General features: G+C 42.6%; 4 protein-coding genes across 6 annotated transcripts; 3 read left to right on the forward strand and 1 right to left on the reverse strand.

The window, feature by feature from the left end:
- The first annotated feature begins 16018 nt into the window (after window positions 1–16018).
- LOC116332899 lies at window positions 16019–20406 on the forward strand. Its single transcript, XM_031755984.2, has 3 exons — window positions 16019–16230; window positions 17667–17942; window positions 18100–20406. The coding sequence occupies exons 1-3, from the start codon at window positions 16101–16103 to the stop codon at window positions 18771–18773; spliced, it is 1080 nt and encodes a 359-aa protein (XP_031611844.1). The 5' UTR covers window positions 16019–16100; the 3' UTR covers window positions 18774–20406.
- Window positions 20407–21196: 790 nt separating this feature from the next.
- Window positions 21197–64881, forward strand: pex7 (peroxisomal biogenesis factor 7). The gene is made up of 11 exons (XM_031755985.2): window positions 21197–21322; window positions 21830–21963; window positions 22359–22416; window positions 23185–23335; window positions 23407–23484; window positions 23561–23669; window positions 35705–35811; window positions 36162–36275; window positions 40527–40582; window positions 51641–51740; window positions 63504–64881. Exons 2-11 carry the CDS (start codon window positions 21852–21854, stop codon window positions 63585–63587), a joined length of 969 nt encoding a protein of 322 aa, XP_031611845.1. The 5' UTR covers window positions 21197–21322; window positions 21830–21851; the 3' UTR covers window positions 63588–64881.
- Window positions 64882–68478: 3597 nt separating this feature from the next.
- On the forward strand, window positions 68479–81654 carry LOC116332906 (solute carrier family 35 member D3). The gene is made up of 4 exons (XM_031756001.2): window positions 68479–69059; window positions 70811–71021; window positions 75115–75272; window positions 75353–81654. Exons 1-4 carry the CDS (start codon window positions 68835–68837, stop codon window positions 76082–76084), a joined length of 1326 nt encoding a protein of 441 aa, XP_031611861.2. The 5' UTR covers window positions 68479–68834; the 3' UTR covers window positions 76085–81654.
- Window positions 81655–110201: 28547 nt separating this feature from the next.
- Window positions 110202–120045, reverse strand: txlnba (taxilin beta a). Of its 3 annotated transcripts, none has more exons than XM_031752913.2 (12): window positions 119964–120044; window positions 117379–117401; window positions 117066–117294; window positions 116864–116945; window positions 116054–116139; window positions 115776–115946; window positions 115291–115485; window positions 114896–115015; window positions 114027–114101; window positions 113339–113431; window positions 113096–113191; window positions 110202–111836 (listed from the first exon to the last, which is right to left on the reverse strand). In XM_031752913.2, the coding sequence occupies exons 3-12, from the start codon at window positions 117276–117278 to the stop codon at window positions 110583–110585; spliced, it is 2385 nt and encodes a 794-aa protein (XP_031608773.1). In that variant the 5' UTR covers window positions 117279–117294; window positions 117379–117401; window positions 119964–120044; the 3' UTR covers window positions 110202–110582. The 3 variants fall into 3 exon arrangements, with proteins under 3 accessions (XP_031608773.1, XP_031608775.1, XP_039454487.1); XM_031752915.2 differs by lacking the exon at window positions 114027–114101 and adding an exon at window positions 114151–114225; XM_039598553.1 differs by lacking the exons at window positions 114027–114101; window positions 117379–117401 and adding an exon at window positions 114151–114225 and having other exon boundaries at window positions 119964–120045.
- Between the last annotated feature and the right edge of the window lie 1851 nt (window positions 120046–121896).

Genomic DNA, 121896 nt, shown 5'->3' on the forward strand with positions numbered 1-121896 from the left:
ATTTTAACACTCACTTGACTTCTGACCTTTCCTCCACCTCCCCTCTAAGTAAAGCTAAGTTAAGCAGAAGCTGTCTCATCAAGAACAGAAACAGAGGGAGAGAAGCAGAATGATTCAATTCAATTTTATTTATATAGCGCCAAATCACAACAGCAGTCACCTCAAGACGCTTTAAAAAAACAAAACAATCATGAGCACTATGCACTATGAGCACTTTGGCGACAGTGGGAGGGAAAAACTCCCTTTTAACAGGAAGAAACCAGGCTCAGGGAGGGGCGGCCATCTGCTGCGACTGGTTGGGGCGAGAGAAGGAAGACAGGATAAAAGACATCCTGTGGAAGAGAGCCAGAGATTAATAACAAGTATGATTCACTGCAGAGAGGTCTATTAACACATAGTGAGTGAAGAAGGTGACTCAAGAAGATCCAAATTAAATGCAGGACCAGAAAACGTTTTTTCTGGAGTGTAGCAGAACTGGACTTCCTCTCAGAAACACGAGTGCAGTAACAGTCCTGTTTCAAACTCCTTGTGTTGTTTGAGTGCTGTTGTTAGTGGATTTTTTTTTGTAGTTCATTTTGGACTTTTCATACTTTGTCACATATGCGCATGCACTTGGAATAAGTCAGTAAATATAACCTCCCAGCTCAGCGAAGAACCCTTCAAGACCCTTCATTTTATCAGCAGAGGAGGAGAACTGAGAGGAGAAGATGAGGAGTTCCCAGCAGAGATGAAGGTGGAAGAGTGTTAAAGTAGTTTAAGCCTCTAATCTCCAAACACCTCATCACACACTCAGGAACTCTCCGGAAAATCTGCAGTAAATGTGTGAGAGGTGAGGTTGTTACAGTCCAGACTGGAGAAAATACCTGTCAGCAGCTCCATCACATCTACAGCACACACACACACACACACACACACACACACACACACACACACACACACACACACACACACACACACACACACACACACCTTCCTATATTACCAACAGGCACATGGACTTTCATGTCTCATCATTTTAAAAAGTGAGAATGATAGAAAACAGTAATTAATCCAAGTGCATCAAATTTAATGTTTTTTTAAATTCATCATCATCACTGTGTGTTTTCCCTTGAATAAACTGCATGTTTGCATGTTTGCATACATTTTTAAGCAATAAATTGCACAAAAACAGATTTAAATTCAAATGTATTTTATAAATGTAAACCGACATTTAAATGTATTTTTTTTTAATTTGTCAGATGATTCAACAAACACTGAAGTTTGAAAAAATTATAGTTTTCTGGCAGTTATTTGATGGCTCAGGCTTCGCAGGGTTAAAATCTTTTTACCAGGATTTAAGTGCTGAAACAAAGAAAAGGTGTATACAACAATAAAGACATACTCATCACTCTTATTCTGATAAAACTTCTAAAACTGGATAATTATGATTTTGTTTTATTCAAATGTCTGTTTCAGTAAATGGGGCAATCGTGGCTCAAGAGTTGGCAGTTCGTCTTGTAATTGGAAGGTTGCTGGTTCGAGCCCTGGCTCTGACAGTCTCGGTCGTTGTGTCCTTGAGCAAGACACTTCAGGGCAGCTGTGGCTACAATGTAGCTTGCCATCATCTGTGTGTGAATGGGTGGATGACTGAATGTAGTGTAAAGCGCTTTGGGGTCCTTAGGGACTAAGTAAAGCGCTATACAAATACAGGCCATTTACCATTTTAAATCGCAGTCGGCTTTTTTTGTATGAGAAAAAATAAATGTTTCTTTTCTTCTACAGTTACTCTGCAATATTTCCATATTTCAGTGTTTTCAGAATTTGAACACATATTTTCTAACTCTCAGACTGCCTAGCTGTCACTGTTGATATGCAATACTTAATATTATAAAATATTTTTATAGGTATATCATTTGAGACTTTTAGTTTTTTGAGCTAAATTTTGCTTTTCATTGTGTTACTCTGCTATATGCAACAAAAAGACACACTTATCAAGAACTATAAACCATATCTATTGATATGAATACTATATGTTTATATTATTGCATGTTAATATAAATATATTTACATTTCTGCACAATTTTAAAATCAGAATCAGAATACTTTAATAATCCCTGAGGAAACTATATAGTTTGTGTAATTTAGTTATCTAACTGTGTTTAAAACATTTGAAATAATAACCAATCTAAATAAAAAAGGACTCGAGTCAGTTTTTCTGCTTTGAACAGTGCTGCTGTATGAATAAAGCTGAACTGGTTTAAACTGAACATAGTCGATTAATGTACGGTCTTTACAATATAACCAGGTGATTTATACTGTACACACCTGGAGGTGAGTGTTGCTGTGTGGATAAACGTGTCTGCACCGGGCTGTGTGAGCAGAGCCGTCAGAGGACGTATTCTTTCTCTAATGACGGTAATTCTGTGTGAAGTTTAATTAAACCATCATCACATGTTGGGAAAAGAAAGAGAGAGTTGGTGTAGATTTCTCCCATTCTTTCCTTATCTCGCTCGCCCACAGTCGTCCCTTCTGCGCTGATACGACTTGTCTGGTTTTGAACTTATCAGAGGCAACACCCAGTCTGGAAATTCACACACACTGAAGTGCTTTTATGAGCTCTTTATTAGTCCAGCGCAGGCCTGCTGAGGCTTTCTGGAACAGTGTGCTTCACACCATCATCATCCTCCATCCTTGCGAGAATATTTGAACTTCTGTGGCTGGCATTTGGGTCATTTCCTCTTCGATCTTTTGGAACAGAGTTGCAACCAAATCCAGGCATTTTTTTCTTATTTTAAGTACAAAAGAAATAAAATATATACATGAAGATGGGGCATAAGTATGTTTTCACTTACACGAAGTACAATTTAATCGTTTTACTGATTTATTTATTAATTTAAATGTATTTACATAAGAAAGAAACGTGACAAGCTTGTTGAAAGCTCAAAGTTTCTCTACCTTTTCTTCTTATGCTAACTATTTTATTTTCCCCCAGTCATCATTTAAAGAGTAAAATGCTGTCCATCATCCTCGCCCCCCGTCACTGAAACCAAACCCTCCTGTCTTCATGTCGGGAGGTGTGAGAGCTGATGTTTGTGGCGAGAGCTGCTCTGTTCTCTCCGACGTCCTGTTCAGCATTAGTCTCACCTCGGGAGGCTCGGGCACTTCCATCAGACTGACATGACACACACTACACACATGCATGCTTATAAGAACACTTTCGCACACAGTGTTCACAACTGGAATGTGTGGGAAATGGAGTTCAGCAGCACTTTTGTCCGATAAATCAGACAGGCCGTGAAGCTCCAGGTGACCATGATTCTCCTCTTCTGTTGTGTGCATGTGTGCGTTGTGTGTGTCGTGTGCATATATTTTGTGTGCTTATGTGCGATGGGCAGTGACAGGCGTAGGCTCTGTTACAATAAGAGCCTGTGTAGCAGTAGCAGGGGGCAGGAAGCACCAAAAGGGGCAGAAAGAGGGCAGAGAGGGGCACGAAGTCAGGTCAAACACCCTGGGAGAGCAGGCCTGGGAAAACCATGGGAACAGGGAAGGGAAGGGGCAACAGAGGAGAGAGAGGGGGATTTAATAGAACTTGAAGAAGGCTGGGGAGTCACGTCTCAAAGTATGATTCAGTGCTGATATTTCCAAATATCAGCGCCGACTTGCTCGTTTATTTTTTGAGAAAAACCTTGAAGTCACCACAGGCTGACCGTCCCTGCTGCACGGCCAATGTAACAGCATCACGTTTGATGGTTTCAGTAACATTAGATTATGTGCTGCGCATTGTTTATGTTCACCATCCGTTCCAATCGCATCCTTCAAGGCATGATTTAGATTCTGAGGTGAACTTGTTGAAAGCAGTGAGTCACAGTCGTGTAGAGTAAACACATCCATCACCGACTCGTCAGCCAAGCTGTAATAAAATGTTTCATCAAACTACCACAAACTACAACTAAGGACATTTCCTCTGTTTATTTTATTTCAGTTTTTCAAGTTCACAGAATCGTTTCAATTGGTTGAAATTTTTGATTTTAGTAAGTTAAAATGTTTTTTATGTTGTTTTTTTTTTTATGTTCCCTGAGGTGTCGGACAACAATTCAATTCAATTCAATTTTATTTATACAGGACCAAATCACAACAACAATCACCTCAAGGTGCTTTATATTGTAAGGTAGACCCTGCAATAAGTATCATTACTGCTAAAGGAGGCTGAGGAGTAACTAAACATCTGACACAATGAGCAGGAAAGTGCAGGGGGGACAGGTGAAGGGGCCATGCTGCTAGTGAGTCGGCTAAGAGCTAAGCTAAGCTAGCAAATAAAGACAATAATGACATGGTGTGTGACTACTTTGGCTATAAATTAGCGAGTGAGTACATGGAAAGTATGCTTCGGATGAAGTACGTGAGGATTACACTATGAAATAAGAATTTCTCTAAAAGTTTTTAATTAAATTGCTAGAAAAACAGCACTGTGTGTTGGTACAGGAACAGGAAGTGATACTGTGTGTTGGTACACACACAGAGCCACATTTGTCGTCCTGACCTGAACGATTACTTTAATTAACTGTATGGTACTTCCTAAATGAAAACATAGCCAGAAATGCACAGGAGGAATCAATGAAACAGGCATAAATCCCGTGTTAGAAGCCCCAGCCTCATGGGATTACATACCTGACTCCACAGTAACCACCGGTCTATGCAGGAAAATGTATTTCTGTCGGCTGGCACCGCGTATGAAACACTGGGATACGACCACACGGTAAATATCACATAATGCACCAGCTCGAGCATTAATGCCAGCATCGTATCAGCTACTTATGTATGTTACATACACACGTATGCAACGTGTTTTAAATCAAGTCAATAACACAAGCAACCACACAACACGAGGTGCTGTAAGCGGAGATTAAGCCAACCACTCCTTTTTTTCAGCCACTTTGTAAACACTGTAATGACCGTGGACCAAACTGGACTTGGAAGCAGGGATCAAAACAACAAACTGAAGTCCAGCATTTTTAGTTCAATAAGCAAACAGTGAGTCGACACGCACGCAGGCAGCCGGGGAAGCAAAGGACAGAATCCAAAAATACACAATGCATTACAAGTCAAGCTGCAGACAACATCAGGGGTCAAGAATGAGCAGTAGCCATACACAAAATAACCCCTGGAAGCACGAGCGAAGGCTGGAACATTTGGAGCAATCTGGTGTCTGAACTTGAGTCACGTCTGGATTGTTTGGTTTAAAATCCTGCGGTGGTGTACGGAGGCAGAATTACAAAAATGGTTTGGTTATACAAATACGTTTGGAGCTGACTGCAAGTTTCCTTCATGTTCTGTTTAGTCTCAATCAGATTTCTGAGACCAAGTGTACAAATAAAACATCAACAAACCTTGAGGCAGATTTTAGGAAAAAGCTTTTTAATTCTGCAGATTCCTTTTACTGGACCAGGCCAAACAACAAAAAACACAAACCTGGAATTTTATATAATGGTTCGGATGTTTTGGGCTATTACAGACGATAAATGAACAGATAAGGACACAGCGACTAGATGGGCTTGATCTCTCTGCAGTTTCCTGTCGAATCCGGGAGATAATCTTGGATAAGCCTCCTCCGGCAGCTCGTGGATGTCAGGTCGGAGGGAGACTATCGGGATGTGTGATCTCTGATGACCGGTCCCACTTGTAAACTCCACTAAACAATGACCGCCTCTTAGCAGCACCAAAGAATAACAGTCTTTCACTGCAGGGACACACAATTATCCTTTTCTCTCTTCATCCACCGCACTCGCTCCCTCAAACTCTCTCAGTCTTTCTTTCGTCGGTCAAGATGTTAATTCACTTAAAGAACAACTTTTCGCACAAAGAAACCTCCTCTGTCCTCTCTGTGAGTGTTAGTCATCATCAAAGCTGTTCTCATGTTCAGTATTTATAGAAATGGATGGGAAAAAGGAAGAAATGGGCCGTTTTCTAATGCAAAAGTTCTTTTTTGTTGTTCTTTCTTTCTCAGAAGAGCTTTTTCTCTCGCCGAGTTCCAAACTAGAAGCTAAACGCATGTTGCAAAACCCAAGGCTGCCAATTTTACATATTTATAATGTAATTAATAATTCAAACTGACAAAATAGAATTTAATGAAATATTACAATACTTCCTACAGAGGTTTCTGAAGTTCTACTGTTTCTTTATTTGTTAACCACCAAAATAGTACTGTAAGCAGAAAGGAGCCAGAGCTGCATTGTATCATATATTCAGGATATCATCACTTAATCTAACGTTGTTAATTGTTTCTGACATATTGCTGATGACATCATCAATAATAACCCATCATCACAACGCAAGCAAGTTGAACCTTGGTTAGCTGTTAGCATTAGCCTGTTAGTAACCTTGCTAATATACAGCAGCTTGTCCTTATGCTCGCTCATCCAGGTCGCAGGTAAAGTACACCTCACTTTCAAATATCCTCCATGGCTGATGGAGGTTTCAGTCTGAGTAAACTAGCCCGTCATTCATTCTTATTTAGCAGGTGTTATTCAGCTCGCTGTAAAACGTACTTGTGGCTACTGATCAGTGATCTTGACACTTTGAATTCAGTCTTTTAAGTCTGACGTCATTAGCTGTTTCTGGGCCCAAACTCCGCTTCAGGTCCCACAGTCAAAAGAACACTGCGGCATCACTGAGAGTTACGGACTGTCTAAATTCTTTCATCTTTAATAAATAATCAGTGTGGCTGCTCTACCAGGTGTAATAATTAAGTTTAACATCCAGGCATCCATGAAAAGAGAATTTATGAAGTTTAACGGAATTCGAAGTTAGCAGAGAGTTAGCTCGCTAGTTTCCATCTAACGATGATATACCATGTTCTGACTGAGGGATTTCAGAAAAATTTAAACGTACAGCTCTGCTATCACTTCTGACATAAATGAAGACAAAACTAAACAGTAATGACATTTGTAGGGTTACTGAAGTTGGGCTAGGTGGTCTATAATGATGTGCTATGTGGAGGCTAGCTACACAGCTATAGTTAGCATAATATAAACACAGTGAAACTGGAGGATGAACGCTAACTTTTTTCCACTCGATAAAAGTTAATGTGAGGGTTCCCGATGGTCAGGGACAAATGCAATCGCATGGCAGGATGCTAAATGGACCAAACTTCAGTCAGGACAACAACTGAGATAATCCAGCCATAATACGAGGTTAGTCATTAATATACTGCTGCATGGGCTGGGCTGTAGTTACATCGTAAGGTTTTAAAAACTGAACCTGAATGAAATGAATGAAAATGAATAGTGGTAATAAAAACCGAGAGAGGCCAACAGTGATAACTGACTTTTTTTAGGGGCTTGTTCAGATTAAATGGAACAAGATACAAAGAATTAAAACATGTTTAAAAAACAACAACTTTGATAAACGCAGAGTAGGAAGCAGGGTTCATACATCATCAGTTAACAACCGGATACTGATGATTGTGGAAAAGCTCTGATAAAAGCCTGATTCCAAAGCCTGATGATTTTTCACTCAAATGATCCATTTCTATGTACTGCAGAGTGATTTGATTGGATGAAGCTGATGATGTTGAATTCTTCTCAACTTTCAAACCAAAGCAGCAGATTTATAGTTCAGAATGAGTGATTCTTCCTGGGGTCACAAATCTTTACATGTCGACCCTGCAGTAAAACAACACATGTACACATAAAATAATAATAAAATAATAATAAACAGCTCCAGACACCACAAATTAGCTCCATACCGCGATAAGCATTAATAACATAATTACTACAGCTCACGCACAGTGACCCAAGTTCATATTAATAATTTATACCTGTGAACGGAAGTTATGAAAATGTAAAATAATGGAATAAAATGGAAGTTATAAAACACAGGAAATAAAATCACCAGAAAGACTTTCAGAATAAAATACTTCTACAGTTAGAATTTTTACCGAATTAGAAAGAATTTCAAACATGAATGCAGATGATGTTTCTGAGAATCTGCTCACATTAAAATATTATTGTAGACGAGGGGACTTTCCCAGCAGCTCTGCTCCGAGGCAACACACACACACACACACACACACACACACACACACACACACACACACACACACACACACACAGATAAAGTGCTGGGAGAGTTGGGGGAGTCAGGGATCAGCTGACCATGTGTGAGAGTGTGTGCGTCCTGGACAGTCTGAGATGGGCGAGCAGGTCTTTCCCAGACCCACTTTCTCTCTTTAGAATGTGCCACAAATGTCAAAACATGCACACACACACACACACACACACACACACACACACACACACACACACACACACACACACACAGAGCGCGCCCAATTTCAGTGGAACGTGTGGGGTCGGGAGGTCACGCTGAGTTGGGTCACGTTCCTGAAGAGGAGAATGTCTGCCAGCAGCTGAACCAGAACACCAACAAACTGATCTGAGGTCTGCAGCTGAAAACACAACAAATTGAAATATTAACGAATATTCATATGCATATGAACATGCAAACATGCTACATGCAACAAACATGCAATAAAATAAAGAGTACTCGAAATGAACCCAGGCAGCAGCTGTGTTGTAGAATTTTGAGACACTGAGAAAATTCAGCCTCTTTAGTGCAAACTCCATATTTCAGCTGTGACAAACACTGGGGGAGAGCAGTGGTGCTGGGATAGAGAAAGCGAAGCTTCAGTCGGCCAGCTCTGAAAGGCTCCACGGGTAAAGTGAATGCAGGAGGGCCGTCACACCTCACCCTGCACATCACTGCAGACACAAAAGTTTCTAATACTGTTATCAATTTGATCACAGTCAAGCAAACGGAGCTGAACTGGCATAAAAGCTTTGGTCATTTTTAAAAACAGGCTTTGTTACTATACTAGTCTGCGCACGTGGCGTGTACACTGCATGACCATGTGACCACACCCGTTTACCAGCGTATGCTCGCAGGTTGCACGCTGCATTCTTCTTCTGTTCTCCTCAAGTTTGCTGCATTTCAAGTATAAAGGACACACACAGCACTGCAGCTACAATGGCCTTTGCTCTGAACCACTTCCCACTGTTGTTGTAGGCGATGGCCACAACGATAGGCCTGCCACACACACACACACACATACAGCAGCGATATGCTTTAACCCCTCCACCCTTGTTAAACACTATCAAGATAAGAAAGCACTGCCGTGTTTCCCACCATCACACACACACTCACACACATCCTCAACAGTCTGCAGACACTGCTACACCCTGCCGCACACACACACACACACGCTCACGCATATTTAAGATGCATTTACAAACACACACACACACACACACACACACACACACACACACACACACACACACCCTTCCTCTCAGGCCTCTGTGGTGACTGAAGGGAAAAACCAGCAGAACAGAGTCACACACTGCTAAAGTGAACACACACTCGTCCTCACCTGGATCACTGCACACACGGTGTGATGAGGTGTTGTGTTAAACTTCACTCTGACTTCATGAATGTAAAGATGGGCATGAGAGGAAAGCCCACAAGACTGCCATGACTAATGGTTTACAGCCTTTGTGCAATACTTTAGATACTCTGATATTAAAATGTTTGTCCCGTTATTCGAGAATGATTTTGACTTTTATTGATTATCCTCCGTCACCATGCTTGGTTTAGTGAAAGCTAGTTTGAAAAGTCAAAGAAGAAGAAAAAACTAAAGTTGCCCCTGTTTTGTCACTCATACAAACATTTTGGTTGCAAATAAAATCACCAGCTTCAGATAGAAACCTCCAAAAGTTCCTCGGTTGTTTGCATAAGACTGAACAAATACCAGCAACTTTCCAGCAGCGACATTATCGTATAAAAGACCGACATTTCCATTTGCAGCCATTTTAATTTGGCACAATAGCGGTTTGCTCTGGCACCTCTCCGTTAGTCCATGTGCGCACATAGAAATCAGTGGTGGGTAAAACAGAAGGAAGACCCCCTGAGAGGCACCAGCAACCGAGTCAGAGCCTGCATGAAAAGGAGGAGCTAGAGTGGAGTGGGTTGCAAAGCAGCTTGCACACATGTAGTAGCTGTACGAAGCTAAAATTTTGCACTTGAAATTAGAGTTGCTGTTTGGAGCTGTACAGAAGGGGTTCAGCTGTAACATCACATGATTCGCTGTGACTGTGACTGAGCTTGACTTTGTAACCCACTGAAAGTAACAGCATCCATTTCATAACCGACACCCCAAACTAAAGCAGTGGGAAGAGGACAGTCACTAGAGTTCAATTTGGAATTCTTTAGCAGAGGTCACATGGACAAACAGATGATAAGGCGCTTTTCTCCAGGAAAACTGCTCGCTTAAAAACATTTATGGGCTCGCAGGTTTTCATTGTTTCTCGGAATAACTGCCCAGTTCCACCCAGGGGGACGGTTCCCATTATTTACCTTTACTGCACCTTTATTTATTTGTGCTGGTATTTTCCTGTGTTGTAGCTGACGACTAAACCCTGAGCCGTGTCAGGCAGCATGACTGCAAAGACAAGAAGGCCATCGGTGCCCTGGATTAATAAAATTTGGAGAAAAACAAGTTGAGCGCCAGAGAGTGAGCAATCCTCCAGTTTACTCCAGAACAATGAGAGCAGGAGGAGGAGGAGGAGGGTCATCTGAAATGCCACAGAAGAAGGAGGGAAGTCGGAGAAAAGGAGGAAGAGAGTGAAGGACTCGTAGAAAGAAAGACTGCCCGTCGTGTTGTGACTGTTGGTGATTTATTGGTAATTAATCAGAGAGCGAGAGGCCGAGAAGCCGGGATCGAGGGCACTGCGAGGATGCTGGAGGGGCAGAAAGCGAGGAAGTGGTGCACGGCGGCTGGAGTGTGTTTGTGTTCATGCGCTGCCGTTGGCGTGTTTGTTGACTCAGGCAGCGAGCGGCTCGATATTAATTGTTTTTTTCAGTCCCTGAAGTCAGATTCTCAGGCTCAGAGTCCCAAAGTGCTTTAAATACACGCAGAGAGGCTCGACTTCTGATTGGTTTACCGACTGAAACACAGACGAAAGAGTCACATGCTGCATCCATCTTTGATATACAGTCTGTAGATGTTTCAGGACGTTTCTGTTCAATGTTTATCACACACACACGCACACACACACACACACACACATAGGCTGACGTATCCACTGTAGACTGTCACCTGCCACATTCCCGGCGTTCCTCACGTTCCCTGCTGTTAATCTCTGTGGGACAGTCATGTGGACACCTGACTGTGTGCGTGAGTGTGTGTCCAGTCAGCACTGCGAGTGTGTGAGTGTGTCGACTTGTCTTTCATCGCCACTTTGATCTCTTTAATTAACCTTAAAGTATATTTTAACACTTTCCTTTCTCACCTCTTTGGTCTCCTCTGGAACTTCTGGGTGAGGAACCATATTTAGTAACTTAAATAGACCCCAGATTTGGCCTCCGCGTGACTCACTGTGAGGGTGAAGAACCAGCCAATCAGCAAAGATCAGCTTACATGACATTATTGCATCTGAAGACTCAATAATAGTCCACATCATTCTAAGAATTCCAGAATTTGTAGGAGGTTTTTAGATTTTTTGCCTTTACCCACTGTTACACCTGTGCTCATAACATCAACACTCAATTTAATCAGCAGTCATGAGCTGATGAAACTCATACATTATATACATCAGTGTTTAAGCTAACAACAGTATAAAGTATATTGGATGTATCACTACGGGCTATTAATAGTGAAATATGTGATTTTGTTTGTGTTATGTCATGATAGCGTTTATTAGACTTAAATTACATATTGTTTATTTTTACTGTTAGAATTAATTGAGTAATTTCATAAATATAATGTATTTAGTTTTTATTTACATATAAGGGTAATCACCAGTAGTTACAACGCAGTTTTTAATTGTTGCTTTCTGTAGTTGTACAGCACGTGTTCATGTCTCAGTGGGTCAAAGACTCGCTGTAATGTAAATAAACCTCAGTGGGAAATGTCCCGCCTGAAGGATCGACTTTCTTCTGCTGTTCTTTGAAGAAACGTCATTGATCAAGTTGTTAAAACTCAGAGAGTTCAGAGTCCATCAGATGTTTCAGGTGTCTCTGTGTCATCCTGTTTTTGTTCAACTGTCTTCACTTTCAATTCACTTCAGTTTCACCTTCAGCCTGTTATTATAATCATGTGATTTAATTAGTAACGTGCAAACAGTTAAGCCAATACTTATAAAATCTTAAAACCATGAGCCACCACACGGACGACTATGGGACACGAACCGGCTCCGGCATCCGCTTTGACTCTCTGCTCCAACCTGATGCAATGATTGGAACAAACAGGTCACCGGTCTCTTAACCTTTACCCCTGTAATGCTGCATCCACGTTCTCTGTAAATCACACAGCTGATTCACACAGCATGCATGTGAGTCACAGGGCATGTTACTGCAGAGTGTGGACTTTTCCTCAAGTGTTGTAAATATGCAGTATTTTGTCTTCTACAGGAAGTAACCCTTTAAAAGAATACTACACATACTGTGTGTGTGTGTGTGTGTGTCGGTGTGTGTGTCGGTGTAATCACATCTCTTCTGGCAAAAGGTGACCCATTTCTCAGCCTTGTCTGGGGCTGCGTTACATACAGGTGTGTGCGTCTGCTCCCACTTCCTCATCACCTTACTCCCGGGACACTGCCAACATCCTGGGTTGCTCACATCACACACACACGTCGCACACACACACACACACACACACACACACACACACACACACACACACACACACACATATATGTTCAGGCGGAAGCCTAATTGTTAGCAGTTAAAATATTTTTTTCCCTTTGTCGATAAAATAAAATTCACTGGCATTCACTGGCAGGTTTTTTTTTTTTTGGGGGGACTATAAAAGAGTTCAGCGTGAGTTTTTAAAGGTTCTGGTTCTATTTTTATTTCCACTTCTTCATTTAATTCTAAATAACTTCTCAGTGAGGAATCATATTTCTCCTTTTAACAGCTTAAAATGAATCTTGGCCTCTCACGCCTGCTCTGCTGCCTGCTCGCTGCACCTCTGCTCACCGATCTCAGCTCAGTCATCGCTGACTCTACATCCCTGTGTTTGTCCGTGTTTTCGGGATTTCCTGCTGCTACCCAGTTTGCCTCTGTGACCTCTGGAGGCTCTATTTTTAGTCCTTGGTGACCTTTGACCCCTGCTGCTTTATTTAACAGTCTGAGAAACTGATAGGGATTTCCCCAGCTCACTGTGTGCGCTACGCTGTCTGTAACCCGAGCATAACTTCAGTTGGTGATTTTATGCTTTTCTGTGGGTGCAGCGTGCGAGCTTCTCATAGGAAACAAAAGCACACATACAGAACACTGAAGCTATCGTCCACTGTGAGGGAATACGCTGCTGACCTTTAAATATAAAGGTTGATTTTGGCCTGATCATGTTCATACAGCTGCTCATACAGCTTAAAAGTCGATTACCAGCTGGGAAAATCACTGACTTCTGGGGTCACGGGTGGTCTACAGCCTGCTTTGTTCTGCTTCTGTGATTTATCATTATTAACACAGAATTTAACCATCTGTGAACTTACTGTTCATGAGATCACGATAGTCTCCAGATTGGAGAAAAATCTGGGTCTAACTGGGCTGCTTTTGGTACTCACAGCTCATTTATGGCCCCTGTAAAGTGTTCTGAGGGCCACATGTGTTTGGCCCAATTATCACCCACATCTGGCTGAGTTTGGCTGCACATGGCAGGTGTGTTGTTCTCTTCATGGAGGGCTGGAGGACATTCTAGCGGACACGGAGCTAATAGTATCGATGTAAGAGTGTAGCATCTTATCCAAGGTCCTCTCTAAATCAAGGCACACAGACCAAATCTGGCCCGTTGCAAAATCATAACACAGCTCACATAGAACTTTATCAGAATTTCATTTACTTATAAATATTAATTAATTAATCTACTCTTAGTAAATTTTGGCCTCCTGGCTTTGCTCTGTCCAAACTGAACAGAACAACATGAGAGAAAAAAAAAGTTCATGCTGAAGACGGACAGTTTAAAGGGACGTGGGTCCATTTTTCACGAGGACACACTCATAAAGTACTTTCCTCTTTGTAATGAAACCTTTGAGTTGTTGTGTTCATGTGGACAAGAATAAGAACAAAACACAATATTCTTTATTTTAAATGAAACTTTCTACAATGATCCGTCAGACCAAGAGCTGTGAGTCGCCTCTGTCGCAGTGTTAGAATAAGAAAACATTATTCTGCTGGACTGTTTAAGAGGCCAAACATGTTGTATGTTAACTTTGCGTCACATGGAACATGTGATGCTTCGGTAAACTCTGATGTTATGGAATCAGAATGATGTCTGGGTCTTGATGAGTACAGGGCTTCAATTTGGGAGGGATGCTGCCTCCTGGAGGCACATGTCGGTCTAACTGCAGTGATGATGACGCTTTCTGTTGTGGTCAAAGAAACAAAATCATCTAACAGGAAACAGACGGCAGATCTCCTGCTTGGGGTCGAGCTGCAGGAGGACTCAGAGCTCGCTTTTGCATCCTGCTGCTTCTCGCAGCTCTGCAGCCGACTGTGCGAGCGGGAGACTTGTTTAAACACACGCCATGACTCACGCAAACAACACACGAACAAAAGCTGTCAGGTTGTCAGTCAAAGCCTTACATGTAACTACAGAGATATATGCCTCCATACAGAGACACACCCTGCCTCTCTGTATCTGCTGCATCTTCAAAGGACTCTTTCATGTTTTATTCACTGACCAGCAGCACTCACAATGCAAGTGCAGTCACACAGCTTTATTGTACAAATGACTTTTACTTTCCAGCTCACATGATGCTTCAGGGTTATCTTTGAAAGTGATCGTATTTCTAGTAAAAACAATTCAAGTTTAATATGATTTCTCTTCAGCAGCTCACCAAAGAAACCAAAGGAGGACACGTCAAGCTAGAAAGACTCTGGAAGGCGAAACCGTGATGTTGACTCCGTGTCCTGTAGCTCGAGGACTGAAGGCTTTGTTTCTCATTATTAACACCAACTTGGTGTTGCAGTGGATCTGTTCCTGATCAGCAGCCAAACATGTGACTCTCCCTTCCTTTAAGTCCAGAAAAATCATGACTGTAAGTTAAAATTATGAAGATACATAGACAGAAGACAGAGACTGTCATGTGTATATGATTATGTGATCATGAGATGTATGTGCAGATGAAATATATGTTTTCTTTCTCACACAGAGAACTGCTAAAGATGGCACTTTTGTGTTTTGTGGCAACTGCCTGAAAATCACAATCATAATCTCAGGTTATATACCTGATTATCTGTTGCTGTCTACATACACAGATATTCACATTAACCGCTTTCATTCACAGTCCAGCCAGAAACTCATAGACCTGAAACTGAAATTCCCTCACAAACAACACTGATGCTCAGCAGCCTCCTTTGATACAGGACTCAAACTATAATGTGACCGTTGGGAACCAGTTGAGTGGAGTCCCCTACTTTAGAGAGATAAGTTGCAGATGAGCTGCACTTGTCTGAAGTGCTCCACTGTGTTGGAAATCTGTCTGCGTTTGTAAGTGGTAAGGATTATTTGCAAACCTTTGCCAATCAACCTGCAACTTTGTGGAGACAGGTTGCCTCCCATCCAGCAACGTAACGAGCTGGTTGCTGCAACTAATTCCAATCGGTCCCTAAATGAGAAAAAAACTCACCGTGCTGTCACCGAGCTACCAGTTTCTTTTAGGTCGTTGTCCCATTTGTGAGCCAAATGGCTCCTAACGAGGACGCTGTAGGTTTTCTTTTCTTTCAGTGATTTCACATCAGGCGCCATGCTGGCTGTAGACAGGTGTGTGACACACACTCAAGGGCAGGCTGGCCAAAGAAGTATGTCAGTAAACAAACAAACAAAAACTCATTGTTTCTAAAAAGTTTGAAGACAAGTTGGGACAACTATCAGTTTAAGAAGAAACTATTTATCCTGTTTAATGTGATTTTCTTTGATGGAGTGAACAAAGGACTGAAATCTGGTCACTTTTTATGCAAATGAGCTGTGACGCACCGGAAACGGAAGTAGTGTTTCCCCCCATTCGTTCTTTTATTTTCTTTCCAGCTCGGCTCCGCTCCGCCAGAGTTTTAAACACAGGAGAATGGAATACAAGCTCATCATGGCGGTCTCTGGCTTCCCGAGTCTCTACGACATGAACTCTCCGACCTACCGGGACCTGAACATGCGGAGCGACGCGTGGCGGCAGGTGGCAGAGATCGTCGGAGTCCCCGGTGAGTTTCAGCACAGCACCGAGACCCCGGCCCGAACTTCAGCTCTCACACGGGAGCACTTTCGATGTGGGCGAGACGGAAAACTTTCAAAACATGTCAAACATTCAGATTTTCATCAAAGAGAAAAGTTCAAAACAAATACGGTCCGACCCTTATTATGTTCCCACCCTCGTCGCCTCTCGACTCCAGCACAATGGTTCCTCTTCAGAACACTCAGCACAGATTTATGAAAGTTTTACAATACTGTAAGAAAATATACGACAACTTTAATCAGCGGTTTTTACTCATATATTGTAATTACTGGGAATTCACTGGTCTTAGTGGATTTTTTTAGTAATCAGAACTGGGGAAAAAAAGGTGATGACGACCAAATATGTAAGTGTGTGTGTAAAATAAGTATGTAAGGTTTTACTCATGTAGACAGTCTTTGTTAACTGAACCTAAAATTTTTCGAATACAGTAAATTATGGTTCCCTGAAGAAAAGAAAGGAAAATAAAATAAAATACAAGAATATAGAATAAAGGAACTGTTTATACACTTTTGTTATTTATAGGTTTATATGTTTTAACATATAAACTTAATAATAACATGATAGAAATGACTGATTTTTTAAATTATGATATTTAAAATTCCACCATCAGGCCAGGGTCTTTCTGTGTGGAGTTTGCATGTTCTCCCCGTGTTTGCATGGGTTCCCTCCGGGTACTCCGGCTTCCTCCCACCGTCCAAAGACATGCAGCTTGTGGGGATAGGTTAATTGGATAATCGAAATTGTCACTAGGTGTGAATGTGCGAGTGAATGTGAGTGTGAATGGTTGTCTGTCCCTGTGTGTTGGCCCTACGACAGACTGGCGACCTGTCCAGGGTGTACCCTGCCTCTCGCCCTATGACAGCTGGGATAGGCTCCAGCGCCCCCCGCGACCCTGAAAAGGATAAGCGGAAGCGAATGGATGGATGGATGGATATTTAAAAGCCTTTAAAATAAAATTCCATGGAATTTTTATTATTTGCATTTTTTTTTAAACAAACAGCCTAATATAATTAATCATAAATGTATGGAAGGTTTGGTTAATTTGGTTAAAAGTCACACAGGAGTTTGGAGCTGTGAGTATTTTCACATGTGAATAATACTGTTTGTTATTTTCAGTATTTTCAGTCAAGTCAGTTGCTTCAAATGTTGAATATTGTCCAAACACAAGTTAGCTGTGAAATATGACCAAGGAAACAAAAATAGTTTGGTTGTTTGAGAGTTTGTTTTAGTTTTTGCAGAATAAACTAAATTAGAGCAAAGATTAGTTTTAGTTTTTGTATGCAGGTGAAAATAAAGCGTTTAATGTGACTCTCTGTGTGTGTCTCTGGTTGTGGACACAGCAGGATGGTTTTACTGTTGGATTTTATGGTTTAATTAAAGCAAACTTGTGGTTTTCCACATTAGAGTCGGAGTGCAGAAGGAAGTGGAAGACGCTGAGAGACCAGCACAGGAGGGAGAGGCAGCGCGAGAAGGAGCGGCGCGAGAGCGGCATCGGGCTCTTTAACTACCGGCCATGGAGGTACTCGTCCATTCTGTCTTTTCTGAATCCATTCATCGACGCCCGGGCAGCCGGCACCAACGGCTGGGCCCTGGACCCACAGCCCTCTCAGGTCCAGGTGGCCGAAATGGTCGGCTGCAGTACGACCACGGAGACACGGAGCGACGACGACGAGAGCTACGGTTCGTACCGACGCTTCCTTCTGATTGGCCAGCCTGCAGTAGTTCCTCATCAGCTTTTCAATGTGCAGTCCGAGCACCCGGATCTCTGACGGCCTCTGATTAATATTTTCTCGTGATTCGACATTGATTTAGTTCTGATTGTTTTGTCTGTTTTCAGGGTTCGCCGTAGCTGACGCGACCACGACGACCTCCTCGTCCTCATCCTCAGAGTTCCCGCAGAGGAAGCGGCCGCCCTCTGTTGGCTTGGACCCTTCCAGGCCCAAAGAAGCAAAGGTTGAGGTGAACTCGGGTGCCGCAGCCACTGACGATGGCGTGCAGACGCAGCAGCACGCCAACATGAAGGAGCTGTTTGAGATGATGATGCACTCGGTGACATCTCTTGCTGCGACCTTAGCTTCATCACACTCTTCCTCGCAGACCCCTCTTTTGCAGCAGGATCCGCAGAGTCATCATCGCAGCCTTCCGCCATCCTGGACAGCGGCGCGGCTGAACCAGCTGAAGACAGAAGAGCCGGAAGGTGACGTGGACGAGCTGCTCGTCCAAACGGACGATGAGGAGGAGGTGGAGGAAGAGCGCCGCCCCGCCTCTCCCAGGCCGCTCCGGCCAAAGAGGAAGAGCGTCGACGGCCTGCTGGAGGAATTCCTGAGGAAAACAGAAGCCAGGGATGCGCAGAGGGAGCGTGACATGGAGCAGAGGGACGACGTGACGCTGTTCCTGTTGAGCCTGGCTCCGGCTATGAGGAGGCTGACAGCAGAGAAACAGTCGTGGGTCAGAACCAAGATGCAGCAGTTTCTGCACGAGGCCGAGTTTGGTACCACAAAGTTCCAGTGAGCCCACAAACGTTTTGATGGAATCTCATTCGAAGGGGAAGCACTGAATCTTCCCTGCAGACTCCACAGGTGCTGACTCTTCTTACAGCTGCTTCAGGTAGCTCCAGATTTGATGGTCTGTCCCTGACCGATGACTCCAGATCCCGGGTTTCTGTTTTCATCGATGACTAAATGGATGTCTGCACAAAGTAGGACTTCGGGCACATCAGGGTCACTGCAGGGTTAACGCCACGCTTCCGTGTTGATGTCTGATTACTTAATGCTTCTGCACAGAGGACTCTGTGCACCTGCACATCCGTGTTCAGCTAGCAGGAGACTTTCTAAAGTTTAGATTTCTCACCAGAAGCAGTTTTTCATGACCAACTTTATTCCTGCAAGATGGCCGTCTGCAGATTTAAAACAGCTTCATCGGCTTGTAACTCTCAAAGTGGTGATTTGATGCTAAAGTGTCTAAAATTTGAACCTTTGTAGATGAAGCCTACATCTGAATTAAGAATATTTATTCTGTCGTCTTTCTCAGACGGTCAAACAGCGCAACGGAGGACAGTAAGCAGACGCCTCTCTGACGGTCTGCGTTTGTCCACCTGTCAGTTGATCACAGAGCTAAGACGTGATTGTGATCGGGCACCATCGGCGTTCATACTCACTAAAGCATTCAGAGCACACACTTTAATACTTCACTACTGTACAGCACACTGTTACACACACACAGACATGAATGGGTGCAGCTTGTATCATGTGTTTAATAAGCTGCAGGCACAGCCTCCTTCATGTGTCCATGTAGCCTGAATCCTGATGCAAGCAGGTAAAGTGATAAAGATCTGCTCTTAAGATCTTTGTAGCACATTAATTAGTGTGTTGTTAAGTTTGTGGTCCTAAAGTGTCACACGCTACGTCAGGGCAGATGGTGCACTCCAGCAGTGCAGACCCACTTTTCCTCCTCTTCTCTGTCCCTGACCTAAAATACTTCTTTACCCGACGTGAACGAGGATCTTTTATGACTTTTGAATGAAGCGAAGCTCAAACAGAGACGTGTTGGTTCACGTTCCTCTGAGATCATCTCAGACTGTTAAAACCACTCAATGTATTTTATGTACTTTTATTTTGAAAGGCCAGTCACACTGAGACCAAAGTGTGATCTTTGCTTTACTAATGTTAACCTCTCCTCTGAATCAGGAGTTCAGTGATGATCAATGAAATTGTAAATAATATTTGTACCTGTTACCGGTAACCAGTTGCAGCTTTCTCCTGGTTTCCATGGTGACGCAGTATTTATGGAGCTGTGGTTGCAATCAAAGTTTCCTCCTGGCTGTGAGAGTGTGAGGCCACATCGTCTTTGGTTATGTTATCTGAGCTGAACGCTCCATGTGTGATGCAGAAAAGCACATTTTGTATTACAGAAAAGTTTCTGTCTGTAATTCTAAACAATCATAAGAGCGTGATTTTTCCCAGATAGCACTGAACGCTTCAGCGAAGGATTCCTGTCACTGTGGTTTGTGTGCACGACTCAGGCTGCTCTCCCATGTTATTCAGTCCTGAGTTGGAACATTTTTTATGTTTCAGAATCCTGCAGCTGATTTTATTTTTCTGTGTTTGTGCTGTTTTTGTTCTTTGTTTAAAAAAAATAAAAACTCTTCTTGCAGTCATTTGTGTTTTTATTTCAAAGTGAATCCTGACAGCTGAGTGATGCTTAGAGTGAACTTCATATGCAAACACCTGAGCAGACTGCTGCAAATATTATTCCACCACTCATAAAGTGAGCTTCAGGAGGAGCCGATTAAAACCTGATTACTGACTGAAAAGAGCTCTTAGTGTGCTGCTGTGAGTATTTCACCTTAATGTGAAGTTTTCATGCTCGTGCTGTGACCCAGATTCAGCAGGAAATTGCCGCTGTAAGGATGTTTTCTTACATATACAATCATTTTCTGGTCTCTGGAATAACATGTGGATTACTGAACGTGCACAGACTCTGAACAAAGTTGGAAGTCAGTTTCCATAAAATTGTTGTTTTAAAAATAAAAATAATCTTTGGTCATTTCTGAGGAAATGAAAACTAATATTTTAACTGCACGAAGCACAAAAGCACTGTGACCACTACTCCTTCCGTGAACGTGCAAATGCTCCATTTCGTTAGAAAATAATGCAAAAATGTAATTTAATAGGAAATTATAATTAATAAAATATGAAGATTTTCCTAGTTATTTATAAATCTTTCCTTAAATTTAAAAATGAAAATAGATTTTTACAAATGTAAATAACATTTCCTGTATAGCTTCATTTACCTGAATGTCGTGTTTTTAAGTAATTTATCTAGAATAATTTCTAATAAGCGCACTTGTTGGTTTTAAGGTAAAGAAATGTCGTCACCAGGTGGCGAACTGTACAACTACAAGTGTAGCACGTTCAGTCCGGAGTCAGCTGATCAAAACACGGAAGTGGAGGAGCAGTGAGTGGAGTGAGAGGAGCAGCAGGAGCAGCGGGAGCTTCTTCTGTGGGTTTCTGAAGCTTTGAAGCTTTTTTCTCTCGATTCCACGAGACGACCTGGTTTCTGTGAGTCACGTGACAGCCATGTTTAATTTAAATGTGATCGGGGTCCGTGAAGTCACTCTGTCACCTGCAGACCACACGAGAGCAGGTGCTGATCGGACACGGTCTGAGTCATAAAACGGGATTTTAGTCCTGCGGACTTCTTACGTGTGAACAGATTAACAAACTCAGCAGAGCTTCGCATCTCTGAACCCCACGGATTATTTGTAAAAACACAACAGGGCGGGTTCACAGCCTTTTACAAGTTTTGTGCACATTAATTGTCACATTTTCTAAAATATTTCGCCTGAGAGTCATAAAAAAGCTTCAAAATAACAGTACAAGCTGAACTCTTCTTGTAATGATGATGAAGATGAAGCTGTGGATAGATTTCAAGCTTCTTCTTAGTCATGTAATACTTCATGGTTTGAGTGGCAGTGTTTATTTTGTTATTGTTGTATGTTTTGAGTTGCTTATCAGTAAATAGTCAGTGTCATCTTTCCAGTCACTTTAAACCCTTCTGTCTAACAGGGTTTCCTTGTATGTGACGATAATGACGGTGAAGGTGTTTCGCAGTCCGGCCCGTCACGGCTATGCAGTGGAAGTGTCTCCGTATATCCCCAGCAGAGTGGCCTGTGCTGCTTCACAGTACTACGGGATAGCAGGTCAGTAGAGTTCAAGAGGTCACAGTGTGGAGAACACACCTGGATATGAGGTTTCCACATGATAAAGAATGAATTACACAGGGTGAAGGAAAACCCCCTGGTTTCGGCTCACTGCTGGAGCCTCCTGTGGACATTAGAGGAACTCCAGTTTCTGGCTCTTCATCACTTCTAGTTTCCTGACTTTTGATCCATATAAATAATATGAAATAAAATAGTACGTGCTGTTTGTTTCTGGACGTTGACCTTGTGTTGATGGAGGAACCTCAGCAAGCTGAACAGACCCTGATGAAGACAAGCATCACGTGGTTTTTAAAGAGTCAGACAGCTTTCTCATTTCCATCCACTCTGTGTGTGTGTGTGTGTGTGTGTGTGTGTGTGTGTGTGTGTGTGTACAGGCTGCGGCACACTGCTGGTCCTGGATCAAACCGAGACCGGGCTCACCTTAGTGAGAAGGTAACATCTGTTTCCTCATCTCTCTCTCTCTAACATCTGTTTTTGTCCTTTATGCTTACAAATGATGGTTATAAGAAGTTGCAGGAGGTTTAGGGCTCGTTTTCATCTAATTTCGGCACAGATCAGATTATTATTGGACTGCGAGGGAAACAGAAACCCCTGCTTTTATGTGACTTTACCTTAATTTTACTAGGAGTTCCATTGAGAGAGCGACATGGCCTAAAAACTCAGAAAATAATAAAAATGCAGATGATATGTACAAATCAGTAGGAGTCACATTCCTCCTCGACTGCATTCTGAGTGATGACATATGTGTGATTATTCTGTAGATATGAGATCTTTGTGTGAAGTGTGCCGTGTCTGAGGTTGTTAACTCCACATCTGGGAAAGATTGAAACACAGAGAGGGGGCAAAACCAAAACCAGCATCGCTGGTCGTCCTGTGAGGCGTCAGTGATGATGGACCCAAAAATCATGGATGTTTGTCTCCCTCTGTTCTATCAGTTAAAGTCGCCGTTTCAGAAGAAAAGGCTTCGGGCTGACGGGAAAAGGAGTGAGAATAGTCTAGCTGTTTTTCAGGAAGTTTATTTTTCTGCTCTTCCTGTTGGAAGCTGCGTAGCTACGAACTGCAGGCGACTGCTTCACACCACCGTTAAAAATCCCTGAAATAAACCTTTAAAGTTGAATAAAAGAAACAAGAAATCAGTCAAGGGTCAAAACTCCAAAGTTTTTTATGTAGTCTCCGTGTATGTGTGTGTGTGTGTCTCAGCTGGGAGTGGGGTGACGGCCTGTTCGACGTGGCATGGAGTGAAGGTAACGAGCACATATTGGTGGCAGGCGGCGGAGATGGCAGCCTCCAGCTGTGGGATACAGCCAATCACAGCGCTCCACTGAGGGTGGCTAAAGAACACACACAGGAGGTAACGCACACATGCGTGCACACACAGACATACACGCACACACAGGTGTTCTGACTGTGACGTGCGTGCAGGTGTACGCTGTGGACTGGAGTCAGACTCGAGGAGAAAGCCTGATAGTTTCTGGATCCTGGGATCAAACAGTGAAAGTGGTAAGATGAAAGTCTCTCATTTCTTTCCCTCTCCGTCTGCGTTCTGTTGTCTTCATGTTAGTTTTATCTCCGTCAGTGGGACCCTGCTCTCAGTCCATCGCTGACCACCCTCAGAGGTCATGAAGGGGTCATCTACAGCACCATTTGGTCGCCTCACATCCCAGGATGCTTTGCGTCTGCCTCAGGTGAGTCAGCCAGCCTGTTAGAGGGTTTAAAGTGGCTGCTTTCACCACTAGATGGCGTTGTTGTGATGGTTTTTGGAAGCAGGCCTGAAGATTTTTTGAACTTTGCTTCAGGCTGCTCAGATTCAGCTTCACTTTGGATTTAAAGCTATAAAGGAGGAAATGTTTGATGTCATGAAGCTTTTTCTCAGTGTCTGTCTGCGAGCACGAGTGCACCTGAGCTCTGGAGGTTTTCGTGGTAATCACTCATGTTGTTTGTTGGAGGTTTTCCTCATCGTGCGCAGTGTAGGAAGTGAGGTGAGTCTGCATGATGGCAGTAAATATACTACTGAAGGTTTTAGTCTTAGTAGAAATTCATAGTTACGAACGTAAATCTGTAATTTAAACACGACATGTGGAAAGCACTGTGCTTTAATAATGTAATATTTAATGTAATATTCTTGATATTTATAATTGAGCGATTTGTATATTATTGCTATTTCTTAAATTTGTAAATTCTGTAACATATTGTATTATTTAATTAGTTTAGTCTGTTACTGTTGCTGTCTTGGAGCAACTGTAACCCACATAATTTCCTTAGGGTTAGTATTCTGATTCTGATGATTCTGATTTAAACCTGTTTGGTGCTGATGCAGACACAGGGGTGTAGTTTGTAGGAGGAGGCGTGTCTCTGTCACTGTGATGTCATCGCTGGGTGCAAGAGTCGACTGTCAAAGACTGAGGTTGCAGGTGTTTTTAGATTTTCTGCACGATGCACTTCCTGTTTCCTGTAGCGCTTCTGTGGCTAATCAGGCAGTGAAGCATTTTTGGGGTTTTCTACCATAATGAAGGAGACTGTGGTAATAGGTTGACTGCTTTGGGGATCTCCTCCAAACCTCTGCCACAGTGATTTTTCTTTGTCGTTGTGCTTGATTGTTGAGTGGTGGGATCTTTAAAGCCGTCCTCCTGGCTCTGTCTGCTGTAGTGGTGCGCTCCACAGTGACGTCAGACTGCTGCACGTCTCATTGGGTCGTGCTGGAGACATCGCCATCCTCTGTCAGAGCAAGACTTGACAGATTCTCAGAGACTCTGCAATAGCTTGAAACTTAACTTCCTGCTCTCAGACCTACAGATGTTTGGGGTCAGTGACAGTAGAAGTAAATCTGCGGTGCCCCTGAAGTTTATAAAACTTGTCCCACACCAGCATAAATCAAAGGCATCATCTTTGAAGGATAGGTCGAAGGTGCTGCGGTGCAGGGCTTAAAGAGTTGGTTCCTGGTTGGGTGGAGACTGTGTGGGCCTTACATGTTTCCTCCAGCAGACGTGCACTTTATGTTAACTGGCTGTGAGTGTGGATGAAGAGTGGTCAGTAAGACCAGAGAAGCATGTAAAAATCTGAAGTCACTTTCTTGTGTGTCTGTCGAGGAAGTTTTCATCCACACAGTGATGTGAGTGAGTTTGTAACCGGAGGGAGCATTTGGATGATCTCCTGGGAGCGTGTTTAAACTTCATACAGGGGCAGCGATGCATCATCCGATCTGCAGCAGCTGCCTTCAGCTTGGGCTCGGTTTGGGAGGCGCTGTCTCTCATGCGTCTTGGCCGATGAGTTTGGGTTAATTGGTTTGTGAGCGAGTGGAGGTCTCTGATGAGATTCTCAAAGCAGGAAGATGTTAACCCCTCGCTGCTCACAGGGTAGTCCAGGTCCAGCCATTTGACCTTAAATGAGTCTTTATTTTTGATTGAGTGTATACAGAACACACAGCTGGGACAAAATAACTGTTGAATCCTGGGTTTGTGTGCTATAAAAGTTCTGTTCAGGTTGGGTTCAGTTATTAGGAGTGTACTGCAGTGGACTCATGCATGCACCAGCAGTCCTCAGATGAGATTTTTGAGGAAGTTCTGGATGTTTTTCATCTGATTTTTGAACAAATTTCTGAGAATTTATTCTTCACGATGGCTGTGCTGAATTAAAACAAGAAAAATATTGTGTTTGTGTTCAGATCTGAGTTCTGACTATGTGTCAGTGATCCCTGTGACAGATGTGTGATTAATGGCTCCTTGAGGTTGGTTTTAATGGACCATACGATGACCGGCGCCACAGATGAATTTGGAGGCTGTAATTCTGGGGTTTGTTGTTGTGGCTGATGCTTCATATTTGTTTTCAATTGATTTGATTTTTGATTTCTCTGCTTTTTTTATTGACCTGTTTCTCAACTCGGTGAACTCATTAAATTTTCTGGTCTGTAAAATATCAGGTTACGGCTTCAAACTGCCCAGGACAGTGTCCCGCAGTCCTTTAATAACAGCTCTGCAGCTAAATGCTTTACTGAGAGCACATCTCCATAAAGAAACCTTCAGAGTGTCTGTGTCCGCCCCTTACAGCGGTTCACCTCCATGTTGGTCTTGTACATCAGCTCAACCGAACACACTGCATTTGATATTCTGCCAGTGAACTCGCCGCATGCTCACACTTAGTAAAAACACACAGTGTTTATCTTAATGTGGTCCTAAAACACATAAAAGGCTCTGCTTTTACCTACAAGACGTCCATTAGACAACATGCGTGACAGACTTTCCGTTATTAGTGTCGATATGTGAGAGAGCAGCTTTATTCTGCTCTCACTTCTTATAGGTTCATGTTATTATGATCTCTGTGAGGTTCAGCAATGCAGCAGCTCTGCTCTATAAAGACCAACATCATATTTGTGAGTCTCTGCAAAGAACCAGCCATCACTGACTCCTACAGGGGGTCCTACAGGAGGTCATAACATGGCTCCCTAAAACGTTCCAGCTCCTGCTATAGGAAACAGTCTGTAATCCCTGCAGCAGCACTATGGCTTCAAGCTGCTGGAGCTGGAAGAGGAAACACACTTTTTACGGCACAGGGATGAGGATGTAAAGCGCTTGTCTTATCGGTCCTCCTCTGCGGTGCTGAGTGGTGTCCTCTCACCAAGAGTTAAGCTCAGAGATTTGAATGAGGACGCTCGGGCTCTTTGAAAAAGTGTCTTGATCCGAGCACGTCTGCGCCAGGACCTCTCAGTCGTGCGTCTGCTGCTGAAAAGACAAAGCCGACGATACCGGCTCAAACACAGAGCCGAACACGTGCAGCTGTACCCCCTATGGTAGAAACAGCCGTGAAGGCGCCGCTGTGCTTCCTTGGTGGGCGATGCCTTTTGTCTTTACCTTTGAGCCGGAGGTCACCTGCTGATCTCAGAACTCTGAGCAAGGTGCATGGACTCCATTCTTCACGTTCAGACTTGCCTGTGAAACCCACGCTGAAAATCTGCAGCATTACTGAGCTGTGCTATCAGCACACAGCAGGCTACAGTAAAGGAGCCAGTGCAGTATTTATTTTGGCCTCAGGGTCTCATGAAGCTCTAAATGCTAAACACCTTGTCTGTACTTTTGTGTGTGCAGCTCTGCCTCCCAGAACCGAAGCAAGTATTTTAATGAAACATGTTGAACTTCAGTGCTTTTTTTTTTTAGGCTTTTTAAAGCTAATTGTGTTGGATGTGTTGCACGCATGCACAAAACTGGCAGAGAAATGTGAAGCCAAACCTGAAAGTGGCCTGAAAGCGAGAGGAGAGCAGCTTGTGTTAAAGCTTTATTTAATGCGTCCAGTTGCCAGTTTGTTTACGGCAGCAGCCGGAGGTGAAGCTCTGCTGCGCTCCGCTTTCTGACCTGCAGCAGGAGCGATAAAACTCGGCATCAAATTAGCCTCTGCGTTTATCTCTGTGTGCTCCTGCACCTGCTTCCAGCCGGCGCACTCGCGCTCGATCCGGGTTTCTCGGCGTTCTGCTCGTCCTTTTTTCTTTTCTTTAACTTAAAGGCTTGGTCACAGCTCACTCCTGCGATCAGGATGTGAGGTGGGCGGTCAGTTGTGGGTTTAATGAGGAAATAATGAGCAGAACTTTGCTGCAGTTTTAAGCTTGGTTGTGTAGTTATGTAAAATACTAGTGATGAGACAACATTTTGAATGTTCGTTTAAATTAGAAATGTTAAAGTTTAGGCTGCTGTCAAAGGCTTTTGGAAGATGGTGATCCACAGGAGACAGGTGATGATTGATGCTGGATGGGTGCGGTCTATACAACCTTTATTTCCCCAAATAGTGTTGGCATCACCGTGAGCCTGGCGGGGTCCCTGTGGGGGCTCGTGAGCACTGGGCTGCTGCAGACTTTGCACAACTCATTGATCATGAAACAGGCAAGAAGGCTCTAATAGCTACAGTAAGTTATTGAAGAGACATGTGACATGCACAGGCATCAAAGACCAAAAACAACAAGGCTGTAAAGACTCATGGGCCCTTCTAGGTCACAGCAGCATGTTACCTGAACAGTCTGAGTCCTTAAAGTAAGACTGTGTATGATGTGATGCCTCAGAGGGGAGTTTTCGTCATGCGTCCATGTTGCCCACTTCCTGAAAATAATAGTCTAGCTGAGGGATCATCGTGTTTACACACTGGAGGAGATCCAGCATCCTTTGTAGAGGCACAAGTAAAACAGCCGAGCTAAAAGCTGTCCAGAGGTGCCCGAAAAGATGATCGTGAAGTTGAAATCATCATTTTTTTTGTGGACGTCTTCTCAGAAGGTTATGATCATGCCTGTACTCTCAGCACACTCTTAGCAGAGCTTGGAGCATGAAAAGGAGTCAGAATGGAAGCACTGATAAAACCTGCAAGCTCACCGCAGTTTAGGAATCAAATATCAAATCTGACATCACATTTTAAGTTCTGTCAGACGCCTTCAATGTTGGAATAAAGGTTATTAAAAACGGCCGGTGAGAGGTGAAGGAGGTGTTTAAACTCCAGGCCTCAAGGGCCGGTGTCCTGCAGGTTTTATTATAAATTACCTCCTCAACATGTCTTGAAGTTGTCCAGAGGCCTGGTAATGAACTAATCATTTGATTCAGGTGTGCTGACCCAGGGTGATATCGAAAACCTGCAGGACACCGGCCATTGAGGCCTGGAGTTCCCCATCCCCGCTTTAAAGCGTTAAAGCTGCTTCTGCTTCACATTAATCTTTACACACATGATTTTTATCCACATTTTCATTTCTGCCTCCCAATAACAGATTTATGAGAATTTATGGTCGATTTCAGTGAGATTCATGAGTAATCACTGATGTGCCGCTGAGCCTCGGTGTTCTCCATCACTCCTCACAGAGTCACCGCGGTGCTCTCGTGTTTTGTTCTCCGGCCAAATGATGTTTGGTGCAGGACGCTGAAACACACACACACACACACACACACACACACACACACACACACACACACACACACACACACACACATGCCCACACACGGTTTCATACTGCTCAGTGTGTGTGTGTTTGTGTGTGTTGGACTTTGTGAGCAGGTAGTGTCTGTTTAAATAACTGATAGCAGGTGTCCACCAGATACAGCAGGCTCTCTGCTGCACGCACACACACACACACACACACACACACACACACACACACACACACACACACGTGCGCGCTGAGCGGTGTTTGGTAGGTCCTGGCCTCAGGGAAACTTTGGCCACACTCGTTCTCTGTATCTGCAAACCTACATTAGGGGTTATGAGCTGTGATAACAGACACACACACAGACAGACAGAGAGAGACACACACACACGCACACACACACCGGCTGGTGTCGATGGAGGCGTCGCGTCTCGCTTCAGAGAGCGCTGCTGCAGGCCTGGTCACAACTGTAATGAGACGATGGCAGCGATCAATGGCGAGAGAGGAGCGCTTGTTGTGATAACAGCATCGTTTTTTTCTGAGTCAGTAAGCTGTGAAGAGTTCCTGTCGCACATGCTCAGTGTGTCCTCTCTCTATTTGGGTTTACTCAGATGAGAAAAGAGACGCGGCGTTACCGAGGTTGGAAACCCAGAGGTCTGCTCACGGTCATGTTTATGATGAGAGCAGAGGACAGATTACTCATTTTGTCATGTTTGTAACTGAACAGTGTTTGTCTGAGAGTTTCAGTCATCTCAGAAACATCTGAAGAGAAAAGGTGTGTTTGAATAAACTCTGGAGTTTGGAGCTCAACACAGTTCATTGATGGTGTGTGATGGTGTAATTGCCAGGCTGGTGGAGGAGGGCTGAAGTGGGTCCCAGTGGTGTTTCTCAGTGGGTGATCTGACCTTTTACTAGTGTACCTGTGTTCCTGTGACGTCAGCGGTCTCTGTGGAGCTGGCCTGTACACACACAGAGGCTGAGCGGCAGTTTGGAGCTTTTTGTTTTTTGCTGAAGTCATAAAAATACTGTAGTTTTTTCAGTATTTGAGACTTTACAGTGTTGAAGATCTGTGTTTGTAAAATATTTTAATGGTGCTGATGTTGAAGCAAGAGAAGACTCTGCTCGTTCTCCAAAGTGTTTAAACAGACTGGTGGATGTCAGCACCCTGCCTTCATGGTGAATCACTGGTGGAGTGCTGGATGCTCATAGATCAGTGACCTGTCAGTCAGAAGCTCTGCTGTTTTTTTTAAAAGGACTTTAAACTCAACATTGAGACCATCCAACCTGCTGTTTGCAGAGATAACTAATCGAAAGACAGCTGCCTTAAAGGGGGGAGGAGCTAATACCACTTATTTGAGACAGAGGATGAACTGAGGAAAGGCAGTATGAGATCAATATGGATTATTTTGACCTGTGAATCATGCAAAGCTACCCTACAGCAGGTCGCCTTGGATCATGCTCTCTGGGCATTGTTGTTGTTATTATTATTATTATTATTGTTGTTATTAGTATTAGTTTTTTTTTATTATTATATAGTTATCATTACTTGTTATTAGGGGTTTAAATCAAGATCCATGTTTTTGTATTTTCTGTTATGACTTATGAGTCGGATAATAACTGAGAGGGATGGGTGGATGGTTGGATGGATGAGTTTTCAAGCACAGCTACCTATGATTAGTGTATGGTGGAGATTTGCCTCCTTATCTCCATGTTACGGCTTCCCCTCTGGTGGCACTTAGCGTTAGCTTGAGAGGCTACAGCCACTCATGACTTTGAAGAGAAAGGAAGTGAGAAACCGGGAGAAGCAGAGATACGGGGAAGGCGTGGTGCAGATGGCGTCTCATTCCGATAAGCTTATCTGGGTTTCCATGCTCCTCACTGCTTCTCTCGCTTGCCTCCTCTTGCCTCCTCTTTTGTTCCTTGCCTCCTCCTCATCCCTCTCCTTTCTCTTTCCGCTTAGCTCGATTCAGTGGCAGACAAAGATCCCCACCTCCAGCCTGAGAACCAGATGAGGGTCTGTGTCTGTTTGTTAGGCTTCGATCTGCCCTCCAGGTCTCCTCTAGTGTCTGCAGTGCTGGTTAGTCGCTCTGAGCTCTCAGTGAATCAAAGCTTCAGTAATCAGCAGTTAAACTCTGACCTTTCAATGAACTGTGTTTAACTCAGGCTCCACCTACACGTGTCATTCCTGTTTCCTGTATTTAAAAAAAGGCCCAGAATGACTGAGGATTAATAAACAATGGTCACGTTCTGTCCATCATTTTGACAGAAAGCCTGTAAAATTACAGGTGCGATCAAAAAGTTCAGCCCTTAAAAATAGAAACTGGATTTAAACTTTGTCCGTTCGCTCCTGCTGGTGCACGCTGGATCTACTCCAGTGTATCGAACCAGTGATCCTAGAATATGAACAATTAAGTTTTTGGGAAATGAATGAAATTGCAAATCAGTGTGCAAATGGATAATTATCTCAGAGATAAAGTAACCAATGGTTGATAACAACTTACCAATCAAGGCAATTCTTCCTTCACTTTATTTCCTGGTTATTGCATTAAAGCTTTAGAGGTTCATATCAGCACTGAGTGCTCACGCTCACATCTCTGCCACTTTTAAACTGGATGTGCATCCAGGGAGCAGCTACCCGGACCCATCGTCACCAGAAAGGAGAGAAAATCCTGTTTTCAGTGCACGCTCTGGGTCATGTCCTTCAGATGCTTCAGGATGTTAAAGTAGACCTCTGTGCTAACAGTCTGACCTGGGGAAGGAAGCCATGGTGCACAACCCTGCGAGTGCTCCTGTTATGTTCCTCACCTGATGATCCACCTTCAGGCAGCTGGCTGGATGTTTGATCTCTGCAAGTGTGAAGTCTGTGCTGAAATCCCAAAATGAATGAGTAATGGACCAAATTCAAACCAGGTGTGGTAGATTTTATGGGCTCATTCCACAAACTTGTTGAACTCTGTGCGGCATCCTTCTTTTTAATGATCTGATTACATTTGATGGTTTTTACTGGAGACAAAGCTGCTGAGATACTTGGATTTGTGAGTCAGCGAAGCCCACATTTATTTGTGTATGTTGAAGGCTTTACATTCATCTACCAGCCACCTCTCTTTGTTTTCTCCTGCACACGAGCACAGCTGTGATGAAAAGTAATCTCAGAATATAAAGAAGCTGTTCGTCTGCGTGTAATTCCTCTGCTTGTTTGCTGCTCTGCCAGCTCGCTCTGATCAAAGACGCGATGAAACTGCGTGCGTGCTCGTTTGCACCAGTGTTCGTGGTGCTGCAGATAAGCTCTGGAGGTGGTTGATCTCTGTCTGCCACTGAAAACAATCATGTAAATCTTTGTGTTTGCAGCTCTTTGGCTTCTTGTTTGAACCCTCTTTGCTACAGTCTCCCACACGCCCGCTGTGATCACATTTAGCCTGGACTCTGGAAATTCAAGTGAAACGAGAAAAAAGGTTTTTAAATGCAAATAGTAAGGCGTGAAGAGAGAGCAGCGCCCCCCCGTCCAGAGGAGGTTTAGCCAGCAGAGATGCCATCAGCAGCTGGAGCCAGTTTGGAATCAGACGGCTCTTTTTGACCTTTTTTTAAGTGAGGTTTAGATGTGAGACTTTTTGGTCCCACATCTTGTTTTGGTGTCGTTTCTTGATGCATTTTAACCACCTATTTATATTATGTGTATAATCATGCTTATATTAGTGTTGACAGGGGTGCATTCAAAAAACAGTACATGATGACTTTGTGTGTGTGTGTGTGGATCACAGGGATGTAACCACACTGTGGTCCACACACACACACACACACACACACACACACACACACACACACACACACACACACACACACACACACACACACACACACACACACGTTCTACACACACAGTTCAACACATACAGAAAAAGAAACTCTGGTGTTGAAACAAAGACTTTCCTGATGCACTGTAAAGTCTTTAAGTGAGATGAGCAGAGGAAAAAACCCCGCTTTGCTGATAAGCAGGTGAGTGTGGATGGACCAAACTCTTCAAGCTTTTATCAGCTGTTGGAGGTCCTGGCTCCTTGTTTCTTTTCTGCAGCCACAGCAGCTTTCTCTCTCTCTCTCTCAGTTGAAAAGCTGAAATTTCATCCTTATAAACTATCTGTGTGCCGATAATGTGTAAATAAAACGTGGGAGTGAATGCTGATAGGTGGAGGTTTGCTGTGGTTGGAATCAAACACAGAAATCTGTTTCTCATTTATGTATTTGTGTAAATGATCCTCTGTGGTTATTCGTATGCTACGATCACTTTTGTTACATAATACGAGCTTAAAGCGCAGACTCTCTGCATTCGTGTCCAAACTGGAGGAAGGGTTTAGGAATTGTGACTCTTATATAATTATACATACCCCCCTTTTTACAAAGAGCAAACATAATTGGACAGTTGACTCAAAAAAAAAACAGAAAAAAAAGCTTATAGAAGGTGTTAGACGCTAAAACGTGGCTGCAGGTGTGTGTCTGTGTGTATTAGCTGAACCTGCTGATACAGCAGCGATTCCAGGTGTAATAAACCGAGACCCTTTTACAGAAGTCAGCACTGCAGAACACACACACACACACACACACACACACACACACACACACACACACACACACACACACACACACACACACACACAAACACACGGCTCAGAGTGTGAATGAGAAAAAGAACCAGAGAGGAAGAGGAGGATAAGGGTTAAAGGGTTAAAACGTTACTCAAAGAATCGATGAAGAGCCGTGTGGAGGGATGCTGGGGGAGGGTGTACACCCATCGCTGGGATTAAAGAGGAGGTGCAAGGAGTGAAGAAGATGTGCTGGTCAGCAAACAGGAGGTGAAGCCTGGGAGAAGCGGCTCCCCTCGGCCTGCTCTTTAATCTGTCCTGGAGCTGATTATTCAGCCTGTCGGCCTCTGACAGGCTTCAGGTGGCGTTGTTTCAGGAGAGCCACTCACACAATCCCGTTAACCACATTTATTCTGTTCCCAGATACGTGGCCCCAAATTTAACCCCCGTCCTTATTCTTTGGCTCTCTGACGTTATTACAAATTTAAATAAAGCTCTGCCAGAATAAATGTCGACCGAGTTTATTCCCAAGCTTCTAAAGCTTGAAACCATCACAGCTGAGAGCCAAACCCTAACCGAACTCTGACTTCACGCCTCAGTCCTTCCATCATTACAGTGACTCAGGACCATGCAGACAACACGTGTGACTTCCATCACTTGTGCTGTCTGCATGTTCCTGATAAAGCTGCAGTCCTTCATCTCATGCTGGTCTGGTTGCACCTCTCAGTTCATCCTCTGTCTGAAACAAGCGTTAGGATGCAGCGTTCTTCTGATTGGACGATCCTCACAAACGGGTGGATGGCCATCATGACCAGGTTAAGGATGCCCACCCTCCTTGACATCACTCAGAGCCAACAGTGGAACACGTGGTGTGCAAACTGACTGAAACAGTAGATCTACTGTACACGACAGAAATAAGGACTCAAGCTTTCAGACTTGACTCACGGACCATCAGCACAGGGAACCAGGATGAAGTCATAGAATTAAAACTGGTATTTCAGGGGTGAAGCTTTGTGAATGGGAGTCGGTTGGAGGTTTTAGCTCCGTCAGTTTTATTTGGAGGTTTTTCTGCTGTGGCTTCAGCCTTAGTCTGTGGCAGTGGCTGTTTCACTTACTGTCAACTTTTTTTAAGACAGAAGTTAAAAATCTGCTGCCAGGTCGGCATGAAGCACACTGAGGTCTTCACTGCAGTTTGAATAAACCTCTGAATGAAGAGGAGGAAGAGGAGGAAGAGTAGGAGGAGGAGGAGGGGTGTAAAAGTTCTGCTTGATGATTGTCGCAGTGTGTTGGCAAACCCTCAACCTCTGCCCAGAAACTCACACACACATTTCTGTATGTGTGTGAGTTGACCAGTAGGAACATTCTGGTCAGTCTGAGTTTATCAGCTTTTAATTTGGAATTCGCATTTTGTGGAATTTTGTCAGACTGACACACACACACACACACACACACACACACACACACACACACACACACACACACACACACACACACACACACACACACACACACACACACACACACACACAGAGTTGGGTGGATGCCATAATGAGTGGTCCCTGAAATGAGTCCCATAACTCATGAGAGACGATGAAATGAAGGAGCTCACGCACTAAAATAAAAGCTGACGTCAGCAGGAACTCGAAACACTGGCAGCAGTGTTCCCCTCAATTAACCTCCTTTTTCTTTCTGTCTCCACCTGACTTCTTTTACATTTCTCTTCACGTCCTTCTCTTAAATTCTTCATCTCAGAAGTTTATTTCACTTCACAACTGATGGCGAGTGAGTTGGGATCAGAACGTGATCAATAATGGGACAAATGTAAATCCAGCAGAAGGTCATATATAAGCCCTAAATTTCCATAGTTTGTCTTCATCATTGAGCGTTTTTCAGTAGTATGTGAAGTTTCTGCCTAAATCTCAGCTGTCTGGACGCCTTTTCTTTCGTTTTCTGCAGGAAATGTGTTTTCAGTCGTTTTCAGGCGTCCTGAATTGATTTTTTTCCCCGTGTCAGCAGATATGATAAGAGAAGCTCTCAGAAACTCCTGCAGGTTGAGCTGCTCTAACCAAACACTTTTATTGCTGACTCTCAAACAAATAAAGATACATTGAATTGACTGTGTGTGAAATAAAATAGAACAAATACTGAGCGAGGTAAGGCGATAAAACTCAGGAAACAGAAAAAAACAAGGCATATTTACACAAAAACACCTGAAAATATTATATAAACTCGAATACTCTTCTCTCTCTATTTGCATTCTCAGGTGATGGGACGCTCAGAATTTGGGATGTGAAGGGTGCGGTGTGCAGATTGGCCATCCCAGCGCACAAGGCAGAGATCCTCAGCTGTGATTGGTGCAAATATGACCAGGTACAGGCCCTCCAGTTGTTCAGTTGGTTAAAAGGTGCCATATTAACCCCCCCATAATAAACATTTGGCTTTATTTATTGCTATATTAATAATTTGTAAGTGTAAGTGTAAATTAAAAATGCTGTTAAAGTTAAAGTACAGATGTTTAACTGGGATTTAGTTTGGTTTAAAAGATACTTAAAAACAAACAAACAATACATTTAAAAACTTCTATGCCAGCCTTCATTTATACAGAGAAGTGTGTTTGTTTAAATGCATTTTAGTGTCTGCATCAAACACTAAAATTACATCTGATTTAGTGACCTTTGACCCGGTTACCTTTGTAAAGATTAGCGTGTGTCTGTCTGCAGAATGTTGTGGCCACAGGTTCAGTGGACTGTACTGTGTGTGTGTGGGACCTGAGGAATATCCGGCAGCCTGTCAATCAACTGCTGGGACACACCTACGCCATCCGCAGACTCAAGGTACACACACACACACACACACACACACACACACACACACACACACACACACACACACACACACACACACACACACACACACACACACACACACACGTGTTGGTTTTGCATATCTTGTGGAGACATCTAATTGACATAAAGCTTACTATATTTACCCCACCAACAGCCAACCATGAAAAATGTATCCCTAACCCTTGTCCTCAATTCATAGACTCAAAATGTAACCCTGTCGCTACAAACCACATTTTGAGGACTAGGGTTAAAATACATTTTTCAAACTTAGGGGGGGGGTAAGGGGATATAGTAAACTTCCAATTTTTAGGTCCCCACAAGATATGCAAAACCAACATGTGTGTGTGTGTGTGTGCGCACACACACATCTGTACTGTATTTTGTCGTCTCTCATTCTTATAATGGCCTTTTTTAAGTCTGTGAGAATGAAATTTTCCTATAGTGTCCTCACAAGTGCTGAAACTGTTTCAGTCCCCACAAAGACAGACATACAAGTACACCTGGCCAAACGTCTTTCACATGTTTAAGTAGAAAGCTACCTTCAGCTGCTCCCTTCCTCACTGCAGGTAGCGCCGCATGTTGATTTGATTTTTCATACTGGGTGGCCGACCTGACTGAAGCAGGAATCTTAAAGCACTGCACTGTGGAACCACTGGCCCTTTGTTGAAGAATCTGAAGATAAGGCCATGTCCACTAATACGTTTTCGTTTGACAACGCATCTTTTTCTCTCTGTTTTGGCCTTCCGTCCACACCGAGAGGGCGTTTTTGGTCAAGGAAAACTGAGCTTTTTGAAACCGCTCTCCAAAGTGGATACATTTGAAAACGCAGTTTTTGCATCACAGTGTAGACTGCATAAATGGAGACTTTCGGAAACAATGACGTATTCTAGTCATATGATGCAGTCACGTGACCAGTTAAACTAAGATAGCGGAGGGAATTATACCGCAGATGTTTTGTTTGCTCTCAATTTTGACAGCCGTATTAAAGATTAATATCAGTCTGTACATGCTCCAGATAGCTTTTCTTCAAATTCTTTAATTCTCACTCGCTTTTGAAACTTTGTACTTTTGTGTTACTCACAGCAACAACTCCTCCTCATTGTCAGTCCATTTAAAAAAACTTGGCGTTTTTCCTTGACATTTTGCCGCGACGTTTCAAAGAGCAGGAAAGTAAATAAACGGCAGACAGAAATAACGCAGGTCGAAACGTCTTAAGTTTCATGCATGCGCAATGCAGGAACGTGAGCGTTTCAGCCGTTTCAGTGTGGATGAACAGCTGTTCTGAAACGGTTGAAAAGGATAGTGTGGACGCGGAGCATTTTTATATGACAACGCCGTTTTCAAATTTATCCGGATTAGTGTAGACGTAGCCTAAGTGTGTGCCGCTGAAGCATATTCACTGTAATCAGTGCAGTGTACTCCAAGTGTGTGAGTGTGTGTGTGTGTGTGTGTGTGTGTGTGTGTGTGTGTGTGTGTGTGTGTGCTGGTCGAGATGTAGTGTGAAGTCTGACAGCGTCAAAACACCCACCCAAATGGTGCTAATAAGACCTCAGTCTCGTGCTAGACTGTGTGTGTGTGTGTGTGCAGTGACGTGTGCGCTGATTAATTTGAGTAACAGGGTTTACTTCTACAGCTATCTGCTCTCTCTTGCTCTCTCTCTCACTCACTCACTCACACACACACACACACACACACACACACACACACACACACTCACGCACACTCACTCTCTTGGAGGACATCACACTGATGCAGATTTTGTGCAAACTTATTGTGGCATCATAGCTACGGCGTAACCACGGACCTCTCTAAAACACTACACCGTACCCTGACGTGCGCTTCCCTGAAACATAACCACATGTCGTGTCAACAATTGCGACTGGCCTCTTCACTACCGTCGATTCTGCCACCTTTTCTCTGTGGGTTTTACCTTTATCAGTGAGAGAACAACAATCCCTGTTTCAGTAAAAGGAAAAATAATTATAGCATCAAAATGAGGACTTACCGATGTCATCAGATTGGGTGGAATGGGCATAAGGGAATGTACGAAGAAGTGCAAAAACTAGACGGAGAGCCATTCTCCATAATAAAGCATGCATAACACACACCGGGTCACCATATCTCAAACTGAACACTGACTAAAGAATGGGATAAAAAGCAACATGCTGAGATAAAGTCTGAGAATTTCATATCTAACTAAGCAAACAGAAGCACTGCAGGTTACAGGTTAGCATGTTCACAGTATAAGAACCATATACATTCTGCATTTAATCATGCGGAGTCTGCTTAGACTCATTCATTCCCAGTAACTGTGATCCTCATTAGGGATACACTAATATATTGGCCAAACATGGATATCGGCTGATATCATTCCTGTTGACTGTTGGCACATTCATGAAATTTAAATGTTCAAGAGTCAAGAAAAAAAACCCAATGACCTCATCGGATCAGCCAGGCTGTTATTTTAAACGTTGGTATAAAGGTTCAGCCTGTCGAGCTGGTGCTGTGGGCTCTTTTTCAGCACAGGTGTACCCCATCGATCGTGGAGACTTGCTCTGAAACTGCTTGTCATCGTTTGCAAATCTGTCGGCTTGTATTGATTCACTGCAGGGTGCACAAACAAGGTGATCGACAGCAGGAGCGTAGCGAGATAAAAATAAAGCAACGAACAGAGGCGGACTGCGGCGCTTCTGTTCGGCTGTCACATCAAAAATTCACGGTGAGCAAGCGAGGTTTTTACAGACGAGTGATCAGCACGTAATGAACTTCTGAGAAAAGAGGAATCCCTGTCTCTAAGTACACAAGTCAGAGCGTGCTCAGTCCGTTTTGCGTACTGCTCTGGCTTTACAGGTGGAAGGCTCCTCACCCAACTCCGGCCAAACCAAACCTGGGGTAAACTATCGATGGATATTTCACTGTGACCTCATTCACTGGTTTGTGGAGTCCTCATTCGAAGCCTTGATTTTTATCTTGTTTTTCACTACATTGTCCCGGTTGGTCCTTAATTGGGCGCATAAAGTGTAGTCTGAACGAGATAATGAGAGAATATAAACCCCACAGACACACACATCTGCTAACTGGTGCTAAATAACAGATCAGATGGTGGAATTTCACCAGATTTTGTGGACAGTCTGTAAGCTACACCCACCTGTGTCGACTTCCACCTGTCAGGTAAAGCGGCCCCACCTCCATCTTTAAGCCATTCTATGAGGACCGACTCACTGCTGCCGGCAGCTTTAAGTGGACGTCATAGGAACTGCGGTTTTTGGTGCTTCTGTGATGTCTTTACTTTCCAGCCCTGCCAGCTGCTGCTCGGTTAGCAGTTTCGAGCAGCTTACCTGCAAACCAAACATTTCTGCTGCATCATCACAGCTGCCTGGGTTTTACTTTGGTAATAAATGTGTTTGCAAGTAAAGCAGCGTTAAATGAATGTGAAGTGCAGTAAAGAGAAGGATGTTAAACGAGGCCAGGACTCGATGTGAAAGGTGAAACTGTCAGACGCAGAGAGTCCAAAATTAATTTGGGAGTGCTTCGTCGGTGAAATCGCTCTCTGTGGACTCCTCACAGGCTCTCCGTGTCTCTGCACAAACTGCTGAGCAGAGAAATGCTGCAAACTCTGCTCAGCCTGCCGGAAGCTGTTTTTCATTCATGATGGAGACGAAAATGTAGTTTTTTTTTGTTTGGTTTATTTGAATATGGGGACAAACTGGAGCTCAGCATCAGAAACAGTGGAATGTGCATGAAGCACAAACTGAGCAGCATCTTCTGTTGTTCTGCATGTTTTGAAAGGAAAACTGCAGTTATTACTGACTTATTTGCAAAACCACACACAGTAATTGTTACTTTAAAAGCCTAAAACATTTCAGCACTTTTTCACGTTGTGGTTATTATCTTGTGTGTGCACGGCGGAGCCCGAAGTTCTGACGACACATTTTAAAATGTGTCATTTTTTTTCATTTAAACCTGGAAGCTGTCAAACATGCTCTACCTCCTCCACCTCCACCCTGATTGAAGGTTAAAGAGGTCTGCAGCATGTCCCTCTGGAGGGTTTTTGACTCCCCTTCACATTATTTCACAGAGTTAAATATTATTGTTTCTTTGTAATCATATTATGAATATGTGAGGAAAGCAGCAGGTGTTCGTGATGGAGATTAAAGTTGATAACTTGATATTCTTCATTTCATCCTTTGGAAACACAAGCTCAGTAAACCGTTTTCCATTTTGTTCCTCTTCCTGCAGTTTTCTCCCTTTGATAAGACGGTGCTGGCATCCTGCTCGTACGACTTCACTGTCAGGTAAGATCACCTGTGGCGTTTCTCTCTTTTCCACCTGGTCACGAAGCAGCAACTGAGCTTTGTTTGTTTAAGGATCTTTAAACGAGGTTCTCTGCAGCTCAGTGCTGGTAGAACGTTAGGAGCGCTAACAGGCGAGCAAGCATGTGGAACTCATTTTGTTCCACATCATTTTGTCAAGGCCGCTCTACAAGTTTAATGTGTTTGCACAGAGACATGGGGAGAAAACATTAGAGAGCAAAGCAAAGCGTGAACCCCACTGAGCTCATTCTCACGTTAAACAAAGAAAATAAAGATGTGAACAAAGTTCAAGATGTTCAAAAATGATGGGCCTGACGTCGCTTTGCTCTTTAGTTATTCAGCTCCAGAGATTAATGCAGAACATTATTCCCAACAGACGTATTTAGAAATGATTCATGCTGTGAGCTGCAGTGGATGCCAGAAATCAAAAGTTTAATCTGAAATTTGAAACATCTCGAAAAAATCAGACTTAAATAAATGAAGAGATCACCTGAGTTTGACGTTTGCTTAAGCTTCAACTTCACTTCAGACAAAATAGACAAAAACATGAGCAAACTCCAACCGTCTTCACAGCTTCTTGTGGTTTCCTCTCGTTTTTACCCCCCAGCTGAAAGCCCTGTGTACCAAAGGATGAGTGTGAACTTTGGATGCTGTGAACTTGCTGGATTGGTGTCTCCACACTAGCACAAATATTTTTGATTTCACATTGTCACAGAAAAAGTCCAAATTCTCAGTGAGCCAGTACATCATCTGGAAGAACAAGCATCTACTCTGGACAAATAAACTCCGAGGTCGGCTTTAAGTTACAAAGATGAATCCAGGTGCCAGCAGTTATTTCAGGGCTGGGGCATGCAGCATGTGCACGGTGTGGGTGACCTACACCTGCAGAGTAATGTTAACATTTCTGCAGAAATGAGTCTCCTCTCTGGGTCTTTAAGATAACCTGATAAGTTTTTGTCATGCAAATTGGATTCTTTGAAAGGAACTTTCTTTCGAGGTTAAAGGAGCGGCGATGTGACGTGGCCTGCACAGTATTTCTGCTCCTTTGCTTTCAGTTACCGCCAAAGTGAATGGATGGTGTCATCCTGGCAGAAGCAACGAGTCAGGACACTGAGGGATAATTTGCGGTAAAGTTAACCAGTGTGTGAGATCGAGGGACGGACACAGAGGAAGGATGAACTGCTCCTTTATTGAGCCGCAGAGGATGAGTTAATAAAATGTGTAATTTCAAGGGAGACTGCCTCTGTGTTTCTCATGAGAATATATCTGATCTGTCCGCTTTGGAGTCCTCTCTGTCCGCTCGGCTCTTTAAAACCACAGAGGAATCGATGTTGTTCTGCGCGTCTGTCAGGCTGTGCGGGCAGATGATGGATAAACAGATACAGTTAGATGGATGAAGGGTGAGGTTGTCCTGTTGTCCAGCCTGGAGCAAGACATTGTTGTTTAACAGTGATTAATCAGTGAAAGGGAAACGAATGAGGAAGCAGTCTGGCAGTTGATGAGTCTTTTAAGTCACTCAGTAGTTAAACATTTGATCTTTTTGGGCTTTTTTCTTCTCTAATGTGAGGAATGTGTTTGTTTTGGGGACTGTTGCTCTGACAAAATAACTCATTTGAAGATGTTGCTTCAACCTCTGAGAAATTCACCAAGTGGTTCCCAGAGCTGGCCCCAGATGCAATCTCTTTCAAATCAGGCGCATCACTCTGCCCCGAGATGACCACTTTAGGGTTACGCCCTCTCTGTGACATCATACAGCGCACCGGGTCAGATACAACTGGTTGACTTGAGTGTTTGGAGCAACCGGAAAGCTGAGGGAGTGTTTAGTTTGTAGGGATGATGTTTTAAGAAGATCCAACGTTGTAACAGTGGATGTAAGATGGAAAATGAGTGACAGCGGGTCTCTGCTAATGTTCAGAAAGTGCTTGGCTCGATGCATCTCTGTGCTGCGCACGCTTAAGAAACTAACAAAAAGCATTCAAACTCTAAGTTTATCTTTAGTAAAGAGATGATGTGAGGCTTACATGTTAATTATGCAGAGCTGCCAGATGGAAGATGATCTAAAATAACTGATTTTTTAAGAGACCCAGGCTTCTTTCAGATGCTTTGCTAACAGTGTTAGCATTACATTATGACAGCCAGTGGAGAAGGTGCTGACGTGAGATCCGGTATCTCCATCCGTCCAGCCGTCCCTGCAGAAGCGATGCTGCTGTGTGGCCTCCACTTATTTTCTCTTCCCTCTGTAGTTTGTGGACAACCTCAGATATGATTATAATAAATACAATGAGGATGTTGAGAGGTACAGATGCTCTTTTTGGGCCAGAACGTTGTTCTCGAGAATTTTTTTACGTCTCTGTCTGATTTTGAGTCGGAGTTTCTGCCTAATAGATAAAATCTGAAAGTATTTAAAGTGTTTGTACTGCACGGTATAATTTCACACATTGTGTTGAAGTGCTGCTGCCTGTTTGTTTTCAGAAAACCTTTCTTCCGTATACAAAGTGTTTTTCAGAATTTATTGTCCTGAATTATTTGTATTCGTCACTTTTATGCCAGAAATCTTTCTGTGCAGCCTCGGGGCTTCATTGTAAAGGACGCCAACAATAAAAATGTTTGTTTGGTGGTTTCTTAGTGTTTCTGTGGATTATTACTGCAGATGCTGACGAGCTCACAGCCGCAAGCAAAAATCTGCTGGAATCTGGCAGGTGGTAAAATCTGTGTGCGTGTGTCAGGGCAGCCCAGCACTCTATTTAGAGTATCTGAGCCAATTAAAGCTCGGATCAATAAAACAATAAAACATGGGGTCTGACACAGAGCCAGCTATTGGCACATCCTCCTTTGAGCCGTCCATCTTCCCTTTGGCGTCTTAGCTTTTTCCCCTCAGTTTGTTTGGCATCTTAAATGTCTGCTGTTTATTTCAGCGGGCTCCCTCTTTCAGCTCGCCACCAATCTTTCCTTTCATCCTTTGTTTGGTGTCTTGTCAGCTGCAGGAGGAATTGAGTCATGCAGAGAAACGTAATTCACCAAATCACTCAGAGCTTAAGATGAAAACACGGCGAAACCAGCAGAACGGGTCAGCTCTGAAACTGACTTAATACCTGCATGTAATAGGAAAGCAGCTGTTTGTATTCATAAACCCACAAAGAGTGATGAACGGCTCAGCAGCACAGAGCTTTTAAGCTTGTTTTAGTTTGTAGTTTTGGTATCAGGTCCTTTTTGCAACAGCAGCAGGAAGCAACTGATTGATATCACCCTAGAGGTGATTGATTGACCAAACAGGTGTGTGTGTGTCTGTGTATGTGTGTGAACGTGCATTCATATCTCTGTGGGGACCAAAAATTGGAAGTTTATTATACTTGTGGGGACCAAAATCCTGGTCCCCACAAGTTTGAAGACATTTTTGAGATTCAAAATGTGGTTTTAGTGACAGGGTTACATTTGGGTTATGGTTAGGTTTAGGCTGAGGGTTAGGAGAAGGGGCTAGGGAAAGCATTATGTCAATTAAATAATAATAATAATAGTAATAATGGATTGGATTTATATAACGCTTTTCAAGGTACCCAAAGCGCTTTACAATGCCACTATTCATTCACTCTCACATTCACACACTGGTGGAGGCAAGCTACTGTTGTAGCCACAGCTGCCCTGGGGCAGACTGACAGAGGCCCCTCTGGCCAACACCAGTAGGCGGTAGGGTAAAGTGTCTTGCCCAAGGACACAACGACCAGGACAGAGAGCCCGGGGATCGAACCGGCGACCTTCCAGTAGCAGATACGCTTCCCAACCCCCTGAGCCACGGTCGCCCACAAGATATGAATATCCGATGTGTGTGTGTGTGCTTTTTCAATAGCAACGTGATGCATGTTTGGTTTGTGTTGAGTAATCCAAACACAGGATATGAAGACAATTATCACCCATTGTCAGCTGTGTGTGTGTGTGTGTGTGTGTGTGTGTGTGTGTGTGTGTGTGTGTGTGTGTGTGTGTAGCATCCCTCAGATGTGACAGTTGTGGGCTCTAATCACCCCATTAGGAAGAAACGCCCCTCTTCACATTCAGGTCCACGAGCTCTCACACACACATCAGGGAGTGATTTTCCTCACTTGTTGGGGTCACAGTAGAACATCTGTTAGCATTGTTGCTAATGCTCGCTGCGAGACTCTTTTAGGACACAGTAAAGTGATCCCAGCCAGAAAACAAGTGTTCCAGTTTGTGTTTTTGTGGGGTTTTTTTCTCTTCTTTGGTTCTTCAGTTGTATTTTAAAGATTCAGGGACAGGGGCAGGTTAGCTGAGAGTAAATGCTATGCTACATTCATATCGCTCTACAGATTAATGTCAAATAAATTAGATTAAAGATTTGCAAGCTTAGCAAAATTAAGGCTATAAATGATCCATAATGCAGCTCTGCATTTCAAACCTGTCAGAGAACAATCGCGGTACATTTAATACATGTAATTAATCGTCTTTTCCTTTCTTTTTTAGGCTTGCTTTATATATTATACTTCATATTAAAGACTGACTTCAGCACCACAATCCAAAATATATGACTTTTAATTAAGCCTTTCTTCTCTGCGGGCTCTTTTGAAACACACAGAGTTGGTGTTTAGTTTGAAACGGAGACTCTGAGATCATGTTTTCCTTTTATAACATCTCGTGTTTGCTTTAGATAACACAATCTGCCGTGTGTGTGTGTGTGTGTGAGACCCTTAACATTAATTTCCTGTTTAAATTAAACGGATCAGAGTCATGAGCTCACCGAATAATGGGCACGCTCTCTTTACATTTCTGTCTCATTGTCATCTTATCTTTAATGTTGTTGTGTACACGTTCTGTTATTTTTACAGCCTTTGCCCTTTATTTTCGCCCTCATGACCCCCCTCCTCCACCCCTCTGCTGTGAGTTAATGAGTTTTATAGTAATGCACAAAGCTGACAGGTGAATGGATAGTTCTATAGAATGAAACACAAAAGCGGCTAAATAATCATCCATGGAAAATGCTGACAAAAGACGGCCAAGCTTCATTTCTCCAAATAACATGTTGTGTTTGTCTAAGCGAGACAGTCACTGGGTCTCACGTATGTTCACACAAACACGCTAACGCATGACCTGCTGTCATCTATAACATAATCTGAAGATCCCACTTCCTCTTCCTCACATTTAATCTGATTACTGCTGGTGTCTCGTTTTTGTTGCAGTGATGATCGATTGATTAGTAAGAATGTGCAACTTTATGAATGGATCCCAAACAAACTAGTCATCACATACAGTACTGTGTAAAAGTCTTGAGCCACCCATTATTCTTTATGTCTTGCCAGGTGTATGGATGATTTAGTGAAACATACATGGATATACAGCATATACAGTAAAAACAGAGCTTGTACTATTCTAATGAGCTCCAGAGTGAATATTAAGTATGAGTGCCTTTATTCTTCATCTCTCTGTCAGCTCTGTGAGGATCTTCAGGATCAGTTCTCCAGGGTTCATGAGCTCTTCTTTGGATGTTTCTGCCTTCTGTCCTGTTTTAGTACGACTTTGGTAAGCTATGAAGCCAAACCGCTTGATGGATTGCCGAAGCATTATGGCTGCCGTAGTCAGGAGCCTTGCGGAGTAATCTGGGTCCAAAACTCCGTCTGCTTCAGGTCCCAAAGTCAAACGAACACTGCGACATCACAAACTGTCTAAATTTTTTCCTCTGTAATAAATGATCAGCATTACTGCTTTACCAAGTGTAACAATTAAGTTTAACATCCAGGCATCCATGAAAACAGAATTAATTAAATTCAACGAAGTTAGAAGCTAGCAGGAAGTTAGCTCGCTAATTTCCACCCAAACGTGATATACCATGTTCTGACTGAGAGATTTCTGAAAAAATTAAAAACGTACAGCTCTGCTATCACTTCCAACATAAATGAAGACAGAAAACTAAACAGCAGTGACTTTTGTAGGGTTACTGAAGTTGGACTAGCTGGTATATAATGATGTGCTATGTGATCGCTAGCAAAACAGCTACGTTAGCATAACATTAGCACAGTGAAGCTGAAGGATGAACGCTAACTTTTTTCCACTCTATAAAAGTTAACGTGAGGGTTTCTGGTGGTTAGGGACAAATGCAATTGCATGGCAGGATGCTATAAACGGACCAAACTTAAGTCAGGAGAACAACTGAGATAATCCATCCATAATACGAGGTTAGTCATTAATATACTGCAACAACATGGGAGTAGAGCAGCTGCGAGAGAATTCAGCATTAATGATCAATGGTATGGAAGTGGAGGAAGCGCAGTTTTTGGCTTTCCCCATATTCCAAAACTGCTTCGTCTCTTTGCTATTACTGTCGCCCGGCATAATTTGCAGACGATGTTAGCTGTGTCCCAAAACGTCGGCTGCATCCTTCGGAGGACCCGGCCTTCGTGGTCTACGTGGGCCGGGTCCTTTGAAAACCGAGAAGGCCGGAAGTGCAAGGCTGTGAAATGGGACGGTCTAGCCTTCAGATTTGCACCACCGCTGTGTCGGTGGAGTTTAATAAACTCGGCTGTCTGCTCCTTGCTATCTAAAATATAACAGGACACTGGCGTAAATTCTCGACCGTCTCACACTTCTGTTTAATCAGTTTTCTTTTCAGTTGTACAGCTGTATAATGACAATAAAGGCATTCTATTCTATTCTATTCTATTTTTGACGTTTATTCAGCTGTGTGAAAATCCCGGAGGAACCCACCCGATGGATTAATAAAGTTTTATTTAATCTAATAATCTAATAACTTTGATCTCAGCCAACCCGATTTACTCACGAACAAATAAAACACCGAAATAAGGCAAACAATTACATTTTTAAGTTATCCGAGTGACTTATATATCATGTTTAACCTGAGTAGCGAAAGAGCGGGGGTCTGAAAACGATGAAGCCGGGAGTCCGCTGCTCTCGCCGGCTCGAGCGACCATTGAATCCCCCGGTTTGCTATCGAGCGGGTGGGTAACAGACGTCTCCGAAAACGTCGGCGCACTTTTGCAAATATGCGATGTCTTGATAAACCAAGCAGATATTTGAAATTTACACTGCCACTTTCTCGCCTGAAAATATGTTAAAAGTTTATTTTGTGACCCAGAAAGATTAATAAGACTAATTTTAAAACTTATTTGCGACCGCCATTGTTGGCAGCTGAAATTTGGCTGGACCGCGCTATGAATTCTGGGATATGGTGGGCCATGAAGGACACACTCAACCCATCCTTCAAATTCGGGGAAATGAAGGACGCATTTGTCGGCTGCATTTGAAGGAGTCGACGAATTGGGACAGCCTTCGTCGCCGGGCTGTGACGTAATCGGCCTTCAAATGCGGCCTCCGGAGGATGCAGCCGACGTTTTGGGACACAGCTGTTGTTTGCAGCCGCTGTGATGCTTTCGACCAAAACAGGCGCAGCTTGATGACGCCATCAACATGCGCTATTGCGGTAGAGCGGTATAGTCAAAATCTCTACCGTTGGCCAAATTTATATCGTTTCTACCATGTCCCGTTTATACTGCCCACCCCTAGTTCCCCTATATGTTCTTCTATCCAGGTATGCTTTAATTATTATGAGATGCATTCCAGATTGTGGATCAAACTGATTGTATTTTTCTTCCTTAATAATTCATCAGTTTATCAAAGATCTCCAACATCACAGACTAACCTGCAGCTGAAACCATGACAAAGCAATCTGTCTGAGAGACTGTAGCCAGACCAAATTGGGCTGCAACTGTTTGGAGACGGGTTGCCTCCCACCAGACAATCTGTGCAATCAAAAGTGGTCACTCAGAGGCTGAGGGTGTTACACACTCAACATGTGGACCTTTAGTTGGTTTAGTTGGTTGCTGGAACTACTTGCAGTTCGTCATCAAGGAAAAAAGAAAATTCAGTATAATCACAGGACAACCACAGATTTATCTTTCCCTTGTCACAAGGAGGTTGTCATCCTATTTTTACTCTAGTTCAGGGGTGGGGAACTCTAAATTGTGTCCTCAACATGTCTTCAAGTTCTCCAGAGGCCTGGTAATGAACTGATCATTTGATTCTGGTGTGTTGACCCAGGGTGATATCTAAAACCTCCAGGAGACGGGGCCTTGAGGCTGGAGTTCCCCACCCCTGCTCTAGTCCAATAAGATAAAAGCTAGCTTGGCTTGTACTAACTGCTATTGGAAGTTGTTTTAGTAAATATAACCCCCAAACATCCGGCATCAAAGCAACACCAATGTGTGAATCCTCCCTGACAGAGGTAACTCTGGGCAGTGTTCAACTCCCCCAAGACAGAGAAGAGCAAGGTTGTCTCTGATGTTCATCCATGCAACATTGCGTTTTTATGCTGTTTACCATTCAAAAGTGAAGGATAAACAGTTATATTAGCAGTTAGTGATAAAGTCCATGAAACATCAGTTCACTAATATCTGTATGTTTTCATTCATTTTTCATAACCGCAGTGAAACTTGAGCTTTCTGTGCTCAAACAGATTTATTCCCCCACAGTGCTTCATAGCACAGTTCTGTCACAAAGGTCCCATTCAGTCCATTAAGAGGGAGAATAATTATCCAGCAGCTATGAGCTGCTGGACAACTTGACTGGCTCCATAAGATGAGAAATAGCAGAGTTACCGGTGACTGCAGTGGCTCATGCTTTTAGACATCGATAGTGTGGAAAATGTAGAAATAAAGCTGAATTTGGTTTTTTCCCAATATTTGAGCATTAAATCATTAGATAATAATAAGAAAAATCTCATTTAACTGAGACTTTTTATTTCAGAAAGTCTCAAGTTTCGAAAAGGTCACACAATGTTTTCAAAGGACAACTAGCTCAGCACCAGTGTCCAGATGTGTCAGTTTTTAGGGTCCTGATGATGGATGAGTGTTGGATGTTGGTTTTTCATTGAAAACAGGGTTAATAGGTTGAAGCAGCAGCAGTCCTCCTCTGCTTCATGCAGGAGTCTCTGGAAGAGATCATTGATCCTTCATTTGAAATATAAAGGCACTGGTCCCGGTTCACTGATATATAGGTATGAATTGTTTTTACTTTTCACATGAAATAATCAAAATCTCAAAATCTCGGGCGCTGGTTTAGCCCAGCGTGTTTTAGCCCGCATGCCATGTGGCAGAACGGCCAGCCCAGCTTCGAGTCTGACCTGTCTTCCCCCTTCTCTCTCTGCCCCTGCTTTTCTGTCGTTTCTTCACTGATCTATCTAATAAAGCTGAAAAAGGCACAAAAAAAAATCTCAAAATCTCTTGACTAATCTTGAGTGTTGTAAATTTAAAAGCTTGTTTTGAAAGTGCTGTTGTGTTGTTTATTTCAGGTCCTCAGAAGAGTTTTTATCTTCTTGAGTTTGAATTATCAAAAAACTCTTGTTAAGCTCGTTAAGTAAATTAGTGTGTATGAGAACACACACACACACACACACACACACACACACACACAGAAACATGTGCAAGAAATTGAGCATGAACAGTGATTTACACCAACACACTCAGCACATAATATCACTAAATGCTTGACTGTCCCCAGACACCTATCACTCAGTGTGTGTGCGTGTGTGTGTGTCTGGCCTCGGTATTAATATGGGCCTAATGGAGCCCAGTGAGAGCTGCAGTGTTCCCTCTGAAAATGATTTAATTACATTTGCAAAGTGGATGAGTCTGGAGGGAGTGTTTGCTGCGTCAGGGCTTAAACACAAACACTCTCTCACACACACACACACACACACACACACACACACACACACACACACACACACACACACACACACACACACACACACACACACACACACACACACACACACACACACACACACACACACACACACACACAGTTAAAACCAGAAAGAGAAGCAGTCTTTCAATTAGAGTGATTGGCCGCCGTGCCGGGGTCTGGATACTGTGTTTTATTTGCACTTACCTCGCTCGCTCTTTCATGTCTTTATTTTTCATAACCTCATTTTGGAGATTGCTCTCTCGCTCACATCTCCTCCTATTTAAGCCTCTAAAGCATCGACTCTGGTTCTTCCTTTTCTTTTGCTCATTGTATAATAGGATTTTAGAATCAGTGCACAATAATGATGAAGTGAACTTTGAGTTGGTTTCTGGCATTCTGTCTGCAGAGCGCATACTGTCGGGATGCTTCTTGATCTGAGACCTGGCATTGCAAAAAACCCATTGCAAAAAAGTGCAACTGTGAGAGAATCCTCTGTGGTCATTAAGCACCTTCGTTATGCAAATCTTACTGTTTTGTTTGTGTGTTATGGATGACGTCTTTCGCTGCCATGTACACATAAGAATCACTGACTTTGGGGGCCCACTTTGGTTGTACTGTGTGGTTTCTCCTCATATCCATCCATCCATCCATCCATGTCTCTGTCTCTGTCTGTCTCTCTCTCTCTCTATCTCTGTCTCTCTCTATCTCTGTCTCTCTCTCTCTCTATCTCTCTCTCTATCTCTTCAAGGCCTTATGTTCACATTAAACATGACAATGGGTTTTTCCCACAGTTCGCTCTGTGTGATGTCATTGAGAGTGGACATCTTTACATTGTCATCTAACCGTATATCTGCTGTGAAGGGAGGGTGGCCTCATAAATAACAATTATTTTGAACTGTGAATCTTGCAATGCCTCTCTAGTCGCACCTGAATAATAATCATAGGTGTGTAGTGTATGGCAGAAACATGAATGAATGAATGATGATGAAATAATGATGCACCATATCTTTCGCTATAAACAGCACAGAGAACACTTGGGGTCGTCGTTTTGGTCCCACTCTGTTACCTAAACTTCTGACATCTTTTCCTCTTTGTCCCTCTCCTCCTCCTCAGCAGTTTGTCATTGCATTATATGGAAAAATAGCAAGCTCTTCGTTTCCTTGTCTTTGACATGCTGCAGCTTGAAAATGATCAAATATTTGTGTGTGTGTGTGTGTGTGTGTGTGTGTGTGTGTGTGTGTGTGTGTGTGTGTGTGTGTGTGTGTGTGTGTGTGTGTGTGTGTGTGTGTGTGTGTGTGTGTGTGTGTGTGTGTGTGTGTGTGTGTGTGTTTGTAGGTTTTGGGATTACAGCCGACACCAGCCTCTCCTGGATACCGTAGAGCATCATTCAGAGTTTGTCTGTGGATTAGACTTCAACCTGCATATCCCCAACCAGGTAACACCCACCCACCTGTGCTGTTTGTAATGAGCCAGCTGACTTACTGAGGTAACGCTCAAAGGATGAAAGCACCGATGTTTTGTGTGTATGGCTATGTGGGTGTTCCTGTGTCAGCATCTGCTGAATAGGTTTTAGTTCCCAGACCAAAACACGCTCCCAGACTCATATTTGTATCCTCATTCATAAATAAATGTGTACACTCAGCTGGTTTTCCAAAGGTCTCCATTTTAGAAGTTTTCATGCAAATTTCTCCCAAACTTTGAGTAATCCAGCTAAAGATAAACCAAAAGAATAATATAACCTTCCTGAGTGTACGTCAGCCTTCTTACCACCATATAAACATAAAAGTACTCCAAAATGTCTTTTAGCAGAGGTTCTGGGGATGGTCTGTGTCCCCAGAACTTAGTTTTAGCATTGTGACTCTCACACACAGGTTTAAACATTACCAGCGACGCCTGCTGAGAGTAATTAGATGCAAAGAGCGTCAAACCGAGTCGGGTTGGCCTTTAGACTTCTGCCATGAAACTGTGACTCTGGAAAAATGAATTCACTGGATTAAACTTGATTAAAATGGCAAAGAGTGAAACTTACTAACATTTTATTAATCAAGTTTTTGATTTCCATTATTCTCTGAATTTGGTATTTTTAATAGATGAAAATGTATCATCTGGATCATTCCTTATTCAGTTATTCCTGCTGACTTCCATATTCAGGCATATTCCTTCGTCCGTTCTCGCCTCACTGTGCCCACTCCGTGTTTCTGTTAGTTTTGAATTGGGGCCATAAATCAATCTGTCCGCTCGAGGCTAAGTTTTACCCACACCGTAACGCTCAGCCTAGCCCGGCATCACTGTGTGGGGTGCTCTGATGTGTCGGGGTAAGAAAGCAGTGAATTGAAAAGGCCACCAGTGTCCAGTCCTGTTTTTGGACTCATTTTGACAGGAGCTGCACCGCGTGGCTCTCAAACTGAAGGAAACATGTGACATCCAGCAGACTCCAGCGTAATGCTGCCGGATGAGTGCGTGGGGAATCCTGACAAAAGCCATATTGGGATTCTCATCAGCTGAGGTTATCACTCCTACATCAGTGCGCCATGTTGAAAGTATTCTAAAAAAAAATATAAAAAGTTTAGCTTAGTTAGCCAAAGTTCACAATAACCCTTAAAAACGCCTTCAGCCAGTTCCCCGTCTCATATTTGATGCAGCCATGCACCTTAACCGAGCAAGCTCTGCTTTACAGGATTCAGCCCGTTAACTTTAAATGATGCAGAAATCACAGCTGAGCTTTTAACAAACCGCACCAGAAGTCCTGAGACTGATTCCTTACCCTCCGGGTGGCCATCGGATTCACTTCATTTAGGCAGCTGTTGGTTCCTTCCTGTGTCTTATGGTGGATATTTCATGGAAATGCAGCATTTGTCTTTAAGTTTATTTGTTAAAACACAATTTTTCATGGAGCTATTTTGACTCTAGATTGCCTTAACTTCAGGTCACGACTTAGATCAGCTGCTGGGGACTGAAGATGAGAAGAAGCAGTTGAAAACTAGCCTGATAACTTCAGGTCAAGAATCCTTGTTTATCCACTGTTTTTAACAAGGAAGATAAAAAGTTGAATAGTTTTAGCCGATTTGATTGGATTTTATTCTTTGCCTGCACAACCATGACCAATCGAGAGGACTACCAACACAGTTTCAGTAAGAAAGTACGAAACTCAGAAACAGACCCACGTTTTTTTTGTTTGTTTGTTTTCTGGAGGTTTGTGGAGGATGGAAATAATTCACCTCTCTGCCGTGAGAGCATACAAATTCATTTTGTCGGTGTGCACCATCGTCACAGTTTTCACTTGAAGCCAAAAATAGCTCAAGTGGAAAATCAGATTGAGCAGGATACAGACGGTGACGAGGTGGAAGTGCGTACGTGATAACGGCCTCACGATCCACGGCGTGACCCCACAACGTGATGGCAAACAGTCAGTTACCCACAGCAACCAATCACAGAAGGCAGGCTGTCCCGAACGCCAGAGTTCACTGTGACAGTCAGCGAGATGTGTGTGTGTGAGAGAGGTGCAGTAATGAGCTGCAGTGTGTGTGTGTGTGTGGGTGGAAGCACCAACAGTAATGAGTTGTATTGTTAGCTGCGCTGTTATCAGTCGTGTCATTGTGCAGAAGCAGGCTGTGAAAATGCGAGCCACACTCAGTGACAGTGTGGAGGACACTTGCACTGACGTCATGGATCAGATCGCCGCTCTTATTTTCCGTCTTCCTCTCGGGTCGAGTTTCTCTCCTTGGGGCGTCTCTCTGCTCGAATCACATCAGATACTCAGGAAAAAAAAAAACTATTTTCAGGGATAATTTAGAAGACTTTTGTGATGCATTTCTAAATAATTTGAATGAATAACAAGAATCAACATTCATCTGTCCTGCTTTCACAGGATATTTCTGGCAAATAATCGATTAAGTAGAAAAATTTGACGCTAAAAAGTCAGAAAACTGTCTAATAGATGAGGTTAAACACTGCCGAGACAGATATTGCACATACATTTAAAGGACATTTGAAATCACTAGTCAGTAATCAAGTCATATTTTAACTGTCAGTGAAACATTAGCTTGCTTACTGTGACTAATGTTAGCAGAGCTAGCTAGCATTACAATATAAGACAGAAAAAGAATACTAATTCTTTTATTCACTTCCTATTTTAAAGTGTGAAAGTATTCAAATAAAGTGCTGACATCAGCAGAATTAAAGAGCAATAGTAATGAGACTGGGTAACTTAAATGGAGGTAAAAGAATATAATAACAGCTTCACCTTGTAAGTCTGCAGGAGCTGCACAACACCGTCACACAGGAAAACTGAAAAATCGTTTTTAACCACCTGTGTAAAGTCCTGGTTTTCCTCCATGTACCTGCAGTGACTTCTATCCACTGTTAGCTCTTCCGGTTATACAGACTGCGCGCTCCACTGATGCTCACAAGCTGCTAGCATCCCCTAATTTGTCGCCTTTGTTGTTTCTACCTCGAACAGTCTTCTTTAATATTCTACAAACAACTGAGCTTCATTGAAGTAACTTCTGTTTACGTACTAAAATCATCATCGGAAGCTTATGTTTGCCCGGCTTGTCTCGTTTTTGTACTCATGATACAGCTCTGTCCTCCAGTTGATTTCCAAACCTGTTATTTGCCAGTTTCATTTCTACTACTGCAGCTGCTGCCTGGTTCTCTTTTTGCACCTTCCCATGTGACGTAAAGTCTTAGACCACAGTGTCAAACAAGTGGTCTGCATCAAAGGGTCCAGTCTGGCGTATTTTATGAACTTCCAGCTGTTCTCTGCACCAGGAAAATAGTTTTGAGGTAGTTCTGAAGTGGTCATACCCTGATGGTGGCTCCAACAGACCTCGAGCACTTCCTCTGTGAGTAAGGACTACACATCTCTTTGATTTTTCAACAGTTTCAGGTTCTTCTCAGCGACACGTGGATGTGGAAAAACTCTAGAAATGTGTGGAAATGAAGTGGAAGCATCATTAAATCTTAACCTTTTAATGGAAAGAAGGACAAATAACTTTTGAAAAAGAATAAAAAGGACTTTAATACAGGTTTCTATGTAATGGTTTTACTGGTCGAGCCAGTCGATACCATGTTGGACTTTATGACTCATAAACTAAACACTGAGTCATAAAATTCACCGCCCCCAAGTTAGACCCAGCAGCTGCTGCAAATTGATAAAACATGAATAATTAATTTAACGGGCTAATATTTCTGGTGTAGTTTGTCTGCAGCTCGCGTGAGACACTGACAGCTGTGACCTGCTGCTTCCTCCACGTGATTGGCTCATTCAGATTTTTGTTCTCTGTGTCTCTGTGGGTGTTCATTTCATTCTCAATAAGACACAAGTTGAATGTAAAAGCTATAGAAGACCTATTGACGGGGTCAAAGGGGAATTCTCAAGAGGAAAACTGCCCATGCTACTCAAACGTGATTAAAAACCAGCTCTTTGGAGTTCAGGCTTTTAAAAAATAGTGTGTGTGCAGAACTTATTTTCTGTTCTGTTGTTCGAGCTGAACAAATTGACCAAATATTTACATCAGTGCTCAGTCTCACTAGTGTCGAGCGATAATGTCCGCCTTTTGAGAGTTTGGAGGTGTGGCAGTGGGATAAATACGACAGAACAGTGTTTTGGTCTGTTTTCACTTGCTGATTAGTTTGACTCACACCGAGGGCACGGTTATGTTTAGGCACAATATGGTCTTTGGGAGGTGAACCATCATCTTCAGGATTTTTATCAAAGCTGCAGATTCCTCTGATTATCTGTGGCATGGACATTTTATAAATCTGCCTCATAACTGGCAAAAGCACAGTTTTGTTTTTTTCCAGAGGCAGAAAGTGTGTCTGGCTCCATCCTTAAAGTGTTTTCTTTCAATCATACTGCCGCTTCTGCAGTATGCAGTATGGCTAAGCATTAGCATGAAATGGGATTCAACTGTCCTCAGAATGTGTGCGCATACAAAACAAGGGATATCTAATCCAGTTAGGAAATGTTTGTGCTGTTAAATTTCTCCTCGCTTTCCCGGGATTCTGTCTTCTATACTAATATTTGCTCTGTGACCAAACATGAAGACACGACTAGAAAAAAACTGTCGTAAACTGGATGTTCAGAGTCTGAAGGCCGAGCTTGTGGTCCACTGGGACTTTGGCTCTCTCTGTGTTATCTACCCTTTTCCTCACCCCCAACCTTGGAGCCCGGTTCTGCTGAAGGATTCTTCCTTTTAAAAGGGAGTTTTTCCTTCCCACTGTCACCAAGTGCTTGCTAATAGGGGGTTGTGTGATTGTTAGGATCTTTATTACAATTATATATAACTATAACTAAAACTGAATTGAAATGAATTACTTTTGCTTCTACAAAATCTGAACATGAAACGACATCCTGAATATATTTCATATGAGTATGAACGCCACAGCAGGTCGTCTTCAATGGGGAATCTGTTGAAACGATCTAACAGGAAACACACAGTATTCTGAAGTAAAGGTGCTTGTTGTGTAAAGTGGAGCACACGTGCTGAGCTGTGTTGCACCGAGCGAACATGCAGACAGAGATTTGAGGGAAATGTTGTGCTGCGTTAGATTTTAGTTGTAAGCACTCAAACTGAACTCGCACATCATTTCCATAAACAAGCTGTCCACTCCGTTAATCCTCGCACGGGCTAATCTACTGGAAACCCGATAACGCTACATTATCTGTCCAACTGTCCAACGCCATTTATCATCCTGAAGTCTGCTCTTCACCACAGCTTCCATATTTTTTCCTGGTCTTTTCATGTTTAACATATTTCAGCTCTTGTGTTTTAATTTCTTCCTCTGATAAATGTGCTAACTCGTGCTCATCACTTCTGTCTTAATCACTTTCTCTTTTGCTTTGCTTTCTCCGTCCATCACACTGCCTTACCTCCCTCACTGGTGTGGTTTTATCCTGGCGTAGCCATGTGTGTCTGATGGATCACCTGCCTTTACCGCACACACACGGACACACACTGCGCACTGTTTAAGTGGTTATCGTGTGTGTTAGAGACAGAGTAAGGCGATAGATCACACAGGACTGCAGGATGACATCTGTTCACTGGTCTGTGGATTTGTCTTTTTATTAAAACTCCATCTAATAACAGCTCAAAGCTCGTACAGCTGACCACTATTATTTTCTTTTCCTTGGAAGAATTATTATTTTGTTGCAAATGTTATATCATTTCTCCCTGTTATGTGCATCGATAAAGCACACAGTCCAATAAAGAAGCACATACTACTAACGCGTAGTTAGGTTTGATTAAACACTGAGGAAAATTTGCAGTAAACCGAGCAAAACTAAATCTCCCACACATGCAAACAGTATATGCACATGATGGACCAGCTGGTCATAATGTTTTGCCTGATTAGTATTTAATATATCAGTAAATAAGGCAAGTTTGGCTCTTAGTGTTTATCTTAATACTACACTGTTCTTTTGTGGTGTAGTACAGACTGAAACTAACTGGGGGGTTATTTCTAACTCAGGATCATGCTTTATACTATGGATCTAGATCAGGGGTGGGGGAGCTCCAGGCCTCAAGGGCTGGTGTCCTGCAGGTTTTAGGTGTGTCCTTCATCCAACACGGTTGATTTAAATGGCTAAATTACCTCAACATGTCTTGAAGTTCTCCAGAGGCCATGAGCTAATCATTGGATTCCGGTGTGTTGACCCAGGGTGAAATCCAAAACCTGCAGGACACTGACTCTTAAGGCCTGGAGTTCCCCACCCCTGATCTAGATGTTGGAGATATTCACCATGCTCGTGGCTCAGATCTGGGCTTATTTGTCCAAAGGAAAAAAGAAAAGGTAGCTCAGTAGCCGGTATATTTTCATTGTCAGTTATCTGACAACAATTCAACTCCTCCATTATGCATTTGCTTTATAGATTATAGGAAAACACAATCTTGTCCAAAGCTTTCAGAGAATTGCAGTTTAAAGTGATAGAAACCAAAATTCCAGATCCATATACTTAAATAAGGAAATGTTAAATATATTAGCATAAAAAAACAAAAAACAAAGTGTTCTTTCTTTTTAAGTTTCTTAGTTACCAAAGCTGAAAGTAAAAAGTCTGTGAGCATTATTCAGATCAGAAATGTACACGTTTCTGTGGTTCTCACTGTGGCTGTAGCACAGGTGGCAGAGCAGGTCAGCCACTAATCAGAAGGTCGGTGGTTCGATCCCAGGCTGCCTCCTGGCTGGCAAATAACCCTGGGCAAGATACTAACCCCATGTTTGCCTACTGGTGGTGGTCAGAGGGCCCGCTGGCGCCAGTGTCCGGCAATCTTGCCTCTGTCAGTGCACCCCAGGGCAGATGTGTGAATGACTGAATGTAGTGTAAAGCGCTTTGGTGTCCTTAGAGACTAAGTAAAGCGCTATACAAATACCATTTATTTACTCTTTGTCATCATAAAGTGGATGTCTTTGGTGGGGGTGGACATTTGAGGACTTTGCTGCTTTGACATGCCACAGACAAAACAGTGAACGGATTTACTGAACAACTCTTTGCACATTCATAAAGAGTGAGTACCTTAAAGCACTGCTATTCAAAGATTAAATGTGTATATTCTACTACATAAATGCTGCGTGACTTTTGCCTAAGAGTGCCACTTTGCCACCAGCTTATTAGTCTTTTAATTACTCGTTTCATTCATGTTTTTCTTATGTTAAATACAAATATTTAAAGAGACATGAAATGTTCTTCAGACTTTGAACTATTTCTTCCTGTGGCCTTTTTCTTCTCTTACCTCTCCTCATCACACATCTTTTATTATTCTTGCTTTCTTTGTACATTTCTCCCTCTTTGTGCTTTGCTGCAGTCTTGGCAGCCTTTGCCTTCTTTGCCTTATGACCAGCTGTTAAAGTTGATTAAAGAAGGGCATTCCTCATCTCAGTGGCTGAGTCACTGCACGGCCACTTTGCTTACTCATTCCCTGAAAGGCCATCCAAGCTTGTTAAGTCTGATTCAGATATTCGATGGAGCAGGAGGGAAACCCGATGGACAAAAGGATGCTGATAGTGTGGTTACTGCTAGTCAGCGACCACAGTCGAACACAAAAACAGAGTCTCAGTCAGGTTTCAGAGCTCATCACAGTACAGAAAAAACAGCTTTATTGAAGGTTACAAATGATCTTCTTACAGTCTCTGACAGTGGACTAGAGCATGCTGTAGGTATTACAGGTACTGCGCTGCAGTAGTTTGTATCATATCTATCTAATAGACTCCAATTTGTTCATGTAAATGGAGAGTCTTCTTCACACGCTGAGGTTAATTATGGAGTTCCACAGGGTTCAGTGCTAGGACCAATCTGTTTACATTATACATGCTTCTCTTAGGCAGCATTATCAGAAGGCATAGTATACATTTTCACTGCTATGCTGATGACACCCAGCTCCGCCTATACATGAAGCCAGATAACATACACACAAATTAGTTAAACTGTAGGATTGTCTTAAAGACATAAAGACCTGGATGACCTCTAATTTTCTGCTTCCAAATTCAGATAGATTTGAGCTTATTGCACTCAGCCCTAGAAATCTGGATGGATGGATGGATGCCATTACCTTGGCCTCCAGTAACACTGTCAGGAACCTTGGAGTCATTTTTGACCAGGATAAGTCCTTCAATGCACATATTAAACAAATATGTAGGGCTGCTTTCTTCCATTTGTGCAATAACTCTAAAATTATAAATATCTTGTCTCAAAGTGATGCTGAGAAACTAGTTCATGCATTTATTACTTCTAAAAATTCCCTAAAAAGCCTTCAGGTCTGGTTCAGCTGGTCCCTCTGCGGCATTTCATACTTTTGCTGCTATGAAATTGTTTCACAAAAGCAATTTACAGGTACTCAAGTTCAAGAGTCCATCTATGTTTTTTTTTATTAAACCTGACCTCTTAAGTCCGAATGCTGAAAACCTCTTCAAGCCACTTTTTAACCAATCAGGATAAAACCTCAGCTTAGTGTCATTGGCGTTGGGTTGTCGGATGAGTCAGAGATGGCAGATGAGTGTAAAAATCAGCTGCAGCTCAAGAACGTCAAATTGATTAAATTGAACAATAAAATAATCTGAACATGTGTTAACATTTCTTTTGACCATACCCAGCTCATGGCTAAGGGTGTGTATGGGTTTTTATAACTCCAGGAAGCAAACACGGCAGGTGAAAACAACCAGTTAGGGTGTTTAATTCACCCTCCATTCCTGTGATGGATTATAACAAATCAAAGGTTATGCAAGTTAAACCTGCAGCACATTTACAGAGCAGGATTTCTTCAATCAGTCCTGTTTTTATAACCTCACCAGCACCCAGCAGCCTTCATCCCCCTTCTTCTTCACTGTTCAATCCAACACAAAGCTGCTTCTAACACCTGCAACAACACGAATCTTTAAGATTCACGAAAGCGAAGCAGAACCAGGGTTGTACTTTGAAAGCTGAAATCATGAGCCACTCTGCAGCCGGGACAGATGACAGTGAGGCGGTGTGTCATTCAGCTGATAGCCTCGTCCATGCTGAGGCATGTCATTCAGATGATAGCCATGTCCCAGCTGATTATAGAGTGAAGAGAGGGAGGTGGAGCTGCAGCTGTATTTTCTCCTTCACTGGATCGGCTGAAAGCTCTGTCTGTGGAAAGACTTCAGACGACTATATTCAGTCAGAATTTTTACCTCTTGAGTTTGTTTCAAACAAAATGTTGAATTTTATTTCTTATTGATAAACTTGCACTGAATATTTGTATGACATCGTGCAAATGCTCCAAATGAAAAAGCCTGACATGTGGACTTACCAAAGAGTGTCAAAGAGTGCTAAATAAATATAAATCTAATGTTCAAAAAGATGAATTTACGATCTCTGTATACAGTGACACTGTGGTGAAGAGGAAACATGATGGAAATAGCAGAGATTAGAGGGAAACAGAATTCCTGCCTTATTGGGGCTAACTGTTTTTCTTCTACTCTTGATGTATCAGGTGTCCTTGACTTGTTGTATTATGTGTTACTCTGTGAATCCTACCCCTAATTAAACCAAAGTCTAAATACAGATCACCTGTTAAAAGCAGTTAAAGTCACAGACTTACAAACAATATCTGATTTTGTAAAAATGCACCAGCTAAACAACCAAAAAGTATAAAATGAGATTTAAGCTCCAAATTTAAATGTGAAGGCTTTAAAATTACAAAATGTTTTATTAGTTAGCTTCATACAAACTGCAGTAAGAAAGAAATCAGATACAGATACTCACAGTTTTTTCAAAGTCTTTGGCAGGCAGGTCGTTTAAAATCATCCAGGAGGAATGGGGGAGGGGATGATGGCTCGGTCGTCTGCAGTGTTGGCACTTAGATGAATGAAGTGTGAGCTTTTGGCCTCTGATGTCAGAGTTCCTATATCTTTCTTCTTGAATGTGGTTCCATCACTGAGAATAAGAAGGGGGCTAAAGGCTGACACAAAGTTATCGATACCCACGTACATACGAACAAGACCTCATAGTCTGCGATGCTAAGATCAGGACTCCCGTGGATGGTGGTTGTTCTTTAAGACTGTGACTGCATATCAAGGCGATTAGATGCCTCGTTGATGACGCTGTCTGAAAGACGAGAACGAGAAAAAGGTACATGAAAATACAGGAAACATTTGGGTATGAAGAGTTTAACATGACTGACACTGACAAACTGTCCTGTTCTGGTTCGAGTCAGTCTGAGTGAATATTCTGGTATCTGGATGGTTGAACTAAGAACTACCTCGACCTCCATCTGAGCCTGCCAGCTCCAACTTCTTAAAGCGCTGTAGTTACTTTTAACCCAATGAATGAATAAGATGACAGTCCCAGAAAAATCTAAAACACGAAAATATGACTTTAAATTTGTATGATTTGGCTCTCAGTTGATGTCGTGACTGATTTATGTGTTTGTGCTGTGAAAGTAAACCCAAATCAAATGTTATTTCTTAACAGACACGCTTTCCTCTTCATTCATACTGACGGGCTTCCGGGAAACACTCAGTATCTGTGGTTTGATGTAAAACCACCGCAGCTGAGATGAAACCTGGATGATGAAGAGAAAATACTGCAAATATAAAAGCATGTTTTTATTAATACACTGTCAGTCCTGCTCAACCTGCTGGTGAATCAGTGGAGACTGATGAAAGCTAGAGGATGAAGTGCAATAAATGGATTTATGTCGATGGACAGCTCTTAAACTAGCCTTCACAAACCTGAGAGGATGTTCTTTGCTTTGGAGGCAAACACAGGAAAGAAGAGAGAGTTTGTTGTGCAGACCTGGAGTCGGCGCGCTCTCTAAATGCCTTTGTGCCCGACCTGATAATGGAAGCTGATTCAGGTGGAACACTTTGATGTGTTTGTGAGAGGAGACAGAGACCACACTTAACCCGAACCTCTGTTGTCTCAGGGCTGCAGGTAATTTCAGCTGGAAGCTTGAGCGTGATTTAACTTTGCCACAGAGAACCAGCTGTTTCCCACCCAGTCACATCTTCTTCTTCTTTTGCTGCAGAAAAGAACATTCAGTTTATTCCAGATTTTCTCTGGATACACGCTTTTTTTCCACTAATCAGACTTCACGAGCTCTACCTTCTGATTTCTGAAAGTATATAAATTGTGAAAGTTTTGGTTCAGACATCATGTTTCTGTCAGTGATGTCGATGCTTGCTTTATAGTCCTGGATTAAATCTGTGTTTAACCTCATGTGGTGGAAATGAGCCTAATTTTTCCATCTTTCAGGGACTTCAGTTTTCGGTAATATAAATATAAAAATCCAGAAATTTCTATATAATGTGGTTTTCCCGTCATCACGGAGTGAAAGCATCAGTTTCTTCTCTCGTTGTCAGTCATTCCTTACTTGAACCATCGAGGATTGTCAGTAAATGCCGACTCAGACTTGCAGAGCCTCAGAAACCATCTTTTGTTCAAGCACCAAAAAACATGATTTTACTGTGATTGTAAGCAGTAAATCCTCATGTGTTGAGGCTGGAAACAAAATATTTGGCTTTGTGTTTTTTGTTTTTTTATGAGTGTCATTAAATAGAAATATTCCAGATGTTTCTTGCACCGTATTCTGTAAATTGTCAGCCTGACATGTTTAATACGTCTGCAGACACGATGTTTTTTCTTCTGTTGATTTGGTTCATTTGATGCTGCAGATTCAAATCCTGGTGTGCATGTGAGGTACTCTTGAACAGCATGTGTGTGGTTGTGTTTGTGCAGGTGGTGGACTGTTCCTGGGACGAGACGGTGAAGGTGTACACACCTGCATGCCTGTCGGCGGGAGCGCACAGTGCAGCTCCTTAAAACGCCCACAGACGTCTGAGGACGATTTCACCTCGGTGCTGGTATTCGAGCACTTCTCCCCGATGAAGCCAGCGCCTCGTCCTGAACCATAACGACTGCTTCGCCGACCCACACCCGACTCTTCACTTCTTCCACCACGTTGTTTAAGATCCAAGCCTCAAACTTCAAACTGCGAATGGTTAGGACACGCCACTGAGGACGTTACTGCTCTGACATTTTGGTACCAAATCAGAGCCAAAATTCTGAAGACATAAGTTTCACAGGTGGCTACTGGACCCTTGTTGCCATAGGAGCTGGAAAACAGCAGTCACCATGTTTGGGCAGATGAGCTGGACATCACTCGGTCCCACGACTGTGATCGACTCTGTCAGAATAAAGCATGCGTTGGCTCTTTGAGTGTTTGAACAGCAGATATTTTACTGTGATGACTTTTGTTCTTGGTTTTGCGATTCTGGGCATTTCACATTATCAAACAGTGGCAGCCCTGTATCCAACGCTGCCTAGCACAGTGGCACGGTGGTGCAGGGGTTAGTTTTGTTGCCTCACAGTGTGAAGGTTTCTAGTTCAAACATTTTTGTGCGTGTACTCTGGCTTCCTCCCACTGTCCAGAAACAAGCGTGTTGGGTTATTTTAAACTGACCATGGAAGTGTGGTAGATACACGCACACACACACAAACGCACACATCTGGTTTGCTTCACTCATGGGGACGTCCCATTGACATAATGCTTTCCCTAGCCGCTTACCCTAACCCTAAACCTAACCATAACCCGTTTGTAACCCTGACACTAAAACCACATTTTAAATGTGAAAAATGCCTTCAACCTGATGAGGACCTGGATTTTGGTCCCCACCAGTATAGTAAATTTCAGATTTTGGTCCCCACCAAGATAGAAAGAAGTCGTACACACACACACACACACACACAGCTATACTGTTTGCTCTCAGACGTGGGAACTTCAACTCAGGAGTTCAGGATGAAAGCTAACACCTCACACTGGCCTGAAACAAGTCTGCCCATCATCAGTGTGTTTAGTGTTTTTATTTTTGAATATTAATTGCTGGAAGTCAATTTATCATTAGTTTCTCAATCAGGGATATTTTCGTACGAACTTTGACCTTTGTGCTCTCTAATCAGTTTATTTGAGTTAAAACTGCAAATGTCCTTTATGTTTCACACGTGACTGAAAGGGTTACGGTGAGTTTATTTCACAGTCATTGGAGATAATATTTATCAGCCGGCACTAGCTTCAGTGTTTGGCGATGTGCCTTGAATAAAGCAAATTTTAATAGTGTGGATCATTTTTTTGTGAAACACGCACATCTGTATCACTGGAACATTTTTATACGGGGAAAATGAAAAGTTAAAGTCTATCCCTCACTTTAGAAAAAAAATGGGGGTGATCACACTGATACTGATTCATGTTTGTTTACATGAAGACGAATTCATATCCAGGAAGATGAATTATTTTACATCATCATTTTACATGCTCTGAGACTCTTCAGTGTCTTCTGGGTAAATCTCAAATATCCTTTGAGTCCTTTCAATTTTTGCAGGTTTCACTGACATAAAATGTTGATTATATATAGAAATTGTAATATTTTTAATATTGATATTTTCCATCAGTGTTGAAAAAAACTGCTCAGTTTAAGTTCAAAATGAAATGAGACATGAGACATTGTGTACGAGCCCACAGACGGGTGAAGCTGTCGTTGGCTTCAGGCGACGTGGTTTCTCATTCCTTCACCGTGATTGTGTGCTACACATTCATTTGGAAATCCATATTAAAAATGGATTCATGCCTGTTCAGTTCTGTGTTTGAAGTTAAATTACTCGGCCTAATCTATATTACCTATAGTTTCTAGAACAATGCATGCATGTATTTGCAGTTTCCCCTCCTCCCTCTCTCAGCGAGTTCCGGTCTAAATCCTCGACCCGTTTTAATCTCCCAACGTTTGAAAGCGCCTCCGTCTTCTCCTTTCTCCGCGTGTTAATTGGAAGCTAATGGTCTGAGCTCGATAAGGGCGGATCTCCCTCCCCTGTGGCCTGCAAACTGATTTTCTGATGAAATATTTCAATTAAAATATTGTCCAAGTCATTTCCACGCCTGTTACGACTGATGGTGGAGTCTCTGTTTTTCGATAAGAAGGAGGTGGAGGAGGCTTAAAGGAATGAAAAATAAAGATGTCTGTTTCTCCAGGATCATGGCAGACTTCCAAATATAAACTTTCCATTAAGAAATGATTCTCTGAGTCTGATGTGGAAGAACATGAGTTCAGCCTCATCCAGGATCTTCGGGATGAGCTGGGAGCCAGAACACAGGGATGGAAATCCCCGCAGCAGCATTACTTTCTCAGTTCAAGGCTGATAGCAGGGATGTCACAGAGTCCCCGCCCTGTTTGATACCGTTACACATGCTGCGATGTCCAGGTTTCATTGTCTGTGCATGCTGGGCAAGGGTTAAAATTGATGATCCGAATCCTCTCACACTCACATCCATTCATGAGGGGCTCAAATGCAAGAGGACACACACAAGGGTGATAAATGCTCTGTGAGTGAGAAATTATCCACCAGTTTAATGCTGATATCAGTTATTTAGATGGAATATTTTACCGCACACCTGCAAACATCGCGCATGCGCTTCCAACAGCTGCTGCATTTATTCAGGTGACGCATCCTCCAAAAATCCTCCACTCATTCAGCTTCCTGCAGATGCCACAGATGTGAGGTCAGGGGTGCCTTTCTCCAAAGAAGGGCTGAGGATATGTTACACGAGTATGAATGCAGGTGTATCTTCACATTCTGGCTTGTAGTTGTCCCACGATTGATCAGGTGCCCAGTGCCGTGTGCCAGGGTCTGCTGAGGTGAACAGAATGTGTCATTTCATTTCTCTACACACCTGCAGAACAAGGAACCTGAAACCTGCTCCACAGATCCGGGCCGATTCCATGAAACATGGAGTTAATAAAACTCTTTTAGTGCAAATAAATGAACAGCTCATCTCTGAGGTCTTTAATTGAGTAAACCTCTGATTTCAGCATCTTTAGTGCGAGGATTTTCTCTTTTTTTTCAGCTGCACTTTCAGATTTTTGTAGCATCTTTGTTTTTTATTTCTCATATTTTACAGATTAATTAATATATTTGAAAAGATAATACTTCCAGCCCACACTCAGACTCCGAGGCCCTGCACTGAACATGCTGAGCTGCTTCCTGTTAATATCTGTAAAATCTGTTGATTATTTCATCCTATATCCACGCTGTGCGGTTTTCAGCTTCAGCAGCGTATAAATCTATGATCTGTCACAGCAATAAATCTGATTTAGACTGAACTGCAGAAGAGGTAAACACAGCTACAGTCATCTGTACTCCTGCTGAGTCTTTACAGACGGACTCGTTGGCAGACGGAGTTTAGGAGATTATTACATCTCCAAATAAACGTTTGGCTCTCTGAATCAGTTAGAACAGTCCAGGTTTTAAGGTGGAAGAAATGACTGCTCAGATATGCCAGATACAGAGTGTACAGGTCTAGTCTTGATCAATCTACCTGGTAATGTTTCCTGCATGTATGTAAAGGCTCCCTGCTTCAGACTGGAGACCCACGCTGAATCCCACACCTGAGACAGGTTGTGGCCCCTTCATGACTCTGAGCAAACCAACAAAGTGGATGGATGCTCATGTCAGCTTTAGCTCTACAACTGTAGAGTTTATCTAGAATCTGTAGCTCAATAATGAGATCTTTTTCCACCTTTCCCATCAAATTATAATAATTGCCCCGTCACTAAAATCGTAATTCCTCTGTAATTTAATGAATTTCAATTATTTTATTTTGAAATTACAATGTAATTATACTTATGTACAAATAGGTAGCTACACTAGAGTAACAGTGATGGCAGATACCCCTTCCAGAGCCTGGTTCTGCTGGAGGTTTCGTCCTCTTAAAAGGACACCAAAGCGCTTGCTCATCTAATTGTCGGGCTTTTCACTGTTTTCTGTGTATTATTTAGGTCTTTAACTTAAAATATAAAGCACCTTGAGGCAACTGTTGGTGTGATTTGGCGCTGTATAAATAAAACTGAACTAAGTAGAATAGTTAGATTTGTATAGGAAACAAAGAAATTATATATATATGCCTATAACCTTGCCTTTACATCTTTATTTTTGTTTACTTTATTATTTGATATTTATTATGTTAATATGAATCATTGATTTTTCTATTATTTAACTGTCCTTTTTTGCTTATAGTTTACTTCAAATTTACTTACAGTATAACTTTTAAGTATTTCTACATAAACATAAATACATTGTCATTTCAAATAAATCCTGGTTAATTACTCAGAAATGAAGCCCTTAGTCTCAAGCCAAATTATAGAGTGTGTGTGGGGTCAAGTACTAACTCTGGTAAAAACAGGAAATAATCAGAAGCCACAAAAAAGCCACAGAGAAACAAACTACAGAACGCACCAAAGCATGGATAAATAATCTAGTAAATTGTTGTTGACTTAAAAATCTGATGAATGCTCTCTCACCGGTCCGATCCCTGCACACAGAAAAGCGTCTTGAGGCGACTTCTGTTCTGATTTGGCGCTATATAAATAAAATTGAATTGAATTGAATTTATCATAGTTGGAATTAATATTACGGAGTATTTAATATCTTCATCTTTTGGTTTTGGCTCGGGAGGGTTTTTCTCTCTGATGAAGAGGAGGAGTTGCCGAATCAAAGTCGTGAATATTTAAACTGCCTCTCAAAACAAAGATAAAGACATTTCCACGCAGACACTCGCGGTCGTGTATCCTCCGTGACTTCATTGATGGAGCGGGTAAACACCGCCCCCTGCCCCCCCACCCCCCCACCCTCCACGCTTCTGAGCCAAGAGGCTCTGCGGCAAAATGTCATTACAGAGTGCGCGCTCCGAGGAGAGGTTGCTGCTGCGCTGTTTGCGCCGCGCTCACACTTCTGCGGGACTTTTTCGTCTTATTTTATTTCCTGAGCAGGAAGCAGAGGAGACTGTCCACGGGTGATGATGATTCAGTGGAAACTAAAGTTTGTGTCACGTGCAGCACCGACTCCGAGCGCGAGCTCCTGCTTTGTGTCTCCGCCTGAACGCTCCTGAACGCGGACCCGCACCGGTTACAGCGGGCTCTGTGCGGCCTCAAGTCCTTCCTCTCCCGCGCCTGGCAGCACCCAACGTGTCCACGCCGCGCCGTGACAGGGCTCCCCGGCACCGACTCCTCTCTGCCCCCCGTCATGGATGTGTTCAAGAGCCGACTTTTGGGGATTTCCGTGGCCGTGGCGCACGGCGTGTTCTCGGGCTCCCTGAACATCCTGCTGAAGTTCCTCATCAGTAATTATCACTTCGGCTTCCTCACGCTTATACAGTTCCTGACCAGCAGCACCGCGATGCTCACCCTGGAGACCCTCAGGCGACTGGGGAAGGTCGAGATCCCCCCGTTCAGCCTGCCGCTCGCCAAGGTAACCAGTGTGACAGGAAACTCCACAAAGTGTCTTTATTCAATTTATTCATTCAGAGGCTCGCAAAAATTTTATATTTCTGTTATTTAGATCAAAACTTCACTATTCAGAATGTATTCCGTATATAATAAATACACACGATTCAAGTATTTATACTTAAAAATTGTGAAATCAGTTTCTGGAGCATTTTAACGGATTTTTCTCTAAATCCACGGTCACTCTTTTAAACTGCAGTTTGTGAAAGTTACGGTTTGAAATAGAGGAAACTGCTTAATCATCGGCTCACGCATGCGTCAATAAAACTAATGACTGAATGAAATTTGTTTTAGAGTTGAACATTTTGCTTTAATTACTGGCTGATTGACGAGCTGCATTAAAGAGACTGCAGTGAATGGAACAGCATCATAATATGGAGCAAGAGCGTAAGCCTGAATATGGTACTTTTTCATTCATGTCCCCACTACAATAACTGTAATAACAGACTGTATATTCTCCATGGACTCAATCAGCTGTTATTTACACACGCACGCACGCACACACACACACACACACACACACTGTATAACAAAGATGGACACAGCCACCGTGTTTTCCTTTAAAACCTGTAAGGTTTAATTCAGCAGTCTCTGGGGACGGGCTCAGTTTTTACTACTTCATCATAAAAAAATTAATTAGAATAGAATAAATAAATGACACCTGCTCAAAGCTTGTGTTTGCCAAAGCTTTTAGGAATATGAGCTTTTCAGGAATCAATGACTTTTTTGTTCACAAGATTCTTTTTACTCATTAAAAACGTCCAGATATGAGAACTGAAGTCGTCATACTGTATGTTTATAATCTATTTATCTTTATTTTATCTTCACTTCAGCTGCATCTTTGAGTTTAAACACTGTATTGGAGCTGCCCTCCAAATCTCACCATTTGCTCTGCTTACAATGACAAGAAAGCTCATCATTCATAATTAATGTGAATTTTTACATAGAACAGGCCTCCCATCTCTCACTCAGTGAAACAGGGTATAAACGAGGCATCAGAACAACACAGAGACACAACTGAGGTCATTTCACCTCTGCTTGCATTTGTACGATTCACCTCCTCAACAGTGAAAAATGATGATAGTCACTGTACATTAAACAGAGGCTGTGGATTAAAGTCTGCTGAGACCCGAGGCCTGATCCATCGAACACAACGAGTGTTTCTGGATGAAAGTACAAATACTACACGTTCAGGCACAGCACATTAACTCCATCTGCACTCACTGCTGCTTTCAGACGCAGATTTAGCTGAGATTTCTGGACTTCAGTGTAAATCTGAGGCATTTCTATTTTACTGCATTTCAGGGCAAATGCTGTACTTGTAGTGCAGTTTTGAAGTGTAGCGATTTACTGACAATACTACCATAAAAGTGGAGTTCTTTAGTGTAATGCCCCCAGTGTTTTAGAGTGGTAAATACTGTGCAGCTTGAAGCTTATCCAGGTATCTGAATACTGACCACACTTCATTTTCATACTTGACCAGGTGTACATGCAAACAAGTTTCATTTTAGTCACAGAAACATGGAAACACTTCAAGTCTGTTTCAGGCCTGAGACTGTGTGTTTGCATCAGCTGGAGCAGGAAGCAGATTTCTGTTATTGCTCCAGTACGTTCAAGACTGGGATACTCATACATGAGTAAAGTGGTCAGGTCCTCCGTGAAGTGGATGTGGGTTAAGGTGTCACCATGGATGCTTGTCTCTTCCTGTCTGTGCAGGAGTTTGCCTCAGTGTGTATCCTCTCCACGCTGCAGTCCACGCTCACGCTGTGGTCTCTGCGCGGCCTCAGCCTGCCCATGTACGTCGTGTTCAAGCGCTGCCTGCCACTCTTCACGCTCAGCATCGGCGTGTGCGTGCTCAGGAATGGCGTGCCGTCTGTCGGGGTGGTGACCGCTGTGCTCATCACCACCGGGGGAGCTGCACTAGCTGGTAAGCAGGCACACACACACACACACACACACACACACACACACACACACACACACACACACACACACACACACACACACACACACACTTTAGTGTTAATTAGTCACAAACTGTTGCACTGAGGCAGTTTAAGGTGCTCTGGGTTCTGTCCTGCCTATAGTCCTCTTTATGTCTTTGTTACTAACATGCTAACAGGTTTTAGCCCAAGTCCAAAAAATACATTCCTACTAATGAAACTGAATTTTCCACATCCCATTAACGTGCTGACACACACTACCCCACCAGAGCTGCTTGTCCCATTGTCCATCTTTGCATCAAAATGATCTCCTTCTCTCTCCCTCTTACACCCTTACCTGGTTGCTTTGGACAGCTGCCCTTATTCAAGTGTGGTTCTGCCAGAGATCTCTTCCTTGTAAAAGGGATTCTTCATTGCCACTGTCACAGAGTGCTATTTGTAGTGGATTGTCTCAATTTTGCGGGGTTACAATTTTAAGGTCTTTACTTTGCAATATGAAGTGCCTTAAAACAGCTGTTGATTTGCAAAATAAAACAAATGAAAGAGTGGAGGAGACTCCAGTCCTGTCCATTAGTGGCAGACTGGTCCACCTAGCCTCCGTCTTATTACTTTAACCACCTTCTTAAAAAACAGAGGTGTTAGGATAGTTGCAAAAACATTTAGAATGCTTCTAAATGCTTCTAAACATTTTTGGCTTTTCTTTAAGCACCTTCGAAGTTGGTGAAGTTGTGCCAGGAACCCGTTTTCTTCTATTTTTGAGCAGCTCCCACAGTCCTATAAGCTGTTGGCTGGTTCGCTTGTAACACCCACATAGCCAAAGCGATGTGCCGTAAACGGATTCTCAGACAGCTTTTAACTTGTGTTGTGTTTGTGGGAAACAATCCCTCACTCTCTTATTCCTAATTCAGAAAGCACAAGTGTTTCACGTCAAATCCATCTGTCCGTGGTCTAATGTCAAACGTGTAGCATGTACTTTTTAAAGAGCCTTCTCTTGCTGTTCATCCATCCCTCTGTTTACTTGTTTACTCTGCCTTTCCATCTTTTTTTAATGTTTTTGTTTTTTTCATAAAGGAGAAGAAAATATTGAAGCTGATCCTTAAAAAAACTCCAGTTAAAGCTGTTTAACCATTAAGTTATCTGCCTTATACAGATCTTTTAATCATCATTCTCAGCAGTAAACTTTGCCCTTCCATTAGCGATAACGATCCTGAAGTCATAAACAAAAACCTCCACGAACAATTCATTTCCTGGATTAATCCAGTCGGCTGGATGGCGGGTGGGGGGGGGTTGCTGGAACATGGACTGTGAACTCTGCAGAATACGAATCTAATGGACAGATTCATCATCCTGGGTTTTAATCTTCATGATAATTACCGCTTCTTGCAAAAAAAAGTAAGATGTGCATCTTCCATGCGTCCCTTGTGGATTAGCCAAATCTCTGCAACATTTGGATTGTTTGTCACGTCAACAGTTTGCGTATGAGGCACATCTTTCAGCTATGATTAATATTATGGGGGAGATAGCTTATGACCCCTCCCCCCACCCCAAGTTTAATAAGCCTTTGTGATGGTGGATGTCGTTGTGCAGTGAGTCTTTTGAGCCGAATGTTTTTCAGGGTCTACTTCCTGTTGTATGTTGGCACATACTGTACATCAGAGCCTCAGATTGTAAACTTTATTCTAAAAGTTGTAAAAAAACATCACCCATGCTTAACAAGTGGCAGATGATCACACCAGGAGCACACCTGTGTTTAGTTTACATGGGGCTTTTATTTTGAAAATTCACTCAATTCTCTCTGCTGAGCTTCTGTGAAAATTATACCTGACAGTATTTTGAATATGAACTCAAGATTTGCTTCTGAAAAGTGAGAATTTGGTGGATTTGTAAGTGCTTAGTGGGCACGATCGGCTTTGATGGCTTCCTGAGATGGAACAGGATCCCCATCCAACTTTACCAGCCCTCCTCTCATCCTTTATCAGGGATGCTACACTTGATTGTAACACCTAGGGGAACATCTACACCAATTACATTGAGTTTAAAGATAATAGACCAACTGTGGTGCCTTATACATGGTGAATTATTTTAGAAGTGGATAGTCATCTCTAAATTTGATTTAAAATAATAGAAAATGCAAATTATATATTCTCTGTGAGTTTAAAGGTGTTTTTATGATAACCCACTGAGCAATGTTTGCACATCCATGAACATATAAAGTAGCTTCTAATGGTTGTTTTATGCGCTTTTAGTGACATCAATTTAATGAACAGCTAAACATTTTAATAAAAAAGCCAGATTTTACACAATCAGCTGGTTTTTACAGCTGTTATAATATAACAATAAAAAATGCCTATAAAAAGCAACTGTTGTTGTGATTTGGTCCTGTTTAAATAAAACTGAACTGAATTGAAATGAATTGGAAAACTGGTCACATTCACTCTATCCTGGATTAACATCACTGAGGTGAGGAGGTAAATCCTTCCGCCTAACTGCAGGAATAAATCGTGCACATATGGAGCTTTAAAGGTCCAAATTCTACAAATGGTTGGTGTTCACTGCTGCTGATCAGAGCTCATTCTGCACCATCAGCAGTACTGAAGAATGTCTAAAAGGCTCACATAGAAAATGGGCCGTGTGGAAGAAGAGCAACATTGTATTGCTGCAGATGATGATGATGTTGGGCCAACAGAAGCATGCGACTGGAACAGTGGAGGTCATTATGAGTCAGCACCTGATTCACTAAAGTTTATGTGTTTTTTAAAAATAATTTTAATACAAGCTTTATCAAGTTCCTAATGAGTTTAATTGTAGTTTTTAGTCTTTTCCTGATTTCTACCAACAAGAAATGTTTCCAAGTAACAACTTCTGACATGCCAGCCCAAAGCCAATTACATTAAAAATATCCACAGTCACATGTATTATTGTGTACTTTGAAAATCCAGCAGTTTTCTAAAAGCACTGAGCACTGCTTTCTCAAACAGGAGGAACTTGTGTATTTGTAAGGGACAGTCAGAAGCAGCAGATTAATCCAAAGTTTTGCTCTAGCAGGGAGCAGGATGGAATATGTAAAAAAATGGAAGTGACTGCTGTGTGTTTGCCAAATCTGATGGGCAAGTTGACCAAGTGTATTGGTTGGTTTTCACTGACAACACGAACTGATCACGTTGGCAGAAGGGGCTTCAGTTTGTGTAGTTTGTTTTCAGTATGAAAAGCTTCCTTGTCAAGCTTCCAGCATACAGGCTCAGCACAGGATTAATTCCATCTTTCCTTCTTTATCATCTGTCCTCATTCCTCGGCTTTCCCACCTACAAACTCCCACAATCTCCCATCTTTTGATATCACAGATATGCTAAACCACAAGGAAACCTCTCAAACACAGAAGAAGCTGCCTGAGAAATGCTGCTCAACATTTCACAGCAACGTTGAAGCTCTAGAACCCAATGCTGCAATGATACAGACAAAGTCCAGATCTCAACATGATCGAAATGCTGTGGAATGAATGAATGAATGCCCACAAACCAAAATTCCTTCACAACCATGTGAGAAAATAATGAATTCTTCAAGTTTTTGCTCCTGAAGTTCTTTTTATAAGCAATTTATTTAAGTACTTAAGTTTTCCCAGGACCATGTGTGGTTTCAGGTTTCAATAGCAAATTACTCATCAAATAAACAGACGTCTTGATTAAAAAAAAAAAAAAAATCATCCATTTAACAAAACACAAAGCTGCTGAGAATTGCTGTTGTGAAGGGACTGGACCCAGTCTACCAACTTTTCCTGACCTGAAGTTGTTTTGACTTCCTAAACTGATCCAACAAGCCACCCCCCCTTCAATGTTGGAACATGGACTTAGAGGGCATCTGAAATAAGGTGCAGTTGGCATTTGACAGGGTGCTATTGTTTGTTGACTTGTTACGAAAAGTTGTATTAATAATGATGTAGGCTTTGGATAAAATGTACCATATCCCAGTTATACTGATATAAAGTTCAGAAAAATGTCAGGTAAATAAAATCGAGAGAAACTTCACAGATGTTGGAATTAAAAAATATGTGAAAACTTGATATAAATTCTTTCCCCGCAGGTGCCGGTGATCTCACAGGTGATCCCTTTGGTTACGTCACCGGTGTTTTAGCCGTCATCATCCATGCCTCCTACTTGGTTCTGATCCAGAAAACCAGTCTGGACAGCGAGTATGGACCGCTTACCGCACAGTACGCCATCGCCATCATGGCCTCACCGGTATGAACTGGTGTATTTTCAAACTTTACTGCCATCGTTATTCTCGCTTCTCATTTTGTATTTTTATTGTCTTCTCTCAGGTGCTGCTGGTGTGCTCCTTCATTTCTATGGATGCCATCAACATTTGGTCATACAAAGGCTGGACGGACCCTCACATCACGGTCATCTTCATCTTCTGCATCTTCATCGGCTGTGCCATGAACTTCACCACGCTGCATTGCACCTACATCAACTCGGCTGTCACCACCAGCTTCGTTGGTGTGGTCAAGAGCATCGCCACCATCACCGTCGGTATGTTGGCCTTCAGTGACGTTGCACCTACCAGTCTGTTCATTGGCGGTGTGGTGGTGAACACCATCGGCTCCATCACCTACTGTGTGGTCAAATACTACGAGACAAAGAAGAAGAGCTCGTATGAGGACCTGGAGGAGGCGGGGAAGGACAACGGGCTGCCGGGCAAGCCTTACAGAGAGAAACCTCCGCTGGACGGGAGCGGTCCCACTACAGGATCTGATCCAGAGCAGCCAGAGTCAGAAGGAGTGCCGAGCAGTGACGAGAAGGAGGAGTCAGCAGCCACGGCCCATTTGGCTAACGGACAGTTGTGGACGGGAGAAGGTGAGAAAGGTGTCAATTTTCATGTCATGACAGAAAAAGAGGCGCTGGAGATGCAGAGGGAGCACCTCCAAAAGGAGAACACCACTGCTGCCACGTCGCTCAGTGATAGCTATGTCGGAGTGTGGAGGTCCATCAGACATCTGCAGTTCCTAAAGAAAGACCCCTTGATTGAAAACATGGAGCAGCAAAGTCCGTGAGGGTGGGACTAAGAGCCGAACTAAAAAAAAAAAAAAGAAAAAAAAAAAGGAAATTAATGAAACGTCAAGGAAACCAGAGAAGAAGAAAATGACTGAACCTCTACTGTATGTACGCCAGGAACCTCTTAGTGCTTACTGAATGCTCGTTGGTCATGTTCACCGCTGTTGCTTCAATTACCTCGACAAGATCTTTTGTGCCAAAAACTCTGTTTCATTACACAGAAGTCTGAGTGCTTTATTTCTCTGTTGTTTATGAGTGAAAAGAGGTTTCTGGTGGAGAAAAGTGGATGAAGAGCTTTGGGCAGAGCTGCCCGTCAGTGATAAATGCTGCCTCTCGTGTCCCTCGGCTCAGTGGTGGGGTGGTTGGGGCTAGGCAGTGTGATGTGGATTGCGTCTTTGCTGATTCTCCAGCTTGCCGAACAAGAGCAGGCCTTGTAGAAAAAGAGTGCATCTTGTGCAAACTTGAAAATCACACCCATCAGGGAGGAGCTGAACACAACAAAGGTTTCTGTTTTGTGCTTTGATCTTGTTTTTGATTGGCTGTGGGCATGCGGGCGACTCTATGGCTGTGATCACTCCAGGTTTCTTTGAGTTTGTCCAGCTCAAACTCTGCAGGTCTACAGTCACATTTTACTGCTGGTTTCCGGTTTCTGTGTTTACTTTAGCAACATTAAGTGAAATAATAATCACGTCATTTCACGCTCCGCTTCTGTCTCATTTTCTTTTCTGTGTCTTTTCCTTAATTTTATATATGCGCTGTTCTACTGGCCAAAGTTTCAGAACTAATGTTGGTGTATGTAAAGGTGATCTCTGTGAGAGAAGAGCTCAGACTTCATACCTTTTTTTTCTATCCTTGGATGTTTATGATGTCAGTGAGCACAGATATTCCTTGTATGGTCATCTCAGCCTTTCAGTTCAGGCTTTGAGCACAGAGGCCCAACTAGCTATGCTTACGCATTTAACGACAGGGACAGAGAGAGAACTAAAAACACTCCAACAGCTTCTTCAAACAGGATCAACTGAAAAACAACACCATGGCCCAAAAGGAAACACAAGAGCATAATGGCCGTTTTAAACACTTGTATTTATTTTTCATTTTATGCTTTTTTTTTTTGTCAGCTAGGTACATTAAAAAAGTTTTTTTTTTGCTTTATATATTATAAAACAAGATGCTTTCAAATACAAATACTTACAAGTATACACAGTATGAATACAATTAAATACAGCAGCAAAAAACAAGACATTATAATGTGAAGCCTTATAGTTCTGATTTCCACTTATTTCACTTTTGAGTCGTTCTTCAGTGACACAATGATTTTGAGTTCTGGTTGCACTAAACAAGCTTTGTGAAGTTCTCATTGTTTCCAGAATTTTTATTTGACGGTTCAAAGTCCGCTGGAGAAATAATTAACATGATTTTAATGCTGATTTCATTTCACGTCAAGGCTTGATATAATTATGGACTGTGATTCAGTTAGCACGCAGCACACAGCATAACATGCTTAAGTGAAAGTATCTTTTCTTCGCTTGTTATCACACCAGTGTTATAACCATGACTGGACCGAGCAAGGATGCTGTAGTAGTTCTTCTATCAGGCTAGCTTAAGAAGACTTGAAGCTAAGTTTCCCAGAGATGTATCTAAGACTATCTAAGACTTATTTATGAGGCTTTTTGTGCCATTTGACTACGACTGGGTGCAGGGTCGGGTGGCTGTAATATTCTTCATCCATATTCTTCATCCATAAGGACGTTTATTTACCAGCAGAGCAGAATAAAGATGAGCAGTTCAGTACACCTAACAATCTGAGATTGATTATCTTGACAGGACACCTGTAATTTGATGACAGCACTTAGTTTTACTGCAACGCTTCCCCTAAAAAGCGTCTTGGCTCCAAAGATCGCACTGTGAACACTTTTTTATTATTTCTACCTCCAGTAGAAATTCGTGCCAACAGGGAGGTCTGTGCAGAGGCATCGGGCACAAAGAAGCAAGCATATAAATCCCTTAACGCACACCTTGCTGGAGATTATGTTATTCTTCATGCCTTCCTAATATGTTATTTTGGGACGGGATTACAAATAGCTCGGGAAAAGATTTGTAGGAGGTGGAAGAAAACGTGGCTTCATGATCAACTGTTGTTTCGCCAGATTGGCGTGATTGGATTTGAAGAGAATACTGGTTACAAAGAATTTAATATAATCTGCTTTAAAAACACAAACTGCTCCTCTGACAGCCTCAATAACATCATGGGAGCTACAAAGAAACAGTGACATGTGCCCCATCGGTGAGGTATACAGTGTCTGCGTGTGGGTTATGGATAATCAGTGAATTAAAGACAGTGAAATCATTTGAAGAAAGCTCATTTTTGCAGTCAGTGACTGTCGTGGTGTAATTAGCCTAGCTTTGCAGAGTAAAACAACAAACCCAACCTTCTACTGGTCAAAGGTTCAGAAAAGAAACTAAGGAAGCAAAACTATCTGGTCTTGGTGCACCAGTAAACTGGAGAGGCTCGCTGCTCTCCTCCAGGCGATTCACCGACAGTTTCTAATGAAATCGGTGAAAATCAGCCTCTCTGAGGGAGATGTGTGGGCCACTGAGCCGACCACACGTCTCAAGGAATTATTCAAGCGTCCTCCACATGTGGGCTGAGCCGTCATGGGCAGACATTTTAAATTAGGGCTTGGTGCTAATGATCACATCTGTTCCACTGAATATAACAGCAGATACCAAAGTTTAGGTAAATAACCTTGCATAATCTTTTTTTATATTTACTATTTTATGAAAACTTGTAGAAATATTAACAGGAACTCAAAGAAATAGTTTTGGAAGCTCTGTGGATCTAGTCCAGTATCAGTCTCTGTCACGAGCTGCTCAGCGTAGCTTATTATTAATATTGGAAACAGATGGAAACAGCTATCATCTGCTAAAGCACAGCTCACTGACACGTCGTTTGAGAGCGACTGTGCTCAACTTTTTGACATCAACTTGAAGAAACTTTGCCAAAGGAATTTTAATTCCCTGTAAAAATATAGCTTCTGTTTTATTTGTTTATGCTTGTTTAGTAATATAAAAGATAAGATGGTTGTAGAACTGAAACTAATGTTATTATTAATAGAAATCCAAACTCATAACTTCTGTTGACGTCTTGTGTTGAAGATAAAAGAGGCAAATCTTTAAACAACAAGACACTAAAGGAAGAGAAAATCTGAATTTTTGTGTAAAAGCTTCATGATACAGTGAACTTTTTCAACACTTTTCGATTATTCTTCCACAAGTTGACTGATAAATCCTAATGTTTTTAAACCATTTGGTTCAAAGGCTGGAAGAATTTTATAAATCCACTAACAACATGGAGGTGACCTCTTAAAACGACTGACGTCTTTAGAAAGGCATCAGCACGTCTGAGGCACAGGAACGAAGGAAGGATAAAGCTCTGAGCTTTCATCCGCATGTTTACTGTTGTGAAAGCTTCACAATCCTTTGCTAAATTCAGCTACATTAAACACAAACCTGATACTTCTGGTTGAAAGTTTTGTGTTTCTCCTTATCTTCTCTTTTGAGCGTTCCCAGCCTGGAAAACGTCTCTTTTCCTCCCTCTGTTGGGAAACAACAGAGGGAGGAAAGGACTCATAGAAAATGTCTCTGGTGTTTTTCAGCACCACTAGAGCTGAAAAACTGCAAAGGTTAGCTTTAACGGCGTCCCTGCATCCTCAAAGCTGAGCTACAACAGAGACACAAAGACTATTAACACAAACGGGGAGCATTCATCTGCTCTCCTCCAATCTTAGGCTCCTTCTCAAAGGAGGAGCTTCAGGCATGGTGAATTGTGTGAAGAGAAGAAGCTGTCAACCTCTGGTATAGATCGATATTGATTTCCTCCTCACACTCTGCAAACTTCATTTAATGCTACATAAGATGTGATGTACCCCGAAGCTGCAGAGAGCCGAGTGTGGGCTCTCTGAAGGAGCCTCGCTGAGGCGCCTTGTCCAGATTTAACACTTCAGAAAAGATAAATATGGTTGAAAAAGCAGGACGTGGATTATTTGTTGGTTTAAAGGTGTCTAGGGGTGATAATGACACAAAAGCATGAACAATTAGAAGCCACAAAGTGCATAAAGGTGTTTGCTATGTAGACTTTTCATGTCTTACATTTGAAAGTAAAATCTGAAAAACAACCTGAGACCAAATTAGCACAATCGGCTTATTATTGGTCTTAGCAGGTTAGTTTCATGTACTAAAGTATGTAAATTGTTACCTATGAAAGGTGAAACAGAGTTGGTTTGCTTCCTACTGATTTCTGTCTCAGCATGTAAATCAGGACAGAGCAGGTCAGCCGAACATGGGAATCCTAAATTCTGGCCGAGTTGAATTTAATATGTGGAAAGTAAATCTTCCAGTCATTAAAAATCTCTTATGTTTCATTTAACTAGAGCTGGATCACTGAAAGATTGTTAGTGAATCTGAGTGGATGCAGTAAATCCAGAACAGCTGAAACATCTGTATGGGTGTCTTTTTGTCACTGTTAGTCTTGTATTATTGTCTGTGAAAGTACTGTGTGCAACCCCTCACCATCACCATCACAGGTGGATGGATTAGCGAGTAGGTCTCCTGTCTATCCCGGGTAAGAGCATTTATTAAAAAAAAAAAAAGTAATCAACAGAACCATAAAGAGATAAGCCCATGCACTGCACCTGAACTGTTCCAGAAATTACCAACACAGAGCAGTTCTGTCAGACGCCTCGTGACCCTCTCCACTCTGTGGATACGGTGGTGGTCTGTGGTGTTTGTGCCCTGAAGCCATGAAAATAAGAGCCCAGGCTAGGTGACAGGCCCCTTTAGAGGAAAACCAGGAAGTCTGAACAGTGATGGAGACATTAAGACTGTAGTTCTGAGTCTTTGCACTTTATTCAGTATTTTCTGATTTATTTACAGTTTCTTTCTACTAATGCTTCACTTCCTGAGTAGGTTTAAGGCATTGCTGGCACATGAGAAGTCTGTAGTGACACATCCCTATTCGTTTACCCTCTAAACCCAAACCTGTCTCTGGCATCAGATAAGTGTTCCGCAATGTGTTTTTAACATCTGTCCTGAACCTTTTGCTCAACTGAAAGAATTCCAAAGCAAAAAGAGTTACAACATTTTCAACAAAAAGTCTGACCTAAAACCAATCGGTTAATGCCTTATTGCCTTAAGGCACAATGTTCCAGTCTGACGCTCCCACAACACTGAAACGCCTCACAATACCATCTGTGTCTGGTTCCTGGAGGTTTGTGGGAGTTACCTTTCCTGAAGAGCCAGTTTATTCATAATCCATCCAAGATCATGTCACATCTTTTAGTTTTAAACCACAGTGTGTTTCGGAAACAAACCATCAGGTGTGAAGTGGGACACAGCAGCATGTTGGAGTTGTGGCAAACAGCCCGATGTCATGAATATTGTGAAAAGAGCAGATGTCTTTAAAAAAGAGATGTGATGTGTGTTGTGCATGAAAAGTGAGAAATATTTTCTGTCTTTCTATAAAAGAGCTGTCATGTTTTTTCTGACCGAAATAAAGTCTGATATTTCAAAAGATCGTCACTGGTTCAGGAGGGGTTTGGTATCAGGGGCAGCTGTAACTCTTTTCCTGCAGACGTCGGTGTGGCTCTTAGTGCACCTACACAAGCCTTTGTCCACTCCACTCCTTGTGAACCTCCAGTTTTCTAGAAACTCCTCTCACACGTTTCCCTTCCACTCAACTTTCCTTTAACAAGCTTTAAGACAGCTTTCTTGTGGTTACGTACACCAAACTAGACCCAAATATTCTGTTTTGAGAGATACTGGATTAAATAAAATATTACAAATACAGTATTAACTAAAGTGTACGAGAAACAAACTTCCTTATTATGTTGAATCTTTTGAGATGCACTAATATGTGTAACTGTAGATGTCGATAAAAGTTCCCAGTTCTAAACAAATATTCAATTAAAAACCTAAAATTAAGTCCTTGCAGGTTTTAGGTAACTTATTTGACATTAGTGTGAAACTGGGAACATGTTTGTCTGTTGCATTAATTTCCTTCCACTCATGGAGAGACTCCATGATTAATTTACTTACAAATCCCCTGTTTAATTAATTTGAGTTATTGGAGTTTGCTGCTTAGGCTGACACTCTTTGGTTTTTAATTTAAACAGAGCGTAAAGGTGAAAACATAAGTAGCACACGTACAGGATGGAGTTGGGAGTATATTAACGTCTCTTACAAGCTGGCAGATTCAGCTGAAATAATCCATTCAGAAGACAAAATCACGTCAAACCAACTTTAACCTGGAAGAGTTCCTTAAATGGTCCTCGTAAATATAGTCTAAGAGCACACAAACATGGAGGCAATGCATGCTGGGTGGAAAATTATATTTCAGCCATGGTCAGATAGGAACACATGCAGAGGCGCAGCTTTTTTTTGTATCATGTTCATATTTCCTTCTTTATTTGAACACGATTTTCATTTTTGTGTGCGATGAGGTGAAAGAACCATCAACGTTTCAATTTCAACGTTCACTCCAAAAAACTGAACTGAAAATCTTTTTTGCACACCAACAAATCTCCCCAGTGGGATGAAACCCTGTTCACAGAGGCATGTCCACAGTAGTGTTTCCATTAGGAGACCTCAGCGAGGAACGAGGTCCACCACGCAGGAAACTGATGCACAGATTCGCATGGAAGCACAGGGACAGGATCATATGGTTTTATTATTTGGTGTGAACCATTATGTAGCTTGAGCTGTTGTATGTTTGTATGTTGTCAGTGGTTAAAGCATGATGTTTGAATCATGTTAGAAAAACAAAACTTTCAGGGATCTTTGCTGGAATCTTGTGACTCGTTATCTGTTGACTGATCCTTTTCCCCAACCCCTCATTTAACTTCCAGTTCTCTAACCTCACCTGACTATTGAAGGGATGAATCAGGCAAAACCATCCCTGGGTTGTGATGACTCATCCTTCACCTGCGACCCAGCATTCCTTTTTTATGGGCAAAAATCACTTGATCTTATTTCATGAGGAAGACAGAATAGAAACGGCAGACTCAACTCCAAGTTTCTAGAAATAATTGTAATTTATTCAATGTCGGTACAAGAACGTGGCAGAAAAGATCAAACTGTCCGGTCCAGAAACGACGATCTGTCACTGAAAACGTGACCTCCACTTACCTGGGAGCAACCCATTATCTACGTCATGGACCCCCTAGTTGACCCCAACCAGTCAAAGTTCAACTTTCAACAGGCAACAAAAGCAGAGATGATTGAGCCTGAGTCACTGTGCTGTCATCTTTATGCTAACGCTTAATCTTTATGCTAAGACATCCAAAACAAAGAAATACTACATTTGATTTAGTGTTACATTGTTAGCTAAAATTTATACAGACCATATTATTCAGTAACACAAAAAATAATGTAATAAGTAGGGGTTACTGTACTGGTTTGATGCTGATGTTGAACGGCTTGTTCAACACAGCATATGCAGTGACTAAAAAAAACCCAGACTGGGAGCCAAAACAAGGTGCTGGGCGGCTGGACCAGCTGCATACGTGAAACTAAACACTGACTTCCACATGAATAAATGCTGCTGCCATCATCAAGCTGAGATGAAATGAATGCATGGATCACCTCCTCAGCATCAAATAAATGAAGGAAAGGCTTCACCTTTGCAAGCACTACAAATCAGAAAGTGTTCTTAAAGTTGGAAGTGAGGGTAAAAAAATATTAAGCGAGCTAAATTAGATGGCAGGCAGTCCAAAAAAATACAACCAAAATGTAATGTGAGTTAGTGCTGCTGCTGCTAACTCAGGAGGAAGAGGAGGAGGGATGAAGGGCTGGAAGACAAGTGAAGAATAAGGAGACAATTGGCTAAGAGCGCCACTCAGCACTTTACTGCTGAAAAATCCATCTGAAAACTGTCCTTCAAACACTTAAGTAGGACACACACACACACACACACACACACACACACACACACACACACACACACACATGTAACGGTATAATTTGCAGGTTGTCTGTTGATAATGGGTGATTTGCAGTGACTGAACTTCTTTGTTTGAAGAGGAGGAAGACTTTGAATGAGAGAATGAAACCAGGTGTGAAGGCTACATTACAGAGGAGGAGGAGGACGTTTTTGACAGCCTGTTTTTATCTTTTCGGTAAAACTGAACTGAATCTGGCTCACATTCAGGCAGAAACCAACAGGCAGTGATTTTACTTGTGCAGTGGCTTCCAGACTCATTTTGGGATTAGTTTCTTGGCTCTGTGATCACTGCCCTGTGAACCGTTTTTTTTTTTTTTTTTTTTAAAAGTACTCTTCTTGAAAGGTTATTCATAATAAGCAGAAATAGCTGAAGCATATTACTGTATTACATGGCAGAAGAGTCAGGATACAAGTCTTTTTTGGATGTAATGTTCAAAGAAAACTGTCAAATCTGGAAGCTGAGAGTTTTTAATGTGACTTATTTAGAAATAAAATGCTGGAAACTAAAAATCTTTCAAAACAAAGCAGCCAAACGTCCCATTTTAAACATAAGTTTAGTCGTCACACAGCAGCAGGATGAGGACCTTCAGCACTGTTTGTTGTTTATACATGAAGAATAATGAGGAAATTGATGTAATGTGGCTTTTAAGCTTTCCTGTTCAACTCCATGTGTTTGCAGAAAAAAAATACTAAAATATGTAATGACAGAATAAAGAGCAACACACACACACACACACACACACACACACACACACACACACACACACACACACACACACACACACACACACACACACACACACACCTCGACTGGACTGGGTGACAAAATGAATAAAAGTTTGTTACATAAGTGATGTTTATTCAAATTCTTGACTCCACGAACATAAAAAGGCTTCTGCATTTTACAAAGCTCTTTGTAGCCAATGACCCTTAAAATATATTCTCATAAAAACAAACAAAAATGTTCTTAAATGTGTTTTAAAAATGAGAAACGCATAAACTAATAAAGAATTTAACTAATTTATATATATAAACTTTTTCAAGAAGTCAAAAACAAGAGTTGTTGTTAAGAAATTTGTTTCCAACACATTTTTGAGAACGTAGTTTAGGATCCGGTTACGCAGGCCTAGAGGATGGTAGGCGACTGCCTGGCAACCATTGGTATCTAAGGAAAAATGTGTTTTCCTGACTGGTGAGGGGTTGGTGGCAGTCTTTTAATGAAATTGATTTCAAAGTGGTACACAGTGCTGCACTAAAAACCTGCTTGTGATTGCTGATCATGGCCTCTGGACACTAGGTTGTGAAAAAAATATCAAAACAAGACATCATGACTTCAACAACGGTAAACCTTGTAGAGATTCTGTGACCGTGATTAAACATTATTGCACGGTACTGATGGACTCTTACAGTGTGCAGGTACCCTAACCAAACCAAATCCACCTGAGCTGGTATTTGGTCTTAAACAAATGTAATTTGAAAGCTTTAGGTTTAATCTGAAGATGACGCCATATTCTGAATGCCTGCCAGAAATGAAGCCAATCCATCCAGTACTTAAAGAGACAATAAATTCAACTGTGGACCCTCACCCTCCTTATCCTCTGGGAACGATGAATGCCTGTCCAAAAAGAATCACATCTGAGCGATAACATTTTTGCCAGAATTAATAATAAAATAAAAACAAGGAAGAATTTTCAAGTAAAGGTTCTGGCGTGAAAACCAAGATCAGTGGCGGGTAACTGTAAGCATCTCCTCTCCAGCAGCCTGCAGGTGACCTGAGGTAAAGTATTGATTAAGTGGAGAGCGTTCAACATCAGCAGTAATGTTTCGCAGCTGGCGAGCTGCAGCAGCACTATTCACGCTGAATGATTTCACACAGTTAGCAGCTCCAACACGAAGACATCGTCATTTAGCTGACTCGACTCCGAGCCGCTGTTTGTTCCAGAGACTGAAGCCCAAAGAAAAAGCTTCACACTGCACAAGTTTGACGTTCAGGGAGACACTTCAAAGGGATCCGCACCAAACACCGAGCAATAATAATGCTCAGTGCTCAATTTAGAGGACTTCTTTTTTTTTAGATTTATGATGATGTTTCAGCTCTCATCCAAAAGGCTTCTTCGTTTCTAGAAGCTGTGGAAGTCTCAGGTATTTAACCTCCGGAGGATAAATATGCAACATTCCCTTTCACATGTTTGCCAAAAAGAGAATCTATTAAGTGGAGCTTCAAGAAAGTTGCCATTAGTGAGTTTGTCCCTATTCGAGGGGTTATCCTGGCGAGTCAGTTAGTGGAATTATAGTCCGATTCTGTCATTTCTCCCCTTTTTTCCTTTTATGCTTCAACTAAATTAATCAGGATAGTAATGCTGGAGCAGGTCACACAGAACAAACTCTATGGTGTCCTGCTGCAGCTCGAGACAGTGGGCATACTCCACGTCTGCAAGTATTTCATTTAAGAAAGTTTGGGTGGATCTTCTCCTGTGGCCGTCTGTGCATGAGTATACACGTGTCCACACATGAAACACTCTGTGGACTAAAAGGAGGGAGACACAGCTGAAGGGTCTGACACCAGTGCGGACAAACTCAGCTGGCGCGATCACGACTGAGCAGCATGTCAGACTGCCTTGAGCTGAAGGTCTGAAAGGCAGAATTACAGCCACAGTGAGCGGCTCGATCCGGTCACGACCACTTTAAAAATAAAATCTTACATTATAAGAAAAAAACCTAATCAATGCCCACAGTGTGCTGCACAGCCCTGTGTGTAAAGCTTAGCTGTGTTGTGTGTTCATCACAGGCAGCAGCAGCATCCAGCAGATAATGTCTCCATCAGTCCAGGCACACATCATCAGCAGCGCGCTGTGCTGTACAGAGCTCAATACAGCCAACACCATTACACACTGCATCAATAATGACAGGACACCACAATACAGAGACACACAAACACAGGAGGAGCACAAAGACATAAACACCACCCCCACACTGCCTTCAGAGAAATGAGACAACCGACCTGGACTAGAAAACATTACTACAAAGAAAGAAGTGTCGAAGCTTTGGGTGGTCATAGTGACTTCTTTACAGGCGCTCATATTAATTGGTTACATCCATCTATACTCATTTAGCATTTACCTTGAATCATTGTGTTTCTTGTGTTTTTGGTTTTGCCTTTTTTGCATCTTTTAAGATCAGTTGTTACCATTTTTATTTGCATTGTTTTGTGTCTTTGTTTTTCTTAACGGTCTTTTTCTTTTTTTTTTTGATGAGCTTCTCTCTTTGGTATTTTTGTGTTCCCATTTTTTTTCATTTAATCCAGATTTTTAAATGGTGCCATTTTAGCTTCTTTGGTAACTCGTTAGCTTCTGCCAACTTCTACTGATAGATGATGCGCTCTGCTTTCTTTACGTGGTTGGTTGACTGCAGATCTGGTTAGCTATAGTTTGACCCATAGTAAACTACCTGCTGTCAACTTTGAGATATTTTTTGATGGTTTTTGGAGGAATTTGTTTAACAGAAATTCCAAGTACTGATAAAGTAAATTAATGTATTCAATTCAATTTTATTTATACAGCGACAAACACAACAACAGTTGCCTGAAGATGCTTTATATTGTAAGGAAGGCCCTACAATAATACATAGAGAGAAAAACCCAACAATCATATGACCCCCTATGAGCAAGCACTTTGGCAACAGTGGGAAGGAAAAACTCCCTTTTAACAGGAAGAAACCTCCGGCAGAACCAGGCTCAGGGAGGGGCGGGGCCATCTGCCATGACCAGTTGGGGTGAGAGAAGGAAGACAGGATAAAAGCCATGCTGTGGAAGAGAGACAGAGATTAATAACAAGTAATGATTCAGTGCAGAGAGGTCTATTAACACATAGTGAGTGAAGAAGAAACACCCAGTGCATCATGGGACTCACCCAACAGCCTGTTGCAGGCATAACTAAGGGAGGATTCAGAGTCACCTGATCCCGCCCTAAATATATGCTTTGGAGAAAGTTTGAAGCCTAATCCTAAAAGTAGAGATAGCGTCTGTGTCCTGATTCAAAACTGGAAGCTGGTTCCACAGAAGAGGGGCCTGAAAACTGAAGGCTCTGCCTCCCATTCTACTTTTAAATACTCTAGGAACAACAAGTAAGCCTGCAATCTGAGAGCGAAGTGCTCTGATGGGGTGATATTCAATTCAATTCAATTTTATTTAATTTATATAGCGCCAAATCACAACAAAAGTCACCTCAAGGCGCTTCATGGTACTGGTGACTGATATGGTACTGTAAGGTCATTAAGATAAGATGGGGCCTGATTATTTAAGACCTTTTATGTGAGGAGCAGGATTTTGAATTCAATTCTGGATTTGAAAGGGAGCCAAGGACGGGAAGCCAGTATCAGAGAAATATGCTCTCTGTTTCTAGTCCCAAACTCATAACTTTTTGAGTAGTTGTATAATACAGTAAGAGCCACTGGGGAAACCTGTGTGAACGAAGGCGTAACAGAAGCTCCAGGAAGTACAGGTCATGAAGGGGGACCTGCAGTCCTACTCAGACTATAAACACAAGAAATCGTCCAGGATCAAAAATCTTGCCTTTTGTTTAAAGAGATACAGATTTTACTTTGGTTATAGGCTCAAAAACCTCTACCAACTTTAAATAGAGACCTGATCCCCAATACCAAGTCTTAACCATCAAACAGCTCTTTGGAGAAGCAGAGATTAAAGTGCAATCCGGTTTTTTAGAAAGATAGAAAAATTAGACGAGGATACACTGATCTGTAGCTCACCTGCTGTGGTGAGGATTTCCTCTGAGAGCGGGAGCTGTCACACAGAATGAGTCTGACAGAGGCGAACAGACACGTTAACTCGAACTAATCTTCCGCTCTGAAGCACTCTTCAAAAGCAGTTATACCGTCATCTGTAGATGGAGGTGCTTTACTGTTTCAAAGATTGATGTAAATCCCGAACAGATGAAACAGATTAATTTAGGATTTAAAGCAACAACAACAACAAAAAAATCTGCCTTAAGTTTTGAAGATATTTGGACAGAATTTGACTTCTTTAAAGGGGTTTTTACTGGCCCGGGGTTCCATCAGACGACGCAAGGATATGACCAAACAAAGGGAGCAGTCAGATAGAGAAACAGATCCCCTCGAGTCTCAGCTATGGTTAAACTGTGAGCTCTGGAGAAAGATCGCAGACTGAGAGTCACGCACAGGCTCGTGATTCACTGCTGGAATATTGTTCACTAGCTCTCCTTAGATAAAAGAAAAGGACACGATGGAAGGACGAACAATGGAGGAGTTACTGCTTTCTTATCAAAATGATGGTTCAGAGTTTGGAGCTTAAACAAGTTCTTTATTTGCACACCGATTTTACTAACTGAAAGTCTGGGCTGACACCACTATCAGACTTTTATACTTGAAGAAGAGTTTGAACTCTTTAGATTTTCATCATCTCTTCATCAGATTGTTAACCTTTAGATTAACGTGACACCAGATAAACATTAAGATAAGTGTTCACAAATGTCATCTTAAAATGCCAATGGCGGTCAGCAAGGCTGATTTTGGCAGACATGTGCGGCATTACATTTTACAGAACAAAGAGCCAATTGAATGCCTTTTGTATAACTTCAAAATATGATTAACAGGCGTAGGTTTTTGTTGAAACATTTTTTTAAATACCGAATGATTTACTAATAAATCATTACTACATATTCACTTCATGAAATAAACCATTTATCAATTAATCATTACTAATAAACTAAAAGATAAAATAATTATCAAATATGTCTAATGTGCGTGTACATCTTATGTACGACAAATCCAGCAGGTCTTCCAAAAGATTTAGTTAAAACTGTTAAATAACTCTTATACCAATGTGTTGAATCACTGTAAGCAATGCTTATTCAGTAAAATGTTGTTCTATAGTAATAATTATTTAAAATAAAGTTCTCTTTGACGATATCGTACCTAAGGTTTTCCAAAGGTCAGTAAATGCTCTTTGACAAACGACAAATTCATGGAATAACGCGACTGGGATTTATTCCCAGAGCTTCTGAAGCCAAACTGCTGACACAACCTCAGTCCTACAGCAAAATACTCATCTGTGATCTTATCAACAAATCACTATCCACTTGTTCCCCATGCTGGAAAAAAAAAAAAAAACCTGAACTTTGCGAGATAAAAAGCAAGATATTTTTTTAACGTTGCTCTCCTGCTGATCAGGTGATTTATGGTCAAATGTAGCCATTGACGCCGCCTGTATGTCTGTACCTTCAGGAGATTTGGCAAAGGAGCAGCTGATCCAATCACAACTTTTTAAAAGATCATATTTATCGTCATTTCTCTTTTAATTGAGTGAAATATTTACAAGGAATAGCTCAAAGGACAATCTGTGCTGATGAAATGTTTCGCTAGTTTAGGCTTTAAGACAAAGTTTCATTTTCAACCCTAAAATGGTATAAACCTTTTAGTAGTAACTAAATGTCAGATTGCATTTACTGGAAAATTATGTCTTTGAAAAATTGGGTACCGTCTCATATTTTACATAAAATGCTGAATTTAGTATTCAAATCTGCACAAAACGCATATGAACCTTGGTCGTTCGTAGGATTAACCTTGGTTGTCTGTCAAACTTCAGTCCATTTACAGTCACTCTTTCCAAAATTCTCTTATCCCAGTGCATTAAATACTTCCACTGACCTCCAACCTGTAGGAGATTCCCAAAGCTCCTGTAATGTATTTTGGTGCTACTGAGGAAATACATTTATAAAACCTGAAAACAAGTCAAAAACTTCAGGAGACTGAATGAAAGAAGTAAAAGGCAGAGTGAAAAGCAACACATTATTGATACTGTCAGATTTATTCTGAGTTTCAGGAGACAGTGACAGCAGATTTAGTAATAACCAACATTAGTGTGTTTCAGTCTTCAGTGATGAGGACTCCTTTCTCTTTATCTCAGCCAATCAAGTGCTAAAGTGTTTCCCATGCTTAAAAATATTTTTCTAAAGAAGTTCATTAAGTTCCATAAAAGCTTTGTGTATAAACAGAAGTTGTTGTTGCTAAGCCCACTTCACCACCATTGATAAAAGCTGATTATGCAGACTTAATGGTGCCACTGGTACCAATGGGGTCCAAATTGGAGTTTGCGTCCCTTAATCGTTTTGACGGATGTGCCAGACAATAGTGTGCTTACATCTTTATTTCAGCACTGAGGGGAAGGCCCCTTCCTGTTTAAGCATGGCGGTGACTCAGTTACCAAATCCTGGGCCTTCAAGGAAAATGTGGATTTCCATTTGGTGTGGAAGAAACTGCTGTCCATCCAGCACCTCTGGAGGGAGCTGGCTCAGTGCTGGACCTCACTGTTACTCAAATGTATGTAATATGAACGAGGGTTGATCCCAGCAGCAGGTTCAACAGCTGCTGGACAGACTGAAAGCAGATGAGTGCAGGTTAATGTTACACACTTGTGTTGGGTCCCAATTTTATGGCATGATTTATTAATGAAGGCCCCCGGCAGCAGGAGTCAGGAAGGCTTTCATTCATGAGGATTAAGAGGAGGTCAGCAGGTAAAACATTAATGTCTTCTTGTTCTCTTTCTGTCTGTCAGTGTAATTTCACACATCCATGTGTTTCAGGCTCATGACTCTGAAAAAGCAGCTCAGTTTGATTAGCCACACAGAGAAACCCCCATCCTGCATGTTTATTGCAGATAGGCACGAGTGTGTGCTGCTTCACTTTTCCACCTGCAGTTTCTCATTGAGCATGGTCACGATTCAAAGCTTAAATCCTATCTAAGCATCCAAATACTCCCTCTTCATATGAAATGAAGGTCTAACTGCTGCAGAAACTGACCTTTAGTTTACCTCAATGATCACATTAAGGCAATATATATGTACTGGAATACTTGAAATCAACTTACAGGAAAACAGCATCAGGACGACAAAAGTCAGGTCGTCTGAATCTTTTCTTTCTGGGAATGTCAAGATTTTAACTAGATTGTACATCAAATTTAAAGGTTAAGTCTTATAAGAATATCCAAAGCTCTGACTCTCAGTTCTAGAAAATGGTAATATGAAACACCTCTACAATTTGTAAAATCTGTTTTTATATCACTATCTGTCTAACGTGACAGCTATTGCTTGCAGCTTCCTGTTGGCTCGATTAAAACACACACACACACACACACACACACACACACACACACACACACACACACACACACACACACACACACACACACACACACACACACACACACACACACACACACACACACACACACACACACACACACACACACACACACACACACACACAAAACCTCAGTCACATTCACAGTGTCACCAAAGACATCCTACAAACACTTAGGACCCTTAAACATGAATGTCTCCAAAAAAGTCTTCAGTCTTCAAGTACAGAGAGGTTCTTCACAGCTACAGGAAACCTTTCAGGGCAAATACAAAGGTACAAATCAGCTGTCTCTGTTTACATCTGTGTGAACTGTCAATACCACAACATGCATTTAAATTAATGATCACTGCAGACAAACAAAGGACAGGTAATCCCAGCCAGCCTCTCTAAAAGTCTAGCTTCTTCTTTGTTAAGCAGGTGAGATGATGAAGCTGGAGCAGGGAGTGGGACACTGGTCCAATCAGGCAGGAGATAGGTGGGACTGAGGAATGACAAGTGAAAGCACCCATTCTGGATCCTCGCTGGCACGTAGCATTCTGCACAGAAAGGATAAATCCCACAGAGAGCGAAAGGAAGAATGGCTTTATGAGCCTAACCTTTTTCTGTGGACGGTTTCATGTGGAACAGGATATTCAGCAGCATTCTTCAGCAGCAAGATACCTTCATATATGATTCATGTTGAACGCTGTTACTGGGAGCAAAGTAATGAGCAAGATATTCAAAGACAGTTATAAGCAGAATATTTAATAAAATTTGCAGGCAAACAAAAACTTAAATGTGAAAATGGTTCAAATTCTTTCAGCTCCAATAAAATAATCAGTTTGTAACATCCAGGCATGAAAAACATGATTGTTGTCTGCAGTATTCAATTAAATGGTGCCGGGGACACGGAGAGCCCGTGGGCTCCATTTTTATAAGAATTGAGCTTAAAGACATGGAGCGCATGAAGAGTCCTAATGAAAAGCTGAGAATGACTCAATAGTTTTGGGAGCTTGTATCTATTTAAAAACCAAACTACAAAGAGTGTTAAAGCAGGAAGAACCTCATCAAATATGGAAATAAGTTAATTATATCATAATTTAAATAGACAGAGACTCTGAAGGCCCCCCCTCCCAGCAGTTGGATAACGCCCACTGTGATGAACTATATTCAAGGAGATGATTATTACTTAACTAACCTCTAACGTCATGATGAGAATGTCTTTCGTACAGATCCGCAAACTCCTTAATCCAGCTCTTATCTTCTGCCACAAGGTCGAAAATCTTCAAAAACACTTCACTTCTGCCAAGAATCAAATCCCTCTCTCCCATATCTGCCCTCCTTTTAAGCTCCTATCTTTAATTTTATAAAACCCTTTGCTCTCTAGTGTTTTTGCTTTTTAATTATCAATAATTCTTTTCATGCACAAAATATGGCAATAAAGTGAGGCTTGGAGGTAGGAATCTCTCCCTCTTATCTTGTAATCCAACTTCCACATCATGAGGTTTCTGTGTTCTCTGATGTATTTCATTCCATTATCAAATTTGATTGAAGTCATTTTAGATCAATAATAGGTGGTTCAAATATTCATGCAAAGCTTTTGACTTGAACTCATGCTCAGAAGGATAAATAATGATTGTTCAGCCCACAGCACAGAATTTAAATCAAGTGCTTTGTAGAGAAAAGGACATATATCTGCAGGAAATGTCTCTGATTAAACAACTGTAGAAATGTATTTGGACCCTCAAGTAAATATCGAATAACTGGACTAATTTAAATGTATTCATAATTACATAATCACACAGTTACACTAAGTAAAGTAAAAACGTCACCTGTAGTACTGATTTTCTTTTTTCAATATTCTTTTCTTCAATTAAGAATTTGAAGGCCTCTGTCTCCATCTACTGGCTGTACCTTTGAACTGCATTCTGATTATATTAAGACATGTATAACCTTTCATATCTGAATATTTTTGAAGCACTGCAACTGTAGAAGTGTATTACTGAATGTTTCTCAGTGCAGGAAGCTGTACTTGCTAAAATGAGGACATAACTGATTTCATGGTTAAGTCAGGTGGTTTAGCCTGAACTATGCTTTTCCAGCTGCACAAGTGGACACATTTCTCTCAAAATTGCATTTTTGTTGCTGTATTTTGTCAGTTTGGCCGGCGGTCATAGGTTCTATCCAATAATATGATGCGAGACTGGAGTAAAATACATCCACTTTATTAAAGAAGGAGCATGACAACACCACAAACACTAACCTCAACTAAACAAAATGGCTTCCTTTTATACTCTACCTTTTCAGGTGAGCATTCGGGACTAGCCCAAGTGTGGGGGTTAAACTAATCAAAATGAAAACATAACCCTCCACACACACAAACATACAATAACATTTAAGCACATCACAAACATATACATATTTCCAACACTTACTATAAACAAACCAATTATATAAGCTACTCCCATTACTATATAAATTAAAACCCACTTTAACCATACTCCCTAACCTGGCACACTGGTTTGCTCCAAGAGCTCTTAAACAGGTGATTGAGCCACTTCCAATCTTTTGCTCCACATCCTGCACGAAGCGACCAGGACAGGTGAGTACCTTTATAAGTTCTCATTTCACACACCTTTAGGTTACTGACAAATGATTAACTGCAAGCAGCTCTAACTTTGGCTCTTCTTTGACACAGGTAGGATGGCCAGTCCCACTGTCTCTTCACCGTTACAAGCTGTCAACTTCATTGTATGTCAAAACCTAATAAAAGAATTCATAAGAACTAATGAGTTTTTCTTTATTATACTAATTTAAATTCCCAATCCATCGATTAAATACTAACAATGCAAACAAGGTAATGGAACCTCTGGTCTCCATTACATTTCCTCCCTTCTCCTTAAACTACTGTACTTCAATCTTCATACATACGTGAAAGACAGTCTGCAACACAGTTAGATTTCCCTGACGATACTGCACTGTGAAATCATAAGGTTGCAATGACAGATACCATCTTGCAACACGCATGTTGGTCTCCTTCATCTTGTGCAGCCACTGAAGGGCACGGTGGTCTGTCTCCAGGGTGAAATGTCTGCCTAGAAGATAGTACCTCAGTGACTCCACTGCCCACTTCATAGCAAGACACTCCTTTTCCACAGTGGAGTATCTAGACGCTCTGTCCTGAAGCTTTCTGCTGAGGAAAACCACTGGGCGCCTCACTCCCTCCACCTCCTGCAGCAGCACGGCTCCTATGCCTACTCCAGAAGCATCTGCCTGCAGTGTGAAAGGCTGAGTGAAATCCGGGCTGTGTAGAACAGAATCACTTGTGATGGCTGACTTAAGGTCAATGAAAGCTCTGTCACAGTCTTTTGTCCACTTGACCTTATTCGGTGCCGACGCTTTTGTCAAATCCGTGAGAGGTGCTGCCCTCTCTGCAAAGTGGGGGATGAATTTACTGTACCAGCCCACTAAGCCTATAAAGGCCCGCACTTTCTTCTTTGTTGTAGGGACTGGATATGCATGGATTGCCTCCACTTTCCCCACCTGAGGCTTCACCTGTCCATGTCCAACCACATATCCAAGGTACTCCACCTGCGGCTGTGCGATCTTACACTTGTGAGGATTGATAGTAAGACCAGCAGATTTGATTAGCTTTAGAACACGTTGCAGGTGAGCCACATGCTGCTCCCAGGTCTGACTAAATATCACAACATCATCTAGGTATGCTGCAGCAAAGTCTGACACATCCCTCAAGACTTGGTCCATCAGCCGCTGAAATGTTGCTGGTGCCCCTTGGAGACCAAACGGCATCACCCTGAACTGAAACAACCCAAATGGGGTTTTGAAGGCCGTCAGTTCCTTTGCTTCTGGAGCTAGGGCCACCTGCCAGTAGCCCTTGCTCAGGTCAAGAGTGGTAATGAACTTACTTCTCCCACCCTTTCCAAGAGCTCATCAATGCGAGGCATTGGATAGGGGTCAAACTTTGAGACAGAGTTGAGATATCTCAAGTCAATGCAAAAACCTCAATGTTCCATCCTTTTTCGGGACCAGAACAATTGGGCTGCACCATTCACTCGCTGATGTTTCAATTATCCCAAGTGACAACATTAGGTCGATTTCTTTCTTCAGCTGTGGCACCAGGCGTTCAGGAATCCTATAGAATTTTCTACGGGGTGGAGCATTATCCCTCAGGTGGACTTTATGTTGTACCAGTTTTGTAAAACCAGGTTTTTCCTGGAACAAATTTGGATCCAGAAGAGCCCTTAAATCTCCCTGCTGGGAGGGCTTAAGATGGGTCAGTGACACTAAACTTGGCCCTGATTTGCCTGTGGGAAAAAACTGTTCTCCCTCCTCTTCATCCTTGACTGGCCGAACAAGACAGTGCTGTTTTACCTGCTGCATGGACTGCATTGGCTGCTGCTGCTGCTGCGTGGTGGGCTGCTGCTGCTGCTGCTGCTGCGTGGTGGGCTGCTGCTGCTGCTGCTGCTGCGTGGTGTGCTGCTGCTGCGTGGTGGGCTGCTGCTGCGTGGTGGGCTGCTGCTGCTGCTGCTGCTGCTGCTGCGTGGTGGGCTGCTGCTGCTGCGTGGTGGGCTGCTGCTGCTGCATGAATTCCTTTAACAGGTTAATATGGAAGACCTGATGTTTCTTCCTCCTGTCAGGCATGTACAGCTCATAGTTAACATTGCTGAGACGTTTTGTAATTTTGTAAGGGCCTTGCCACCTGGCTAGCAGTTTACTGTCTGTCGTAGGAAGCAACAGCAACACCTGCTGTCCTGGTTGAAACGTCCTTTCCCTGGCCTTCTTATCATACCAGGTTTTCTGCTTGTTTTGAGCCATTTTCATGTTTTGCTGTGCCAGCATTGACATTTGTTCTAGTCTCTCTCTCATTTTCAGCACATAAGCTATTACATTATCTCCATCAGGCTCTGGATTCTCCCATTGTTCTTTCAGCAGGTCGAGTGGACCTCTCACCTGACGGCCATAAAGCAGTTCAAATGGTGAAAATCCTGTAGAGGCCTGTGGCACTTCGCGATAGGCAAACAACAAATAAGGCAGCCACTGATCCCAATCTGAGCCAGTCTCTGTTACAAATTTGCGCAGCATGTTCTTTAGTGTCTGGTTAAAAAGCGCTCCACCAGTCCATCTGACTGGGGGGTGGTAAGGGTGGTTTTAATACCTTTTATGCCAAGTAATCTATATACCTGCTGTAGAAATTTAGACTGGAAATTTGTGCCACAGTCTGTCAGAACCTCTTTAGCTATACCAACTCTAGAAAACAACTGTAGGAGACAATTGGCAACCTGTCTCGCTTTCACTGATCTTAGGGGAAAAGCTTCAGGATAACGAGTGGCATAATCACAAATGACCAAGATGTAACGATTACCTGATGAACTTCTCTCAAGGGGCCCCACTACATCCATTCCTATTCTCTCAAAGGGTGTTTCTATGACAGGCAATGGCTGAAGATGGGCACGGGCCACTCCTTTATTTAGGGTGAGCTGACATATCTGACACGACTTACAAAACTGCTGTAGTTCAGTGTACATGCCAGGCCACACAAAACGGCTTGCAATCCTATGTAGAGATTTGTGAAAACCAAGATGGCCTGCCCATGGTACAGAATGACCAAGTTCCATGACTTTGTGTCTTAGTGCCTGTGGTAATGCTATGGCTTCAGTCTTGCCTTTACACTCATAAAGGACACCATTTCTCAGCACATAGGTTGCATCTGCCAACACATCTACTTTCCCTTGCACCTGTCCATCAACCTCAGACACCTTATGAAACCAGGATTTTAATGATGGATCTGCCTGCTGAAGTGAAGAGATATCTGGTGGGATATCAAGTTCCAGAGGAAGGTTGGGGCTTTGATCTACACCCTCTAACCTGGATGAACCCCTAAATTTGTCTCTTCGTCTTTGCGCTCGAGATTTAGATGGTTTCGCTGGGCTTACTTCTAATTCTTCATCATAGAAAGGTAGCTCTTTCAACGGGTCATTTGCACTCTGAGCTCTTGTGATGATCAAACTGGGGATTGCACTTTCTGGCTGGGCCTGCAGGATAATGTCTTGCTTCTGTAAGTTGTGGTCCTGATCTACATGAACTGTATGCAAATGTCCCGAACTTCATTAGACACCAAATCTAGCAGTGTAGGTATATCTAAGCCCAATATCACTGCATATGGTAGTCTGGGTGCTAAAGCCACTGGCAGGAGAAATGTTTGGCCACCTACAGTCAAATACACCTCAGCCATGGGATAATCCTTCTCATCACCATGCACACAGCTTATTTTAGTCTTTGTGTCACTCCATAGCTCTCTTGGTACTAGACTAGCTAGAACCACTGACTGAAAGCTCCCTGTATCTAAGAGTGCTTCTTCACGCTGACCATTAACAAGCACAGGTGCTGTTCTTACTGCTTCATGATCTGGACCTGGCAATGTGGGTCTGGGGGCTGAGCACAAAAGGGATGGCCTACTTTCTGTTGTTGCTGGGCAGGTATACTGAGTGTGGCCTATCTGGTTACAGTGATAACATCTAACATCTGACTTTGAACCTGAATGTGACTTTTTAGTGTTACTTTTACCAGAAACAAAATGTCTACTTGCAGGATAACTTCTACTCTGGCCTATACCACCACTCCTTACACCCCCATCAGACTTACTTTGTCCAGTCACGAAGCTGTCCCGGCCAAAGGTGATTCCTCTCGATCCTGCTCTGGCAGAGATGAAGATTTCCGCTAGCTGTGAAGCCTCCTCTGCAGATTTGGGGCACGTTCCTGATCCACACCTCCAGATCTGGGTGGACCATCCTCAGAAACTGCTCCAAGATCATCAATTCAGAAATGTCTTTCACTGTAGATTTTTCAGGTTTCGCCCATTTGTAAAACGTGTCTTTTAATCGCACATAAAGTTCTCTTGGAGTTTCACCGGGTGAATATCCAGGGCTCGAAACCTTCTTCTGTATGTGTCAGCAGTTATTTCATATTTAGCAAGAATGGCATCTTTACTTTATCATAGACTTCCGAATCACCAATGTCCATTAGCACATAAGCACTACGTGCTTTACCTGTGAGCAGAGGTACAAGTCGAACAGCCCATTCTTCTCGAGGCCAACGGCAGACTTGAGCCATTCAATCAAAAGTAGTGAGAAAATGCTCAATATCATCATCTGGAGTAAGTGGCAACAACTTGGGATCCCTCTGGTGAAATGGTTCCTGTCTTGGCAGAGACCACATCTGCTGACCAGTCAGACTAGGCCCCTCATCAGGTTCACCTCCCTCCTCGATTTGGTTGTCCTCTTGTTCCTGCTGCTGTTCTGTCATTTCTTTCACTTGAACTTGAATTTGCTGAAACTGGTGTTGCATACTTTTCCATCTTTGTTCTTGTCGGGCTGATTCTTTGTCCATTCTCTGGTCTCTTGTTGCTTGAGACTGCATCAATGATTTCACCAGAGCTGTCAGTTCATCCAGTCTATCGCCAGGTTTAGCTCCTGCTTTAGCCACTGGATCGGCTGTAGCACCTTCACCATCCTCTGCCATTTCATTACAGTCGTTCTTCTTTCCACTTCTCGTCATCATATTTACCTCATTCATTAGAGGCAGCACTCCTGACACCACTTGTCAGTTGGGCGGCGGTCATAGGTTCTATCCAATAATATGATGCGAGACTGGAGTAAAATACATCCACTTTATTAAAGAAGGAGCATGACAACACCACAAACACTAACCTCAACTAAACAAAATGGCTTCCTTTTATACTCTACCTTTTCAGGTGAGCATTCGGGACTAGCCCAAGTGTGGGGGTTAAACTAATCAAAATGAAAACATAACCCTCCACACACACAAACATACAATAACATTTAAGCACATCACAAACATATACATATTTCCAACACTTACTATAAACAAACCAATTATATAAGCTACTCCCATTACTATATAAATTAAAACCCACTTTAACCATACTCCCTAACCTGGCACACTGGTTTGCTCCAAGAGCTCTTAAACAGGTGATTGAGCCACTTCAATCTTTTGCTCCACATCCTGCACGGCGACCAGGACAGGTGAGTACCTTTATAAGTTCTCATTTCACACACCTTTAGGTTACTGACAAATGATTAACTGCAAGCAGCTCTAACTTTGGCTCTTCTTTGACACAGGTAGGATGGCCAGTCCCACTGTCTCTTCACCGTTACAAGCTGTCAACTTCATTGTATGTCAAAACCTAATAAAAGAATTCATAAGAACTAATGAGTTTTTCTTTATTATACTAATTTAAATTCCCAATCCATCGATTAAATACTAACAATGCAAACAAGGTAATGGAACCTCTGGTCTCCATTACATATTTTTTAAAAGAAAGGACCATATTTGGAGAATGTGTGTGTATTTTATTTAAAAACAAACCTCATGGGGCTGTTTGTATAAATACTTTTGTATAAAAGGCTCTGGGATTTTATGTCTATGTTCTGCAATATTGTGTGGGGTGGAGCCGTAGGAAATGACGTAGGCAGAAGTTGGGGGTAGTGCGCTGCTACTCGGGAAAGGGGAGATTGCTTCCGTGAAATCTCTTTTTACCTTGTAAACTGTGTTCCTGGTTGCCATCCTTCGTTGCTCCGAGTGTTAAGTTCGTGACTGCAAGTAAGTTTCCTTAAATATGTTTATTTTCCGATCCTGATGTTTGCCGCGGCTTTAGTTACTTTCTACCGCGTTATAGCAGCGAGTTTTCATCTCGTGACTAGAGGCATGTGCCGCTGGCCGCCGCCATTATGTAGTAATTTTATTCGGCCACACGATGGAGCCAAAGTCCTTATGTTCACAGTTAGAGTGGATGTTTCGGCTATGTATGACATTTTCACTGTGTTTAACTGTGTCCCTTCTGTGTTTGGAGCAAGAGATGTAAGATTGGGGTAGTTCAAGTCATATATGTTATGTTATGTGTATATTCAGATGAATGTGTTGGTTTATTTCATTTAATATTTATGTTTATCTTAGTGAAGTTGTTGCTGTATATTTATAATACTCATGGCAACTTGTTTGTTACTACAGACTGCTGGCAACACTGAGCGTCTAGGTGGCAATAAAACAGCTGGCGGTGACAATCCAGCAAAGTGGAAGCCTCTTGTCCTCCTTCCTGTATCCTGACCGATACACCATCTTGTTAGCTGCTGAACCTAAAAGAACTAGCCCGCACCAAGTACTCCTCAATATTGGTCCTTCGAGCCGGATAGCAGTTATCAAGATGGAGTCAGATGGAGCGACATGTCCTGATGTAAGGCCTAAACGCCACACACGGCGACCAAGCCGGTTTGAGGACTTTGATGTTAACTACACAGGCCACCCCTTTAGGGAAATGCTGCTGTGGGACACCCCACAGCCTCACACAAGAAGCGGGAGAGTTCAGCCTCAGTATAGTCATACACCACCCCTCTACAGCGACAGGGATGGGACGTATTACAATACACCCCCTCCACTGGGAAGAAGTGAACAAGATGTGGACCTTAATAGGAGCCTCTCACCTGAGTTTGCACCTTCCAATTGGCCAGGGTCTTCAATACACCCAGTCCATACAGAATTCAGAGCCTTGCAGGCCGAAAGAGAGAAGCTACTCCAGTCACAGCAAGTTTTACAGGAGGGCCTCAGAGAACTGAAGGAGGCAAAGAGTGACCTCAGAGAGCTGATTGAAGTGGCTCACCTGCTGAGGAGGGATATGGCTCAGCTGACTGCCTCACAGTATAGCACCAGTCATCCCCCCAAGTGCGGTTCAGGAGAGGTATACACCACCCCTCAGACAATGCCACAGGAGGAGGATGAGGAGGTGTGGCCCGACCCACCACCATGGCCTGAACCAGTGGAACAGTTGCACATAGGATTCTCCCAAATGAAGGTTGACGACCAATTCTCCGATGATGGTGTACAGTACCGCCCTCTACCCCGCACAGCGTATTTCGCTGGTGAGCCTTCGCTGCCAAGTCAACGCTGCACCCCATATCAGGACCCTGTGGTTAAGGATGGAAACACGTTTCATGCCCCTCCACAACAATCTGTGCCACCCTCCTGCTGGGCACCAAGTAAGACAGGTTTTCTCCCAACCAAGCCTGTTCCAGCCAGTTCCCCCTGTCCGGTCACTGGAGTAACCAGTGGGCACTGCAATAACTCATCTGCTGCTCTTTCAGCTGAGCTAGTGTACAGGGGGCCCAAACCAACCATTCCAAGGTTCATTCATTCTGATCCCTCTGAGTTTGCTAGGCTCCGCATGGCGTTAGAGAACCTACTCCCTCCTAATGCTACTGAGCTCTTCAAGTATCAGATACTTGTGGACCACCTCAAGCTAGATGAAGCTCGACTTATCGCCGATGCTTACCTGAACTCACCCAAGCCATATACTGACACCATGGCAGCCCTCCACGACAAATTTGGACAACCTCATCAGCTCGCCTTGAGAAAGATAGCAAGTGTCCTGGATGGTCCTGAAATAAGGCGAGGTGACACAGTAGCCTTCCAAAGGTTCTCCCTTCAGGTGCAGTCACTAGTTGGGCTGTTACAAACATTAGGACTGGAAGGAGAAGTGGAGTTGAACTGTGGGTCCCATGTTGCCCGACTAATAAGTAAGCTTCCTGCCGAACAGAGAGCTGATTTTCGTCGACACCAGTTCAAGCAGCCTGGGAGCACCTATACTCTGTACAACCTATCTGCATGGCTTCGTCAGGAGTCCTGGTGTCAAGGCTTTGACAGCCAAGCAGGCATAAGAAGCAGTAGAGAAAGGACCAGTGTAAAGGCTGAGGCCTGTCCAGGCCGACAAACCGTGACAGTCCTACATAACCTAAAGGGGCCATCAGAACACACCTTTCCACCAACGAAGGAGAGCCGAGCTAGAGGGAAGGTCAAGAGCAAAGCCTACTGTGCCTACTGTGAGAGCACAGAACACTATTTTAGCCAATGTGATGATGTAGCCAAGCTCTCCAAAGAGGAAATAAATGACTGGATCCAGGTCAATAAACGATGCTGGCGCTGTGCCCGAACTCATTTAGCTGCTCAGTGCACACTAAAAAAACCCTGCAGCCTCTGCCAGGGCAAACATCTGCTGGCTCTTCACGAGGTAAATGCCAGGACTAGGGATGGGTATCGTTTAGGTTTTATCCGATACCGGTGCCAAACCGGTACTTTTGAAACGGTGCCGGTGCTTAAACGGTGCTCAAACTGGTGCTTAAAGAATGGAGAACACAAAATTGGTCCAAAAACCTCTCATGTTTAGCTGTTTTTTTTGTAAAAAGATAACAATGTAAGCCTTTTCTTCAGCTATAGGGCATATATGGTATCACTCTTGGCTGGAAGCAGTGCTTAAACAATGGAAAAAACACAAAATTGGTCCAAAAACCTCTCATGTTCAGCTGTTTTTTTGTAAAAAGATAACAATGTTAGCCTTTTCTGCAGCTATAGGGCATATATGGTATCAGTCTTGGCTGGAAGCAGTGCTTAAACAATGGAAAAAATACAAACTTTGTCCAAAAACCTCTCATGTTTAGCTGTTTTCCACTTTTTCTTTGGTCATTTTAGCCTTTTTGGCCAGGGTGAAGGGAGTATCTGCCATCAAACAAGAAGACAGCCGCATGTAACTACCACGGTGTTTGCTAGTTCACCTTACATGCATTAATGTAATAACGTGGTTAGCCTACTCAACGTAAATTACACACGAACAACATTAAGCTACTCACGCAGAGGAGAACGGCTGCTGCTGACATCATCATCCGTCATCATTTCTGCTACGCTGACAGGGCTAGGGGCCAGGACTCTCCTCTTCGGGTTTTTGGGGGATCTTGCTAACTCCGGTCCGATAACAGGCACCACACCCGCAGTAGATGTGCACGGTGTGAGGTCTCGCAGCAAGCTATCAAACACGGCGCATTTCTCGGCTTTAAAAAAAAACGCTATACGTCCCCAGGTGTTTCATCAGATTTGAGGTGTTACCTCCTTTGACACTATCACAGTATCAGCTTAAAGCACTTGTTGCAGGCTGCTGAGTTTGCATCTTTTGCTGAGAAGTACAGCCAGACTTTTGATCGCTTCGCCTTGGGCATTTTTAATCTGTAGCTCTGCTCTAAAAGAACGTACGTACCTGGCCCCGCCTACTATCCTCAGAAACGTAAAATGATTGGCTAGAATTGGCTCAGGAAAAAAAAAAAAAAGCACCGAAATAAAGCACCGAAATGTGCGCTGCTTTTCGGTCTGGTTACTACCGTTTATGTCAGAACCGGTGCCATCATGGCACCGGACACCAGTACCCATCCCTAGCCAGGACAGAAGGAAACAACGCTGGCATGGCTGCAAAGGAGGAAAGCTGCCTAACCAGTTCAGCTTCGGGCTCACTCTACCTTGATCACCATGGGGCTGGCAATCGTGTCATGCTAAAGATTGTACCTGTGCTTTTGAGCCATGGAGAGCGGACTCTAGACACCTTTGCTATACTTGACGATGGTTCAGAGAGGACCATGCTGCTCCCCGCTGCTGCAAAGACTCTTGGTCTGACAGGCATCCCGGAGGACCTGCCATTACGAACCGTCCGCCAAGATATTCAAATGCTTCACGGACATACTGTATCCTTCAGCGTCTCTGCTGCTACCAACCCTGGATCCTACTACAAGATTGACGGAGCGTTCACAGCTGATCATCTCAACTTAGCTCACCATACCTATCCTATCGATCAGCTGAGAAGGAAGTACAAATACCTGCATGGGATCCCGGTCCCTGCCCTGAAGGAAGCCAAGCCTCTGCTCCTTATTGGTTCAGACCAGCCACACCTGATCACCCCCATAGAACCAGTCCGCCTCGGCCCACCGGGGGGCCCAGCAGCAGTCCACACCCGGCTTGGCTGGACCCTTCAAGGGCCAAGTCTTTTCATGGGGCGGCAGACCCAGCCTGTCCTATCCCTGTATACATCCGCCCAATCAGACGAGTTGCTCAAGCATGTGGAGCGGCTCTGGCAGGTGGATGTGGTGCCTTACCGATCCGAGAAGGAGGTCACTCGGTCGAAACAGGATCAGCAGGCTGTGGCCATGCTCGAGGCAAGAACAACTCGCAGGATGGTCGATGGAGTCTTCAGGTATGCTACACCTCTACTCCGTCACCCACAGATGCCGCCATTGAATGCACCAAAGGAATCAGTCATGCCCATGCTCCGAAGTACAGAAAGGCGCTTGTTAAAGGATCCCGGTCGGGCTGATGCCTACAGGGCAGAAATGCAGAAGCTGATCCAATCAGGAGCCGTGAAGGAAGTTACACATGAGACTTCGCCCAAGGAGAACTGGTACATACCACATCATCTTGTCAGTCATAATGGGAAGAATCGCCTGGTGTTTAACTGTTCCCATAAATACCTTGGACAGTCCCTGAACCAGTTCCTGTTGCCTGGCCCTACTCTTGGAGCTTCCCTGTTGGGGGTGCTGGTCAGGTTTCGTGAACACCTCATAGCTGTGAGTGGAGACATCAAGGGGATGTTCCATCAGGTACTTCTCCTCCCTGAAAACCGGCCCCTGTTGAAGTTCCTTTGGCGGGACTTAAAGGTGAATGAACCCCCTAGAATCTTTGAGTGGCAGGTCCTGCCATTTGGGACAACTTCAAGCCCCTGCTGCGCCACATTTGCCCTGCAGCGTCATGTGATGGAGCATACACAGCCTGATGACAGCCTGAGATTCTCCATCAAGAGGTGTTTCTACGTAGACAACTGCCTACAGAGTGTTGGCTCACCGGAAGAAGCTAGAGAGCTGGTGGATCGGCTAAGAGAGTTGCTGAAATCAGGTGGCTTCAAGCTACGTCAGTGGGCTTGTAATGATCCAAGTGTCCTGAGCCATTTGCCTCCAGAAGCTAGATCACAGAGTCTGGATCTGTGGCTAGCCGAGGACAAATCCAACCCGCTAGAGACCACGCTCGGGCTCAGCTGGGACTGGAATACCAACTCCTTGGGTTATAAGCACAGGCCCGTGTCCTATGAGATGCCAACCCTCAGAAACATCTATAGAGTCCTAGCTTCACAGTACGACCCTTTGGGCTATCTGTTACCCTTCACTACGTGGGCCAAGCTCCTTCTCAGGCAGCTATGGGATAAGAAGCATGGTTGGGACGACTCGAATCTCCCTTCCACCCTCCTGCAAGCTTGGTCTGACTGGGAAGTGGAGCTTCAGTTTTTACCTCACCTTACCTTCCCACGTGCCTATGTTCCTGCCAGTGCTAACTCAAAGGGGGCCATCCGTGAGGTGCACATTTTTGCAGATGCTTCTGAGAAAGCTTACGGAGCAGTGTCTTATATGAGGACTGTAGAACAGGATGGGCAAGTTCACCTCACCTTCATCCTAGCTCGCTCCCGTGTAGCCCCCAAACGAGCTCTCTCTATTCCCCGCCTCGAGCTCTGTGGAGCTTTGCTGGCAGCGCAGCTGGCCAGTACCCTGAATAGGGAACTCACCTCAGCGATTGAAAGAACAGTCCTATGGTCTGATTCGACCACTGTTCTCACCTGGTTGAGCTCACAGTCCTGCCGCTACAAGGTTTTTGTAGGAGCCAGGGTAGCTGAGATACAGGAGTTGACAGAACACTGTACCTGGCGCTACATAGACTCAGAGAGTAATCCAGCAGATGACCTGACAAGAGGGAAGGCTCTGGCCGAGCTCAAAGAGCCTAATCGGTGGTCTAATGGACCCCCCTTTCTGCTCAACAGTCCTGATACCTGGCCAGAGAACCCGAGCTCCGAGCCCAGTAATGACGAACTTGAGCTCCGAAAGACGGTCTTCTGTGGAACCTCTATCACCTCCACACCTACCTGTCAGGATGGAATGGCATGCAAGACTTGGCAGGAGCTCTTGGATGTTACTGTTAAAGAGCGTTGTGGTCAGGGGCTCTCGACTGCGCCACCTAGTGCCGAGGACTATCAGAATGCTGAACAGGCCATCCTTTGGTTGGCTCAACAGGAGTCATTTCCAGAGGAGTACACATTGCTTTCAGAAAGGAAACCTGTCTCATCCAGAAGCCGCTTGCTTACCCTGGCACCTGAACTGGATACCTCAGCGGGCCTCATCAGAGTAGGGGGTCGGTTGCGACGCCTAGAAGGTCTTGACGGACCTATATTGCATCCGATTGTCCTGGATCCTTCACACCCTTTCACACGTCTGCTTATCCAGAAATACGACGTTGATCTGCATCATCCAGGGCCAGAACGGGTCTTCGCGGAGCTGATGAGATCTTATTGGATACTGCGTGGAAGAGAGGCAATTCGCAAGTTACAGCGAATCTGTCCTGAGTGCCAGTGTTGGAGGGCACAGCCCTCTGTTCCCAAGATGGCTGACCTTCCAGCTGCTCGGCTTAGACTGTACAAACCAGCCTTTTACTCAACCGGTGTTGACTGTTTCGGGCCTATGTTTGTGAAGGTAGGAAGACGGCACGAGAAACGCTGGGGAATCATTTTCAAGTGTATGACGACGAGGGCGGTACATCTGGATCTCCTAAGTAGCTTAGACGCAGATGCATTCCTCATGGCCCTGAGGCGATTCATAGCCAGAAGAGGGACACCGACAGAGTTATGGTCTGACTGTGGGACCAATTTCAAAGGGGGAGAACGAGAACTCCGAGAAGCCTTTGCCAACATGTCAGAGACATTGCAAAGGAAGCTCGCCCGTCAGAAGATCAGATTCCAGTTCAACCCCCTGGCAGCCCCACATTTTGGAGGTGTATGGGAGAGAGAGATCCGTTCAGTGAAGGTAGCTCTCTGCACCTTTGTGGGTTCCCAACCTCTTCATGAGGAGGTACTCCTTACAGTTCTGCTGGAGGTAGAATTGATCCTTAACGCAAAGCCCTTAGGCTACGTTTCCATCGATGTGGCCGATGTGGACCCTGTGACACCTAATAGTCTCCTCATGGGGCGGCCTGATGGATCACTACCCCAGGTGGTCTACCCAGAGACAGAGAACCTCAGTCGACGATGCTGGAGGCACTCACAGATTCTTGCTGATCAGTTCTGGGCAAGATTCATCAAGGAATACTTACCTGGTTTACAGGTGAGGCAGAAGTGGCAGTCAACTCCTCCTGAACTCCTGGAGAAGGCAGTTGTTATGGTTGCAGATCCGCAGCTGCCTCGAGCCTTGTGGCCAATAGGCCATGTGATCAAGATTCATCGTAGTGATGATGGACTTGTCAGATCTGCTGATGTGAAAGTTAATGGACGTGTTTACACCAGACCAGTTGCTCGGTTGGTAGTTTTGCCTGCCGTGCCAGCGGAAGACAGAGATACTGAGAAGAACAGCGAGTCACCTGCTGAAACTGATTAGGGAGCCTTTTTTGGGGAGCAAATGTGTGACCACATTTGGGGGCGGCTGTATAAAAGGCTCTGGGATTTTATGTCTATGTTCTGCAATATTGTGTGGGGTGGAGCCGTAGGAAATGACGTAGGCAGAAGTTGGGGGTAGTGCGCTGCTACTCGGGAAAGGGGAGATTGCTTCTGTGAAATCTCTTTTTACCTTGTAAACTGTGTTCCTGGTTGCCATCCTTCGTTGCTCCGAGTGTTAAGTTCGTGACTGCAAGTAAGTTTCCTTAAATATGTTTATTTTCCGATCCTGATGTTTGCCGCGGCTTTAGTTACTTTCCACCGCGTTATAGCAGCGAGTTTTCATCTCGTGACTAGAGGCATGTGCCGCTGGCCGCCGCCATTATGTAGTAATTTTATTCGGCCACACGATGGCGCCAAAGTCCTTATGTTCACAGTTAGAGTGGATGTTTCGGCTATGTATGACATTTTCACTGTGTTTAACTGTGTCCCTTCTGTGTTTGGAGCAAGAGATGTAAGATTGGGGTAGTTCAAGTCATATATGTTATGTTATGTGTATATTCAGATGAATGTGTTGGTGTATTTCATTTAATATTTATGTTTATCTTAGTGAAGTTGTTGCTGTATATTTATATACTCATGGCAACTTGTTTGTTACTATAGACTGCTGGCAACACTGAGCATCTAGGTGGCAATAAAACAGCTGGCGGTGACAATCCAGCAAAGTGGAAGCCTCTTGTCCTCCTTCCTGTATCCTGACCGATACACCATCTTGTTAGCTGCTGAACCTAAAAGAACTAGCCCGCACCAAGTACTCCTCAATAACTTTATTACTTCGACCATTATTTTAATCAGCAACAGTTGCGGAGACCATTTCACTGCAGGGTGGATGTCAGGGTGGATGGGTGGGTCCAAACAAACCAAACTTTGACACAATAGTGAGCAGTTTGTTTCCTCTTTCAGCACTCTGGCACTCCTGTGCTGAAAAGCAGTCATGCTTTGTGAGGACCTCTTAATAACACATCATCACACAGTGGTACCTATGTAGTGTAATTTTTTAGTGTGCACCTGACCAGGATTAAGGATTTTCACCCATAAGATGGATTCTCCAATACACAGGGGACCCTTAATTTTTGACTTTATTATTCAGGTTTTTATTTATCTTCATTTTCAGATGCTCTTTGGTGAGGTTTGGGAAAAGCTCCAGATATGTTGTTAACAACACGTTAGAAGGTAAAATTCTGCAACAACTTCTGCAATAACTTGGTTCTTGGTTATAAAGTCGATGCCTCCTACCCCAGTCTATTGGCATACCCTGTGGGGATCATTGTCGATAAGACATAACAGGCCCTTTATTTGAATTCAAATCCACTTATGACCCCCCACCATCCATAAATCTCAACAAACAAAAGTGTATATTTTAAGAAAGATGGAGAAAAAACACTCGGTATGAAGCAAAAAGAAAAAAAAAAAGAAAAAGGCAATTCTCCTAGATGGAAATTTAAATACTAACCCTGCAGTGGCCAAATAACAGACAAAATGCCTTCTCACATGTACCATAAAATGTACACTGTGGCTATAGAAGAAGATATGACAGCTGATATTGAAGCTTTAAAAGGATAAAGACTTTCATAAAGTTAAAGTAAATGAGACCAGAGAAATGTCAGATTATCATTTTTATTATTCGAGTCATTTTAGCACACGGTACTCTTTGGTTAGGAGAGAAATACTTTTTACTGACCTCCAGCCAGTGGTTATATTTTCCTTGCCTTACATAAGGCACTTTTTTAGCTTTTCATTGCAGTTAGTTACCAGAAAATATTCCACTCATGAAGACATGTCAGGCCTAATTAAATCTTTATTCTAACAAACTGTGAAATACATTTGTTGATGTTTGGTGAGACTGAATAACAGTAAAGAGAGAACACTTTAGCTGATACTACCATTTAAATGAATTAATTGCAAAAGTACATATTAACACCAAATAACAGCACACACACACACACACACACACACACACACACACCTTCTACACACTCTAACTTTAGCTGGCATTCTTGCCACTCTTCTTCTTCTTTTTCTTTGGGACCTGCTTCTTGGGGTCTGCGTCAGAGGATGGAGCTGATTTAGTGTTCACAGAAGACGAGGCTGACTCTGAGGGTTTTAAGACTGCTTCTGGTGCCTGAATGGGTTCGGCTATCTGCTGCTGATCCTTCTCGTCTTGTAGAAGCACCACTGGCTTGCCCTCACCGGTCTCCTCCTTGAGCTCGGCCTTCATTTCTTCTGCATCCATTGCGGGAGAGACCCTAGTTTTCTCAGTCTCTGGTGTTAGTAGAGATTCAGTGGGCTGTTGCTGATCCTTATCATCTTGCAGAGCCACTTGTGGTTTGCCCTCACCAGACTCCTCCTGGATCTCAACCTTCATTGCGTCTGTTTGTGGATCAAACTTGGCTTTCTCAGGGTCTGATTCTGATGTAGGTTCAATGGACTGCTCCTGGTCTTTCACATCTTTCACTGTTGCCCCTGGTGTGATCTCACCGGTCTCCTCCAGGACCTCAGCCTTCATCGCCTCCATTCCTATTTCAGCTTTGGCTTGTTCTGGTTCTAGTTTTGGTACAGGTGTGATAGTCTGCTGGATCTCTGCGTCTGGCTCCGCTTGCTGCACCTCTTCAGCCTCAACTTGTGTCTGAACCTTTATCGCCTCTGTATTCGGATCTAATGCTGTTTCTAAAGTTGTCTCCTGAGTGGTTGTGGCTTCTGCAGAAGGCACAACCTGATCTAGAACCTCCTCCACCTTCACTGGCTGTGGCAGCTCTGAATCTGGTGCTTTTGACTTTACATCTTCCACCTGCTCAGGGACTGAATCCAGACCCTCTTTGACTTGAGGTTTTGCTTTGAAATGGAAAAATGCAGATGAAACTAGATCTTCTTCAAGGTCTAACTCATTATTTTCCTCTTCCTCATTGTCAACAGTTGTTGTCAACAGGGAGGCAGCAAACTCTTGCAGCTTGGTCTGCTCCTCCTTCAGGCGGGACATGCCCTCTGTCAGAACCGGGTCCTCCTCCTCGATTTCCTGCATCTCATCAGGAGTCAGTAGGGCAGATTCGTCGGCACCCTCAGGCTTGTTATTGAGGTTGGAGATGCCAAAGACCTTTGTTGGAAGGTTGGCATTAGAGTAGCGAACATCCTTGATTTTTTCATAGAGCACTTTCCTTTCATCCTGGAGGGCACGGCAAAGCTTCTCCAGCTTCTGAATCTTCAGGACGAACAGATCGTACTCTCTACCTTTCTCTGTTCTCTGAAGAACAAGAAGGGATGAAAAAAATGAGACAAAATGACACCATAAAAAGAGGATGCTATTAGAGTAGGGTATTTAAGAATCACTTAAGATTTTTGGTTTGGTGATGCCTTGGTGTCATCAGCAAAATTAGGTCACTGGTGCAACATGACCCAAGACCCCATTTGTACCAGGACCAGTTGGAAAATGGATTAGCTTGTCTGCTGGAAGCAGTCAGTTTGATTGCATCTTTTTTTTATCAGCTAATATGTTGGACACATGAAAAACAGTTCTCTAAATATTTAAATGTATAGATGGGATTATTTCATGATCTCCAACTTTCTGCTTCTAAATTCAGATAAAACTGAGGTTATTGTACTCTGCCCTGAAAATCTTAGAAATGTGGTATCTAACCAGATCCAGTATGTGAGGCAGAGCCTTCAGTTTTCAGGCCCCTCTTCCGTGGAACCAGCTTCCAGTTTGGATTCAGGACACATATGCTATCTCTACTTTTAGGATTAGGCTTCAAACTTTCTCTAAAGCATATAGTTAGATGACCCTGAATCCTCCCTTAGTTATGCCTGCAATAGGTGTAGACTGTTGGGTGAGTCCCATGATGCACTGGGTGTTTCTCCTTCACTCACTATGTGTTAGGAGACCTCTCTGCACTGAATCATAGCTGTTATTAATCTCTGGCTCTCTTCCACAGCATGTCTTTTATCCTGTCTTTCTTCTCTCTCCGCAACCGTTCATGGTAGATGGCCGCATCTCCCTGAGCCTGGTTCTGCCGGAGGTTTCTTCCTGTTAAAAGGGAGTTTTTCCTTCCCACTGTCGCCAAAGTTCTTGCTCATAGGGGGTCATATGATTGTTGGGTTTTCCTCTGTATGTATTATTGTAGGGTCTACCTTACAATATAAAGCATCTTGAGGCGACTGTTGTTGTGATTTGGTGCTGTATAAATAAAATGGAATTTAATTCATGGATTTGGAGCAGGCATCTATACTGTGGCCCTAAATCTGACAGCCTAGGAATTAGCTAATAAATTGGAAGAGTGTCTACCCATTGACCACTTTGTAAAATACAGAGTAACTGAATCTAAGGAAATACTGTACATGCATCCAGCATCCATTCGGTCCCGTGCTGGGGCCAAAAAATTGGTACCAAGAACAATCATGTTTTTATCGATAAGGCACTGGCACCACATGGACTCAAAAAGGATTAACCAAGGTCTCTCTCCAATCATGAGTAAATTCTCCAGCTAGTGCATTGTAAACATTTACCTCTTCTATCATATCAGTCAAAGCCTTGTTGCAGTTCTCAAACCTCGTCTTCCACAGATTGGACTCTTTCTCCACTTTCTTCATCTTGTCTGACATCTAAAAAACAAAAAAAAAAAACCCCAAACCAAAAACAAAATAAAAGCTATGAATCAGATTTGTGTCAGATCCATCCAAAGTCAGGAAAACGTGTTAGAGCAACAACCATCCATTTACATGGACACACACACACAGGTCAAAACTCACATTTTCCATCTCCTTTTTGAAACGGACGTAGATTTCATTGCTTTTGGCCAGAGTTGCCTGGAACTCATCAAACTTCTGACCATACAGGGTCAGCTGTGGTTGGAGAGGAAGGTTGATAAGTCAGAGTCATAAGACAGATACGTTAACAGATCCCTCATATTTCTATTTAAATAATATGATGACAAACTAAAATCAAGCTTTATTTGCTGCTCCTGCAAGAAAACCTCCAAAAAAACCTCAAATAGATCTTGGTTAGACAAGTTTAGAACAAATTAAACTTAACTGCAGTCATTTTTTCCCATGTACTGATTTTTGAGGCCCAGACTAAATCTCCATGTTCAAGTAAGATGCAATATTCTAAGTATACTCTAAGTATCTTTGCACTAGACGGAAAGATGTGAATGAGACTTACATATATGCATTTCTCTGTAAAATTGTTTTTTTTTCAAATGCATTTAACAAATTCAGATTTTCCACATAGCTTATTTTTGTTTTATATAATTAATAAAGAGAACAGCAGTTTTCTGATATTATTCCTCACAGTGTGGAGACGTTTTAAGCCGTCATGCACAAAATAAGTGCATTCAGCTCATTTGTGGTCTTATGTGACACCTGCAGTAATCTGCCTGACTCAGCCTCAGCTCCCTGTCCTGCGGTCAGCGTGTTAGTTTAGTCAGTGAATATTCACCTGCGCCTGCATGACAGTCCCCTGCTCTCTGAGTGTCTGAGCCTGCAGTTTCCATTCAGCAGCCTGAACCAGTAACTGGTTAGAAGAGAACAGACAGAGCCAGACGTTAAAGACGTTTCTTTACCTTCTTCTTCATGGCCAGCTCCTGCTCCTTCATAGCGAAGCATTTCTTTGTTTTGTCAATAGCCTCCCTAAGCAACTAAGGTGACAGAGACAGTATACAGTTAATCTGCGTGGCCTTCAAAACAGATTTAGAGAAAATTCATCTTGATTATCAAGCTAACAGTAAGCAGCCCGTTCTCATCCCCTGACCGTCAAAGCCTTTATGCACAAAGTGTCGTGGTTATTGCATTAGTGAGACAGGTCTGTGACACCCAATTCATTACTTTTCAACTTGTAGGGTTACTGGTGAAAAAAAAAAGCACCATTTACTTCAAATCACCAGTTTTCCCAGAACCTTGCAGAGTAGCTTTTAGTGCTGAGGGACTTGAACCTCATAACTTTCTAGTTCTCTGAAATGGGATCATTAAAGTCTTGATGGATAATTTTGCCAGTGTCAGTGCATCACTTATGTAAAAGGAAAGGTCGGACCAAACTGGAGCAGCTGACACACGGGGATGAGAATATGTTGCAATAAGACTGCCGTGCTGACAGTCACATTAAATGTGTTTAAATGGAATTTCTAAAACAGACACATAATACTGTTAATGATATTCATTGATATGACCTTTTAGAATTGACATGCCAAAGTTTGTTGATAAACTGACATAACTGATATCCGGAGAGCTTTGGGTGAATTCTCAGCTGCTGGGACAAACGCGTATCCTTTATTTCTTCACTGGTTACAATGGAAGCAATGGCACACTCACGTATTCCTTCTCTCTCTTGTGTTTCTCCTCAGCTTCGGTCAGCAGAGCGTTGGCCTGCTGTAGTTTGGCTTCAATCAGTTTCTGCTGCAGGTCACGATGCTTGTTGATCTTCTCCAAACTCTGCAGGAAGGAGGAGGAGCATCTTTAACAGAAAAGAATTTACCTTCATATCATTTTCTCAAGCCTTACGCCCTATGAAAGCTGGGAAAGGCTCCAGCCCCCCTACGACCCTGAATTGGATAAGCTAAAGAGAATGGATGGGTGGATCGATGGATCAATTTACCAATGAATCAAAAAGAAAAAAACGTCTCTGAAGTAACTCTAAAGTTTTGTTTTCTATTCAAAGATATCTGAAAATACATTTTAATATGTAATGTTGACCTGTGACCTCTCACCTCCTCCCTCCGTTCACACTGGGTCATGAGGTTCTCCAACTTGTCGGTCAGGTTGACGTTTTCACGGCACAGCTTCTCATTTCGTGCGCTGTGCAGCTCAATCTGGCTCTGGATCTCACCGAGCATGCTCTGGAAGTGGGTGGTGATCTCCGTTCTCTTCTCCTCATCCTCCTTGCAGCGCTGCAGAGTCTCCTCCTGGAGGAGGTAGTGGTGGCAGTCGGGGAGAAGTGAATGGAAGAAGGGGGAAGGTGAAAGAAAAAGAGTTCAGTTAGGCTTCAACTTTCCTTCTTCCGGTACAAGTGAATCAGTTCTTGCAGATAATAACCACCATCTAATTTCTACTTCACATGTTTAGAATGCTACAAAAAAATGAGATGTTTAAATCGTGTTTTTATACGGTTTGTGCTTATCATGAAAGTGGATTAAAAATTATGTCTCAATAGTTTCTGCTGCTGTGCCAAAGTAAATGCAAACATCCTTCACACCCTCAGAACATTGTAGAATGACTGCTGCTCTCTGCACAGACTCTCCAGTTTGCTGCGAGCTGCGATGCTGCTGCGATACTCGGCCTGCAGCTGCTGCCGCTCCTCCAGCACAACGGACAACTTCTGCTGCAGAGCACTCAATGTCTGCAGATCGCAGCGCCGCAAGGCCGCCTGCGAACACAAGGAGAGGCACTTACTATGAATTTTAAAGATGCAGTGCCAGAAACAGTATAAATACTTCCAGCTATCAACATTAAAAACTTCAGCTGCTTCCTTACCAGCTCAGCATACTTCCTGACCAGAGCTTCCAGTTTCTCCTCTGGAGAAGAGAGTTCGTTCAGGGCCTGCATGACGAGAGAGGCCTCTGCAGAGAAGAATACAGTTATTAGCATTTTGATAATACACACAGGATATAGTGTGCATTATTTAAGCTTTCATATGCTGTGACAAAAACAATTTCCCTTTGTTTTTTAAAATTAATTATACTTTGTATTAATAACGAGATGGTTCACCCTCTCATGTTTCTGGCTTTTTAAATTTTATTTTTCTAAAGAAAAGGTGTTGCTGCTCATCAAAGGCGCTATAAGCTAAATAAAAAAAGAATGAGACTCCTGTCAGTGGTGCAAAGTATTAAAAGTGCAAGATAAAAAAGAAGATAAAAGCTCAAGTAACTTGCATATAAACTAAGCTAAGAGCTAATAGTGTAAATAATAAATAAATAAATGCAGTTCATCCTCAGCATGAGCAGGATAATATTACAACAATAGACAATGTAAGTTTCATTTTAGAGTTCAGTTCTTTTAAGGTGCATGGGTTAAAAATTGTTTCTATTGTGGGGCTAATAAGACTGTACCTGACACCTGTCAGTGCGATCAGGTCAAAAGCACCAAAAATTAGTTGAATCAGAAACAAAACTTCAACATTAAAACTTTCCAGAATAGAGAGTTTACTAAAGTCCACATGCAGATACATTTCAGATTCATTTGGGTTTTTGTGGGGTTGACTGATGGTTGGATGGTTGCAGTATTTACTGGGAACTGGGATCAGTGGTAAAGGAATAAAACCATCCTGCTCTCTGGCTGCCTCACCTGTGTCACCTGTGTCCACGGCGCTTGTGATGTCATCTTTTGCCTCCTCCTTCACCTTTTCCACCTCCGCCTCCACCCCACTCTACATCCAAAACAGTATAAAACATTGGGGTTTTTTTTGTTTTTTGTTTTTTTACATTTGTTTGGCACACATCACCAGCAGCCAGACATCAAGGAGCAGGTGTTGTTAACTTTTTAAAACCTGTTTGTTGAGGACGCCGGCTGCAGAGCTATACGTGTAGATGATGTCATTCAGCTGTCGACTGAACTGCTCTACAGGGTCCAGATTGTCAGGAGAGGAGGCGGAGCAAGCTGCACCTGCCGTCTCACCCTCGCTGCTCTCAGGCTCCAGGGAAGACACCTTGTCAGATGTGGGAGGCACCAACACCTCAGCTGCTTCCACCGACGTCTCCATTGTCAGTGTTCTGGAACTAATGCGCATGGATTTTCTTTTTTTTTACAGCAGGCAGATACAGAGATTTACAGAGAACCTAACAAGATGAAGTAAAACTTACCTGTTAGACGTCACTCATTCAAACTGCAGGAGGAAAAAAAACTTTGATTTCACTCTATTCATATACCCGTTAATATTTAATTGAGCTATATGACAAAAAGCAATTGTTTCTGAAAGCTGAGCATTTAGATCTGGGAGCTATGTCCTGATCCAAGTGTAACAGAAGGATTCCTCTATGGACTCAATTCTTTAAAAATGTACAAGTTTAATTTTGGAGGTCAGTGAGTTTGAAAAACCTACTGAAAAACTTTAACAACTACACAGCTCATAAACAGCTCACACCAATGACAAACATGCTTTCCATTGTTTAGCACATGTTAATCCAATGTAAAGTATCTGGCAGCTGTAACTTTAAATTTAGCTCACTGATAGCTGTGACAGATCACAGCAGCCTCACAACCACTTTAATGTTCCATAGATTCACTCGAGTGTCTGCCGTTGCCTCCCACACGCCTATGTCATACAGTGAAGGCAGCATTGGTTGGTTTCTGTCATGTTTTGTCTCATGTTTAACTACAAATATCGACCTGCACCACAACAAAAAACAGATGTAGCTACCAACCAAGATATCACCCACTGACTGGAAAACTGCAGTTTCATACCACAAATAATCCTTGAGTTTGCACATAGTAATTTACTAAATATTAAGCCTATATTTATAATAAACTCAGGAGGAAAATGTTTGCAGATATCAAATCAAAAAGCCTTTTCTGAATAGACTTCTGTAGACTGAAGTGTTTTTGCAACCACATCCAATGTCACCTTAAGCACATAAGCACTGGCTTCTTTTTTCTGACCAGGAAGTTACATCCATGTCTTGTACTGTCTCCGGTCTCCGGTAAGCTTCAGTTTAGGGTGCAAGTCAAAAGACAAAGTACAACTATTAAAGGAAACAAGCTCAGACTCCAAAAGTCTCTCTTGGACCAGATGTTCCAAGAACCAGGAGTCTATAAGTTATAAGGTTGTGTTTCATTACATTTCTTTAATTTTCCATCATCCATTCACCTTTATCTTTAAAATGTATCCAGAAAATGATTTAAAAAACAAACAAACAAAAAACTGACAATGTGAATATGGTCCCATGAAAAAACACAACATGTTAACACCCAGAATGTATAAAATGCAAAGATTTACAGTTTGTCTAATCAATAAATCAACCGGTGACTTCACGGTAGGTTTGATGTCTTTGAAACTGATAAAACTGCCTTGTACAGTGAGGGGAAGGAACCTTTAATCGGCAACCAACATTACTTTTATTTTCCCATCAGGCTTCATCGAGCTCATCGCCTCTTCTTCTGTGTGTGTGTGCATGTGTGTGTGTCCACAGCTCTGTTGCAACATGACGGCTGCCACCGTTATTGTATCTGTCAAGTTAAAATTAGCCATCACAGTGAGATAGCCAACTCTGCCCCACACACACACACACACACACTGCAGGCTACAGCTGTTGTAGTCTCATCTATTCTGAGAGCGTCCAAATATGGTTCCAGGCAAACAGTCACAGATTTTAAGGCTCAACATTAATATAAACTTGTTTTTTTTGTTTGTTTGTTTTGTTTGTCTGTTTCATGTTTCCACTGTTATGCCCCCCCACCACCCCCACTGCAAAAAGACACTAAGCCCCTCCCCTCTATATTACGCAACCAATCACAGCCCCTCCCCCTGAATCACAAACTGTTGACCACGACTAAATAAACTGCTCATGGTAATGTTTTTACTTGATGACTGTGCTCGAGCTGGATGATGGAAAAACCACATGAACACAATCTTGACTTTAAATAACTGCATTCTTTGTTCTTGATCATCAGCTAAATCTTAAAATATCACCGTTACGCTTGTTTCTTTTTTGTGTTTTTTAAGGACATTCTTAGTTTTGGACAAATGATCCTACACCTGACCTCACTTTATGCCTCCAAAATAAAATCTATTTGCAAAAGTAGAAGAAAGACATTACTGTCAGAATGAGCCAGAACAGCCAAAAAGAAAACCTTTGGAAAAAGGAGACAACCAAAAACAGCACAAGCGAGGCCAAAATTGTTTACATGTGACAAAGCGAACAGTCCACCAACTAAACTGAAGTAAAAGGAGGCATGAGAAGAGAAAGGAGAGTTTCTTCCCAAATAAAACACCTGCATACCTTTAAAATTATCACATATATCACATTTTTCACTGTACTGAATTATCAAAATGATCCTTAAAGAATAAGACACTGCTTTCTTCAAATGCAGGTATTTTTTTTATATTCCAGTCATGCTGTGTATGAAAGTGCTGAAGGGCTGAATATAGACACACTGACAGTGACACAGCCCTTTATTGTGTCATGGCTGCCATTACAAAGCTCTTCATGTCTTTTCCATGTTGTACATTAAAGTTTTTTAACAAAATGAAAACACACCAGCAAAAACATTTTTTCATCTTTAAAAATGACCAACAGGCCCCATTTATGCCTGAAACAGGAGGAAAAATACATATTCAGTTTGTTCCACAAAGTAGTCCACTTTTGGAAGTGTACCCAAACGCAGCAGTAAGAACGGTGAACACAAGTAAGTAAGATTTCTGAGGAAGGGAGGAATGAAAAAGTCTTACCAGGATCAGCAGAGTGAAGGAGGTGAAGAAGAGACAGCAACAGACGGAAGAAGAACGGGAGGAGGAGGAGGGTCCTGTTCACGGGACAGCTGACCCCCAAAATAACACGAGAGGATCAGCTCAGGGACACACCAGTGACTGCACCAGAGTGTGCTGCGATTGTGGATAAGGGGACTAGAAATAACTTCATCACCAATATTAACAGGTCACCTAAAAACTCCTGGGTCTTAAAAGTTTTTAGGCTAAATGTGTTAAAAAGAAGCACCTGCAGCTTAAACCTTATTAAGCTGTTGATAAAACTTAAACACTAAATTGTATCTGAAGGCTCGGAAGTGAATTTGAAATAGATCAGAAAAGAAACTAACCGTAAGACAATTCAATACAATCACACACACAAAACACTGTTACCGGATCCTATGGTGTTTCTAATCTCCAACCTTCCTTTAATCTCAAAACTTCTTGAAAGAGTAGTCAAATACCTAACAGATTATCCTAACAGTTTCAGTCAGGTTTCAGAGCTCATCGCAGGACAGAAACAGCTTTAGTGAAGGTTACAAATGATCTTCTTATGGCCTCTGACAGTGGACTCATCTCTGTGCTTGTCCTGCTAGACCTCAGTGCAGCGTTTCATACTGTTTGAACTTCTGCAATCAGGCAGAAGGTTCCACACTATCAGGTCAAAAACAGAGAGACTCAAGAGGAGCTTCTATCCTCAGGCTGTCCGAGTCCTAAATCAGAATGTGCTCCCACTCCCCTCATAGCGTCAGCATAAGTGACTGAAACAGGACCTTATATCATGTTCTTGTCACATTCCAGAACTTTCCCTGTCTTATTTCATATCATATCTGATTTATTATTACATCGCACATTGCTACACTGATCATGCTGCTTCACTACTGTTTATATTACTGTGGTCACTCTGGTCACTCTGTTTACTTGGATTGCTCTGTCAATATCTGTCAATTTACTTATTGTTTATTGTTTATAATGCCTTGCACTTTTATGACTACACTTGTGACAAATAAAGAATCTTGAATCTTGTTGAGCATAATATCCTATTAGAACGATTAGAGCATGCTGTAGGTCTTACAGGTACTGTGCTGCAGTGGTTTGTATCATATCTATCTAATAGACTGCAATTTGTTCATGTGAATGGAGAGTGCTTGTCACACACTAAGGTTAATTATGGGGTTCCACAGGGTTCAGTGCTAGGACCAGTTCTGTTTACATTAGTGTTAGATCCAGCAATGACAAAAGTCATTTTTAATGAAAGACAAGATGATTTATAATAAAGAGGATGACTTTTGGATTAAGTTTACATTACATAAGTTAAAGTTTACATTTTTTTCATTTAGTATTTTGTTTTCTTTACATGCAACGTAATTTTTTTTATTTTTATGTACTTAATTATAAATCTTTCCATTTTTTGGCTTATGGTCTTTTGGAAAACTGTAAATAACACCCAAAGAGAAATCAATAACAACATTATTTAACAGAAAAAGGAAACCAATTATCACACTGGAAAAAGAAGTTTAAATACAGAAGACAAAGTAATATTGTGAACACCACTATGAGCAATAAAGCTTTGAGTAATGCCACCAAGCTGAAAATATGACAGGATATATAGAAATATACTGTATATAAGTAAATATTACAGTAATATATACTGTAAATATTAGTAAGCATATACAGTAAATATTACAGTAAGTGAGTATTCTGTAGTTGACCAGCTGATGGCAGCAATGAGCCACCAGGCTGCTTCAGGGAACTCCATTAAACAGCACCGTGTGTGTGTTCGTTTGTGTGTTTGTATTACATGTTGTGGAGACATAAATCTGTTTTCACATGGACATTATGGCCCTCTGTGGGTACAGTGTGGACCCGATTTCCTTGCGAGGACATAAAGTCCCCACAAGTCCTTAGAAAATTCTGG

The sequence above is a fragment of the Oreochromis aureus genome, linkage group 15 (genome assembly GCF_013358895.1).
Source record: "Oreochromis aureus strain Israel breed Guangdong linkage group 15, ZZ_aureus, whole genome shotgun sequence".
Taxonomy (NCBI): Eukaryota; Metazoa; Chordata; class Actinopteri; order Cichliformes; family Cichlidae; genus Oreochromis; species Oreochromis aureus.

Coding starts and splice junctions, on each gene's coding strand:
- LOC116332899 (XM_031755984.2), top strand. CDS start 16,101: ATGGAATACAAGCTCATCATGGCGGTCTCTGGCTTCCCGAGTCTCTAC. Junction 16,231..17,666: donor AGAGATCGTCGGAGTCCCCG/GTGAGTTTCAGC, acceptor TTTCCACATTAG/AGTCGGAGTGCAGAAGGAAG. Junction 17,943..18,099: donor CGACGACGACGAGAGCTACG/GTTCGTACCGAC, acceptor GTCTGTTTTCAG/GGTTCGCCGTAGCTGACGCG.
- pex7 (XM_031755985.2), top strand. CDS start 21,852: ATGACGGTGAAGGTGTTTCGCAGTCCGGCCCGTCACGGCTATGCAGTG. Junction 22,417..23,184: donor GGGCTCACCTTAGTGAGAAG/GTAACATCTGTT, acceptor TGTGTGTCTCAG/CTGGGAGTGGGGTGACGGCC. Junction 35,812..36,161: donor ATTGGTGCAAATATGACCAG/GTACAGGCCCTC, acceptor GTCTGTCTGCAG/AATGTTGTGGCCACAGGTTC.
- LOC116332906 (XM_031756001.2), top strand. CDS start 68,835: ATGGATGTGTTCAAGAGCCGACTTTTGGGGATTTCCGTGGCCGTGGCG. Junction 71,022..75,114: donor CGGGGGAGCTGCACTAGCTG/GTAAGCAGGCAC, acceptor CTTTCCCCGCAG/GTGCCGGTGATCTCACAGGT. Junction 75,273..75,352: donor TCGCCATCATGGCCTCACCG/GTATGAACTGGT, acceptor GTCTTCTCTCAG/GTGCTGCTGGTGTGCTCCTT.
- txlnba (XM_039598553.1), bottom strand. CDS start 117,278: ATGGAGACGTCGGTGGAAGCAGCTGAGGTGTTGGTGCCTCCCACATCT. Junction 116,140..116,863: donor CGTGGACACAGGTGACACAG/GTGAGGCAGCCA, acceptor TCTTCTCTGCAG/AGGCCTCTCTCGTCATGCAG. Junction 115,947..116,053: donor TCAGGAAGTATGCTGAGCTG/GTAAGGAAGCAG, acceptor TTGTGTTCGCAG/GCGGCCTTGCGGCGCTGCGA.